General features: G+C 35.9%; 5 protein-coding genes and 4 long non-coding RNA genes across 12 annotated transcripts; 2 read left to right on the forward strand and 7 right to left on the reverse strand.

The window, feature by feature from the left end:
• Positions 1–2,879: 2,879 nt before the first annotated feature.
• On the reverse strand, positions 2,880–3,516 carry LOC309709048. Its single transcript, XR_014277412.1, has 3 exons — positions 3,428–3,516; positions 3,142–3,314; positions 2,880–2,978 (listed from the first exon to the last, which is right to left on the reverse strand). It is a non-coding gene; the product is annotated as an uncharacterized lncRNA (long non-coding RNA).
• Positions 3,517–3,719: 203 nt separating this feature from the next.
• LOC309707762 lies at positions 3,720–5,373 on the reverse strand. Its single transcript, XR_014277067.1, has 3 exons — positions 4,959–5,373; positions 3,913–4,150; positions 3,720–3,815 (listed from the first exon to the last, which is right to left on the reverse strand). It is a non-coding gene; the product is annotated as an uncharacterized lncRNA (long non-coding RNA).
• Positions 5,374–11,064: 5,691 nt separating this feature from the next.
• Positions 11,065–19,481, reverse strand: LOC309709262 (uncharacterized protein; the record flags this gene model as incomplete). The annotated part of the gene is made up of 6 exons (XM_082537816.1): positions 11,065–11,163; positions 11,327–11,499; positions 11,612–11,700; positions 12,016–12,127; positions 12,225–12,305; positions 19,469–19,481. The coding sequence occupies 6 exons, from the start codon at positions 19,479–19,481 to the stop codon at positions 11,134–11,136; spliced, it is 498 nt and encodes a 165-aa protein (XP_082393942.1). The 3' UTR covers positions 11,065–11,133.
• A 4,929-nt stretch (positions 19,482–24,410) lies between these two features.
• Positions 24,411–41,089, forward strand: LOC309709263 (uncharacterized protein; the record flags this gene model as incomplete). Its single annotated transcript, XM_082537817.1, has 5 exons — positions 24,411–24,862; positions 25,008–25,324; positions 25,533–25,718; positions 32,166–32,236; positions 40,860–41,089. The coding sequence occupies 5 exons, from the start codon at positions 24,411–24,413 to the stop codon at positions 40,914–40,916; spliced, it is 1,083 nt and encodes a 360-aa protein (XP_082393943.1). The 3' UTR covers positions 40,917–41,089.
• On the reverse strand, positions 33,379–33,942 carry LOC309709021. Its single transcript, XR_014277398.1, has 2 exons — positions 33,762–33,942; positions 33,379–33,543 (listed from the first exon to the last, which is right to left on the reverse strand). It is a non-coding gene; the product is annotated as an uncharacterized lncRNA (long non-coding RNA).
• LOC309708656 (serine protease 1-like) lies at positions 38,111–40,264 on the reverse strand (the record flags this gene model as incomplete). Its single annotated transcript, XM_082536888.1, has 6 exons — positions 38,111–38,486; positions 38,563–38,705; positions 39,003–39,064; positions 39,514–39,681; positions 39,776–39,971; positions 40,225–40,264. 6 exons carry the CDS (start codon positions 40,262–40,264, stop codon positions 38,328–38,330), a joined length of 768 nt encoding a protein of 255 aa, XP_082393014.1. The 3' UTR covers positions 38,111–38,327.
• Positions 41,090–44,960: 3,871 nt separating the features above from the next.
• On the forward strand, positions 44,961–48,160 carry LOC309707764. Its single transcript, XR_014277070.1, has 3 exons — positions 44,961–45,097; positions 45,294–45,352; positions 48,078–48,160. It is a non-coding gene; the product is annotated as an uncharacterized lncRNA (long non-coding RNA).
• On the reverse strand, positions 46,990–53,168 carry LOC309707758 (F-BAR and double SH3 domains protein 2-like). 3 transcript variants are annotated; one of them, XR_014277064.1, is made up of 5 exons: positions 53,017–53,168; positions 51,018–51,101; positions 49,344–49,527; positions 49,115–49,259; positions 46,990–47,645 (listed from the first exon to the last, which is right to left on the reverse strand). XR_014277064.1 is itself a non-coding variant. In XM_082535267.1 (4 exons), the coding sequence occupies exons 1-4, from the start codon at positions 53,116–53,118 to the stop codon at positions 49,174–49,176; spliced, it is 456 nt and encodes a 151-aa protein (XP_082391393.1). In that variant the 5' UTR covers positions 53,119–53,168; the 3' UTR covers positions 48,340–49,173. The 3 variants fall into 3 exon arrangements, 2 of the variants coding, with proteins under 2 accessions (XP_082391393.1, XP_082391394.1); XM_082535267.1 differs by lacking the exon at positions 46,990–47,645 and having other exon boundaries at positions 48,340–49,259; XM_082535268.1 differs by lacking the exons at positions 46,990–47,645; positions 53,017–53,168 and adding an exon at positions 52,631–52,718 and having other exon boundaries at positions 48,340–49,259.
• An 11,564-nt stretch (positions 53,169–64,732) lies between these two features.
• On the reverse strand, positions 64,733–72,970 carry LOC309709418 (uncharacterized protein). Of its 2 annotated transcripts, XR_014277505.1 has the most exons (4): positions 70,096–72,970; positions 66,812–67,558; positions 65,198–66,745; positions 64,733–65,146 (listed from the first exon to the last, which is right to left on the reverse strand). XR_014277505.1 is itself a non-coding variant. In XM_082538036.1 (3 exons), exons 1-3 carry the CDS (start codon positions 71,629–71,631, stop codon positions 66,632–66,634), a joined length of 2,397 nt encoding a protein of 798 aa, XP_082394162.1. In that variant the 5' UTR covers positions 71,632–72,970; the 3' UTR covers positions 64,733–66,631. The 2 variants fall into 2 exon arrangements, 1 of the variants encoding a protein (XP_082394162.1); XM_082538036.1 differs by having other exon boundaries at positions 64,733–66,745.
• Between the last annotated feature and the right edge of the window lie 41,462 nt (positions 72,971–114,432).

Consider the following 114,432-nt stretch of genomic DNA (forward strand, 5'->3'; position numbering starts at 1 on the left):
ATAGTGTCTGTCTCCCGAATCCAAACTGGAAGCTGGTTCCACAGAAGAGGGGCCTGAAAACTTCTTCCATGTACTGACAAAGGGAAAGACCCTACAGTATAAGGAGAAGTTACTTTTTTAATACAGTTTGATCACAGCTGGACTGGCCATCAGGTGTACAGGGTGCACCGAAAAAGTGAACGTGTTGGATTTACTTAATTCAGTACTGTACATTGGTTGCACACAATTTTTTTTGCTTTGGGAGAAACGTAAACAACTGTGTTATATCGACACAACTTATTCATATTCATAAACCTGTGCATTTTGTGTTTATAAAACGTGATTGAAACATGTTTAGATGAAGCAAGTTAAGCTCTTGGAATATTTCAATCATTCACAATTTTGTCATTTTATTCCAACACTATTCAGTAACTTTTACCCAATTCTACTTGGTCACTTAAACACTGCATGTTGTCTTCATATTACATAATATTCAGCAAAGTCTAGATTTTGGTTAACATACAAAATTCAATGGATTTACAGGTTGCAGGAGGGCTGGGGCATAACGCAGAAGTTATAGGGTACACCCTGGTTAGGGTGCCAGTCTATCACATAATAGTGATTTCCGGCTCTTTTTAGAGATTTTCGGTTCGGCTCACTAAAAAGAGCCGGCTCTTTCGGCTCCGAACTGGCTCTTCAGATTGTTTTGTTGCTTTAATTAATTTATTATTAACAATAATATAAAATTATGCACAAAAGGAATTACTAACGTAAAAAAAGTGGTTTTATTTATATATGTTTATATATAAATATATGTGGTGTCACCTAGAGACAAAACACGTACAAACTCCAACACACATTTCTAGCATGAACTGAACTTCCAAAGCAAAGCTACTAGATCACTTAAATTACACAATTGAAAGCATGTGTGTATTGTTTGTGTATTTATACACAGGCACTCATATATATATTCAAATAATTAAAAAAAAAAGTTCATTTACCTGTTATTACCACACACCAAATCCGGTCGTTGGTACTTGCTGGCTTGTGTAGCCACAAGATAACAAAGGCTCAACACTGCGCCTAGCATCCTGGAGCACTTCTGTTGTCTTTTGTACGTGTTTTGAGTTTTTATGTGCTTCTGAGTTTTTACGTGCTTTGGAGTTTGCACGTGTTTTGGAGTTTTTACGTGTTTTGGAGTTTGTACATTCTTCAGAGTTCGTACGTGATTTGAAGTTTGTATGTGCTTTGTCTCTAGGGGCCACCGTAAATATACTTTTATTTATTCACTCCACATAAAATGTAATAAATAAATCATATAATACAAAAATCAAACTATTCACATTTCAACTTTTAACTATTTAAATTTTCAGCTTTTTCCTTTTACAAATTTAAAGTGAAAACAACACAAAACACTGCAAACCACAACACAATTAAATATAAATTATAATATGAAAACAAAAAGAACATGCATATTCTCTGCCATATGTACCTACATGAATAAACTTTTTGAATCCTTTATCATCTGCAACCGAAAATAGTTGTGGATGATTACTATACCTTTCTAATGTGATGTTGTTGTCCCTGGCTCTCTTTCTCTCTCTCTCCCTCTGGCTCTGTTCGTGTGCTACTGAGTGTAACTACCGCCCCTCCCCCCTCTGCCCAGCGTAAAGCACAAGGCTCGCGTGCAGAGTGAAGCGGAAAAAAAGTGCGAGAGAGAGAGAGGGTGAGAGAAGAAAAAAAAATACAACCCACGTGACGGCTCGCGATAAGGAGCCGGCTCGCGATAAGGAGCCGGCTCGCGTCGTTCACGTCAAAGAGTCGGCTCTAAGAGCCATTTCGTTCGCGAACGACCCATCACTACTGTGCAAGCCTTTTACCACAAACTTAGTCACTGCTCGTGACATTCGTCTATCATGGCCTGAAAGGAGACGCGACCGGTAGACTGCAGCAAGAACTGCTACCATCTGAGCCAGCCAGACTCTGTCTGTCTCTCTCATCATGGTCACCTAAATGCACAGTAATGGCAGGTTTTGTAATAAGGCAGATCGCGCTAACATAATATGCAATGTTAGTTGATTATTTACCTGCCGCATTAACGGGAGAGGACGTGCTGGGTTGAGATTCACGAATCCGGAGCGGAATTAAAAACATGACATTCATTTAAGGTCATTGTGTGTTTTGTGAGCAAATGCTTTTGCATATTCGTAGTGTTTCCTCCCTTAAATGAAATATCTACTTTCCCAGATAGCAAGGAAACATTGAAACAATGTTGAGTCAATATCAGGCTGTGTCATTGATTCAACATTGAAGTGTGACGTTGACCTAACGTCACTCTTGCACCCTTTTTTAACGTTGAAACAACGTCAGGTTTTGATGTTGAATCAATGTTGAAACCTGACGTTGATTCAACGTTGTATTTTCTAATACTGTTGACATTGAAACAATGTCAGATTCTGATATTGAAACACTGTTGAGCTATGGTGTTGATTTTCCACCTCTTTCGCATATTTGCTTTTTATTAAAACAACAGTTAAATCATGACTGGAAATCTACCTTTCTTTATAGGTATTTTAACCAATACTAAACTACTGCATGTTTCCATCAATACTTCAACCACCTAAACACATAATTGTACTTATTCCTTAAATTGGACACCCTTTATAAAAAAAACCCAAATGTCTCACAATGTATCATGTCAATACTATTATCCTAAAATAAGAAAGCATTGCATGTGATGTAACAGAGAAAAAAAATAAACAAAAAAAGGTCAATAGGCATGTTTCGTTTGCTAAATACTTTATTAAAAGACAGTTTCCTATTTACGTTTATATGATTCACAGAAGTTTGTAATTTTTTGCATGATGTGCGTCCTGCACCACCCAAACAATCTGGGGCGTATCGGAGCCATTTCTGCACTGCTTGTGCAAAGACTAACTCGGACATTGAGTTTGCCCCTAACTGCTGCGTCAGGCTCCAATCAAGGCAAAGCGTCTCACCTATAGACACATTTTAAGAGATGGAATTAGCGTGTCTCATGTCTTAAATGTGTATGCAAGTGCTTGTGTGTTTAACCAACAGGCCGTTGTTATGTATTTAAATCACATCTGACAGCTACTACACTTTATAGTTACAAAGTGTACATAACCTTTATATACTTACCATTGCCTTATTTGCCTCTTGTGATTGAAGAGCTGGCTCTGCATTGTTTAGCTCCTCAATGTTGTGCAAGGGCAAATCCAGAGGCAGTACCCCAGCATCTACCGATTCATTGCAGCCGGTATTGCGGATGGCTCTGACCTCCTCACAGAGTTCGTTAACAGCTCTCGTCAGGTCTGACAGAAAAAGATACATTTTTTTTAAGTATTTAAGAATACAGACAACTTATCAAAAGTTTCCTTGTGTCACACACAGATATGTACAAAGACACTAGACAGTATTTTATTACCTGGTATTTTCACTCGAGGGGCCCGGGGAAACCATTTCTTTGTGGGCTGCTCATCCTCTGAGTCACTATATGTGTACAGGGGATTTGGTCTAAAGAAAAAAAGTTGAAAACAGTCATAAGTAATTACAAATGTGCTTTTGGAATATTTTTTCCTAAAGTTACAGTTTGATTTATAACAACACACACAGGAAACGGAGATGTGCAAGAAGGTACAGTATACAAGGGATTTTTGAAGTGCACAAGTGTACACGGCTTTGCATTTATAAAAAAGTTTACAAGCTTCCACTTTTATGACTGGTCTGAGTTTCAGCTTCGGACTGAAGGTCAGACATATCACAGTGTTCACTTAGATATTTCTGAAGACTGCGTTCTGCTTCGTGAAATGTGTCTGGAAGTACAAACACAATGTATGGCCAGACATAAATTAGGACACGAAAAACTTGTTATTGTTACATTTATACAACACCAATCCAGATGATACCCACCATGGCTTATTAGAAGTCGGACTGGTGCATAGGTGAGCCATGTTGCACCAGGATGAACTCTCCTCTTTACTGCGTCGTGGATCCTGAATGTGTCTCACGGAGGATATGGAGGCCATGACAATTTCTCCCCATTTATCCATGAACTAGGGACTATTTCTGTACCACCAGTGCTAAACTGCACAATGCACCAGTCTTTCATTTTTATCTTTTTTTAATTTGGAGTCCTTTTTTGCCCTGTCTAGGATAAACAGGAAACAGATAATTACAATATATTTCATAGTCACTACAAAACTTGATCTATTGATTGAACTAAATAATAAATAATAGCTTAAAATGTATATAGGCAACAATTACAAGCAAACCCGTATATGTAAGCATTTAAACACTGAAGATAATAAAATTAACAGTATTTTGTCTAAGTCTGCCATTGTAGGAATTCATGGCACCGAGACAAAAACTTGGCGCACAGTGTGGCGTCAAAATGGGCGCACACCTTTGACGCTGCGTTTTCTCCGTCTTCCTCGTCCACACGTAAATGCTAAACGCAGTTTACGTGTGGACAAAAGGTGCAAACGCAAGTTAGGTGAGCGTGCAGCGTAAAGTTTGAATTGAGTGCGAATCGAAGCGGGTGCTCTCCAATCATTAAAAGTAACAAAGTCATTGAACACCTTTATACAGTTACCTTTACGTTTATCAATCATATATCACAGATTTACAATTTTTTGTAGTACTATGCTAAAAAGCAACTACAGAGCGAAAGTCTGGGTCAAGCGCCGAGGCGACGGCAAGAACAAAGGAACCCTCGAAGCGTTAAAGCTAGCTTTGTAAGGGAATATAACGGAAAAGTATGAAACAAAAATGTTTTCTTTGTTGATAGACTTTGTTTGCAGTGCAATGTTGCCGGATTGTAAGATGAAAGTAGACGCAATTTCGGGCTCCCACATTTTATCTGAAACTTTACATTAACAAGTTTGTTTTGATTTTTTTTTACTGTTATTCAAATGCAACCGTGGAAATAACGAATAGAACAAGTCATTCATTCTTACCTTATACTAATCGTGGTGCAGGCCAGTGCAGTGCATGAACTGATGCCTTCTCCGGTCAATTCCGCTGAGAGTAAATCTAATGTCCCGCTCTACTGTACAAGACAATGGTTACCTGGAGGGATGTACCAATGTGATAGGGGTGCTGCGGAATAGTCCAAGTGGTAGCAGCTTTAATTTCCCGCTCAACCATAAATCGATGGTTTTTCAACGTGATTGTTGTCACCTTGTCAACTATAAATAGATCAACAATCAACGATGACAGAACAACAGTGAATCAATGTTATTTCAATGTCAGTGTCAGGTTTCATCAGTATTTCAATGTTGTTTCAACATTGGTTTTGTGTTGACATTTCAATCCTGACGATTCTGATGGTTCAGATGGAAAATCAACATCTGTTCAATGTCTCCTTGCTATCTGGGTTGCAAGTATTGCAAGTTGCCCTGTTGTCATCCGTTCTCGTAAAGTATAATCAAACTTTTGAGCATTTGAGCCACCATGTTTCCTGTCAGGTAAGCGACGCTCCGCAACGTGGTGACGTCATTCGGGGCGACTGGAATCGATAAGGGAATCGTTTGCAAAAATGGCACACAATTCCAAGGAATTGAAACAGTGGGAACCAGTTCTCAACAAGAACCGGGTTTCGATACCCATCCCTACCTACCTCAAAGCACACTGTGCGCTGTTGATCTTACGTGCTGCACAATAATGTTTAATATTTAGTATTTACTGTTATATTCCCATAGATCAGACCTTCCCAAAGTGTGGGGCCCACCCCCTAGGGGGTGCGCAGAGCCATGGTGGGGGGGGGGAAACAATGCTTGGACACTGCTAGCAGGGGCACCTACAGAAACGCAAAGCAGGAGATGAAGCATAGCTGAATATGTTTCCAAACCAACTTCATTCTAAGCCAGAAACTAGAGAATATGGTGAAGCATATCTTCCCTTTGGCTTCACCTGCACAAGTGCCAAGGTAGGTCTCCTCAGCAGAATTGCTTTTTCCCTTCGTCGGGAGCAGCGCTGGGGTGTTTAAATCACGGACAAACAGTATCCCATATTCGTGATTTTTAGTTCACAAACACTTGTTGTAATGACTAACTATTCCTGACATTTTGGAGATATACATACTATACTATACTTTATACAGTAAAGTTACAGTTGGATACAAATAATATCAGGCTGATCCTGCCACGATTTGTTCCCCCAATTCAAATCACGGACAAACAGTATCCCACAGTTGTTTATGTTTTTAAACCTATTTTGCACAGAGAGGCATTTTTTGAAAAATGTATTGATAACAATGTTGAATATTATTACAGAGGAAAAAAAACAACTACACGTAAATTAATCACATCGTGACGCCTCTGCCTTTGTAAATGGAGGGACAGTAACTGCGTGTAAAACCTGCATAGTCAGATTAACAGTATTTCGTCTCTATCTACCATTCTGCAATTCATCTCATGTAAACAACGTGGCGCACAGCGTGACGTGAAAAAAGGCACATACCTTTGATGTTGCGTGACGAACTCTGTATTCCTCGTCCACACGTAAACGCAAAAAAAGAAGTTTTAAAAGAATCTCAGTTTTGGTGATTCGAAACGCCGTTTACATGTGGACGAAACGGCTGCGTTTTCAAAAATACCCATGTAGGTGCATAAATTAGTTGGTAGTTTATTTTCTTACTACCTGTAATTTATTGCTGATTACTTGTATTTGCTTAATTGTTTACTAAATGTTTGAGGTGTGAAATAAACCGCAATGGGGCAAAATATGGGTGTGTGTGGTTGGAGGATGTGTTAGTGCGTGTGCGTGCACGCGGGGGAGCGTGAACATTTTTCTTGTAATACAAAAGGGGGCCCAGCAAAAAAAGTTTGGGAACCACTGCCATTTTTCTTTCTCAACAGGTGATCCATGTGATTGATATATGTATTTTTTTTTGTCTGCTTATTTTGTTGGTTTTTGTTTTTTGCCCTTTATCACCATTCTTCTTCCCCGCTATTTTTCTTTCCCTCTTTCTTTCTCCCCTTTCTTTTCCCCAGTAAAGTCTGTCCCGTATTTAGCAAGTGAAAATAAAATAAACAATAAAAGGTGAATCAAATAGACCATTACGGCAAGGCTGGGATGGTCCATTTGGTAAAGTAAATCCGTTGGGCAGCTTTCTTCACCTTCAGACAATAACTCTGATGGCAAAAGAGCCAAACGGGACAGGCAATATGATATATTTAACTGAGAATTTTTTATTGTAACAAACAACGATTTATACAGGAAAATAATAACTATTAACAAGGTTGCTCAAACTTTTGCATCCCACTCTAATCCCAACAACAGTGTCCTGAAGGGGGTTTATACTGTAAGGTAGGGCTGCCACGACTTGTCGACTAGTCACGATTACGTCAACTATCAAATCAAATGGTAAATGGTCTGTATTTGTATAGCGCTTTACTAGTCCCTAAGGACCCCAAAGCGCTTTACACATCCAGTCATCCACACATTCACACACTGGGGATGGCAAGCTACATTGTAGCCACAGCCACCCTGGGGCGCACTGACAGAGGCGAGGCTGCCGGACACTGGCGCCACCGGGCCCTCTGACCACCACCAGTAGGCAATGGGTGAAGTGTCTCGCCTAAGGACACAACGGCCGAGACTGTCCAAGCCGGGGCTCGAACCAGCAACCTTCCGATTACAAGGCAAACTCCCAACTCTTGAGCCACGAAATCAAATCCTTCAAAGGCTGCATTTGTAGGCCGATTGCGGTACAGCGACTCGACGAAGGCTGTCCAAATTCAAAGACTCCTCCAAATGCGGCCGACAAACGTGTCCTTCATTTCCAGATTTGAAGGATGGGTCGGGTGTATCCTTCGCTGCCCAACCTATCCCAGGATTCATAGTGTGGCCCAGCCAATTCCAGTTTCCAACAATGGCAGCAGCTTCTTAGTTTTAATATTACCTTTATTACTCCTTCTGAAGCTCAATAAGGATAAAACTAAAATCCTCCTTATTGGCACCAAATCCAACCTTTTGAAGGCAAACCACTTCTGACTCACCATCGATAACTCCACAGTTTTCCCTTCTCCTCAGGTTAAGAGCCTTGGTGTCATCCTAGACTGTTCACTTTCCTATAAATCTCACATCAATAATCTCACCTGTTCTGCCTATTTCCATCTACGCAACATTAACAGATTTCGTCCTTCTCTTGTCACCCAGTCTACATCCATTCTTGCCCAGTCTTGTTACTTCCCGCATTGACTACTGCAACTCTCTCTTGCATGGTCTCCCCCAAAAATCCCTCCATAAGATTCAACTGGTTCAGAACTCTGCTGCTCGCATTATCACCAGAACTCCCTCCTACCAGCACATCACTTCAGTTCTTCAGGAACTTCACTGACTCCCAGTGAAATTCTGGATATTCCACAAGCTTCTTCTGCTCACCTTCAAGGCCATTCATAACCTCGCACCTCCTTACCTTTCTGACCTGTTACGCACTACCTTTTCTGTCCGCGCACTTCGATCTTCTTCTTCTATCCAGCTTTCTGTGCCTTCCTTCCGCCTCACCACGATGGGAAGCAGAGCTATTAGCTGTTCTGCTCCCAGGCTGTGGAACTCTATACCCCCAGGTATAAGAAAGATCTGTTCTCTCACCCAGTTTAAATCTCAATGAGCCTAATCAGGGCCACCTGATCCAGCCATAAATGTATGCTTTATCAAAAATGAAAATTTTAAGCCCAATATTTTTTTTTCTTTTTCTTTTTAAAGAGAGAGTGTTTGTTTTCCGAATCCAAACTGGCAGCTTTTTCCACAGAAGAGGGACCTGACAGCTGAAGGCTCTACCTCCCATTCTCCCCAACTTTAAGGCAATGAATAGTTAATCTAAACAATAAATAAATAAATCCTGAAGTGAGTGTCCTGTAAAGTTTTTGAATAATTTTAAGTGAACTTTTAAATGTTTTGTGCACTTTGATAACAAAATTTAAGAGATACCACTTTGTGCTTTTGTTTGATTATATATCGTCTTTATTTTCTCATCCTAGATAATCTGTTTATATTATTTGTAGAATTTGTAAATGAGCAGCCAAAATGGTTTTCACATAAGCAGCAAAACTGTTTCTCCCCACAACATGCCTTCATAGGTATATCTAAGCCATATGCTTACCATGTAGAGACCTGCTAATGGTTAAGCTTACCTTGTAATTTCTCAAATGTATGTTTTTTTGATATGTCCCTTCAGATTTTCCACAACATGACTGTAAGGACGAGGATGGGCTCACAAATCAGCAGGTCTGTAACCAGGAGAAGAATTCCAGTCTACACCAGGAGGATCCTTCACAGATTAAAGAGGAAGAGGAGGAATTCCGTACCACTGAAGTGGAAAAAACGGTTGTTCTAAAGCAGGAGACTGAAACTTTTCCTGCTCGTGAAGAAAGTGACCACAGTGAACCAGAACCAAGCAATGACCAGCTCCATTCTCACAACTCTCCTGACACAGATCAGGACGAAAGAAAGGATGATAATTCACACAGTATAAACTCAGCGCAAATCGTATCAGGCCTGAGTGTTCAAAATTCCGAGACAGCACATTTATGTAGCACCTGTGGGAAAAGATTTTACAGGTCAGAAACACTGAGTCGACATATGCAAATTCACACACGTGACAAGCCACGTTCTTGCAGAACCTTTCGCAAAAGATTTTTTTGGAAGTCAAAGTTGACTAGACACATGCGAATTCACACAGGTGAGAAACCACATTGTTGTGGCACCTGTGGGAAAAGATTTACTCAGAGGGGTCAGTTAAACAGACACATTCGAATTCACACAGGTGAGAAGCCACATTGTTGTGGCACCTGTGGGAAAAGATTTACTCAGAGGAATCAGTTGAAGATACACATGCAAATTCACACAGGTGATAAGCCACATTGTTGTGGCACCTGTGGGAAAAGATTTACTCAGAGGGGTCAGTTAAAGGCATAAAAATATCTGTAGTATTAATTGCTTCTTACTATAAGGTTGGCATAACAGTCATTATTCCTGACCCTATGGGCTGACCTTGTGCCCCCCCCCAAAAAAAAGAACAATGAAAAGGTAATTGAAAGAAAGTCCAGAAAGTTATGCAAGACAAATGTTGAATATCATAGAGGAATGCAAAGTTGTGCAAATTGATAGACTGGTCAAAGTGGCACATTAATAAACACATTTAATAGATAAATGTTTTTAAGCACGTAAAAACTTAGAAGCATATAAAAACTCAAAACACGTACAAAAGACAACAGAAGTGCTCCAGGATGCTGGGCGCAGTGTTGAGCTTTTGTTATCTTGTGGCTACACAAGCCTGCAAGTACCAACGACCGGATTTGATGTGTGGTAGTAACAGGTAAATGAACTTTTTTTTAAATTTTTAAACATGCTTTCAATTGTGTAATTTAAGTGATCTAGTAGCTTTGCTTTGGAAGTTCCCCAGATAGCAAGGAAACATTGAAACAATGTTGAGTCAATATCAGGCTGTGTCATTGAATCAACGTTGAAGTGTGACGTTGACCTAACGTCACTCTTGCACCCTTTTTTAACGTTGAAACAACGTCAGGTTTTGATGTTGAATCAATGTTGAAACCTGACATTGATTCAACGTTATATTTTCTAATACTGCTGACATTGAAACAATGTCAGATTCTGATATTGAAACACTGTTGAGCTATGGTGTTGATTTTCCACCTCTTTCGCATATTTGCTTTTTATTAAAACAACAGTTAAATCATGACTGGAAATCTACCTTTCTTTATAGGTATTTTAACCAATACTAAACTACTGCATGTTTCCATCAATACTTCAACCACCTAAACACATAATTGTACTTATTCCTTAAATTGGACACCCTTTATAAAAAAAACCCCAAATGTCTCACAATGTATCATGTCAATATTAATATCCTAAAATAAGAAAGCATTGCATGTGATGTAAGAGAGAAAAAAAATAAACAAAAAAAGGTCAATAGGCATGTTTCGTTTGCTAAATACTTTATTAAAAGACAGTTTCCTATTTACGTTTATATGATTCACAGAAGTTTGTAATTTTTTGCATGATGTGCGTCCTGCACCACCCAAACAATCTGGGGCGTATCGGAGCCATTTCTGCACTGCTTGTGCAAAGACAAACTCGGACATAGAGTTGCCCCTAACTGCTGCGTCAGGCTCCAATCAAGGCAAAGCGTCTCACCTATAGACACATTTTAAGAGATGGAATTAGCGTGTCTCATGTCTTAAATGTGTATGCAAGTGCTTGTGTGTTTAACCAACAGGCCGTTGTTATGTATTTAAATCACATCTGACAGCTATTACACTTTATAGTTACAAAGTGTACATAACCTTTATATACTTACCATTGCCTTATTTGCCTCTTGTGATTGAAGAGCTGGCTCTGCATTGTTTAGCTCCTCAATGTTGTGCAAGGGCAAATCCAGAGGCAGTACCCCAGCATCTACCGATTCATTGCAGCCGGTATTGCGGATGGCTCTGACCTCCTCACAGAGTTCGTTAACAGCTCTCGTCAGGTCTGACAGAAAAAGATAATTTTTTTTAAGTATTTAAGAATACAGACAACTTATCAAAAGTTTCCTTGTGTCACACACAGATATGTACAAAGACACTAGACAGTATTTTATTACCTGGTATTTTCACTCGAGGGGCCTGGGGAAACCATTTCTTTGTGGGCTGCTCATCCTCTGAGTCACTATATGTGTACAGGGGATTTGGTCTAAAGAAAAAAAGTTGAAAACGGTCATAAGTAATTACAAATGTGCTTTTGGAATATTTTTTCCTAAAGTTACAGTTTGATTTATAACAACACACACAGGAAACGGAGATGTGCAAGAAGGTACAGTATACAAGGAATTTTTGAAGTGCACAAGTGTACACGGCTTTGCATTTATAAAAAGTTTACAAGCTTCCACTTTTTGGACTATATTATGTGGTGATATAGCAGTATGCAAGCACCACAGATATGTATAAAAGACAAGATCATAAATTCTTAGCAATCAAAGATATGTTTGTGAAATAAAAAAAGTTTTACTTGTGCTTTCTTTTATGACTGGTCTGAGTTTCAGCTTCGGACTGAAGGTCAGACATATCACAGTGTTCACTTAGATATTTCTGAAGACTGCGTTCTGCTTCGTGAAATGTGTCTGGAAGTACAAACACAATGTATGGCCAGACATAAATTAGGACACGAAAAACTTGTTATTGTTACATTTATACAACACCAATCCAGATGATACCCACCATGGCTTATTAGAAGTCGGACTGGTGCATAGGTGAGCCGGTTCGGAGCCGAAAGAGCCGGCTTTTTAGTGAGCCGGCTCACTAAAAAGAGCCGGAAATCCCATCACTAGTTCACACCGCTGTCGGCCACTGTCTTTTTCTTTTCTTTTTTCACTTAAATGACCTCTGACAAGAAAGCCTAATTTCTGCTGTTCAACACTGAAGAAATTTAAACTTTTTAAAATTATTCAAAATTGCAGAATATTGTAGAATATTTTTAAGGTTATCTGCTATAAAAAGCCAGACCAGGAAAATCTCCTTCATGTTTTTCTGTGTTTTATTCTCAGTTACTTTGATGTTCACAATTCTGATGAAGTCTCACATGTATCAGTACTGATAAAGTATCAGAATTATAATATTTCTGACTGTCTGAGGCTAAATTGAATCGAATCAGGACTTTGAGAAACCGGAATCAAATGGATTATTGAAATCACTGATGATACGCAGCCCTAGTGAGCAGCCTAGGCCCAACAGAGTGGATGTAGCTGTGGGTAATAAGAAAAGATGAAAAGAACTATTGATAACTTTTGTGTTAAGTTAAGGCCTGATTCGTCTGAAATTCATAGCCAGTGCTCTGACACGGTGCCATCAATCTTTGAATGCTGAAAAAGCACAATGTATCCAGAAAACACATTGTATGCTGCAATAAATGCACTGCCCAAGCGTCCCCTCTCCCCACTGCCTTTCAGCAGCATGCAACAGCAAACAGGTTGTCAGGCCAAGATGATGATTAAGTTTAACATCTTCTACAATATTGACAAAGCAATTTAAGCACAAGTTTGTTAGTTAATAATTTAGAAATGAATATTGTCTGTATGGACTACCCCCCCCCCCCCCCCAAAAGAAAGTGCACATGTAAAACTGCGGTGTTAAACGATGCGGTTGAAAAATTTGAGTGCGCCTAACTTTTGTGCCGGTACGCCGTACCAGTGCGCCCATGTCAAAAAGTTAGTCTAGAGCCCTGCTTTAAGCTGGGCAGAGGGGGGAGGGGCGGTAGTTACACTCAGTAGTAGGGCTGGGTATCGTCACTGATTTCTAGAATCGATTCAATTCCGATTCACAAGGTCCCGAATCGATTCGATCCACGATTCGATTTAATTCGATTCGATTCGATTCAATTTAAATCTGGGAAATTTTGACAGTCAGAAATATAATTCAGATCAGTACATTTACATATTTTTGTATCTATAAAAAGGAAGCTGACACTCGCAAGACTTTATCCAAGCTGTGAGCATCACAGCAGATGCCTTTGTGTCAAAGTAGCTGAAGATAAAACACAGAAAAACATGTAGGTGATTTTCCTGGCCTGGGATTTTATAAAAAATATTCTGCAGTACATCAAAAACGAAAGAAAACCATTAATTAATCAACATTACCTCTGACGTTACAGCGGTTTTATTAGACACACGGCTAAGCATTTTGCATTTTGAATAATTTTAAAAAGTTTAAATTTGTTCAGTATTGAACAGCAGAAATGAGGTTTTCTTTTCGGAAGAATGTAAAAGGGAAAAAAACAGCGGCCGACAGCGCTGTAAGCAACAGTAGACTTGTGCGTAACAAGCAAGCGAATAATGAAGAAAGCGAAACTGTTCGAGAGGAGGGGGGGGGGGGGGGAGAGAGAGAGAGCTGCGCATCGCAATGGAAGCAAAACAGTAAAAGAGTGAATTCATGACGATGTTTATGTGAAGCGTTTGGATCTTCTTTTGCTGCTGGTTCGGTCAATATTGTTTGGAGAGACATCAAACTAACAGCCTTAGAATCAGCGCATAAAGGGCGTGAACACAAAGCGCGGACCCGGATCAGCGAGCTGTCGGCTTTCACTTTCAGCCCCGACTGTGAGAAAGGCGACATCTAACTGATTCTGATCCGCGGGTCACGCCCTGTGTTTAAGTCTATGTGAAGAATCCCTGTACCTGCTCTCATTTACTGTTTGGTGGTTCTTGAAATTTTGTGAGATGTCACCAGAGATTCTGGCATTTCGGACAAAATAAATTTATATTAAAAAATCGATTCAGGATTTTAATGAATCGATTTTACGTTATCCAAGCCAGAATCGATTTTAATCGATGAATCGATTATAAAAACCCACCCCTACTCAGTAGCACACGAACAGAGCCAGAGGGAGAGACAGAGCCAGGGACAACAACATCACATTAGAAAGGTATAGTAATCATCCACAACTATTTTCAGTTGCAGATGATAAAGGATTCGGAAAGTTTATTCATGCAGGTCCATATGACAGAGAATGTGCATCTTCTTTTTGTTTTCATATTATAATTTATATTTAATTGTGTTGTGGCTTGCAGTGTTTTGTGTTGTTTCACTTTAAATTTGTAAAAGGAAAAAGCTGAAAATTTAAATAGTTAAAAGTTGAAATGTGAATAGTTGGTTTTTGTATTATATGATTTATTTATTACATTTTATGTGGAGTGAATAAATAAAAGTATATTTACGGTGGCCCCTATAGACAAAGCACATACAAACTCCAAAACACGTACAAACTCCAAATCACGTACAAACTCCAAAACATGCAAAAACTCCAAAACACGTAAAAACACGTACAAACTCCAAAACATGTAAAAACTCCAAAACACGTAAAAACACGTACAAACTCCAAATCACGTACAAACTCCAAAGCATGTAAAAACTAAAAAACACGTAAAAACTCCAAAACACGTAAAAACACGTACAAACTCCGAAGCACATAAAAACTCAAAACACGTACAAAACACAACAGAAGTGCTCCAGGATGCTAGGGCGCAGTGTTGAACTTTTGTTACCTAGTGGCTACACAAGCCAGCAAGTACCAACGACCGGATTTGGTGTGTGGTAGTAACAGGTAAATGAACTTTTTTTAAAAAAATTATTTGACTATGAATGCTTGTGTATAAATACACAAACAATACACATATGGTTTCATGCTTTCAGTTGTGTAATTTAAGTGATCTAGGTAGCTCTGTTTTGGAAGTTCAGTTCATGCTAGAAATGTGTTTGGAGTTTGTACGTGTTTTGTCTCTGGGGGCCACCGCATATATTTATATATAAACATATAAAAATAAAACCACTTTTTTTTTTTACATTAGTAATTCCTTTTGTGCATAATTTTATATTGTTGTTAATAATAAATTAATTAAAGCAACAAAACAACCTGAAGAGCCTTTTTGGAGCCGAAAGAGCCGGCTCTTTTTAGTGAGCCGAACCGAAAGAGCCGGTTCTCTAAAAAGAGCCGGAAATCCCATCACTGTCAGCTACACAAGCTTTAGTGGAGAGTCTACAGCTAGTGTGTGAGCATTAAACACACACCACATACTCTCCCTGCCTCTCTGTAGAGTCACGTTTACAAAGACACAGGGACAGATCATAGATTTCACAGACAGTGGGGGAAAAGAAGATTTTTCCTTTAACAGTTAATGTTGCTGTGTCTCTGAGATGCTGACAGTGGTGGAATAAATCTGTACATTTACTTCACTCCTGCATTTAACTAAGGACAGGTTTCTAGAATTTAACATATCAGGATGTAAATCATATAATCTAGTCCTTGTCAGGCTTTAAAATGAGGTAAATACCAATGATGTATTACACAAATTACATGATGCACAGATTGCTGAGTGTTTTCAGCCTGGCTTCACAAATGATGAAATCCCTGTGTTATTAGCTGAATCACATGGTGTTACTATCAGCAAACATACTTTAATTTTTTGGGATCCGTTTTTGAGTGCGCGGTCCTGCGTAATATGCTTCCGGGTAACAAGAAAGCGACCGCATTCACGTATATTTTTGATTGGCAGAGCTAACTCGAAATTTCGAGTTATGGATACTAGCTTTTTTTTTTTTTTTTTTAGTGGCGGAAACGGGCTTCCATACATTTCTCACCTTTTAAATTGAGATGTTTTTTTCTAGGAGACATTTGAGAAGGACTTGACAGGTATAAAACAACTGGGAGAAGTTAAGAATATTGTTGAAATAAAGAAAATGTGGATATTCGGGCCCTGAACCAGGTGTAGGACTGGACTCTCACACACATCACATCACCACACGCACTCTGGTTTTTCTTCATGCACACTTCCTATAATTTATAATCTCTTTCTGCTATTTGCACATTTTTACTGTAAATTTCTAAGTAAAATCTGTAAATTTTGTAATAACCTGTAAATTGTAAATACTGTAAAACCACTGTCATTTAATGGTCGGGCATTGCATTGCACAGCTACAAGCATTTCACCTCATGTCATACAGTGTATGGTTGTGTGTGTGACAAATAAAATTTGAATATGATAACAATAGAGCTATTTTTCTGAAATCATAAAAGGTAGTAAAAGTCAGCAAAACAGCAATTGTTGAAGCTGCTTCCTGTTTGAGGGAACTGCCCATTCAACCACTTTGAGTGTTCTCTTAAATGACCTTTTTCAACAATAAAGCCCAGGAATGACACTGAATCAACATGAAATTCACATTTCTCACCTTTTAAATTGAGATGTTTTTTTCTAGGAGACATTTGAGAAGGACTTGACAGGTATAAAACAACTGGGAGAAGTTAAGAATATTGTTGAAATAAAGAAAATGTGGATGATGAAGTCACAAAGGATGTCATTGACTAGGGCCTGAAAGACTCCTGGTGTGTTTGCTGAAAATGCTATTTTCAAATAACCGAAACGACCCATTTGGGTTTAAAAATTATACTGATTACTGGAAGGTGAAGGAGGACCAGTAAGCGAGTCAATGGAGCAGTCATAAGGACGATGAGGTGTGAGATAAAGAGCTAAACCTCCTCTCACTTTGGTTAAGGGTAAACAGCCTATTGCCCGCAGCATCAGCTAAATCCTTTGTCATAAACACTTTGCAATGAAATTTGGGTTTGGTTTCAGCATGGCTTCGGCCCATCTCAGAGCTCACCCTCGCAGCAGGATAACCATGAAAGCAAATTTTGCACAGTCTGAAGAATAAGTTCTACTTTGTTGATGAAACACTAGGAAACACTGTTTGAGGAACCCTCTGTTCTTTTCTAACTCGCTGGTGAAAACTTCAGGTGGCCTTTCCAGAGGTACAAGCTCTCTGAGCTGTGCTGCTGACCATGTCCATCGTTTTATGACCACAGTATACTCATAACGGATGTCAATCCAGCAGATTATCTTTGGCATGTGGTGGATCAGAAGATTTGCAACATGGATGCACAGCCGACAAACCTGAAGCAACTGTGTGATGCTATCATATCAATATGAAACTAAATCTGTGAGGAATGTTTCCAGGTCTTTGTTGAATCTGTGCCACAAAGAATTAAGGCAGTTCTGAAGGTGAAAGAAGGTCCAAAACAGTACTGGCAGGTGTAACTAATGAAGTGGACAGTGACTGTATTTAGTGTCTAGATGTTTTTTTCAGTATTTTATTCACTTAATAGCAGGACAGAATACCACATGACTGTGGCCTTGTGTTATACCCTCTCTGCTGCAGTGATGCTGCAGACAAACACAAACATCGTGATTAGACATTCAAGAAGAGCCTCTTAAAGATGAAGGTCTGTGTCTCTTGACCTAAACACATAATCCAGTTAAATCTGATTTATGTTCATTAATGCCCCTCACACTGTAACTTAAAGTAATAAATCGGTCACTGATTAATTACAGAAGTACGTCTGTGAGCATAAAGATGTAAGCCTTGGACCATCAGGATAAAATGTGGTTGGGAAACTTAACAAGCTTTGATAAAACTTCATCAGTAGCTCAAGGAAGACCTCAAAACCTTCGATCACCACGGGTGGTTAGCAGACTGTGGTTGTACCATGCAGCCTAACAACATGCAGTAAATTGCAGGTTAAAGCAGTCTGCTTACACATTGTTAAACGAGGGAAGGGAACTAATGTGGCTGTCACATTACCCTTTTGTCCCATTTCATCCCAGGACTTGATTCAATTGCTGCTCACTTTCTACAGTACTTAAAACTGATCAGTAGGACCTGAAACTGCAAACATTCAAACATTCAGGCCAACAATCAGTTGGTGAACATATTAATCTACTACAATTAGCAAAAATGAATAAATAAACAGAAGAAAGTTAGAGTGATATCAGAGTCATGCAAGTTTTTGACCAGCAGGTTAAACTCATGCAAATTAGCTTCATCCAGGCTCATGAAAACACTGTCCTGCTTATAAACAGCAGATCATTTGTGTCAGTGTCAGGATGGTTTATATTTGAGCTTTTAGTTCACACAGAACAATTTTTATTAATTGTTTTTAGCGATTACGAAAGTCTGTGAATCCCCAAATTGTTCAGTTGTTCTCTTTGCTCCCCATGAGGTCACTTTCACCATGTGACAAAAACAACACCCCACTCTACACACTCGGGCCACCAGCAACTTTCTAAATCCTCAATAAAAAGCTGACAGGTTGCAATGATGTTCCAAAGAACCTATTAAGAAAACAACTAAATACACAGAAAATGTTATGAAAATTGGTTTATTTTATATCTCATAGTTTTAAATGATGCAATAAAAATATGTATAAAACATCACAAACTGTAATATTTTACAAATGCTTACGTCCTGCTGATGCAATGGAGACATCTTCCAGTGACAGTCTTCATCAGTGTGAGTGTGAGGAGGATCCTAAACCCACCAACACAGAAGTGCATGTTCACAACTCCCTCTGTGCAGGCGGGGTGGTGCTGTGGCCAGTCAGGTATGAAGTTCTGAGAGTGGATCTTTGGTCCTCTGTGCAGCTCTGTCCACTCTCAGCTTCCCTGCAAAGTAATAACACAAGAAAGACGTCATTTTAACACAAAACAGCATTTTCATTGTTGGTAGCTGCAGTATGTTGTTAAAAAGCAATTTTAAACCCAACGTATACACATGAAAAATATAAATAAAGCTAAACCTACAGTGCTGCTGACATAGGATGATGATTTATACCAACTATTGGAAGAATTTTGTCTTCAATACAGTTTGTTGTCAATGTGAGGTGATAACTTACATAGTTGGAACACAGCACCACTCTCCCGTTTTTCACTTGGTCATCCATCCTTCTCATCGGGTTGGTCGGGGTAAGGCTGTCTTCTGGGTGGGGTGTTTGCTCCATCTTGGACATTGAGTGTCTGAAGTGTTGAATTCTTAGCCACAGGCTATACCTTATGTAAAAACAAGAGACTACAGTCAGTTCACTGCATCATTTTTAAACCTTTTCTACTTATTTGTGTTGAGATTAAGTACAGACTTACCTTTGTCCTGCATGGTGAATTAGGGCTTGGGAAAAACATATATTATTCAAGAAAAAAACAATACATTTCACATGTGCAAGTCAGATGTTCTTATATCTGTAAAAACACAAAGGCAAAGTTTAAAAACACATTCTAACATAAACTAATCAGAGTCACTGTCATCAAGGGAAAGGTTAAAAAGCCTCTCCCAGAAACATCTGACTCCAAAACTACCTGAGGATGTTGAAGGGGCATCAAACTGGTCACTCACCTTGCACCTCTTTGCACTTACCTCTTCGGTGCAGATGTCTTCTCTGCTTCTCTTTTCTGAGGAAGGAGCAGCAGAGAGATCAGCTGAGGAAGAAGCAGCAGAGGGAACAGTTGAGGGAGGAGCAGCTGAGGAAGAAGCAGCAGAGAGAGCAGCTGAGGAAGAAGCAGCAGAGGGAGTAGCTGAGGAAGGAGCAGCAGAGGGAGTAGCTGAGGAAGGAGCAGCAGAGGGAGTAGCTGAGGAAGGAGCAGCAGAGGGAGCAGAAGAGGAAGGAGCAGCAGAGGGAGCAGAAGAGGAAGGAGCAGCAGAGGGAGCAGCAGAGGAAGAAGCAGAGGGAGCAGCAGAGGGAGCAGCTGGGGGAGGAGCAGCTGGCGGATCACCAACTGGGGCAACAACTCGAGGGAAGAGTGGGGCATTGGCCTGGCCGAAAGGCGGCATGGCGATGGGGGCAGCACCTGGAGCAATAGGACGTTGCCAATCGTGCCAAAACGGCTCTGGAGGGTGCTCCCGGATGAGAGGGGAATCATCTCTCTCATCCATGGTGTCATACCCAGAGTCATCGCTAAGCCAATCCCCCCACTCTTCTGAGTCGGTTCAGTCAGATGAACTGTCAGTCTGTTCACTCACCTCTTCATCATCTACAGGTAAGTAGGGGCGGTACTCACCATACTCACCTTGCTGTTCACCGTCATCAGCATCTGGTGCTTCATGAGAAGAGGGTGAGGGTGAGAGAGGGATAAAATACCTACCATACTCACCTTGCTGTTCACCGTCATCTGCATCTGATGCTTCATGAGAAGAAGGTGAGGGTGAGAGAGGGATAAAATACTCACCATACTCACCTTCGCTGATACGCTGGGTATCAGTGTCCTGAGCTTCTGCAGGGCGTTCAACCACATAGTCAAGACGCCCTGTGAGGAAACAATTTTTAAAATAACATTAGGAATGTAATATATATATACACACACATATATATACATATATATATATATATATATATATATATATATATACACACATATATATATACACATACATATATATATATATATATATATATATATACACACACACATATATATATATATATATATACACACATATATATATATACACATACATATATATATATATATACACACATATATATATACACACATAGATATATATATATATATATATACACACATATATATATACACACATAGATATATATACACATACATATATATATATATATACACACATATATATATATATATATATATATATATATATACACACATATATATACACATACATATATATATATATATATATACACACACATATATATATATACACATACATATATATATATATATATATATATATATATATATATTTTTTTTTTTTTTTTTTTAAATAAAAGCACAACCTCCTTGGCAAGAGTAAGAATTGCACACACAAAGCTCTGCAGGTATGTCTGAAAATGATGGTCAAGTCAAAAACAAACAAACAAACAAACAAACAAACAAACAAACAGAAACTCTTAACTCAGAATCCACATATTTAGAAATGTGCCGTGAGGACAGATACATCTAATCTGTGGTAAACATGCTATCCCTGTGTAAATATCCCTGTGTATAATATCTCTCTCTGCTATCTAATAAGGTTAAAAGCATTACCGTAACAGAAGATAGGTCTTAATGCCATTATTACTACTGTTTTCATATTCTTTTGATATTATTTTATTTGTATTTTTTTATCTTTGTGTTTTGCAGCAGAGAAAAAATATAGTTTATGTCAATAAAGCCTTTGATCCGGAGAAGAAAAGGATGTCAGGAGGGGACCTGGATCTGTGTGTTTACGCCTGCGTGTTCTGACCCCGCCATGACATCTTGAAGATGCCGTTACCACAGAAACTGATTTTTGGGCATTTTACAAATTTTAGTCCATTAAGCTATTTTTAACCATTTCATTTTAAAGAAAAGTGTCAAATTTGAAGCCTTCAAATCAAAGAAACACCTTTTTTTCATATTCATACACCAGTCGTTAATAATTTCTACACCTCTCCCGGAAAATTTTAAACATACAAACAATTTACGGGAAACAATCTTGAATACACATATTTGATCACGTTAAAACTTGATATTCACACTGGAACTTGTTAAATTATTACAGTAATTTACATTTAAAGAAATTTTCAAACGTACCTGCAGCGAAGTCCAGGTGACAGTCGGGGAGTCCGGGTCCACGGCGAGCCATCTTCAAACTTGAAAAACAAAAACAAGTACAAACGATGAAGTACTTGTTCTGCTCTCAAGTTATATCCGCTTTTAGTGAAATAGTTTGCAAAACTTAGCTTTCCACAGGCTGAGGTTGGAGCAGGTCGAAACAAGTCCACGAGCAAGTGTAAACAGACGTTTGGAACCTTGTTCAGCATTTATATACCCTCGGCGGCCATGGTTACGGTTGTCAACGTGTACACGTGCACGTGATAGAACTATCCGGTTGTTCAGTCTGACCTCACTAGCCGTGTCTGGGTCTAAACTCCGCTGCAGGTCCATATATCAAACGATCACTATGGCATTACTGAGAGTTGAAAAACTGTCTAAAGTCTTTCATCTTTAATAAAATGATCAGCGTTCTGCTCTACCAGGTGTAACAATTGAGTTTAACATCCAGGCATCCATGAAAACGGAATTTATGACATTTAACAGAGTTAGAAGTTAGCAGGGCGTTAGCTCGCTAGCTTCTATCTAAATACAATATAGCATGTCCTGACTGCAGGGTTTTGGAAACAAATTCAAACGTACAGCTCTGCTATCACTTCCAGCATAAATGAAGACAGAAAACTAAACAGCAGTGACGTTTGTAGGGTTACTGAAGTTTGGCTAGCTGGTATATAATGATGTGCTACGTGACCGCTAGCGACACAGCTATGTTAGCATAATATAAACAAGCTAACTTTTTTCCACTCCATAAACGTTAATGTGAGTGTTCTCAGTGATCAGGAACAAATGTAATCGCATGGCAGGATGCTGAGATAATCCATCCACAATACGAGGTTAGTCATTCATATACTGCTGCATGGGCTGGGCTGTAGTTACATACTAAGGTTTTAAAAACTGAGCTTAAATAAATGATTAGCGGTAATAAAAGCCGAGGGAGGTCAACAGTGATCACTGACTGTTTTAGGAGCTTTTTGAGATCAAATAGAAGAAAATACATAGCATTAAACATGTTAACAACACAAAAGCCATATTAAACGCAGACTACTTTAGACCCGGAAGTAGGATTCGTGCGTCACCACTGAACAGCTAAATTCGTAGGAATGTTTTAGCTTATTATTTGGATAACCACCGTCATTACAATAAATTAAATTTGTAGTCATTTAAAACACACAGGCCTACAATCAGCTGGCCTATATAAAAAATAAAAACAAAACTTGAACACAGTGCTGAGCTGCATCTCAAATTAATCTTCCAGCTCTCAGCTGACATGTACCAGAGCCCGATTGATGGATCAGTTGATCAGGATCATTGGCCTGATATAGGTCTATCATAGTGACGTGGCTCTTAATCAGTAGGGTTATATGTTTCCCGATATGATATATTTTTCAAAGAACATAATGTGGATTGTTTTTATTTGTTAGCTGTATGGGCAGCATTTTTGTGTATGTGATCCCTTTTCTTAAATTACATTTGCTATATACACATATTTTGCTCTCTTAGTATTTTTAGAACCTGACTAATACTGAAAACTTTAGGGTGATACTGATAAAAAGGAGTTAAAAATTTAGATACTGATACATTGGTCGATACTCTTTTTACAGATAGTATACAGATTACAGAACTTAGAATGTATACAGAAATTCATGTTTTTTGCAATGATCGTTCAAAATTGGTTTACATTTGTAAATAAATACAGCAATATATCTGCAAGATTTGACCAAATTCACCACTCTTTTATACTATGCTAAACAATCAAAGATTAGCTCATGTCTAGTTGAATGATGTTTTAAAAATGTGTTTTCCTGTAGTGTTAATCACAGTGATGTTATGAAGTAATGTATGAACCTGACGTATGATAATATTTATCTCTACAGAGGAAACATCCATCGAAGATTGAGCAGTACAATATCACTGTGGCATCAACATCTCGTCAGCGAAAGACCACAGCCACACCAAACAAGCTCTCAGCAAATACACAAGCCAAGTTACCAGACCTGATGTTGAGAGCTGCAAACAAACATGTTCCACAAGCAACTGTTGACATGCTTGTCATCAATTTCATATGTGAGGGTCTACAGCCATTTGCAGTGCTAGAACAGCCATCTTTCAAAGAATTGGTTACCACATTACAACCTCAAGCCAAAGTCATCTCCAGACCCACTGTCCGTGCCAGAATCTGTGAAGCTGCTGATCACATGAAGATGACTTTGGTTGCAGCATTGGATAAAGTCAAATTGGTTGCTACCACTACTGATTGTTGGTCAGCTCATCAGAAAAGTTACCTTGGAGTCACATGCCATTGGAGGAAGAGTCCCTGGAAAGAAGATCTGCAGCACCAGCATGCAAAAGATTGAGAGGGTCTCACACATTTGACATGCTTGCTGGTGCGCTTGATGATATCCATTGCCAATACAAGATTAGAGGCAAAGTTGTAAGAACCACAACTGATAGTGGATCCAACTTTGTCAAGGTCTTCCACATGTTTGGGGCACAAAATGATGCAGATGAAGATGAAGATGAAGCAGACCCAGAAACTATTGACCTGACTGACCATATTGACTACCATGAGGCAAGTGCAATTCTTGATGAAGACTCTGGTTTGGAGTATCAACTCCCGCCTCATCAGCGATGTGCATGTCACCTGCTAAACCTTGTGGCAACATCTGATGCTGCCCTAGCAGAGAGCATGAATGAAACCTACAAGAGGCTCTCCCGTGCAAGCTTTGCAAAATGCCAGGCCATTTGGAACAAAACTGGCCGGTCTCATTTGGCTAATGAAGTGGTAGAGGACAAGTGTGAACTACAGATCATTTGTCCCAATGCAACACAATGGAATTCAACCTACCTTGCCATTGAAAGGATAATACGCATCATTGATGAGAAGGGGGAAAATGCCATCAGGAGCATTTGTGAGGAGTTCAAGGTGAAAATGTGAGTAAAATTGGACACCTACCAATATGGTTGCAAATTTTGTGAATTTTCCTTAATGGATGGTTAAAAACGTGAGCAGACTCTTAATATTAAATCAGAAGATCCCTATTATAGTCATGGTGGGTTTTGTTGTTGTGTCTTACAGGTTGAGTCCTGCAGAAGTTGCATTCCTTAGGGAGTACTGTACCACCATGAAGCCACTGGTGAAAGCTTCAAACATTCTTCAGTCTGAGTCCACTTCCTTTATGGGATGGCTCCTGCCAGTAATCCAACAACTACTGTCCAAACTTAGCAGGCTGGAGACATCAAGCAAGACATGCGTGCCACTCATCAGAGCCCTGCAAAATGGCCTTCAAAAGCATTTTGGAGCGATGATGGAGGATCCAGAGTTGGCTGCAGCTGCAGTCCTCTTACCCAAGTTCAAGACTTCCTGGACTGACAGAGCAGATGTAACAGAGGCTGGTAAGGATTCATGTGATCCCATTTTTGTGTATTTTTACATTTGAACACATGCTTAAGTGAGTATTTCACCTAATACATTGTAAGTTATTGATGGTCTGTCCTGAATACTAAACAATCCTTTTTGAGAATTTGCCGTTTTTAAATTTGTGTTCAGGAATAATCACTGAAATTTAAATAACAAAATTGTGTTATCTACTTGCAATTACAGCCTTGACATACATCAAACAACATCTTGAAACGACAGAGCATGAGAGTGAGGATCAGCAAAGAGAGTCATCTGATGAAGATGAATTCTTCTCCAGACCAATCTCCAGAAGGCTGCAAAGTGCAGTTGAGCTTGATGGTTACCTTGCTTGTGCCACAGACACCATGGAGCTGCTGCACTCCTTCTCAGGTATCAAAAACCTCTCTCTTAAACTGAACACAGCTCTGCCTGCTTCTCTCTTGTTTGTTTATCACACATTTCGAGCCAGAAAGAGGAAAACAGCGGTGGTCGCTCTAAACAACAGCAGCAGGTTAAAGCTTGATCAGCTGCTGTTAGAATTTATTTAATATTGCTTTCTAGTATCAGCTGATGTTGGCTGGAGCCACAGCTGTAACAGCTGCTGGTCATGATATCGGTTTGGATATGTGGTGAGAGGGAAACGTGAAGATGAAACCAGCAGATGTCCTTACTGAATCATCAGAGCTGAACAGGTGATGGAGAAACAGGTTTACCTTTTAGGTGACATGGATGAGTTGAAGGGAAGTTATGAACTGTTTCTAAGAGACAAATAACATCAGGATCTTTTTCTACTGACAGCTGGTAACTGTGCAGGGACGGGTCTAGCAAAGTTTTGCAAGGGGACAGGTAACCATATACATGCACTGTTTATAAGATTGGGGAAACCTGCAGTCAGCTGAGACTGAAGAAGTCAATTGGATGAGTGACGAAACGTTTTTCCCACAAAACGTAAAGTCCAGATGAACAGAATCAACTTTTGGAGATACTATATAGCTCATGCTAATATCACATCTTCACATTTTTCTTTTTAGAGGTAACAATAACTTTGCATTCTCGCTACTCACCATGCTCTAAAACAGGTATATGTTAGCAATGACAACATTTAGCAAATGTTTTTAAAATTCTAGCCGTGCTAATTAGCCTTAGGATTGGTTGAGGTCTGTGAAAGCCTTTGGAACAAAATCAGTCTTGTAAAGCTCACTATTTTCCAGCTGAGCCTATAGCACATTTGTTAAAGTCAGTCCGGATTGTACAGCTTCTAATCAGAAACAATTAAAGTTTGTTTCTTTTTTTTCTGCTCATCAATCTTTTTCTGTAACCAGGATACCTGGAAAGTCTTAAATAACTCATGTTAAAATGTTGCAGTGCTGTAGAGTGGGGTCATGTTAACAATCCATTCAAACTTGTGGTCTTCAAGGTCAACTTTATGATTTATTGGTTGAAAATTGACAAAAGGCTTTAGAACTTAGAAACTATCATTCCTACAACTGTGCTGTGTATATGTCACAACATATAGCAGGAACCTATAAAGGTAACTGACCTTTGACCTCTCCTTCAAGAAGGTACATGTAATGTCCACAGTGATTAGACATACTTAATAAAACAGTGTGGGGCACAGAGTATTGTTGTGCATCAGTGTGGAACATGTCAGTAACACTGAGGGTTACACACACTTTGCCAGGTACACCTGTTCACCTGCTCGTTAAACACAAATGTCTAGTGAACCAATCAGACGTCAGCAAATTAAAGTATTTAAGCATACAGACATGTTCATGATGACCTGCTGAAGGTCAAAGCAAGTATCAGAATGGGGGAAAGAGATTGCGTGGTTGTTGGTGCCAGATGGGCTGGTCTGAGTATTTCAGAAACTGCTCATCCAATGAGCTCACAAAATTACCTCTACAGTTTACAGACTGTAGTGGCAATCCAACCAGCAAAAGGCCACCTGAGGGAATTTGAGGTATTTCCAACTCATCCTGGTGATGAGGTCAAACACAACCAGTACTTTTAACATTTTATCAATTATTTACCAATTTAAAAAACAACTTGTGGTAACTTATTTTTTAATTTTGCTGCAGACAAGTTGAATGAATGCTTACTGGATCTAGAACACCATTTAGATCATAACAGCTCCTGATCAGGATGAATTTCATTTTCAAATCAAATTTCATGTCGCAGTTTCACAATTTTGTAACATATTATTTCAAAGCTTGCTTATGGGCTTGTTTTGGAGCAGACCAACAGTCAGGCTCGTCTTCACCCTTACTGTCAGACTCTGAATTGATGGTTCTGCTATATCTCACCTGGCTGAGTGGGGACACATGTACTAAAGGTTAGAGTTCCCACTGCAGGAGCTTGGGTTTGAGTCTGCCCTCGACCGTTTCCTGTGTTCCATACCGCCTCACTCTCTCCCCACCTTCCTGCCTCATGTTCTGAAATCTCTTCCTCTCCATCATCTTTGAGTTTCTTTGAGTGGAGCTTCTTTTGCAGCTGTGACAAAATATAGAACGGTTTCTGCAACCAGGGGAGTAAAATGTGCTGCAGTGTGAGGGCGCACAGGTGTAGGTGTGGAATTTTACATATAAATATTATAGTTTACTTCATGCACAAGAAATGTAAACATTTAATCTAACCCACTTTTCATCAACTACATAACCTTTATTGGAGAGTACATTCATAAATGGTGTGTATCACACACAAAAACACACATCCACTAAACTCTCTCGTTTTATATCTCTCCCTCTCTCTGGTGAATGATGGAAGTTTGGTGGACTGTGTGGTTTGTCTGGCTGAAAGTTGTGTTTTTTTTATGTGTGGCGTGTTGTGAGGCTGATGATGAGTTAGTGTAATTGTGTATGGTGTTGTTAGTGTAGTTTATGTGGCGTTAGTGGTTTTTCCTGGATGCAGAGCAGGTCAGTATGCCGTGGACTTTTACACCACCATGTTAGGGATGGAGTAAAGTAACAAAGCTTGCGTGGAGAAGCTGCTGCAGGGGCTTCCTCAGCTGAGCTCTGAGGACAGAGCTGTCCTGGATGCTAACTTTTCTTTGGAGGAGATTAGTGCTGCTGCTGGTCAGCTGGCTCCTGCACAGGGTGGGCTGCCTGCAGACTTCTGTAAAAGACTGTTACTGGCATCGAGTCATCGTGTGGGGCTCTCTCTTCTCCCTAAAAAACAGAGATTTGTCTCTGCTTAGAACTGGAGACGTGGCTCTGTTATGCACAGATTACTAACTTCCTTCAAAGGTACTGGCCACCAGGCCGAAACACTTTGTGAAATGAATCACTCACAGAGATCAGTCGTACTGTGTACCACACAGCTCTAATGTGAACAAGAGTTTTCTCATGAGAGACTTGGTAGTTATTTGTAAATTGTACAGTTTGATGTTGGAATAATTTCTTTAGATTAAGAGAAAGTGTTTGATAGGACTGACAATCTTTTTTGTTTTTCCATTATGAGAAGTTTTGCTTTTTGGAGGTGGATTTTTGTCACTTTTGGGGCTGTTGTATCAGGCGGCTTTCTGTTTTGTAAAAGTGGATGATGGGCTGAGCTGCCCAGTGTAAGTTTGGAGAGGATCTAACTGGAATGTCCTGTTTCTGGAATATATATTGATATTGGTATATTTGTTAGAAATGTAATCTTTGTTGAATGTTTTAAGAGATAAATAAGCAAAGTTATCTGGATTTATGTTGCCAGGTTTATGTCGGAGGCCTCTGCTGGTGTTGTCATTGTTTTTCTGTTTTCATTACAGATCAGAGTGATGTGGACTTTCTCAAAAGATGTTTAGATTTGTATGAGAACCTTCAGCAAAGGTGAGCTGGTGAAAAAATATGGTGTAACAGGTTTGTTGGTGGTCATATAGAGACTTTTTTTTTTTTTTAGGAAAAGAAGAGTCTCGGAGGTTGCCATGGAGACGGTCTGTGTCAGACTGTCTAAACCAAAAATGGATGCTGTACATACACTGATAAATGTCATTTCTGGAGTGGCCAGATTGAAATCCAGAGAAAACTATGCTAGAGGTGAAAGGTCAAACGTTGGTCATCATGTTGAGATTTTTTTAATACCACAGACTGACAAAGAAAAGTGAAATTTGTGAATTTTAAAGGTGCAAGATGTGCTGTGTTCAGTCGCAGGGCCTTGCCTTTTATTTCATTTGTCTTTGGTTTTTATTTGTGCTCTTGTAATTATTTTGTGATAAAACTTTTTCTATTTTGAGATCAAGATTCAAGTGGAAATCTTTGTGTGTCTGTCTCTCTCCCTTGGTTTCTGTAGAGGTACAGTGTGGGGGCGCCTGGATAAATGTTAAACAGAAGCTAGATGTAGTGTTCCTCCACTGTCCATTAAGGATATGAGGAAAAGAAATGGTCAAGAACAAAGTGTATGGTGTATTTATAAAAGAAAATGGCTTTTAAATTGTATACCAAAACCACCACCAGAAAGTCAACTACAACTTGTTACATAATCATCATGACTGTTGTATCAGTTTAACAGTTTATGGGTTGACTTCTTTCAGTTCATTCACTGTTTACATCATGAAGGAAAAAGAAGGCAACAGGCTGAGAAATGAAGCTGTTGTGTGTCTTTGTGGCCACACGGGGGCAGTGCTGCATAAATAGTAGAATCTCTTCCTGGACACTTTTTCTAGACCTCTTTTTAAATGACTAATAAAGACAACAACAAAATGAATTACATCAGGATCTGATATGGTTTTGTTTTTTTGTTGAGCTTTATATATTTCAGAATGCCTAGAGTTTGTTTGTTTCCCATGTTTTGTGATACAGAACATCTCCTCTCAGACGGCTGTTGTCTCATAATGGGTCATTACCTGGTCTGATGGGGTGTTTGTTCCATTTATAAATCAAGCGATTGATTTGTAAAATGAGAGATGGCCTCTGACCTGCTGACTGGTGTCTGATCTTCTCTGCTCCCCTCAAATTTGACAACTACTCAGCTAATGTGATGGTGGACAGGAAGTCACTAAACCTGGGACTCTGGAAACACATTTCTAGGGATAGAAAAGTTAATGTAGATCGTTTCAGGAGATAAATACGAAATAATCGATTTGGTGATTATACTAATATAGTAAGAAAATAATGCATGAAAAAAAGATTTTTTATCTATACACTTAAGCAACGACCAGAGTCTTAGAATTGCGCTTTCACCAGGTTTTACTTGACTGAACAACAGAACTTCTCTGTCTCCTTTATAAGGGGTCACATCCTGAGTTACACAATGAGTCTTTCAAATGTGTGCGATAACCCACTGCATGTGTAGTCGTGCTGAGACCGCGTGGTCTTACTTTTATTACCCCTTGATTCAGCTGTGACCTGCTTATCAAGTCTTTTTACAAGTACATCATAATTATCTGCTCTGTGCAGACATAAGTTGAGCAATGGTTTAACAAACTTTCCCATCAAAAACATGAAGGTTTAGCTTTAAGCTTATTTGTCCAAACAACAAAGGATAAACTGCCAGCACCTGGACTGAAACAGAACATAGTAGTGTTGGATGTAAGTAAAGGAAATACAAGTATAACTGTGACTATGGAACAAATCTCCTTCAATGTTAAACCTTAATGTTAACCTGATTGTGTTTATTAGAAAAATCATCCATTACAGTGTCTGTGATTGCTTCACATAGTTAACTCTGGTTGTCTGTGGGTTTGTGTCAAACTTGGAGTGAACAAAAGCATAAAAACTGTGGAAGATGCAGACTGTGAAAGTCTAGTTTATTTCATGAATACAATTATTTTTTACAGTCGCTAGAACAAAGTAGCGTACATTCATGATAAAGTAAATACCACAACACAACATGGACAGTAAGAAGTAAACTGAATTGTCTTAGAACTTATTATATTCTTTAAGCTTAAAAGCAACACCCAGGATTAGACTGTTTGTGTTTTAAGCCTTTTATTCAAAGCTAGTATGTGTCTGCCAGCAGCATTATTGAAGTGACACTTTAACGACACTTTACCTGCTGATGCTTCACATCACAATCTTTATGACGAAAAAGCTCAGATGTCTGTGCTGTCACTTGTTATGAAAATGGACAGAACCTGGGCTCAGGCTTCCTCTTCTTCTTTCCTTCCTCTTTAATAATAACCATAGATCAGTAAAACAGCCATATTTTTAAACAAATGATTGTGATGAAGAGAATTTTTTTCCAGTGTGCATGAACTCAAAATCTTTTAAGTTTAAATCTTTTTTGTTTACCAACAACTGGGCAAATCCAAACTTGATGTACCAGGTCAACTCAGCTCCTGTCTTGACCTCCCCTCTGCCGAGCGTACACACACACACACACACACACACACACACACACACACACACACACACACACACACACACAACATAAAGCAACATTAAATAACGGATCTTTCATCTGAAATAATTACAGTTTGTATAAATTTACACTGAAGACCAAAATACACACACATACATAAAACCCATAAATCACTAAAATCTATTAAAACACATGGAAAATTACCTCATTTGTTGTGCTATTCAAAGATGTGTATGTGTGTGTATTCAGGCCAAGTCATAAAGAAAACAATAGAGGTCAATATACTTTATGTTCTACAGTCGCTGCAGATTAATGAAATATAGTGGAAACCTGAAGATCCTAGGTATAGTAGTTTGTGGGAAATAAATACAGTGACGTGACCATTTAGCTCTTGTGGCATGAAACTGCTTAGTGCATTATTATTTGCATTTCTACAATATGATATTTGTTTAATAATTGATTAATTTAGTGCATAAAATAGTTGATAAATAAAATGTCAAATATCTAATCTAAGGGAGTGTCTTTGACACATGCTGACTGCATTCTTCTTATAACCAGAACAGGAAGTGAGATCAGAGGAGAACAAGAGTGAGCAGTTTGGTGAAAGGAACAGGAAGGATGAAGAAGAGGTGAATATCCACACAGTTTAAAAGGAGACATCATGGCACAATAAGAGCACAAGCTCTAAGATGAAGACTGGTAATGATTAAAAACTGCACTAAATAGTATCATTCTGTGACTTCACACTTTAGGTAGTGCATAACATTTACCACTTTATATTAATTTTACTATATGTTTAAATAAATAAAAACAAATAACTTTAAAAGGTGCTGGTATTGAGTGAAAACTCAAAAGACTTCAGGGCTGGGGAGAAAAAGGGAGAAAGATGGAGGAACTCAGCACATATAAGAAACAGGTAAGAGTGGACATGAAGTCAAAGTCAGGAACATGTCCGATAATAAAGACCTTCCACCTGGCTACATATATGTCACTTCTGCTTTGCCCACATTCATCTATGGTGATCGCTCATAACTAAGCAGGGTGCTATGCTCTTATCAAACGATGCTCTTAAAATAATTATTACAAGAATATATTTTTCGTTATTGTTTTAGTTAAATATAAAATGTTTGTGTGTGATTGTCAGTACAAAGAGGAAGCGCGGACAGAGAGACTGGAACTAACAGAGATCAGGTGGATTTTTCACAAAATCTACATGCATTAAATGGATGCGTTGTGTGCTTTTCAGTAGCACTCTGCTATTAATGTGAATAATAGCATTTAGCAGCATTCACATCACTGTAAACTTGAACAGGATGAATGCTACTATACTGATGTGACAGACTACAAATCTGTTCTCCACTCTCTGAATTGGTGTACACGAGTCTCTGTGCTGAGTCTGCTCAACAAAGTGTTTGGGTTTGCATGAATTCAAAAGCTGTCATTTAAAACCAGCTCTATTACCAGTTTGCTTCTTGTGCAGGTGGAGTCGCAGGGGGATTTTGAACTGTCTGTATTGTATAATGGTACTTTAAATACTTGATGATTTGGTGGACTGGCCTCTATGTGGTTAAGAGACTGAAACAATGCCGTGCAGGTTTCTCCTCTGATCTGCTTTTTCTTAAACTGTTTTTTTTTTTTTTTTTTTTTTGCCTGTCCCATTTGGTTCTTTAGCCATCAGAATTGTTGTCTGAAGACCAACAAGGATACCCAATGGATTTACTTTGCCAAATGGATCTTCGTGGCATTGCCGTATTGGTCCATTTGGTCGATCTTTGTTTTTATTATTTATTATATTTTATTTTCAGATGTTACAGACGGGACAGACATGAGTGAGGGATAGGAAAGGGAGAAAGAAAGAGGAAGGAAAGGAAAAACAGAAGGGGAGAGGGACAGTGAGAAAGGGGGGGAGAAAAAAAATAAAAATCTCCTGGATCACCTGTTGAGAGAAGAATAGAAAACAAGCAAAAAAAACAAAAAAAAAAACAAAGCAACATACTAAACACAACACCATCGCATTAATCTAGCTAAGTGTAAACAGCAGTAAATACTAAATATTCAATGTTGTTGTGCAGCACGCAGGACAGATGTGCTTCGAAGTAGCAGCCAAGAAAGGTGTAATTTAAGTCTACGAGCAGTGAACACCCGTGTGCACACCTGTGTGGATCAGCGCGCTTGTATTCCAAAGGTTTCTCCATGTAACGATCTGCTAGGGAGTGTGGGGGGGCCACAGCCCCGTCCTCCAGGGTATGAAGCAGGTATGGAGGAGATCAAAACTCCAGACATCCAGAGGCCCCCAGAACACAAGAGACCATGGAAGACCAAAAGAGGGGCAGCCGCGCCACTGTTCCAGAAAGAGCTGAGGAGAGTCCCAGATGAGGGTTCACTCAGCAGCCGCAGAGCAGAAGCCAGGGGGAGTTGCAGTGACGCGCCCATGAGCTCCGCCGGCCGCCAGCTGTGCCTGAGTGACCGAGCCCCAGGCCGAGAGGCCGGGGGCACCCCACCTCCGAAGGGGCCCGAGCGAGCCCCAGGCTCCAGGCCCCGATAAGCGGCCGCCAAGGAGTGAGCCGGTGTGTACCTGGACGCCCACCCCCAGACACAAAGAACCACCAACGCACTGACACCTGAGGGAGTCTGCCACTGGCAGGGGAAGTGGTGGTGGGTGGAGATAGGCCTCCAAACCTTGGAGGGCCTGAGGTGTCCCCAGAGAGGTGGTGTCTGATACCCAACCTGACATATAGACACAGACATACAGGCACACACAGACACAAACATCCATTCCCACCCTCATGCTCTCATATGCACTTACTCCACACTCAACCAACGTGGAGACAGACATAAAGAGACGCTGTACACACGATCACACTCCCCAAGCGTACTCTATGAACCGGGTCTAGGTACCCTTGCCCCTGGAGGGGGGAACTGCACCCAGACCCAGGTGGTGTTACCCTTTTCCCTGCGGTGGGGAGAGGCAGACCACCCCGACTCCGTAGCAGCAGGGAGGCCCCACACTCCAGACCGCAGTCGGACGGCCAACTCCTCCTAGCCCTCCCGCTCCAGCAGGCCGCAGAGAATGGGGGTGGGAGAAGACTCCAAACCTCCCTCCACCCGCTCATTGTAGTGTTGATGCATGTGTGTTCTAAGGTGCATTTAAAACCCAGGAGGGCATGGAGCTACCTGCCAAGGAGCAGCAGGTAAGCGCATGGTCCCTCCTGCTAGCCCTCAATGTCTACGTGTATTTAACCTTGAGAGGTGGGCAATGACGCCAGGGGTGAGGTGTACACCCTGATGGTAATTTGGACTCCGTGATTGTGCCCACCCCCAAGATCCTATATGTATGTGTAATGAGAGTGTGAATAATGTGAATGTCTAAGTTGTGGGATAAAATTGAGGCAGAGGCAGCCAGAAGGGGACGGGGGGGGGGGGGGGGGTAGCCTCCTCTGCACCCTGGTGACATACCCCTACTCCAAGGCCCTGCATGTGTGGGTGGTTGTGGTGGAGCGGGAAGAGGGAGGCAGCTGGAGACGGGGAGGGAAGGAAGGGAGGGGCAGGTAACCCCTCCCTGGGGCCAGCTCCCCCGCTGACCCCAGTAGGCACTCCCACACTCCGCGACCCGCCAGGGAAAGGGGGCCCAGGCCCATCCAGACCGGGGCCCAGTGCAGCAGCGCCTCCCGGCCCCACAGAGCCCGGGACAGTCCACCCAACCCCACCACAGAGAAAACTGCACCCACCCCACCATCCACTCATCTTCCAGACTACATAAGACAGTAAACGCCCAGGCTGAGATCTTCCTCCACCTCTCCTGTATCTCCCCCTCCTGCAGAGAGAGTTCCTGAAGAGAGGAAAGCTCCTGCAAGATGTGACCATCTCCCCCACCAGTTGAAGAGCCCCCCAGGTGGCTAGACGCACCGGCGGCACCCTGCTCCAGGGCTGGGCCCCCATGCACCCACCCGCCCACAACCCCGGCAACACACCAACCAGGACCCAAGCCCCCGAGGCCCGGCCCGGGCCCCAGCCCAGAGACAGAGCGCCCCCAAAACCTCACGCCCATCCCGGACCCACCCAGGGCCAGCCAGGCTACCAGGTCAGTAACCCACGTCCATCAGCACAGACCCTCCCCTAGCCCCGCTGCACGCAGCCGCGAGGAAACAGTCACCTGAGAGCCAACAGAGCCCCCAACCGGACATGACCGCTACCCCGGGTTGAGCCCCCCAAGGAAGATGCCTCCGGGGAACCCCCCGACGCCCTAAGCCTGTCCCTACCCCCACACCAATCACAACAGTGAAGGCGGGACCAAACTATGACCCCCCACCCCCACTAGGTGATGGAGCTGATCAAAGGAGCCCAGAGCAATTGATCTGATGTGGTGGCAGAGGCTGTGTCAAGACTAATGTAATCTAATAGATAATTTCTATATTGGTTAGAATTAAGATTATTTTTATTTTTCCAGTTCATGAGGACTGTTTTCTTGGCTATGCATAGGGCAGTGAAGATCATATGGGCTATATTCTTTTCTGAAGTGACATTATCTAAGCTGCCCAGTAGACACACTAAGGGGGAAGTTGGAATGTTACATTTCAGACACTTTGATAAGTCTTCACATATCTCGCGCCAAAACTTTTGCACTGGTGGACAGAACCAAAGAGCGTGGATGTAATTGTCTGGTGTATTGCCTTGACAGTGTGAGCAGTTGTTGGAAGATGTAAAGCCCATCTTGAACATCCGATGACCTGTATAGTGCACTCTATGAAGTATTTTGTATTGTATTAATTGCAGACTGGGATTTTTAATTAATTTAAAGGTTTTTAAGCAAATCTGAGACCAGAAGTTTTGGTCTAGGTTGACTGATAAATCTGCTTCCCACTTTGCAATAGGAAGGGATATTGATTCATCTAATTTAGAAAGTGTTCTGTATATTTTAGATAATAATTTGGGGGATTTAAGAGTAAGAAAATGTGCCGCACTTAGTGGTGTTTGTAATTCAACTTGACTGAGGTTAAATTTTTTTTTACTATGGATTTAATTTGTTGATATTCTAAAAATCTTGTCTTGTTGATCCCATATTGTGCAACTAGTCTGTCAAATGGAATAAATTCTGTTCCCTCTAATATATGTTCTAAGTATTTAATTCCTTTACAACTCCATTCTGGGAAATTAATCATATTATTGTTTTGTAATATGTCAGGGTTATTCCAGATAGGTGTACGTTTGCATGGGATTAATGAAGACTCCGTTATTTTTAGAAACTCCCACCATGCTGTCAGAGAAAAGCTGATGTTGATACTTTTAAAGCATTCATGTCTTTTGATGTTTGAGCTGATAAATGGTAGGTCTGAGATCTCTAGATCCTTGCATAGTGCCTGTTCAACATCTAGCCAGGGCTCAACTAAGAAGGTATGTTTTAACCATTCTGAGATGAACTGAAGCCTGTTGGCTAAGAAGTATTGGTGAAAATTAGGCAGATCTAATCCTCCTCTATCCTTGGTTCTTTGAAGCGTTTTTAAGCTAATACGCGGGGGTTTATCTTTCCAAAGGAATTTGGAAATATATGAATCCAGAGATCTGAACCAATCTTGTGATGGTTTGTTAGGGATCATCAAAAATAAGTAATTTATTTTTGGCAAGATCATCATTTTTATAGTGGCGACCCTTCCCATGAGTGATATGGGTAAAGATTTCCATCTAGTCAGATCGCCTTCTACTTTCTTTAGAAGTGGGATGTGGTTTAATTTAGTTAAGTCTGAAATCTTAGGAGAGACATTAATACCTAAATATTTAATATTTCCGGATTGCAGTGGGGCAGAGGAAGAATTATGGAAGGAGCAGTTAATGGGGAGAACTGTAGATTTTGGCCAGTTAATTGAATAATCTGAAACTCTTGAAAACCAGTTTATTAAAGTAATTACCTCAGAGAGGTTGGTTTGTGTGTTTTGCAGAAAAACTTAAACTGTTTTTGAAATTTACTGGTCAACATGACTGTGCCATTGCATCAGGTTTTAAACTAAAGTGACCACCGTAAAGCTGATGTATTATATTAAAATCTGTTATTCTTAGACACTGCTGTAGGTCATCCAAAAATTACATTTCTTTTGAAGGCAACACTAAAAGCATGACATTAAGACTGAGCTGAGCCCTCCTAAAGGTTTGATGCTGGAGTCGCCCCTGATTGAGTGCTTCTCACACATTTATGATTTTGAACAATTTACAGAAAATAATATCAACAGTAAGTACTTTTAAAGATTAAACATATAATAATAGTTGCTAAATTCATGCAAGTCAAATAACTGATTGATCAACTACAGAAACAAAATTGTACTTCATGTGTTTCATGAGCACAAATCTTCATCTGTAAAATAACAACTAAAGATGTCAGATATTTGTAGTGAAGTTAAATGTACCAATTTCCACTTAGAAGCAGCGGAGAAGAAGCCACAAATGTGATGGAAAGACCAAATAAAATAAAATAAAGTACAAATTCCTTACATTTGTACTTTACTGTAGTACTTGTACTTAATATCATCTGGCAAAAAGGACCCAACAACCTTCATGCAAACTTCACAGTTTCTGAACAACTGAATGATCTACTTGACGCCTGAAACTACATTGAAAACACACATGACATATTTATATTTTAACAATCGAAAGTTCACATGTAGAAACAATTCACACCGAAGCAGTTTCTTGCAGAGCGGACTGTTTATTTTGAATGTTATTTTAATTTTATTATTTTCCATTACTCCGTGTAATGACTTGATTTATCCAACCAATGTAAGAGCAGACCTTCAGAGAAATAGTTGGTCCGGTACAGGCAGGTTCACAACCACCAACATGCACACCATGAATCTTGTTGTTTTTGGCCATCACTCCACCACCAGAATCACCCTGAGAGAGAAAACATAAATATTTTGTACCAAAACATCTATGATACAGATAAAATGTTGGCAGCATGGTAACTCACCTTACATATGTCCACTCGAGGTTCTTTGTAACACATCGTGTTTCCATTTGGCCATAAGAATGCTGAATTACATGGATGGAGGTTAAGCTCACACTCAACAACATGCATCTTTGCACACTGGAGATGAGGCGGTTCATCAGGGACTAGAGAAAAAAGGAAAATAACAAAAGCTACTGCATGTTTCATGCAAGGAAATCAGATATTGAAAGAAACATGCTTTGCCTCATTTCTGGAACAAAATGTGTTCTTTAAAAGAAGCTGAGCAGCATTTAAAAAGGAGGGAAATTGACAGTATATCCACAAAAAAATGAAATAAATACTTTATGTCATCACAGTTTTCAAATAAAATGAAAAAGTAACTATAACAGGCACACAAGACAAAATCAAAGTATAATATAAACTAAAAAATTGTGAAACAATCAAAACAATACTGGTCTTACGTTTGTTGTAGTTTACATCAACCGTATAGCCACCATGGCCTGCAATCTGAATGACATCCATCCTACAAATTAAAAAATAAATAAAATTCCATCTCCATGTCTGCAGGCTGAGTATTTCCAGTTCACTCTAAGTCAGCTAATCTTTTCAGATTCAAACATTTTATTAAAACATTACATTTCCTTCCATTTCCTCATGCTCGTGTTTTATTGTCAGTTATTATAGATCATGGATGTAGCTCCTAAGCAGGTACCTAAAATCAAAACCAGAACCCTCTGCTCAATATTCAAGTCTCAGTTACATTATTGTTAATAAAGAAGCTCTGCAGTCACTAATGGGGGTTTGTAACTTCAAAAGCATGATGTCATTTTGTTCATAGACTACAGATGTTGCTACATTTTTTTGCTCTTCCTGGAAGTTTAAAAAACCAACCAACTAAACAAGAAAAATACATATTATGTCAACATATTCCAGAATTCAAACTTTACACTTAAAAGGTTACTCAAAACTCACTTTTTGCGACATTTAGGGAAGACAACAGGCTTAATCTTATTCTCTGGTGGGTCGATTTTCAGAAGCATGATGTCATGTTTTCCTGTTTGGTCCTCAAAGATTTTGTGATCAATAATTGTCACCATTCTTCCTGGACCTGGATGAATTCCTACATATGCAGACATAGTCCTAAACAATGGAAATGGTAAAAGAACAAAATACCAGTAATGATTTTTGTCTCTGGACTGGTTTTTTTAAAATATGTGAAACAGTCATTTCTCACCATCCAGGTTGATCTTTCCAGCAGTGAGCTGCAGTTAGAACCCACTGGCTGTGGATCAGAGAGCCGCCACATAGATGATGGTAATGTGTTCCATGGGTCAGAGTTATGTGCACGTGATACAGACGATCATTTTTCTCACAGCTATGGTCGTGAAAGATTCTCTTGTGCAAATCCACCTCTGTGCACACCGTGAAACCTGAGAGAAGAGTAATATACTTACAGATGGTTGGCTTACCACCTGAACAACATATTGTGCAGCAACTATACTCGCAGTCCCAATTGTTCTGTTTCACAAACTCTTTGCCTTTTTCAGTGATATAGATGCAAAGCTCAGTGACAATTATTTATTTGCTTCAGTAGCTCATTAGGGTCTGTCTCAAACTTTTTATAAAAGCAGTATAAAAAAAGCATGAAACATCAGTTGTTCAGTTAATGTGATATTGGCTCACTTGATATAACAATTTCTTTTCTTTTATTTGTCTTGTACATATCGTTATTGCACTTCCATAAGTGACAACATTGAACACCGATGTTTGACAGAAACGAATCCACAATGTCTCATTCACTCAGTACAAAACCTTGAGGCTGTTTTCCTGCCTTAGTGAACAAAGATATGAAATGCTATTTGATTATGAGTAAGCTCAAAATGAAGTTCATTGTTCTGTGACATACAGCTGTCTTACAGCCTTAAAACTTTTTGTGTGGGCCTCTTTCAGTGGTCACTTATTGCACTCTTAGTTGTTAATACTCAATATTCAGTTTTTCCCCATGCAGGTTAATCAGTCATGTTTGCATGGTTGTAAAATAAACATATTCATTGTTAATTATTGATAATCAATAAGTACATAACCTAAGAAGTTGTTTCACATCCTCCTGAATCATATCTTGATATTGTTACCTTTTTAATAATAGCACAACTTTAATCAATTGAATTTTTTCACCTCAGGTGTCTATTTCCAAATCCACTCTAAGCTTCTTCAGAGCAGTTGGTGTGTGTGTGTCCAGGTGGCAAAGACCTTAAGGTCAGATTTGTGATATTTGGCTGTATAAATTAAAATATGCATACTATGTGATGTGATTGCAGAGAGATTCAGATGGTGCAAGAGGAGATTTAATGGTTCATTACCTGGACACAATTTAAACTACCATTTATCACAACTACCACCACCATCACCCAGGACCTGAAGTGGGAGCCCACCATCACCTCCGTCATTAAGAAAGCCCAGCAGAGGATGTACTTCCTGAGGCAGCTGAAGAAATTCAACCTGCCAACACGGACGATGACGCAATTCTACACTGCAATCATCGAGTCCATCCTCACCTCCTCCATCACTGTGTGGTACGCTGGAGCCACTATCAGGGACAAACAGAGACTGCAGCGTGTTGTGCGCTCTGCTGAGAAGGTGATTGGCTGCAGACTCCCATCTCTGCAGGACCTGTACACCTCCAGGACACTGGGGCGTGCAGCTCGGATCTCAGCTGACCCTTCTCACCCTGGACACAGTCTGTTTGACCTGCTCCCCTCAGGCAGGAGGCTCCGGTCCATTCGCACCAAAACCTCTCGCCATAAGAACAGTTTCTTCCCCTCTGCTGTCGGACACATGAACAATAACCGTATGACTGTTCCCACCACTAACACATGACCCTACGCTGTGTCACTGCATCATTCCATGTTTGGCACTGATCACCACCTGCACTCATGTATATATCATGTATATATCTATCTACTTAGCACTTTTAATTCTTACTCTTATTTTTATTTTCATGTCTATTTAAACGTAATTTATAACAGTATGTTTGCACTGAAGCACCGCAGCAATTTCCTAATGTTGTAAACCTGCTCAACATTTGGCAATAAAACCCTTTCTGATTTCTGATTTCTGAACTAGCTTGTAGCAGTATTTCTCTCTTTCTCTTTCTTTCCCACACATGCATGAGCGTGCAGTGGCGTGTGAGCACCTACAGAGTTAGTTTTTCGAATATATTTCAAATATGGACCCAAATGCAGAACTCAGGAGACAAAGGATGAACTCAAAGATCAGCTTCAATGCAGTAGCAAAAAATACAAAAACACAGTGGCAGGGCAGCAGCAGGGAAACTGGATACTAGCAAAACCAGGGAAACACTGAGGAAGGAAACAATACAGAGAGGGAGGACACAGCAACCAATTAAGACAAACTGAGGGAGCTCAGGACAAACAGGAGACACCTGGGAGGGCAGCTGAACCTAAATAAGAAAACGAGACAAGCGACGTAAAACAAAATAAAAACCACAAGAGACAACAGACTAACACAATAAGTAACTTGGTGTGCAAGAACAGAAACACAGACGTGACACAGAACGCAGGACAATGGAGGAAAATAAACTCACTGAACTATTTTTACAAATTACAAAAGGAGATAGTCTGAGAAATAAGCTCGAGGCTACAAAATTCAAAGTAACCAGAACAAACTAAGCATAAAGATGAAAGGTGAAAATTTAAATCACAAATAAACTAAGAAACAAATTGAAACTATTTAATAATAACAGCAGTATCTTGGGCTACGTCCACACGTACCCGGGTACTTTTGAAAACGCAGATTTTTCTATGCGTTCGCACCTTTCGTCCACACGTAAACGGCGTTTTCGGTCACTGAAAACGGAGATTTTTAAAAACTCCAGCCAGGGTGGATATTTTTGAAAACTCAGTTTTTGCGTTTACGTGTGGACGAGAAAAACGGAGAAAACGCAGCGTCAAAGGTGTGCGCATTTTTTGACGTCACACTGTGCGCCAGGTTATTGTTTCGGTGAAATGAATTTCTACAATGGCGGACTTACACAAAATACCATTACTGTTCATTTTACTCTCTGCAGTGTTTAAATGCTTACACAGCTACTGTCCCTCCACACATAGGACTCAGTTCTGCTTCTATGCGCCATCTTTGTTTACTCTTTCCCACCCAGGCTGACTTCTGATTGGCCAACATTTCTACATGGATAGGAATATAGCGCCATCTGCTGCTTTGGCATGTTCCTAGCAGCGTTTTCCTTCGTCTTTGGCTTTTACGTGTGGACGGGATTTTTAAAAAAACCGAAAACGGAAAATCTCCGTTTTCAAAAACACCCGTGTACGTGTGGACGTAGCCTTGTTTTGTGTTTCTGGCTTCTAGGGATTCTAGAAATGGAAAAATGTACTTGATGGAAGGGAAGAGCAGTCATGCTGTCAAAATGTAAAGTAAAACATGAGTTGAATCTATTAATTTACACACTCTTCTTATTTGCCTTTCCATCATACTGTGTCATAATGTGCTATTTCTTCTCTGCTGTGCTGAATTTCACAATAGAAGACGACCATTTGGCAGCCACTGTGCAGAGCTGTGGCCCAACTCCAAATGTGACCAGAGCTCTTATCCATCCATTTAGTGGGTTTATCAGCAGTGATCAGTCCCATAGATATGGGCTAGTCGGGCTTTCTACACCTGCTAGTCAGTTCAGAAGGTTGTTATCATCCATTCAGATGGAGGATCACTAACAGGAGGATGGGAAGACTCCAGAATCCATTCTCACTGATCTCCGGTGGATACGGCAGTGTTTACAAGTGAGATGATTTAAATGGACAGCATTTATAGAGTGACTATAAAAAGTCAGCGAGTCTGTGTCTGTGCTGAACCATTTAGAATCAGGTTTTGAGTCAGGCTGCATTGAGTGTGGGACTTAAAAGCATTAGGCTTGAAGATGGTATGAAAATCTCTACTTACCTTCTACGCTATATTTTTGTTACTGATTTATTAATACATTTTACATTGTTTCTTTTGTTTATCAGTAGAGAGAACACAGATTTCAGAGGCGCAAAGAGAAGCACTGTTGCTTCATACTTAATACTTTAAAGCTGCATTAGGGGAAGACAAGAAGCAGAAGTACTTCCAGGCACAGCCACAGTGAGGGAGCAGACACCTTACACTGAGTTCGGTGCTGGACCAAGGCCAGGAAGATCGTGAAGGACCTCAGCCATCCCAACAACAGACTGTTCTCTCTGTTGAGGTCAGGAAAGCGATTCCGCTCCCTGAAGACCAACACAGAGAGACTGAGGAGGAGCTTCTTCCCGCAGGCGATACGGTCTCTCAATCACACCACCACACAGTACTGACCCACACATACAGTTCTTACACACACACTGGACTTTCTGGACTTTGGTTTTGCACAACACTGGTCACTATATTCTTCATTTCCGGTTAATACTTGTACAGCTGCTGTTATTGTGTATATATTTATTTATATTTAGATTTCTTCATACATTCTTATATAGTTCTATATTGTGTATTTTGTTGTACAGTTATTTTATTTTCAACTTTAATTTATATATTTATCTTTATCTTATTCTTCCCAGTTAAATTTACCCTTCATTCTAATTTGTGTTGTACAGTTATTTCATTTTTAACCTTAATTTATATTCTATTCCTTCCTAGTTAAATTTACCCTTTTTAATTTTTCATATTTATTTCCTATCTTATTCATAGCCTTTTCCTTTTTTTGTTTTCTTTAGGTCACGAGCAGTTGTCCAAGCATTTCACTACATATCGTACTGTGTATGACTGTGTACGTGACAAATAAAATTTGAATTTGTATTTGTATTTTGAATTTGTATTTGTATTTGAATTTGAGTTCAGAGAAGTCAGAATTTCAAGAAGCGTCTGAAACAGCTCAGGTTTGGAAAGAAGCCTTTTATGTTGGGTGTTATAAAAAATATACACATATTTATAATAACAACTATAATATTATTATAAATAGTAGTTATTCTCTTATTATTATAAATAAATATCAAACATTTCAGTTGATTTTCTATCACATATATTGTGTTAGCCCTGTGATAAACTGGCAGCCTGTCCTGCTTTTGCCCTGTGGCAGCTTCAACCTCCCACTGTCACGATCCTGGGTCTTTTGACCCAGCGTTTTAAGTTTTAGTTTATTTTTGATGTTTATGGTTTATTTTTAAGTTCATCAGGTTATCTAAGCTCATTTGTTTATTTAGATTCCTCTTGTGTCTTCTACCCCTGTGTTTTAGTCTCCCTTTGCCCTCTTATGTTATCAAGTTTATATTGTCTTGTCTGCGTCTCATGTTTCCTGTTTTATTTTGAAGGTCTGTGTCCTATTTCAGTGTTGTCAGCTTTGCTTCCTTTGTCTCCTTATGTCAGAGTAGTGTCAGCTGTTTCCCCATGTGTTTCCACTTCCCCCTAATCACCCTTGTGTGTATTTATTCTGTGTGTTTCTGTTCATTCTTTGTCAGGTTGTCTGTTGTTCCATGTCTCCAGGAGTGTCCATGTTTATGTTTTTGCAACGTTCAAGGTTTTGTTCTTTGCATTTAGTTTTCCCAGTTTACTTCTAGTTAGGTTCTTTCTTGTGTGCATCTGCCTTTTGTTTTTGTACTCGTTTATCAGCCACATTAAACGGCTCGCTTTTAACCTGACCGTGTTTTACCCAGCAGACATTTATTTCAGTGACTCTTTTGAATTTAACGGACTTTGGATTATTTCCTGTGCAGGAGGAGGAGAAGGAGGCTATTCGGGCTCAGATGACCCGGATAGCCACGGCTAACCCAAGGTTTCTGGATTTTCTTGCCTGATGATTTAAAGAACTTTGTTACTGCCTCAACCTCAGTAGTAATATAACTAGTTTAGGAGCATTTCACTTTTCTTTTGTGCTCTGAAAGACACAGAGGCTAATAGTTTTTAAAACAGAGTACCACAAACAACATGTATCCCTTTAGAAATAAACTTTTCTTGTGATACTTCTAAAAACCACATTCTTAACTAGCCACAATAGCACTGTATCGACCCCCCAATGTTCCTTTAATACACAGGTGTCAAACTCTGGCCCGCAGCCTAATTACATTTGGCCCGCGAAGCCATACCAAATTACTATTAGAGCTGGCCTACTGGTATTATACAGCTAATATATATATTGTTTAGTATTAAGCTTTGCTTGTTCCATATTCAGGTTTCCAGCAAAACTTATTTGAGTCCATAAGAAAATATTCATTCTTATATCTGGAGGAAGATTTTTTTTTTCAATAAATATTAATGTTAGCCCACGACTTTGTTCCAGTTTTGAATTTTGGCCCACTGTGTATTTGAGTTTGACACCCCTGCTTTAATACAACCTATAATTGTCTAGTAGCCACACAAACGCACTGCAACAGTAAGACTTGATGATTAGACAGAGGGGGTTACAGGTAGGGCCCCAACAGTCAGCAAAACAAGTCATAAAACAATAAAAGCTGCATACTTATCAAGAGCATCCCAGCACACACATCCCAACTGTAGTTCCATAGTTTCCACCTTTTTTCTTTACAAACTGCTCTTTTCGTCTCTCCATGTCAGAGGTCAACTGAAACCAAGTCCACCTATATAAAAACACCCCATCAGACACACAGTATTTTCCTCAGCACTTCACAACTTTCGCAAGGTATATCGTTTTAACTTTTTTTTTCGGACCCCGGACACAGCGCTGTGAGGTAGTTTGCACACAATTTGGCCATGTAGAAAGCATCGTTTGTTTGGAACGCGTCATCACTGTTCATAAGAGTTTAATTTAATCAAACCTCATTTCAGGATCTACGTGGCTCCTCATCACTCGCCGATTCATCATTTTATTTAAATATCTGAATTTTCAGAATGGTGATCCAAGCGGGACACAGAGGCTGCTAGTTTTAATGCACCAGAATGCCGCAAATATAAATAAAAGTCTGACTATCCCGAGAGCCTAGCCGCAGCGACACCTTTCTTTCAAATGGATGCCTGCAGGTGCGTTGGAGCCGACTTTGCTACCCGCACAGAGCGTTTCTGACAGTCGGGCGCTGCTTATGCAATAAAGAAAAACAACAATACAGCATGTTTCTCTGCTCCAAGACATCCGCGGTCCTTTCACACGGTAAGCATGTCTGTTATACCCAGCGCATAAATGTCTGTATGTCAGCGCTGATTAAACCCTGTTTAAAAAAAAAGAAAGAAAAAAAGAAATGTTTACGTGGAGGCTGTTGGCTCATTGGTGTCAGATGAACTTTTTTTCAATCACTGCACTGAGGGCATTAAAATAAATACAGTAACCATCAAAATAAGTTTTGTTGATAAAATACATTTCTTGAAACCGTCCATTGTTTTGTCCGAACTCTAAACACTGAATCCAATTTTCAAACTAAAAGCAGTGCTTTCAAAATTTACACTAAAGCAAAAAACCTACAAGAACAAAAAATAAACAAAATAAAATTATAGTACATAGCGACATATGTGTTTTATTTCTCATAACACATCATTTCCATCTTGTCTTCAGTCCTGCATTTTTATACTTCTAAGACCAAAATGAAAACTAAACTCTTCATATTCACAAACACTATTTGTTTCAGGATTTCATCATGATTCATTTTCCATATGAGGCAGTGCTTTCAAATTACTTTTGAAGTAGTACAGAGAAATTACTCTTCTCCTCTTCTTTTAAATTGCATCAATATTTTCCAACTGAGCAGTAAAAGGACACGGAAGTCAAACATGAAGCATCAACGTGATGTTTAGATGTCGATTAATATTACAATAAGAGACTAAAGTAACTCGCTTTGAACACTTCAGTTTTCTCTCTTGATGCTGCTGTTTGTTTCCTCCTCCACTTGTATTTTTCTGCACTTCAGTGAATGTGCATAGCGCCCTCTGTTGTATGTTTGGGAGAACTGCACTGCACTGTCATCAAATGAAACTGTGCAGAGGTGGAAAATGAGCAAAGGAAGCACATCAACTGAAGAAGCTTCTTGGATCAGAAGTTAAACATCATCCAGAACCTTAAAGAAGTAAAGTCGCTTTCTTTCCAGGCTCCTTAGACAACCATGACCTGGATGACTGAGAACCTACAAACACACATGAGCAGCAGTTTATTTAATGTGGACCTGAGCAGTGCCCAAAACAACAACCAAACAATTTTTATTGAACCCCACTTCAGCCAATCAGCAGTCTTTATCTGTTTCAGCATCAAACACAAACCACACCTTGAAGAGAGGTGACAAATCCACAAACACCTTCAAATGTAAACACACATCACACATGATGAACATGGATCCTAACATAGTTGATACTTTTTTTTTGTAAAGCCTGATACTAAATGTGTGCAGGCCACCTGAACTGCTTCGTCTCGAGTGCCGCCCACTGGGTTGGTCACTAGAACTGTGTGTTGCCATCACTGGAGCCGTGGTTGGTCTTTTAGATTATTTAGACTGGGACTGTTTTTTGTTGATTGGGCGGCATGGTGTCCTGACGGCTGCCTCTGTTGTTTTTTTTCCCAGGAGGAGGAGAGTGGAGCACAGGTGGACAGCAGCCACGGAGCAGAGAGCACGGAGTTTTGGGTGAAGACATGACACAGGAGTCGAGGGAGCTCAAGGGATTATTGTGTTGTCTTATTTACTCCACTGTAAATAAAGAGCACTCTCCATCGCACGAGTCCTGCTTTTGGGTCCTCCTTCCCCACTTCACAAAGACTGAAACTAATTATACAGGTAATAATAAAGGAACCAAAAGTTCACATCTATAGCTTTAAATTTGGACAAATCTGTCAACACAACCATCAATAATAGAATAAAATACAAACAAACACTGAAACTAATGAAAAATTACACATGATATATGAACTGTGGAAACTAACTGAACAATAAAACTCAGAATAAACAAATTCAAACATTATATGAAAGGTATAAACTGATTTGCATCTTATTGATTTGCAGGCTCACTTTGCTCCAGGACTTGACGACTGGCCCAACCCGTACAGTCTTTGTCTCTTAATACTGAATGTTGAAAACTGATACTCATGGACACCTTATTTCAGCCTCTTTACTTTGCATAAGAGACCCAAAGCTTTACATCAACATGATGTTGTCTAGTGGACCAGCACGTCCATTACATGTTTTGCCGTTATTGCTGTTTGTTACGAGTTCAAATATTGAGGGTGAGCACAAAACAATAATGGTCCAGAAGAGCTTCGGTCAAACAATGATTTTAATGAACACGCGCGTGGGGAGATGAACACTGCCCACAGACAGCATCGATCTCCGCCCAATGATACACAAGCAGTTGTTTTATACCATCAGGGTTTACTTTTATGACGCCCCCTCATGCGTCAAGCAGATACAACACAGGCATAAGTTTCAAAACCACAAATGTTCTGTTGACGACTTTGGACACATTTAAAAGGACATCTTCTCCGTCTGGAGGCCAGGTGCTTCCTATTAATCTTCTAACTCTCGCTTATCTCCTGGAACAAACTGTCCCTTAGGCAGACACAATTTTGCAGTCACAAGCTTTTGCAAACTATTATTTGAACTCTTACACCAACAACGCCGTTAAACTCGCCCTCCCAGAAGCCATCGTCCTCGTGGGTCTCTCTGCTCAGGATGGGGATGATGGCGCCTTCTGGGAACGACAGCTCATCTTCCGTTTGTCCGCGTAGTCGTACAAAGCCTTTGCGAATGAAACTGCAACACAGACAGTGGCAACGAGGGTATTAAACAAAGCAGGAAATCAAAACTCCGATATTATCTGGTGGAGGCGGATCTCACCACTGGAGTCTCCGTTGACGGAGCCGGTTGGGAGTTCGGTTTCAGGTTCGGTGGAGTTGCTGGAGGACTGGGATCGGGCGTCCAGCGCGGCCAGCGACTGCAGCATGCTCAGCAGGCTGTTGGAGGAGGGCAGCTGCAGGTATTTCTCCGGGACGTAGCCCACCTGTCCGCTACGGTTTCTGGCCTGGAAACACAGACAATGCACACAGACGATGACAACAGCCAAAAATGTTTCAACAGGAAAACTCCTAATGAGAAAAAATAAAATCAGATGTAAAGAGTAGGGCTGTAATAATATCACTGCATCGTCGCCAGAATTTAATAACAGCCACAAAGAGAATAATAGGAGAGCTTTTGTTCTCTCTTCCTGAATTAACGAGAAATCTAAAATCCTAAACAAGCCTCTGCTGAATTCATGAAGCTTGATTTCATGAACACCGGTGGCCTCCCCTTCCGCTGCTTACTTATTTTCATTCAGATTGAAAACACTCAGAGGTATTGGGATCTCTGTTGGGGCATGCTGTGGGGAATCACAGCACTAAAACAGATCTATATAAATGATATTGCTCACATTTTTATGTATGATTATATTCATTAAAATAAATACCCCATTAAAACACTATATCTGTATATGAAAAGATAATCACCTAAGTAAATATACATAAAATATTGGCTCAACACGTGGAACATTTGCACAATGGCTCACAGGAAAGCCAGACTTACACAATAAACAAAAGTAAAACAGCAACAATGCACAATGTTCCTTCAGGGAAATGATCTGAAAACAACCACACACAAAGTACACAATGACTACACACCAGCAGCTCTGCAGAGGCGTTTATAAAAGAATGACTTCACACAATGATGGGAGCATCCACAGCTGACATTTCTACATTTAAGTAGACACCACTGACCACCCGAAAAATGTCCTCAAAGACTTCTCAAATTTTCTCCCAAAGGTCCAGGAGCAACTTTGTAACAGTCTGTGACAAACAAAGTGAAAATGACAACTAAGTAGCTGGGAGATCATCAAATTAACATTTTATATCCATGACCAGGTCACTCCGCAGATCTCAAACTGATCAAGAGTCCACGAACCGCTGTTAAAAAGCAGAAGCTGACAAACTGTGATCAAACCGGAGCGCTGCTGAGGCAGGATTGGATCACCATCAATCAGGATTTGGTCCAGATTTTCAGTAGCTGCACTTAAGGTATGAATTTAAAAACTGCCTCATTCATGAATTATTGCATTCACAAACTTGGGTGCCATGCCCGCCCACCTGCCTGCCCGGCTGCGTGACGAGAATCTCCCATCAGCCCTTTACGGCTGCAGGGCCAAAAAAGAAGCAGAGAACTGTGTATTTGTACATTTTTTGATTTGTCTGTATGTTCAGCAGAGCTTCTACCACCCAGGCCAACCTGACCTGCCTCAATGCACCGCACGCATTTTAGTTGAATTATTCTAATTCCTGAAGCCACATCAGTTCAACTGATCCCAGAGAAACACTAAAACGTCCAGTAGATAGTCTGTACCGGTGCGGGGTCTTATAAAAACTGAAACTAAATGTTTGTCAAACAGTCTAAGAGCCAGAGAGTGAACTAATACACAAAACAACCAACCCTCAAACATGAGAGTGCATCTGCTACATAACTGTGTTTGTGTTATTTTTGTACCTTGACCCAGTCCTCCATGTCGCCATCATCGATGACCTCCAAGATTTCCTGCTCCTCGATGGTCAGCTCGTCTGGCTGAGAAGCCTGCAGACAGACAAACACGTTCATTCAAATTAAAGCTGCGATGTAACAGTTTAACCATCTTCATTTCACCCGTGATGTATATTTTTCAAATACCGCCACACTGGTGAACGGACAAAAATGCTCACTGTGGCTTCAATAACATCAGCCAGAACACTGAAGAAAACACTGAGACCATGCCTGCATTTATACCACACTTTACTCAGGACTCAGGTAATATAAAACAACTAATACTCCAAAGCAGCACAAAACTCAGACTTAAACTAGAATTTCTGTACAAATTCAAAGAGCAGGTGTTTTAAACCTGGACACAGAATCATTAGTGCCACAAAGTTTGGGAAAGTAAATCTAAATGGGGGTTAAACACGACTGGAACTGATTAAAAACAGCCAAAACAAAAAGTGGCTTCACTTCAAAGTCAGAATTATAACTGGTATCCCAGTATTCGCTGCCTGTCTGTTGTCAGACGCATTTGTGTGACCATAAATACCACTTAAGTGGGAAAAGGAACTTCTGGTCATCTCTGCTTGGACTGCTGACTCAAGTGTCAAAAAATGATTTGATAGAGGAACTTGTATTGGAAAAAAGAGGAGCAGGGTATTGATCCCTGTTGATTTACCCGTCAGTCTACAGTCATAACTTTACCTATGACTAAAATCTGACACAAATGAGCATCTTCTGAAGGATGTCACCAGTCCTTCACCTGGTGACATGTTAAAGATCCACGTCCAATCCAAATATTTAATTAAAAGTGGAGGTTGTGCATTTATTTAGGAAGATAAACAGTCTGATAAAGTCGGAACAAACACGAGCTGGAAATAGTCCCACGGTGAGGAAATGAGACGACACATCTGTAAATAAAAACTAAAAATGGGAAATAATCTAAGTTCCTGTGCAGGGAAAGGAGTACAGTACAAAGTTCACTGTTCTGCCTTCAGGCTCATAGTTCAGACTAACAAAGATAAAGACCAATCACGCAGGACTTATTATGTTTCCTGCTTTGACTTCTTACCCAGACTGTTCCATAATGTGTGTGCAGCACTTTTGTGATTAAAATCTATTTAAATTAGTTGTTTATTTCAGTGCAGACAGATTATTGACACTCAAACAATGGAGCTACTTTGTCTGTTACTTACAATTTTTTAGAAAATTAGAACATTTTTTCCTGCTTGTGTATCAATTTAGAGGAAAGGTCATCACCCAGCTTCTCAAGCTTCATACTCCAGTGATCATGAATGTCTAAAAAAAAAAAAAATCTTTTCTGCATCTGGTATTGTTGAGATGTTTAACTCTGGACCAAAAAGGTGGATCTGCTCTGCCTAAAGCCGCTTTGAGCATCAAGGTCCTGAGCCGAGTCCAGTCCGGGCTTTTGTGGCCACGGCCAGCTCAGCTTTCAGGATGCCCGTGAGCTGCTTGTTCCACTCGTCTGATTTTGTATTGATTGTTGTCTAAACAAATTAATCTGTCATCTGTTGAGCTTTGTTCCACTTCTCAACAATCTCCTCTGATCTGTGTTCATTACAGCATTTTACCTGTGGTTTCCAACCTGTGCAGTTCAAACCTGAAGGATCCACATTTCACTTCACTTTTCTGTAGAAATTGATTTTCCGGTAAACTGATTAACACCTCCTGCCAACTAAATTAGTCAAACACGAACCTTATTTTATGCTACAAAATTTGTATTAAAAGCAACCCAAACACTTTGAGATTTGGATTTTAATAGTTTCAAAAATTATTCTTCAAGTTTTACTTGAACATTTTAGAGAAATCATGTTAAGTTCTAAATTTTTAAGGTTGGGGATTTCATTCCATGCATAATAAATACGAGTTTATTTTCCCCAATAATCACTAAAAGCAATCGCATGTGATATTTTATGCATTTAATAATGAATAAAAAGAGAAAAACATCAGTATTTACCGTACTGCTTGCTGGAACGCCATGTTCTTCTGCACAAACAGCTGCTGGTGAAACTCCTGCAGAACCTGCATGCGTTTCAAGGGAACAGACAAAAATATACATATATACTTATTTAAGGTTTATCACAAGCTTACAAATCAGCCCATGTCTAAACCTGCATAATTAACACTTAGTAAAGCCTTTAGGGTTCAGGCTTGCTCCCTATTTAGTTTTAATTTCTTGCCCACATTTATTTCTATTTAAAATTAACTTTGAAAAAAAAAAAAGACCTCCAGCTGAATGAATTGTGGCCAGTGATCCGTGTAGCTTTGGGCCACATTTATAATTTTTTATTTTCCATTACTCTGTCAGTTTATTTCTGTTGTATTAAGTTATGTGATTTGCTTATAAAATGAACCCAAATCAGCTTTTTATTATTTTAAACAAGTCAAATAAAAGAAAACGCCAATAACAATTAAGAGAATGACCATAAAGCCGTTTCTGGTTACTATCAGCTGATCTGAATGCTGATGACCACTCTGGTGTTTGTGGTCACAGCCTGACATTAAAAACGTATCACAGGCTCGAGTTCACCGCCTGCCTATTTTCACACAGACTATTTTTAACTCTCCAGCTGCTGAAAGCTTAAAGAGACAGTTAACAAATTACATAACATATCACTGTAAGTAACACAGGTGAAGGTACAAACAGTTTTAATTCTAATTTCAGGTTTTTTCTAAAGCCAGCTAAAGCAGCCGGGGACTGGACCACAACCTGGACCACAAAGCTCTCTGCCCACCCGAGGGAGGACGAAGTACCTGTGTGGATATTTTAAGCTGAACTCATGGGGCACAGCTATTAGCTGTTCTGGAAAACAAAGAAACCTCCCCAGTACTGGTCCCAGGCTAGTAACTTTGGTCTTTTGAATTGTACTTAAGTTTGGCCCCTCATCAAGAACCAGTTGCCTTGGGGAGACCATACCAGGGGACAGCATAGCTTCTCCTCCTCAACTGCGATCATTCACAGAAAGGAAAGGAGCCAGTGTAGGTGGTTTGACTGGCATCTGAAATAGGAGGCCTCCAGAATGTCTCCTAGACGAGCTGGTAAGGGCAGACCAAACACACACTGGACACATTATGTATCTCGGCCGGTTCGCCGTGGTATCCCAGTATTCGCTGCCTGTCTGTTGTCAGACGCATTTGTGTGACCATAAATACCACTTAAGTGGGAAAAGGAACTTCTGGACATCTCTGCTTGGACTGCTGACTCAAGTGTCAAAAAATGATTTGATAGAGGAACTTGTATTGGAAAAAAGAGGAGCAGGGTATTGATCCCTGTTGATTTACCCGTCAGTCTACAGTCATACCTTTACCTATGACTAAAATCTGACACAAATGAGCATCTTCTGAAGGATGTCTGACCTCTGCCTTAGAAACACGATGAAGAGCTGAGTTATTTGGAAAGCTACTCGTTTACACCGAAAGGCACCAGAGTGGCGGCTCACTGTTCTCCAGGAAGAGCAGAAGTAGGTGGCTGGGGAGGGGGACGTCTGGGCATCATGACCGGACTCAGATAAGCAGCAGAAAATAGATGGAAGGAAGTCAGGTTTAGTAATATCAGTTTTATATTCTTTAATCTTGTACACCGTATAAATGCCTAACATTTTAATCAGGCTTCCTGTAGAAACAAGATGCTGCTGCGTCTCTGCTCACATGGAGAGGCAGAGGTTGAGGTTGTGTGTGAGAAATATATTACTATGAATTACAAGGCTAACAATTACACCAAACTGCCAGGCTTGACACCATCTGAAAAGTAAAATGAGCATAAAATGAGCAGCTTACCCAACCCAAGTTAAATAGTATCCCACAAGTAGCTCATTTTACTTTTGCTCCCCCAACTTATTTAATCAACCAGCCACAGTGTGGAGCTGACATTCCAATCAAGCTTAATCAAACAATTAAGCTCTCTCTTTCATAGATATAAATAACTGCTGCTAGCTATGACGTTTAAGGAGTGAATAGTGAACTTCTTTTAATGGTGTGTTTAATTAATTTTATTTAATAACTTGTGACCTTTGAGTCCCTTCCTTGCAAGAATTATGGCCAATGACGGAAATGTATGTATTACATTTAAGATTGGAAAACAATGTCAATGCCACAAACGTGAGTTGTCATATACATCTGTGAGTTAATCTGCACAACCGTGTGCACATGTGCTCTGTGCATGTACACACACAAAGAATTGACCTTCGTTCCTTAAATTTGTAGCATTGCCTCTGTGCTGACTGATGGTGCTCAGTGGCTTTTGCTTCTTGCTTTTAAATCAGATGTCACTCTCAACATAAACACAAGCTACAGCAGCCAAGCAGTCTTAGCTGAGGAAACAAAGATACATTTCCTCATTTAATGTAAAATATTGTGGTGATGTTATGTTATATTAGGCAGGCAGCTGCCCAAATAACACTGTGACAATCAAAAGTATATCTATTTTGAACGCCTCAGCTGGAAAAATTCAAAATGGTTTGTAAAGTTGGCCACAGGTCTGTATGTAAATGGGAGTTAAAACATTGCTTCATATTTGGATATGTATGATGTTAGTGTTTCTAAAATACTAAAAAATGTGTTTATTAACAAAGTAAACTAAAAATAGACATTATTAAATTTTATACTTTTAACTACTGAATTGAACATAATATGAGATAATGTGTTTCCACTGTGGGAATGATGGATCCAATGACAAATAACTTTCAGATTAGTAAAGCTATATTTTTAATCTTTCTAGTTTTCCATTTCTATTTAGATGATTTATATTTATATTTAAAAGGAACAGGATCATAACAAAATAACACCACTGCAAGTGTAACAAAAATATGTTGAAATCAAATGGTATGTTATTTGAAATCAATATGAAACAATGACACATGCATTTTATCCAATTTTTTTTATTTATTTAATTTTTCCAAATTGTCCAAATTAGTCTGTGATTTGCCTTATTGTCCAACAAATCATATTTATATACAAATATATGTGACTCTCAAATATGATTTAAATGGATCATTCCTCACTTGATGACGAATTATCCATTTAAATATTTGCAGAGTCCTAAACTTGATGCCAGTGAACTTATCAGCGGTTGGTTTTAAGAAAAAAAGCCCAAAAAATCCCCTATGAGCAAGCACTTGGCGACGGTGGGGAGGAAAAACTCCCTTTTAACGGGGAGAAACCTCCGACAGAACCAGGCTCAGGAAGGGGTGGCCATCTGTCGCTGCCGAGTGGGCTTAAAATGTTCACTGTCCATCCTCCTTCTGACAGGAACTTCCTACAGACCAGGTATGAAGGATGCCTGAGTGGACATACAAAACTCACAAGTTCCTGGCTCTCACGGCTCCTATGCAGAGGGTTAGTCGAAGAAGGAGGGGCATCGCGAGGGGCGTCGGGGGACGGGGGACTGTGCCTCACTGCCCTCCCCTTCTCCAAGAAACCCGTCTTCAACCGAGTCGAGAGAGCCGGGAACTTGTGAGGTGTGCATGTCCTGGTGAGCCTCCACCGTTTTATGGGTGGGTGCAGCCTGGACTGTACAGAGACAGACCAGACCAGCTGCACCACACAGACACTTCAAACCTCATCTGTGGACAAAAAACAGACAGGCGCACACACACGCGCGCGCGCACACACACACGCACGCGCGCACACACACATCTTACTATTAAAAAAATAAATAAAGTTAGGTAGTTCCTAACAATTAGCAATACAAGACATAAATACACACATAAACATTATAAGACATAAAAACAAGTCAAAGATATTTGCGACAAACAGACCTCAGTGCAAGAAAGTTACTTACCAGCAATACAAGACATAAATACACATTTAACAGCAATGCAAGACATACATACACACATAAACATTACAAGACATAAAAACAAGTTAAAGATATTTGCAATAAACAGACCTCAGTGCAAAAAAGTTAATTACCAGTAATACAAGACATAAATACACACATAAACATTATAAGACATAAAAACAAGTTAAAGATATTTGCAATAAACAGACCTCAGTGCAAGAAAGTTACTTACCAGCAATACAAGACATAAATACACATTTAACAGCAATACAAGACATAAATACACATTTAACAGCAATGCAAGACATAAATACACATTTAACAGCAATGCAAGACATAAAAACAAGTCAAAGATATTTGCAATAAACAGACCTCAGTGCAAGAAAGTTACTTACCAGCAATACAAGACATAAATACACATTTAACAGCAATACAAGACATAAATACACATTTAACAGCAATGCAAGACATAAATACACATTTAACAGCAATACAAGACAAAAATACACATTCAACAGCAATGCAAGACATAAATACACATTTAACAGCAATGCAAGACATAAATACACACATAAACATTACAAGACATAAAAACAAGTCAAAGATATTTGCAATAAACAGACCTCAGTGCAAAAAAGTTAATTACCAGTAATACAAGACATAAATACACACATAAACATTATAAGACATAAAAACAAGTCAAAGATATTTGTGACAAACAGACCTCAGTGCAAGAAAGTTACTTACCAGCAATACAAGACATAAATACAAATTTAACCGCAATACAAGACATAAATACACATTTAACAGCAATACAAGACATAAATACACACATAAACATTATAAGACATAAAAACAAGTCAAAGATATTTGCAATAAACAGACCTCAGTGCAAGAAAGTTACTTACCAGCAATACAAGACATAAATACACACATAAACATTACAAGACATAAAAACAAGTCAAAGATATTTGTGACAAACAGACCTCAGTGCAAAAAAGTTAATTACCAGTAATACAAGACATAAATACACATTTAACAGCAATGCAAGACATAAATACACACATAAACATTATAAGACACAAAAACAAGTCAAAGATATTTGCAATAAACAGACCTCAGTGCAAAAAAGTTAATTACCAGCAATACAAGACATAAATACACACATAAACATTACAAGACATAAAAACAAGTCAAAGATATTTGTGACAAACAGACCTCAGTGCAAGAAAGTTACTTACCAGCAATACAAGACATAAATACAAATTTAACCGCAATACAAGACATAAATACACATTTAACAGCAATACAAGACATAAATACACACATAAACATTACAAGACATAAAAACAGGTCAACGATATTTGCAATAAACAGACCTCAGTGCAAAAAGTTACTTACCAGCAATACAAGACATAAATACACATTTAACAGCAATACAAGACATGAATACACACATAAACATTATAAGACATAAAAACAAGTCAAAGATATTTGCGACAAACAGACCTCAGTGCAAGAAAGTTACTTACCAGCAATACAAGACATAAATACACATTTAACAGCAATGCAAGACATAAAAACACACATAAACATTACAAGACATAAAAACAAGTCAAAGATATTTACAATAAACAGACCTCAGTGCAAAAAAGTTAATTACCAGTAATACAAGACATAAATACACACATATAAGACATAAAAACAAGTCAAAGATATTTGCAATAAACAGACCTCAGTGCAAAAAAGTTAATTACCAGTAATACAAGACATAAATACACACATAAACATTACAAGACATAAAAACAAGTCAAAGATATTTGCAATAAACAGACCTCAGTGCAAAAAAGTTAATTACCAGTAATACAAGACATAAATACACATTTAACCGCAATACAAGACATAAATACACATTTAACAGCAATACAAGACATAAATACACACATAAACATTACAAGACATAAAAACAGGTCAACGATATTTGCAATAAACAGACCTCAGTGCAAGAAAGTTACTTACCAGCAATACAAGACATAAATACACATTTAACAGCAATACAAGACATAAATACACACATAAACATTATAAGACATAAAAACAGGTCAAAGATATTTGCAATAAACAGACCTCAGTGCAAAAAAGTTAATTACCAGCAATACAAGACATAAATACACACATAAACATTATAAGACATAAAAACAAGTCAAAGATATTTGCGACAAACAGACCTCAGTGCAAGAAAGTTACTTACCAGCAATACAAGACATAAATACACACATAAACATTACAAGACATAAAAACAAGTCAAAGATATTTGCAATAAACAGACCTCAGTGCAAAAAAGTTAATTACCAGTAATACAAGACATAAATACACACATAAACATTATAAGACATAAAAACAAGTCAAAGATATTTGTGACAAACAGACCTCAGTGCAAGAAAGTTACTTACCAGCAATACAAGACATAAATACAAATTTAACCGCAATACAAGACATAAATACACATTTAACAGCAATACAAGACATAAATACACACATAAACATTATAAGACATAAAAACAAGTCAAAGATATTTGCAATAAACAGACCTCAGTGCAAGAAAGTTATTTACCAGCAATACAAGACATAAATACACATTTAACAGCAATACAAGACATAAATACACACATAAACATTACAAGACATAAAAACAAGTCAAAGATATTTGCAATAAACAGACCTCAGTGCAAAAAAGTTAATTACCAGTAATACAAGACATAAATACACACATAAACATTACAAGACATAAAAACAAGTCAAAGATATTTGCAATAAACAGACCTCAGTGCAAAAAAGTTAATTACCAGTAATACAAGACATAAATACAAATTTAACCGCAATACAAGACATAAATACACATTTAACAGCAATACAAGACATAAATACACACATAAACATTATAAGACATAAAAACAAGTCAAAGATATTTGCAATAAACAGACCTCAGTGCAAGAAAGTTACTTACCAGCAATACAAGACATAAATACACACATAAACATTACAAGACATAAAAACAAGTCAAAGATATTTGTGACAAACAGACCTCAGTGCAAAAAAGTTAATTACCAGTAATACAAGACATAAATACACATTTAACAGCAATGCAAGACATAAATACACACATAAACATTATAAGACACAAAAACAAGTCAAAGATATTTGCAATAAACAGACCTCAGTGCAAAAAAGTTAATTACCAGCAATACAAGACATAAATACACACATAAACATTACAAGACATAAAAACAAGTCAAAGATATTTGTGACAAACAGACCTCAGTGCAAGAAAGTTACTTACCAGCAATACAAGACATAAATACAAATTTAACCGCAATACAAGACATAAATACACATTTAACAGCAATACAAGACATAAATACACACATAAACATTACAAGACATAAAAACAGGTCAACGATATTTGCAATAAACAGACCTCAGTGCAAGAAAGTTACTTACCAGCAATACAAGACATAAATACACATTTAACAGCAATACAAGACATAAATACACACATAAACATTATCAGACATAAAAACGAATCAAAGATATTTGCGACAAACAGACCTCAGTGCAAAAAGTTACTTACCAGCAATACAAGACATAAATACACATTTAACAGCAATACAAGACATGAATACACACATAAACATTATAAGACATAAAAACAAGTCAAAGATATTTGCGACAAACAGACCTCAGTGCAAGAAAGTTACTTACCAGCAATACAAGACATAAATACACATTTAACAGCAATGCAAGACATAAAAACACACATAAACATTACAAGACATAAAAACAAGTCAAAGATATTTACAATAAACAGACCTCAGTGCAAAAAAGTTAATTACCAGTAATACAAGACATAAATACACACATATAAGACATAAAAACAAGTCAAAGATATTTGCAATAAACAGACCTCAGTGCAAAAAAGTTAATTACCAGTAATACAAGACATAAATACACACATAAACATTACAAGACATAAAAACAAGTCAAAGATATTTGCAATAAACAGACCTCAGTGCAAAAAAGTTAATTACCAGTAATACAAGACATAAATACACATTTAACCGCAATACAAGACATAAATACACATTTAACAGCAATACAAGACATAAATACACACATAAACATTATAAGACATAAAAACAGGTCAAAGATATTTGCAATAAACAGACCTCAGTGCAAAAAAGTTAATTACCAGCAATACAAGACATAAATACACACATAAACATTATAAGACATAAAAACAAGTCAAAGATATTTGCGACAAACAGACCTCAGTGCAAGAAAGTTACTTACCAGCAATACAAGACATAAATACACACATAAACATTACAAGACATAAAAACAAGTCAAAGATATTTGCAATAAACAGACCTCAGTGCAAAAAAGTTAATTACCAGTAATACAAGACATAAATACACACATATAAGACATAAAAACAGGTCAAAGATATTTGCAATAAACAGACCTCAGTGCAAGAAAGTTACTTACCAGCAATACAAGACATAAATACACATTTAACAGCAATACAAGACAAAAATACACATTCAACAGCAATGCAAGACATAAATACACATTTAACAGCAATGCAAGACATAAATACACACATAAACATTACAAGACATAAAAACAAGTCAAAGATATTTGCAATAAACAGACCTCAGTGCAAAAAAGTTAATTACCAGTAATACAAGACATAAATACACACATAAACATTATAAGACATAAAAACAAGTCAAAGATATTTGTGACAAACAGACCTCAGTGCAAGAAAGTTACTTACCAGCAATACAAGACATAAATACAAATTTAACCGCAATACAAGACATAAATACACATTTAACAGCAATACAAGACATAAATACACACATAAACATTATAAGACATAAAAACAAGTCAAAGATATTTGCAATAAACAGACCTCAGTGCAAGAAAGTTATTTACCAGCAATACAAGACATAAATACACATTTAACAGCAATACAAGACATAAATACACACATAAACATTATAAGACATAAAAACAGGTCAAAGATATTTGCAATAAACAGACCTCAGTGCAAGAAAGTTACTTACCAGCAATACAAGACATAAATACACATTTAACAGCAATACAAGACATAAATACACACATAAACATTACAAGACATAAAAACAAGTCAAAGATATTTGTGACAAACAGACCTCAGTGCAAAAAAGTTAATTACCAGTAATACAAGACATAAATACACATTTAACAGCAATGCAAGACATAAATACACACATAAACATTATAAGACACAAAAACAAGTCAAAGATATTTGCAATAAACAGACCTCAGTGCAAAAAAGTTAATTACCAGCAATACAAGACATAAATACACACATAAACATTACAAGACATAAAAACAAGTCAAAGATATTTGTGACAAACAGACCTCAGTGCAAGAAAGTTACTTACCAGCAATACAAGACATAAATACAAATTTAACCGCAATACAAGACATAAATACACATTTAACAGCAATACAAGACATAAATACACACATAAACATTACAAGACATAAAAACAGGTCAACGATATTTGCAATAAACAGACCTCAGTGCAAGAAAGTTACTTACCAGCAATACAAGACATAAATACACATTTAACAGCAATACAAGACATAAATACACACATAAACATTATCAGACATAAAAACGAATCAAAGATATTTGCGACAAACAGACCTCAGTGCAAAAAGTTACTTACCAGCAATACAAGACATAAATACACATTTAACAGCAATACAAGACATGAATACACACATAAACATTATAAGACATAAAAACAAGTCAAAGATATTTGCGACAAACAGACCTCAGTGCAAGAAAGTTACTTACCAGCAATACAAGACATAAATACACATTTAACAGCAATGCAAGACATAAAAACACACATAAACATTACAAGACATAAAAACAAGTCAAAGATATTTACAATAAACAGACCTCAGTGCAAAAAAGTTAATTACCAGTAATACAAGACATAAATACACACATATAAGACATAAAAACAAGTCAAAGATATTTGCAATAAACAGACCTCAGTGCAAAAAAGTTAATTACCAGTAATACAAGACATAAATACACACATAAACATTACAAGACATAAAAACAAGTCAAAGATATTTGCAATAAACAGACCTCAGTGCAAAAAAGTTAATTACCAGTAATACAAGACATAAATACACATTTAACCGCAATACAAGACATAAATACACATTTAACAGCAATACAAGACATAAATACACACATAAACATTACAAGACATAAAAACAGGTCAACGATATTTGCAATAAACAGACCTCAGTGCAAGAAAGTTACTTACCAGCAATACAAGACATAAATACACATTTAACAGCAATACAAGACATAAATACACACATAAACATTATAAGACATAAAAACAGGTCAAAGATATTTGCAATAAATAGACCTCAGTGCAAAAAAGTTAATTACCAGCAATACAAGACATAAATACACACATAAACATTATAAGACATAAAAACAAGTCAAAGATATTTGCGACAAACAGACCTCAGTGCAAGAAAGTTACTTACCAGCAATACAAGACATAAATACACACATAAACATTACAAGACATAAAAACAAGTCAAAGATATTTGCAATAAACAGACCTCAGTGCAAAAAAGTTAATTACCAGTAATACAAGACATAAATACACACATAAACATTATAAGACATAAAAACAAGTCAAAGATATTTGTGACAAACAGACCTCAGTGCAAGAAAGTTACTTACCAGCAATACAAGACATAAATACAAATTTAACCGCAATACAAGACATAAATACACATTTAACAGCAATACAAGACATAAATACACACATAAACATTATAAGACATAAAAACAAGTCAAAGATATTTGCAATAAACAGACCTCAGTGCAAGAAAGTTATTTACCAGCAATACAAGACATAAATACACATTTAACAGCAATACAAGACATAAATACACACATAAACATTATAAGACATAAAAACAGGTCAAAGATATTTGCAATAAACAGACCTCAGTGCAAGAAAGTTACTTACCAGCAATACAAGACATAAATACACACATAAACATTACAAGACATAAAAACAAGTCAAAGATATTTGTGACAAACAGACCTCAGTGCAAAAAAGTTAATTACCAGTAATACAAGACATAAATACACATTTAACAGCAATACAAGACATAAATACACACATAAACATTACAAGACATAAAAACAAGTCAAAGATATTTGCAATAAACAGACCTCAGTGCAAGAAAGTTATTTACCAGCAATACAAGACATAAATACACATTTAACAGCAATACAAGACATAAATACACACATAAACATTATAAGACATAAAAACAGGTCAAAGATATTTGCAATAAACAGACCTCAGTGCAAGAAAGTTACTTACCAGCAATACAAGACATAAATACACACATAAACATTACAAGACATAAAAACAAGTCAAAGATATTTGTGACAAACAGACCTCAGTGCAAAAAAGTTAATTACCAGTAATACAAGACATAAATACACATTTAACAGCAATGCAAGACATAAATACACACATAAACATTATAAGACACAAAAACAAGTCAAAGATATTTGCAATAAACAGACCTCAGTGCAAAAAAGTTAATTACCAGCAATACAAGACATAAATACACACATAAACATTACAAGACATAAAAACAAGTCAAAGATATTTGTGACAAACAGACCTCAGTGCAAGAAAGTTACTTACCAGTGTTAAGATTCAATATTGAGGAAGGGTACAAGAGGTGATCGAAGAATAACCACACCGATCCGGCCGGGTGAAGTCAAACGAAGATTTTAATGAATACACGCGTGGGAAGACAACTCTGTACGCAGACAGGAAGTAGTCTTCGACTTAATCAAAGCATGAACAGATATTTTATAGCATCAGGGTTTGTTTACTGACGCCCCTTCATGCGTCACAGATACATTTTATACATAGATCAGATCAACATCATCATGACTTTTCACCTAGAAAATCATCTTCTATTTTCATGGCTAGCCCTTCCTGTCTACCTTTCAGTTCTTGTCTTGTTCCTCTTTCTTGCCGAGACACCAAGAAACGGTTCCTCTTTTACCAAGACAATTTTGCAGTTACAGCCAAACATAACTAACCTCTCCTCTAAATAAATCTAATTTAAAGTGTGTGTGTGTGTGTGTGTGTGTGTTGACCTCACATGCTCTTTGTGTCACCTCTTCACCTACTGTCTGTGTCTCGTCCTCAAATGCTCTTTCTCAATTCACCTGTTGCACTTCTGACCTTTTACCAGACCAGAAGCTCACTGAGACTATGTGTATGTCTTCTACTAAATAAATGTTTTAATCAAGAACCTCTACTAAAACCTTAATATAAAATGATCTGATATATAAGTGTTTTGTAAGCATGTATTGCAATTCCTTCTATGGCTCCAAGTCACTTGCACAATAGATTGTCCGAACATCGCGCCGAACAAAGCTTCCGACCCCCAATTAATTGACCGAGCTCCAACTCTTTAATAAGCACAGATATGCATTGTGTATAAAATAGTCATAGCTGCTTAAGGCCTTCTTAAAGCTATCTGTTACATTGTTAAAGCCTCGTCTTAGCCTGCGGCTCAAAATAACTTCCTGCTTTCACTTCTGCATACAACTTCCTGTCAGCCTGCAACTCAGTCTTTCTGAAAGAGACACTGTTTAAACCTTGGAATGCAATATCCATGCTGCAGATTATATTATTAATGCAATGACAATTATTTAACAATAGCAGTAAAATAATTTCCCTCCTCGACACTCCCTCTTTTGACCTCTGGAACACCAGAGGTCACAATACATTGTGTCCTCACGCAGACCCTTCTCTGGTGGTCTCGAACCTCGAGATCTCCAGGATCCTCGCCCCTCCTGTGGTCGCCGAGATCGATCTTCTGCAAAGGAAACAAAACACCTTTTCTTGCATCTCCCTAACTTATCCTATCTGGGACTCTTTAATCAAAAGCTTGATCCTAATTATCTTCTTAACTTATTGACTTGTATTTATGTATACTCTTCAACGTTACTCATCACTTTAAAATTCTTTAAGCGCTGGTTTCACGTCCAGTTGCTCGCTCTACTTTCCCTTATCTGATCATCAACATCCTGTGCACAAGTTGTCGCTGCTGCAAGTTAATCTACTCCAAAAGAAAACAACCACTTTAATCAATTAAGTTTAAGCATATAAGCAATTACTCCTGTATACATTTCATCATAGCTAAATGCTGCCTTGAAACAACTCCTATGTGTTAACACTAACTTCATTTTAAAACCTCACATTTCCTATGTTATCACCTGTTTTGGTATAACCTTTTTATTTCATTTTGCTCCCTTAATGTAACAATACCTTCTAATTCTAATGTATCAGACTTAACCAAAATATATGCTTTCCTTCCTCTTTGGTCCTTCTTTAAGTTCAGTTAAAAGCTAAATGAATTTAGGGCCTTTTGCCTGGAATCAATACTGTCATGTGTGTTTCTTAACTCTGTGTCTGTAAGCGTGTGCAATCCTTCATGAACTCATATTATCCTCACAGTAGATTGGCTAATCATAGCGCTAGCCAAAGGCTCGTGACCCTCCAGAGACAAATTTGAGCCACAACTCCTTTAAAAGCACAAAATGCAATATGTATAAAATAGTTATAACTGCACCTGAAATACAAAGTTAACATCATCATAAACATCTTATGGTCATCAAAGCAATGGGCAGGGCTGCGACCCAATTTAGCCCTGTCTGCGCACAAATTTTAGCCAACTTGTTTTTCAAATTTAGGTTCATCCTCTCTACCTTTCCTTGAGATTGAGGATGAAAGACCGTCCCGAACTTATGTTGCACTCCCAACATCCTCTCTACCTCTTGCAAATCTTTATTCTTGAAGTGAGTACCATTGTCTGATCTAATTCTCTTGGGAAACCCATGCCTTGGAATGTAATGATTGATTAAGCACTTAATCACACTTTTCGCATCTTCACATTTGGTCGCCCATGCTTCGGGCCATCCAGTCAGAACATCCACACACACCAACAAATACCTCACCCCACCTGGGCCTGTATCAATCATGTCGGTATAATCAATCACGACCTCTTCTCCTGGCCTTTCTGGCATGAGAAACTTACCAGCTTCAGGTTTTACTGCTGGCTTTGGGTTGTGTGCCCCACAAATTAGGCACGTTCTGGCCTTTTCCAGTATCATCCTTCTCAAATCAGGATGCCACCATCGGCACAAATTTCTCTCCATCTGTTTCACTCCCACGTGACCAAGCCCGTGAGCCTCATTCACCTTTTGTTCCGCCATTTTGGCCGTTAAAGCGGGACGCCCATCTGGCCCCCTCCACAAACCGCCATCTTGCCAGGCTCCTTTGTTTTCCCACACCCCCTTTTCCTCTGGGGATGTCTCCTCCTGAGCCTGTCTAACTTCTTCCATGCTGTTAGTGCTAACCTCCTCTTCTGGGGTTACCTGCACCAGTTGTCTCTGTCCTTTGTAGCCCGCTGCTTCCTTTGCGGCTTCGTCAGCTTTCTGATTTCCTCTTGCCACCATACTGTCTGCTTGTGAGTGGCCTTTGCATTTTATAATACTTACCTCGTCTGGGTCCTCCAGGGCCTTTTCCAGTTCCTCCATTTCCTTTTTGTGACAGATGGGTGCATTAGTGGCCGTCCTGAACCCGGCTCTCTTCCACTGAGCCAGTTCCACATGAGCTGCTCCAAACGCATATGCTGAGTCAGTGTAGATGTTCACTCTCATGTTTTTAGCCAACCTCAGGGCTCAAGTTAGGGCTATCACTTCAGCTCTCTGGGCCGACTGTTGTCCCTCAATTTTTCCTGCTTCTTTCACCTGAAACTCAGTTCCTACTCTACAGACTACTGCATAGCCCGCTTTCAATCCTTCTTCATCTCTGTGGCAGCATCCATCTGTGAACCAATCCTCAGCTCCAAGTATGGGCTCTGCCTTTAGGTCTTCCCTGATTTTTCCTTCAACTTGGGCTTTCTTAATACAGTCATGTGGTTCTCCTGACCCCATTAGGTCTGCCATATTTATTCCTTCATGTGTGAATATCAAATTTGGCGCCTCTAAAATTTTGCTGAACCTTTGTTGCGTCAGTGGAGTCATTGTGAATGCCTGTGAGTTCACATAGGCCACTACACTGTGTGTAGTAAGCACTTTCAGTGGGTGTTCCCTCACTATATGTGCTGTTTTCTGAATTATCTTTGCTACTCCTGCTGCGTGTTGTGTGCATGTGGGATGCCTTACTTCTGTTGAATTTAATCTTATGCTAACATACATAAGTACATCCCTACCTCCCCCTTTTTTCTGAAACAACACACCATTCACAACTCCCTTTGTTTCTGAAACATCAAGATAAAATGCCTCATCATAGTTAGGTGTGGCCAGATCTGTGGCTCTTGACAAATCCTGTTTTAGTGAAATGAACGCTGTCTCTGTGTCCGGCGTCCAAGGCAATTCAGCCTTCAGATTTCGAACACCAACTTTCTTGATCAGGTCCCTTAAAGGGGCCGTTTTACCCACATAGTTCGGAATGAACTGCCTGCTGTAACCTGTCAAGCCAAGAAAGGAAAGCAACTCCTTCACAGTTCTTGGTTTTGGATGTGTCAGAATTTGGTCTCTGTGTGTGTTCATTAACCCCACTGATCTGTGTGCGATCACCCGGCCCAGGAATGTTACCTCTGGCCGGACCAACTGCAGTTTTTCTTTGCTCACTTTGAAGCCACACTCCGCCAATCTGTTCAACACCACGAGCAATGCTACCGTACAGGCCGCTGCTGACGGGGCTGCAATAAGAAGATCATCAACATACTCTATTAATGTACAGCCCCCTGGCAGTTGACATGGGGACAATGCCTCTTTCAACACCTGATTAAAAATTCCTGGTGAGAGTGCAAAGCCTTGTGGTAGGCGTGTGTACCTAAATTTGCGGCCTCTGTATGTGAATGAGAAAATGTCTCTGAGTGACTCGTGCAGTGGGAGACAAAAGAATGCATTCGCTAGGTCAATACATGTGAAATGGTATGTCAGACTTCAGCTGGAACAGGACAGGCGAACAGTTAGCTAGACCTACATCTGTGGGCCCTGCGGACCACAAAGTACCAGGCAATTTTGAGAGCTCAGCTACTGCATCAGGATGATCCATTCTTTCCCTGCCATGTATTCTGGAGATTTCTTTATGTTCTAAGATCACTGCATCGTTGGACAAACAAGTTATGCGATATATTTTACATTTTGGTGCATACCAGACATTTGGAATTTGGGTGCTTTGCCAGCATGCGTTGTCCAGCGCCCGCTTGACCATTGGTCCCAGATCTCTTGGCCCATGACCCTCGTGGACCGCCAATGTAATGTGAGGGGTTGAATCCTCTCCCACATTGTACCAAGGCAGTTGTTCCTCAGTAAATTTCACAGCCGCGGCCACACCTTCTGGTCCAACATAAATGTTATGTGTTTGCACATTCCACGTCTGTCCCTCAAGATCAGACTGGAACTGTTCCCGATAGATATCGTTATCTTCCCTATCATAAAAGAGTGTAACGTGGAAAGGATCTCGCGGGGGGAATAGACGGCCAGGCTCATTATCCAGGGTTTCCACAGCTGATAATGTCTCAGAATGCCTTCTTCCACTAGCCTCCCCCAGTAGATTTCGGCAGTGGGTTGTTCAGAGTTCTGGACTAGATATTGAGTCTTTGAAGGTGATCCCAGTTTCACAAGCAGGTCCCTGCCCATGAGATTTTCCAGGCACCTGTGAGGACACCACATATTGGTGCTTCAAAGTCTGTTTTCCCAGCTGTGTCAATGCTGGATCTGTCAATGGCAGTGTCATTGGAATCCCGGAAAAGCCTACCACATTAACTGTGTGACAGGAGAGTGTTGCACTGTCTGGTGTGTCTTTCAATGTTGAGTATGTTGCTCCAGTATCCACCAGGAAGGGCAATTCAGTGCCTTCCACGGTCATTGACAGCATGGGTTCTGCCGCCCCCCACGCTGTTCAGTTTCTCCGGGCTCCGTCAGTATTGCTCCCCCTCCCAGCCCCAGTCGGCTACTGGGTACTGGGGGGCTGGTGCTGCATTCGGGTTTGGAGCTTGATGTGCTCCCCTGTAAGCAACTCTTTGTCTTGGGCCTCCTCGTGCCTGGGGTTGATAGCCTCGCCTCTGATAATTTCGCTGCGATTCAGGGCATTCTCGGGACCAGTGTCCTTCTGCTCCACAGCTGTAACAGCCAGTCCAAGACACACTGCCAGGATTCCCCGGATTCCGAGCCCTTTGTCCTCCCCTCACGGATCCACCACGCCCTCTCTGCGGTCCACCGGTCCCCCAATTCCCTACGGGTTGACGCTGCCTTGGTGCATTGGCGGGCCAACGGTCATCAGGGTAGAGACCCGGATCCTGATCTGGCCAGTCAGGCACAGGATCGGGCTGAGGCCTTGCCACCATTATAGTCTTATTTAGTTCTTTCAGTTCTTTTTTCTTCGCATTATATTTTTCGCGAGCCTCACCCAGCTGCAGCCTAAGCAGCTGCGCCTGTACTTCATCTAACTCTTTCTTTTGTTTGTTCGTCAAATCCTGTTCCTGCCGAAGTCTGTGGGTCACATGTCTCTCCCACTGCACCGAGTCTGCAACGGCAAAATCTGGGTTCTTTTCCAAGTCAACTGCAACCTGGTTGGGCAGCCCTGCCAGCACTGCCGAACGAAACCACGCTCTACTTTCACCCTCCTTCCCCGGATGTATTCCTGTTCCTAACAACCATTGTTCCTTTGCTTTAGCTAAACACTCTCTGGGTGTGTTTTTGGGATCCCAAATAATTTTTGGAATGGCTCCAGAGTTAGGAGTTGGGTCCTTCTCCCGAACTGCATCTGCTAAGTCACTCTGCACCTCATGATATTTCAGGTCATTTGCATATCTGGTTGTTTGAGCTATCTGCTCTACATCTGCTAACCCACCACCCAGCATACAACGTCCGGCCAAAGCGCGAAAGTCGCCCAGCGCTAATTCTTCTCCTTCCCAATGTTCTCCCTTGGTTATTGGTGGAAGTTGTTTAACCAATGCTTCCAAATCTCTCACCTTATAGGCGCGATAAACTGGTTCGTTCTTTGGACCTGCTATTAGAGGCAGACTTAAACCAGGGTCAGGAGCTCCTTGTTCAAAACTCACTTTTCTACTCTTCCTCGACTTTCCTTTTCCCTTTGAGCTCCTAAATATGGGCTGTCTCTGTGCTTGGTCTCTCTTCACACTTCTTTTCCTCAAAATTAGGCTTGTACTTGGTTGGGGCTCAGGTCCTCCATCTTCGTCGTCCTCCTCGTCCTCTTCTTCTGATGACGTCGCACGGTCTTCATTCTCCTCTTCTGGCCCTCCCTGCATTACTCTCTGCTTTATAACCTCCAATGCCGTTAATGCCTCTATGGACGCACGTAGGGCCTCATGCATTTGTCCATACACTTCTCCTTCAGTTTTTAACACCAAGCTCAGAGGTATTTTATCACCCAGCCCTTTCTGTTGGGATGTAATAAGTTTACTTACCTCAACCTCCATCGCTTGGCACTCTTTCTCTGCTGCTTTTAATGCTCCAGGTGAAGCCAAACGAATAGCTTTCTTAAGCTGTTCAAGCTGATCCTTCAGAGGTTTGCATCCCCTTTTCCCACTAGGTGTCGCACCCGAGCTGTCAGCCATTCTCTGAAACACAGACTTACCTCTTCCAATGGCGTTTGTCGACTCTACCTTCTTGGTCTAGGTCACCCAGACACGCTTAACTTTCGGTTTCAGTCTTCGTCTCGCTGTTCTCGCAACCACTGGCTCCTCTTCCCCTGCTCGGTGATACACAAAGTTTAACCCAGCACTTTAGACGCTGTCCTCGCGTTCTCAAGCGTTGACACTCAATCAAAATTATTCGCCCTCAAAGTGTTAATATATGACACCAGCAACCCTTATGCGCAACGCGCTCACCTCCGTATACTTACCTCTCCAATAGTTCCTCGGATTAGTGTTTTTTCATTTATTTTAAACCCATTAACGGCGCTGCGCGTCCCTTATATACTTTACAGCAACACACCCTCAAGCATCCCGTACTAATAAATCTAAAACCAAGAAATCACCTTTATGACATTATGTCAAAGCTTTCTCCATGTTGCACAGCCTGCCACAGGTTTAACAAAAAATCGCTGCCCGAGAAGGCTCCCACATATCAAGGTGGTCGTTTTCACAAACTTCCAGCAGACCCTCAAATAAACAAAAACAACGACCCAGGCAGGCTTCCAGTTCAGCCTCCTCAATTTCTATGCACACCGAAAACTCATGGGGAGATTCTTCTGTCTCCCCGTGTCCTACACAATTCACCTCCAAATGATCCCCTACAATTGAAATTTCAGTGTGGAATGACGCAGAGATTAACATTTCCTTATTTATTCACTATATGTAACCTGAATTTTCTCTCTCTTATCAAATAACAAAGGTTATCTTTACAATTTGTTATTGAACTACTAATTAAGTTGCTTTTTATGGTGTCAGTGATAAACTGCCCCTAAAAAGTCCACTTTATTGCGTGCTCATTGAGTTACTCCTATCAAAGCTATTTAACAAGTTCAATTTACACATACTCATTAATTTGTCACGCTTATTAGTGGCTCATGGTTGCTTAAAGCCTATGTCTGACTTGACCACAGAGTTAGAGCATCATTCAATCCTCTCAGGATGACCACTCCACTTACTCTGCATCCAGTCAGCTCATGAATTAACAACCCTTGCAGACTGTAACCCTTTTATTTTTTGTTTATGCCTTCAAATCCACCTTAAATCTTCTTTACCTAAACGTTGGTTTTAAACACAAACAATTCTTATATTCTATTTTGAAACGCTGTCACCATTCATATATTTACAATGTTATTATTTACTAAGCCAGCATTTTAATTGCAGACATTTATCCACATTTGCAAACAATAGTTATAGAGCTGAATGACACACAAAACCGAAAGCATAGTCCTCTCATGCGCTCTGCATCAGCTGCCTCATTTGCATGCACACACACTCTTCACCTAAGAATAGCAGCAGGCAGTCAGTGCATTGCTGACTCGACCCACAGAGATCTTTTTTATTACAGAGACGTCTTATATTTACAACTGCACAGATTTTAAACCTTTTAACACCTATCGAATTTCGACAAATTTAACATAACCGTTTTTTGCGATCAATTAACCAGTATCAAGACTTTAACTGTTTCTGGCCTCATTTCTAAAATCCCTAACTCAATTTAAAAGCGTCAACCAACCCAAACTTTTTGAAGTTTTAGGTTAAAGTTACACGCCCGAAGTCCACTTCTGCTGGCCAAAAAAGCGCAGATACCGTTTCAAACGGTAAGGAGACTCTAACTCCTAGCTTAATTCCGGGATGCCCTGTACCCCACAGCTAAACCACACTGAACTAACCCTCTTCGCCGAGAGGTCAATGTCGCGCGTCCACGACAAGGAGGGAGCGTAACCTCCGGGCTCTGCGCTTCCTAGCAGACTCGAACTGCCGTTCTAGAATAATTTATAATACTTTGAAACAACAATCAACACCCGAAACAAGTGTATAACTGAAGCAGGTGCAACCTAGTGGTCAAATGGAGACTCCAACTCACAAAATGACCGCTCAGGTCCACTCTTATGACCAAATTTGGACTCTAACCAACACAATAACCAATTCCCTACCAAACTACTTGAGACTCTAACTCAATTTCTTTGGGACTTCAACCCAGTATTTAAACTTTTCTTATCAGACTCTTAACTACTTTCATTTCTTCTTAGCAGAACTCTAACTGCTTCAACTCATGAGATTTTCATCAAAATCAAAACAGACATGCACCAGTAACTTCAGTGAGTAGACTTAAATTTTATCATGTCCAATTTGGCACACTTTGGAAATAATTCAACAGGTAGTGCCTTACCTTTTGGATAAGCCGGCTTATGCCCACTCACTTAGACCACTGGAATTCATGTCTGCCCGTCAGACCACCCAAGACCCCGGATTTCTCCGTCCAAACCTCCAACTCTCCCTCCTCAATAACCGGACGAAGCCCCCAAATGTTAAGATTCAATATTGAGGAAGGGTACAAGAGGTGATCGAAGAATAACCACACCGATCCGGCCGGGTGAAGTCAAACGAAGATTTTAATGAATACACGCGTGGGAAGACAACTCTGTACGCAGACAGGAAGTAGTCTTCGACTTAATCAAAGCATGAACAGATATTTTATAGCATCAGGGTTTGTTTACTGACGCCCCTTCATGCGTCACAGATACATTTTATACATAGATCAGATCAACATCATCATGACTTTTCACCTAGAAAATCATCTTCTATTTTCATGGCTAGCCCTTCCTGTCTACCTTTCAGTTCTTGTCTTGTTCCTCTTTCTTGCCGAGACACCAAGAAACGGTTCCTCTTTTACCAAGACAATTTTGCAGTTACAGCCAAACATAACTAACCTCTCCTCTAAATAAATCTAATTTAAAGTGTGTGTGTGTGTGTGTGTGTTGACCTCACATGCTCTTTGTGTCACCTCTTCACCTACTGTCTGTGTCTCGTCCTCAAATGCTCTTTCTCAATTCACCTGTTGCACTTCTGACCTTTTACCAGACCAGAAGCTCACTGAGACTATGTGTATGTCTTCTACTAAATAAATGTTTTAATCAAGAACCTCTACTAAAACCTTAATATAAAATGATCTGATATATAAGTGTTTTGTAAGCATGTATTGCAATTCCTTCTATGGCTCCAAGTCACTTGCACAATAGATTGTCCGAACATCGCGCCGAACAAAGCTTCCGACCCCCAATTAATTGACCGAGCTCCAACTCTTTAATAAGCACAGATATGCATTGTGTATAAAATAGTCATAGCTGCTTAAGGCCTTCTTAAAGCTATCTGTTACATTGTTAAAGCCTCGTCTTAGCCTGCGGCTCAAAATAACTTCCTGCTTTCACTTCTGCATACAACTTCCTGTCAGCCTGCAACTCAGTCTTTCTGAAAGAGACACTGTTTAAACCTTGGAATGCAATATCCATGCTGCAGATTATATTATTAATGCAATGACAATTATTTAACAATAGCAGTAAAATAATTTCCCTCCTCGACACCAGCAATACAAGACATAAATACAAATTTAACCGCAATACAAGACATAAATACACATTTAACAGCAATACAAGACATAAATACACACATAAACATTACAAGACATAAAAACAGGTCAACGATATTTGCAATAAACAGACCTCAGTGCAAGAAAGTTACTTACCAGCAATACAAGACATAAATACACATTTAACAGCAATACAAGACATAAATACACACATAAACATTATCAGACATAAAAACGAATCAAAGATATTTGCGACAAACAGACCTCAGTGCAAAAAGTTACTTACCAGCAATACAAGACATAAATACACATTTAACAGCAATACAAGACATGAATACACACATAAACATTATAAGACATAAAAACAAGTCAAAGATATTTGCGACAAACAGACCTCAGTGCAAGAAAGTTACTTACCAGCAATACAAGACATAAATACACATTTAACAGCAATGCAAGACATAAAAACACACATAAACATTACAAGACATAAAAACAAGTCAAAGATATTTACAATAAACAGACCTCAGTGCAAAAAAGTTAATTACCAGTAATACAAGACATAAATACACACATAAACATTACAAGACATAAAAACAAGTCAAAGATATTTGCAATAAACAGACCTCAGTGCAAAAAAGTTAATTACCAGTAATACAAGACATAAATACACATTTAACCGCAATACAAGACATAAATACACATTTAACAGCAATACAAGACATAAATACACACATAAACATTACAAGACATAAAAACAGGTCAACGATATTTGCAATAAACAGACCTCAGTGCAAGAAAGTTACTTACCAGCAATACAAGACATAAATACACATTTAACAGCAATACAAGACATAAATACACACATAAACATTATAAGACATAAAAACAGGTCAAAGATATTTGCAATAAACAGACCTCAGTGCAAAAAAGTTAATTACCAGCAATACAAGACATAAATACACACATAAACATTATAAGACATAAAAACAAGTCAAAGATATTTGCGACAAACAGACCTCAGTGCAAGAAAGTTACTTACCAGCAATACAAGACATAAATACACACATAAACATTACAAGACATAAAAACAAGTCAAAGATATTTGCAATAAACAGACCTCAGTGCAAAAAAGTTAATTACCAGTAATACAAGACATAAATACACACATATAAGACATAAAAACAAGTCAAAGATATTTGCAATAAACAGACCTCAGTGCAAAAAAGTTAATTACCAGTAATACAAGACATAAATACACATTTAACCGCAATACAAGACATAAATACACATTTAACAGCAATACAAGACATAAATACACACATATAAGACATAAAAACAGGTCAAAGATATTTGCAATAAACAGACCTCAGTGCAAGAAAGTTACTTACCAGCAATACAAGACATAAATACACATTTAACAGCAATACAAGACATAAATACACACATAAACATTACAAGACATAAAAACAAGTCAAAGATATTTGCGACAAACAGACCTCAGTGCAAGAAAGTTACTTACCAGCAATACAACACATAAATACACATTTAACAGTAATACAAGACATAAATACACACATAAACATTACAAGACATAAAAACAAGTCAAAGATATTTGCAATAAACAGACCTCAGTGCAAAAAAGTTAATTACCAGTAATACAAGACATAATTACACACATAAACATTACAAGACATAAAAACAAGTCAAAGATATTTGTGACAAACAGACCTCAGTGCAAGAAAGTTACTTACCAGCAATACAAGACATAAATACAAATTTAACCGCAATACAAGACATAAATACACATTTAACAGCAATACAAGACATAAATACACACATAAACATTATAAGACATAAAAACAAGTCAAAGATATTTGCAATAAACAGACCTCAGTGCAAGAAAGTTATTTACCAGCAATACAAGACATAAATACACATTTAACAGCAATACAAGACATAAATACACACATAAACATTATAAGACATAAAAACAGGTCAAAGATATTTGCAATAAACAGACCTCAGTGCAAGAAAGTTACTTACCAGCAATACAAGACATAAATACACACATAAACATTACAAGACATAAAAACAAGTCAAAGATATTTGTGACAAACAGACCTCAGTGCAAAAAAGTTAATTACCAGTAATACAAGACATAAATACACATTTAACAGCAATGCAAGACATAAATACACACATAAACATTATAAGACACAAAAACAAGTCAAAGATATTTGCAATAAACAGACCTCAGTGCAAAAAAGTTAATTACCAGCAATACAAGACATAAATACACACATAAACATTACAAGACATAAAAACAAGTCAAAGATATTTGTGACAAACAGACCTCAGTGCAAGAAAGTTACTTACCAGCAATACAAGACATAAATACAAATTTAACCGCAATACAAGACATAAATACACATTTAACAGCAATACAAGACATAAATACACACATAAACATTACAAGACATAAAAACAGGTCAACGATATTTGCAATAAACAGACCTCAGTGCAAGAAAGTTACTTACCAGCAATACAAGACATAAATACACATTTAACAGCAATACAAGACATAAATACACACATAAACATTATCAGACATAAAAACGAATCAAAGATATTTGCGACAAACAGACCTCAGTGCAAAAAGTTACTTACCAGCAATACAAGACATAAATACACATTTAACAGCAATACAAGACATAAATACACACATAAACATTATAAGGCATAAAAACAAGTCAAAGATATTTGCGACAAACAGACCTCAGTGCAAGAAAGTTACTTACCAGCAATACAAGACATAAATACACATTTAACAGCAATGCAAGACATAAAAACACACATAAACATTACAAGACATAAAAACAAGTCAAAGATATTTACAATAAACAGACCTCAGTGCAAAAAAGTTAATTACCAGTAATACAAGACATAAATACACACATATAAGACATAAAAACAAGTCAAAGATATTTGCAATAAACAGACCTCAGTGCAAAAAAGTTAATTACCAGTAATACAAGACATAAATACACACATAAACATTACAAGACATAAAAACAAGTCAAAGATATTTGCAATAAACAGACCTCAGTGCAAAAAAGTTAATTACCAGTAATACAAGACATAAATACACATTTAACCGCAATACAAGACATAAATACACATTTAACAGCAATACAAGACATAAATACACACATAAACATTACAAGACATAAAAACAGGTCAACGATATTTGCAATAAACAGACCTCAGTGCAAGAAAGTTACTTACCAGCAATACAAGACATAAATACACATTTAACAGCAATACAAGACATAAATACACACATAAACATTACAAGACATAAAAACAGATCAAAGATATTTGCAATAAACAGACCTCAGTGCAAAAAAGTTAATTACCAGCAATACAAGACATAAATACACACATAAACATTATAAGACATAAAAACAAGTCAAAGATATTTGCGACAAACAGACCTCAGTGCAAGAAAGTTACTTACCAGCAATACAAGACATAAATACACACATAAACATTACAAGACATAAAAACAAGTCAAAGATATTTGCAATAAACAGACCTCAGTGCAAAAAAGTTAATTACCAGTAATACAAGACATAAATACACACATATAAGACATAAAAACAAGTCAAAGATATTTGCAATAAACAGACCTCAGTGCAAAAAAGTTAATTACCAGTAATACAAGACATAAATACACATTTAACCGCAATACAAGACATAAATACACATTTAACAGCAATACAAGACATAAATACACACATATAAGACATAAAAACAGGTCAAAGATATTTGCAATAAACAGACCTCAGTGCAAGAAAGTTAATTACCATTAATACAAGACATAAATACACACATAAACATTACAAGACATAAAAACAAGTCAAAGATATTTGCGACAAACAGACCTCAGTGCAAGAAAGTTACTTACCAGCAATACAACACATAAATACACATTTAACAGTAATACAAGACATAAATACACACATAAACATTACAAGACATAAAAACAAGTCAAAGATATTTGCAATAAACAGACCTCAGTGCAAAAAAGTTAATTACCAGTAATACAAGACATAAATACACACATAAACATTACAAGACATAAAAACAAGTCAAAAATATTTGTGACAAACAGACCTCAGTGGAAGAAAGTTACTTACCAGCAATACAAGACATAAATACAAATTTAACCGCAATACAAGACATAAATACACATTTAACAGCAATACAAGACATAAATACACACATAAACATTACAAGACATAAAAACAAGTCAAAGATATTTGCAATAAACAGACCTCAGTGCAAAAAAGTTAATTACCAGCAATACAAGACATAAATACACACATAAACATTATAAGGCATAAAAACAGGTCAAAGATATTTGCAATAAACAGACCTCAGTGCAAAAAAGTTAATTACCAGCAATACAAGACATAAATACACACATAAACATTATAAGGCATAAAAACAGGTCAAAGATATTTGCAATAAACAGACCTCAGTGCAAAAAAGTTAATTACCAGCAATACAAGACATAAATACACATTTAACAGCAATGCAAGACATAAAAACACACATAAACATTATAAGGCATAAAAACAAGTCAAAGATATTTGCAACAAACAGACCTCAGTGCAAAAAAGTTAATTACCAGCAATACAAGACATAAATACAGACATAAACATTACAAGACATAAAAACAAGTCAAAGATATTTGCAATAAACAGACCTCAGTGCAAAAAAGTTAATTACCAGTAATACAAGACATAAATACACATTTAACAGCAATGCAAGACATAAATACACACATAAACATTATAAGACACAAAAACAAGTCAAAGATATTTGCAATAAACAGACCTCAGTGCAAAAAAGTTAATTACCAGCAATACAAGACATAAATACACACATAAACATTACAAGACATAAAAACAAGTCAAAGATATTTGTGACAAACAGACCTCAGTGCAAGAAAGTTACTTACCAGCAATACAAGACATAAATACAAATTTAACCGCAATACAAGACATAAATACACATTTAACAGCAATACAAGACATAAATACACACATAAACATTACAAGACATAAAAACAGGTCAACGATATTTGCAATAAACAGACCTCAGTGCAAGAAAGTTACTTACCAGCAATACAAGACATAAATACACATTTAACAGCAATACAAGACATAAATACACACATAAACATTATCAGACATAAAAACGAATCAAAGATATTTGCGACAAACAGACCTCAGTGCAAAAAGTTACTTACCAGCAATACAAGACATAAATACACATTTAACAGCAATACAAGACATAAATACACACATAAACATTATAAGGCATAAAAACAAGTCAAAGATATTTGCGACAAACAGACCTCAGTGCAAGAAAGTTACTTACCAGCAATACAAGACATAAATACACATTTAACAGCAATGCAAGACATAAAAACACACATAAACATTACAAGACATAAAAACAAGTCAAAGATATTTACAATAAACAGACCTCAGTGCAAAAAAGTTAATTACCAGTAATACAAGACATAAATACACACATATAAGACATAAAAACAAGTCAAAGATATTTGCAATAAACAGACCTCAGTGCAAAAAAGTTAATTACCAGTAATACAAGACATAAATACACACATAAACATTACAAGACATAAAAACAAGTCAAAGATATTTGCAATAAACAGACCTCAGTGCAAAAAAGTTAATTACCAGTAATACAAGACATAAATACACATTTAACCGCAATACAAGACATAAATACACATTTAACAGCAATACAAGACATAAATACACACATAAACATTACAAGACATAAAAACAGGTCAACGATATTTGCAATAAACAGACCTCAGTGCAAGAAAGTTACTTACCAGCAATACAAGACATAAATACACATTTAACAGCAATACAAGACATAAATACACACATAAACATTATAAGACATAAAAACAAGTCAAAGATATTTGCGACAAACAGACCTCAGTGCAAGAAAGTTACTTACCAGCAATACAAGACATAAATACACACATAAACATTACAAGACATAAAAACAAGTCAAAGATATTTGCAATAAACAGACCTCAGTGCAAAAAAGTTAATTACCAGTAATACAAGACATAAATACACACATATAAGACATAAAAACAAGTCAAAGATATTTGCAATAAACAGACCTCAGTGCAAAAAAGTTAATTACCAGTAATACAAGACATAAATACACATTTAACCGCAATACAAGACATAAATACACATTTAACAGCAATACAAGACATAAATACACACATATAAGACATAAAAACAGGTCAAAGATATTTGCAATAAACAGACCTCAGTGCAAGAAAGTTAATTACCATTAATACAAGACATAAATACACACATAAACATTACAAGACATAAAAACAAGTCAAAGATATTTGCGACAAACAGACCTCAGTGCAAGAAAGTTACTTACCAGCAATACAACACATAAATACACATTTAACAGTAATACAAGACATAAATACACACATAAACATTACAAGACATAAAAACAAGTCAAAGATATTTGCAATAAACAGACCTCAGTGCAAAAAAGTTAATTACCAGTAATACAAGACATAAATACACACATAAACATTACAAGACATAAAAACAAGTCAAAAATATTTGTGACAAACAGACCTCAGTGGAAGAAAGTTACTTACCAGCAATACAAGACATAAATACAAATTTAACCGCAATACAAGACATAAATACACATTTAACAGCAATACAAGACATAAATACACACATAAACATTACAAGACATAAAAACAAGTCAAAGATATTTGCAATAAACAGACCTCAGTGCAAAAAAGTTAATTACCAGCAATACAAGACATAAATACACACATAAACATTATAAGGCATAAAAACAGGTCAAAGATATTTGCAATAAACAGACCTCAGTGCAAAAAAGTTAATTACCAGCAATACAAGACATAAATACACACATAAACATTATAAGGCATAAAAACAGGTCAAAGATATTTGCAATAAACAGACCTCAGTGCAAAAAAGTTAATTACCAGCAATACAAGACATAAATACACATTTAACAGCAATGCAAGACATAAAAACACACATAAACATTATAAGGCATAAAAACAAGTCAAAGATATTTGCAACAAACAGACCTCAGTGCAAAAAAGTTAATTACCAGCAATACAAGACATAAATACAGACATAAACATTACAAGACATAAAAACAAGTCAAAGATATTTGCAATAAACAGACCTCAGTGCAAAAAAGTTAATTACCAGTAATACAAGACATAAATACACACATAAACATTACAAGACATAAAAACAAGTCAAAGATATTTGCAATAAACAGACCTCAGTGCAAAAAAGTTAATTACCAGTAATACAAGACATAAATACACACATAAACATTATAAGGCATAAAAACAAGTCAAAGATATTTGCAACAAACAGACCTCAGTGCAAAAAAGTTAATTACCAGCAATACAAGACATAAATACAGACATAAACATTACAAGACATAAAAACAAGTCAAAGATATTTGCAATAAACAGACCTCAGTGCAAAAAAGTTAATTACCAGCAATACAAGACATAAATACAGACATAAACATTACAAGACATAAAAACAAGTCAAAGATATTTGCAATAAACAGACCTCAGTGCAAAAAAGTTAATTACCAGTAATACAAGACATAAATACACACATAAACATTACAAGACATAAAAACAAGTCAAAGATATTTGCAACAAACAGACCTCAGTGGAAGAAAGTTACTTACCAGCAATACAAGACATAAATACAAATTTAACCGCAATACAAGACAAAAATACACATTTAACAGCAATACAAGACATGAATACACACATAAACATTATAAGACATAAAAACAAGTCAAAGATATTTGCAACAAACAGACCTCAGTGCAAGAAAGTTACTTACCAGCAATACAAGACATAAATACACATTTAACAGCAATGCAAGACATAAAAACAAGTCAAAGATATTTGCAATAAACAGACCTCAGTGCAAAAAAGTTAATTACCAGTAATACAAGACATAAATACACATTTAACCGCAATACAAGACATAAATACACATTTAACAGCAATACAAGACATAAATACACACATATAAGACATAAAAACAGGTCAAAGATATTTGCAATAAACAGACCTCAGTGCAAAAAAGTTAATTACCAGTAATACAAGACATAAATACAAATTTAACCGCAATACAAGACATAAATACACATTTAACAGCAATACAAGACATAAATACACACATATAAGACATAAAAACAGGTCAAAGATATTTGCAATAAACAGACCTCAGTGCAAAAAAGTTAATTACCAGTAATACAAGACATAAATACAAATTTAACAGCAATGCAAGACATAAATACACATTTAACAGCAATGCAAGACATAAATACACACATAAACATTACAAGACATAAAAACAAGTCAAAGATATTTGCAATAAACAGACCTCAGTGCAAAAAAGTTAATTACCAGTAATACAAGACATAAATACACACATAAACATTACAAGACATAAAAACAGGTCAAAGATATTTGCAACAAACAGACCTCAGTGCAAGAAAGTTACTTACCAGCAATACAAGACATAAATACACACATAAACATTACAAGACATAAAAACAGGTCAAAGATATTTGCAATAAACAGACCTCAGTGCAAAAAGGTTAATTACCAGCAATACAAGACATAAATACACACATACACATTACAAGACATAAAAACAAGTCAAAGATATTTGCAATAAACAGACCTCAGTGCAAGAAAGTTACTTACCAGCAATGCAAGGCATAAATACACACATAAACATTATAAGACATAAAAACAAGTCAAAGACATTTGCGACAAACAGACCTCAGTGCAAGAAAGTTACTTACCAGCAATACAAGACATAAATACACACATAAACATTATAAGACATAAAAACAGGTCAAAGATATTTGCAATAAACAGACCTCAGTGCAAAAAGTTACTTACCAGCAATACAAGACATAAATACACACATAAACATTATAAGACATAAAAACAAGTCAAAGATATTTGCGACAAACAGACCTCAGTGCAAAAAGTTACTTACCAGCAATACAAGACATAAATACACACATAAACATTATAAGACATAAAAACAAGTCAAAGATATTTGCAATAAACAGACCTCAGTGCAAAAAGTTACTTACCAGCAATACAAGACATAAATACACACATAAACATTATAAGACATAAAAACAAGTCAAAGATATTTGCAATAAACAGACCTCAGAGCAAAAAAGTTAATTACCAGTAATACAAGACATAAATACACACATAAACATTATAAGACATAAAAACAGGTCAAAGATATTTGCAATAAACAGACCTCAGTGCGAAAAAGTTAATTACCATTAATACAAGACATAAATACAGACATAAACATTACAAGACATAAAAACAAGTCAAAGATATTTGCGACAAACAGACCTCAGTGCAAGAAAGTTACTTACCAGCAATGCAAGACATAAATACACATTTAACAGCAATACAAGACATAAATACACACATAAACATTATAAGACATAAAAACAAGTCAAAGATATTTGCAACAAACAGACCTCAGTGCAAGAAAGTTACTTACCAGCAATACAAGACATAAATACACACATAAACATTATAAGACATAAAAACAAGTCAAAGATATTTGCGACAAACAGACCTCAGTGCAAGAAAGTTACTTACCAGCAATACAAGACATAAATACACATTTAACAGCAATACAAGACATAAATACACATTTAACAGCAATGCAAGACATAAATACACACATAAACATTATAAGACACAAAAACAAGTCAAAGACATTTGCAACAAACAGACCTCAGTGCAAGAAAGTTACTTACCAGCAATACAAGACATAAATACACATTTAACAGCAATACAAGACAAAAATACACATTCAACAGCAATACAAGACATAAATACACATTTAACAGCAATGCAAGACATAAATACACACATAAACATTATAAGACACAAAAACAAGTCAAAGATATTTGCAACAAACAGACCTCAGTGCAAGAAACTTACTTACCAGCAATACAAGACATAAATACACATTTAACAGCAATACAAGACATAAATACACATTTAACAGCAATACAAGACATAAATACACACATAAACATTACAAGACATAAAAACAAGTCAAAGATATTTGCGACAAACAGACCTCAGTGCAAGAAAGTTACTTACCAGCAATACAAGACATAAGTACACATTTAACAGCAATACAAGACAAAAATACACATTTAACAGCAATACAAGACATAAATACACATTTAACAGCAATACAAGACATAAATACACATTTAACAGCAATACAAGACAAAAATACACATTTAACAGCAATACAAGACATGAATACACATTTAACAGCAATACAAGAATAAAAATACACATTTAACAGCAATACAAGACATAAATACACATTTAACAGCAATACAAGACAAAAATACACATTTAACAGCAATACAAGACATGAATACACACATAAACATTATAAGACATAAAAACAAGTCAAAGATATTTGCAATAAACAGACCTCAGTGCAAGAAAGTTACTTACCAGCAATACAAGACATAAATACACACATAAACATTATAAGGCATAAAAACAAGTCAAAGATATTTGCAATAAACAGACCTCAGTGCAAGAAAGTTACTTACCAGCAATACAAGACAAAAATACACACATAAACATTATAAGGCATAAAAACAAGTCAAAGATATTTGCAATAAACAGACCTCAGTGCAAAAAAGTTAATTACCAGTAATAGAAGACATAAATACACACATAAACATTATAAGGCATAAAAACAAGTCAAAGATATTTGCAATAATATCACATAAATTATCAATAAACAGACCTCAGTGCAAGAAAGTTACTTACCAGCAATACAAGACATAAAAACAAGTCAAAGATATTTGCAATAATATCACATAAATTATCAATAAACAGACCTCAGTGCAAGAAAGTTACTTACCAGCAATACAAGACATAAATACACATTTAACAGCAATGCAAGACATAAATACACACATAAACCTTATAAGACATTAAAACAGGTCAAAGATATTTGCAATAAACAGACCTCAGTGCAAGAAAGTTACTTACCAGCAATACAAGACATAAATACACATTTAACAGCAATACAAGACAAAAATACACATTTAACAGCAATACAAGACATAAATACACATTTAACAGCAATACAAGACATAAATACACATTTAACAGCAATACAAGACAAAAATACACATTTAACAGCAATACAAGACATAAATACACATTTAACAGCAATACAAGACATGAATACACATTTAACAGCAATACAAGACATGAATACACATTTAACAGCAATACAAGACATAAATACACATTTAACAGCAATACAAGACATGAATACACATTTAACAGCAATACAAGAATAAAAATACACATTTAACAGCAATACAAGACATAAATACACATTTAACAGCAATACAAGACAAAAATACACATTTAACAGCAATACAAGACATGAATACACACATAAACATTATAAGACATAAAAACAAGTCAAAGATATTTGCAATAAACAGACCTCAGTGCAAGAAAGTTACTTACCAGCAATACAAGACAAAAATACACACATAAACATTATAAGGCATAAAAACAAGTCAAAGATATTTGCAATAAACAGACCTCAGTGCAAGAAAGTTACTTACCAGCAATACAAGACATAAATACACATTTAACAGCAATGCAAGACATAAATACACACATAAACATTATAAGACATAAAAACAAGTCAAAGATATTTGCAACAAACAGACCTCAGTGCAAGAAAGTTACTTACCAGCAATACAAGACATAAATACACATTTAACAGCAATGCAAGACATAAATACACATATAAACATTACAAGACATAAAAACAAGTCAAAGATATTTGCAATAAACAGACCTCAGTGCAAAAAAGTTAATTACCAGTAATACAAGACATAAATACACATTTAACAGCAATACAAGACAAAAATACACATTTAACAGCAATACAAGACATAAATACACATTTAACAGCAATACAAGACATAAATACACATTTAACAGCAATACAAGACATAAATACACATTTAACAGCAATACAAGACATAAATACACATTTAACAGCAATACAAGACATAAATACACATTTAACAGCAATACAAGACATGAATACACATTTAACAGCAATACAAGAATAAAAATACACATTTAACAGCAATACAAGACATAAATACACATTTAACAGCAATACAAGACAAAAATACACATTTAACAGCAATACAAGACATGAATACACACATAAACATTATAAGACATAAAAACAAGTCAAAGATATTTGCAATAAACAGACCTCAGTGCAAAAAAGTTAATTACCAGTAATACAAGACATAAATACACATTTAACAGCAATACAAGACAAAAATACACATTTAACAGCAATACAAGACAAAAATACACATTTAACAGCAATACAAGACATGAATACACACATAAACATTATAAGACATAAAAACAAGTCAAAGATATTTGCGACAAACAGACCTCAGTGCAAGAAAGTTACTTACCAGCAATACAAGACAAAAATACACATTTAACAGCAATACAAGACATAAATACACACATAAACATTACAAGACATAAAAACAAGTCAAAGATATTTGCGACAAACAGACCTCAGTGCAAGAAAGTTACTTACCAGCAATACAAGACATAAATACACACATAAACATTATAAGACATAAAAACAAGTCAAAGATATTTGCAACAAACAGACCTCAGTGCAAGAAAGTTACTTACCAGCAATACAAGGCATAAATACACACATAAACATTACAAGACATAAAAACAAGTCAAAGATATTTGCAATAAACAGACCTCAGTGCAAAAAAGTTAATTACCAGTAATACAAGACATAAATACACATTTAACAGCAATGCAAGACATAAATACACACATAAACATTATAAGACACAAAAACAAGTCAAAGATATTTGCAATAAACAGACCTCAGTTCAAGAAAGTTACTTACCAGCAATACAAGACATAAATACACACATAAACATTATAAGACATAAAAACAAGTCAAAGATATTTGCAATAAACAGACCTCAGTGCAAGAAAGTTACTTACCAGCAATACAAGACATAAATACACACATAAACATTATAAGACATAAAAACAAGTCAAAGATATTTGCAATAAACAGACCTCAGTGCAAAAAAGTTAATTACCAGTAATAGAAGACATAAATACACACATAAACATTATAAGGCATAAAAACAAGTCAAAGATATTTGCAATAAACAGACCTCAGTGCAAGAAAGTTACTTACCAGCAATACAAGACAAAAATACACATTTAACAGCAATACAAGACATAAATACACACATAAACATTACAAGACATAAAAACAAGTCAAAGATATTTGCGACAAACAGACCTCAGTGCAAGAAAGTTACTTACCAGCAATACAAGACATAAATACACACATAAACATTATAAGACATAAAAACAAGTCAAAGATATTTGCAATAAACAGACCTCAGTGCAAAAAAGTTAATTACCAGTAATACAAGACATAAATACACATTTAACAGCAATGCAAGACATAAATACACACATAAACATTATAAGACACAAAAACAAGTCAAAGATATTTGCAATAAACAGACCTCAGTGCAAAAAAGTTAATTACCAGTAATACAAGACATAAATACACATTTAACAGCAATGCAAGACATAAATACACACATAAACATTATAAGACACAAAAACAAGTCAAAGATATTTGCAATAAACAGACCTCAGTTCAAGAAAGTTACTTACCAGCAATACAAGACATAAATACACACATAAACATTATAAGACACAAAAACAAGTCAAAGATATTTGCAATAAACAGACCTCAGTTCAAGAAAGTTACTTACCAGCAATACAAGACATAAATACAAATTTAACCGCAATACAAGACATAAATACACATTTAACAGCAATGCAAGACATAAATACACATTTAACAGCAATGCAACACATAAATACACATTCAACAGCAATGCAAGACATAAATACACATTTAACAGCAATACAAGACATAAATACACACATAAACATTATAAGACACAAAAACAAGTCAAAGATATTTGTGACAAACAGACCTCAGTGCAAGAAAGTTACTTACCAGCAATACAAGACATAAATACACATTTAACAGCAATACAAGACATAAATACACATTTAACAGCAATACAAGACATAAATACACATTCAACAGCAATGCAAGACATAAATACACATTTAACAGCAATACAAGACATAAATACACACATAAACATTATAAGACATAAAAACAAGTCAAAGATATTTGCAATAAACAGACCTCAGTGCAAGAAAGTTATTTACCAGCAATACAAGACATAAATACACATTTAACAGCAATACAAGACATAAATACACATTTAACAGCAATACAAGACATAAATACACATTCAACAGCAATGCAAGACATAAATACACATTTAACAGCAATACAAGACATAAATACACACATAAACATTACAAGACATAAAAACAAGTCAAAGATATTTGTGACAAACAGACCTCAGTGCAAGAAAGTTACTTACCAGCAATACAAGACATAAATACACATTTAACCGCAATACAAGACATAAATACACACATAAACATTACAAGACATAAAAACAAGTCAAAGATATTTGCAATAAACAGACCTCAGTGCAAAAAAGTTAATTACCAGTAATACAAGACATAAATACACATTTAACAGCAATACAAGACATAAATACACATTCAACAGCAATGCAAGACATAAATACACATTTAACAGCAATACAAGACATAAATACACATTCAACAGCAATGCAAGACATAAATACACATTTAACAGCAATACAAGACATAAATACACATTTAACAGCAATACAAGACATAAATACACATTTAACAGCAATACAAGACATAAATACACATTCAACAGCAATGCAAGACATAAATACACATTTAACAGCAATACAAGACATAAATACACACATAAACATTATAAGGCATAAAAACAAGTCAAAGATATTTGCGACAAACAGACCTCAGTGCAAGAAAGTTACTTACCAGCAATACAAGACATAAATACACATTTAACAGCAATGCAAGGCATAAATACACACATAAACATTATAAGGCATAAAAACAAGTCAAAGATATTTGCAATAAACAGACCTCAGTGCAAGAAAGTTACTTACCAGCAATACAAGACATAAATACACACATAAACATTATAAGGCATAAAAACAAGTCAAAGATATTTGCAATAAACAGACCTCAGTGCAAGAAAGTTACTTACCAGCAATACAAGACATAAATACACACATAAACATTATAAGGCATAAAAACAAGTCAAAGATATTTGCAATAAACAGACCTCAGTGCAAAAAAGTTAATTACCAGTAATACAAGACAAAAATACACATTTAACAGCAATACAAGACATGAATACACACATAAACATTACAAGACATAAAAACAAGTCAAAAATATTTGTGACAAACAGACCTCAGTGCAAGAAAGTTACTTACCAGCAATACAAGACAAAAATACACATTTAACAGCAATACAAGACATAAATACACACATAAACATTACAAGACATAAAAACAAGTCAAAGATATTTGCAATAAACAGACCTCAGTGCAAGAAAGTTAATTACCAGTAATACAAGACATAAATACACATTTAACAGCAATGCAAGACATAAATACACATTTAACAGCAATGCAAGACATAAATACACACATAAACATTATAAGACATAAAAACAAGTCAAAGATATTTGTGACAAACAGACCTCAGTGCAAGAAAGTTAATTACCAGTAATGCAAGACATAAATACACACATAAACATTACAAGACATAAAAACAAGTCAAAAATATTTGTGACAAACAGACCTCAGTGCAAAAAGTTACTTACCAGCAATACAAGACATAAATACACACATAAACATTATAAGACATAAAAACAAGTCAAAGATATTTGCAATAAACAGACCTCAGTGCAAAAAAGTTAATTACCAGTAATACAAGACATAAATACACATTTAACAGCAATACAAGACATAAATACACATTTAACAGCAATACAAGACATAAATACACACATAAACATTATAAGACATAAAAACAAGTCAAAGATATTTGCAATAAACAGACCTCAGTGCAAAAAGTTACTTACCAGCAATACAATACATAAATACACACATAAACATTATAAGACATAAAAACAAGTCAAAGATATTTGCAATAAACAGACCTCAGTGCAAAAAAGTTAATTACCAGTAATACAAGACATAAATACACATTTAACAGCAATACAAGACATAAATACACATTTAACAGCAATACAAGACATAAATACACACATAAACATTATAAGACATAAAAACAAGTCAAAGATATTTGCAACAAACAGACCTCAGTGCAAGAAAGTTACTTACCAGCAATACAAGACATAAATACACACATAAACATTATAAGGCATAAAAACAAGTCAAAGATATTTGCAATAAACAGACCTCAGTGCAAAAAAGTTAATTACCAGTAATACAAGACATAAATACACATTTAACAGCAATACAAGACAAAAATACACATTTAACAGCAATACAAGACATGAATACACACATAAACATTACAAGACATAAAAACAAGTCAAAAATATTTGTGACAAACAGACCTCAGTGCAAGAAAGTTACTTACCAGCAATACAAGACAAAAATACACATTTAACAGCAATACAAGACATAAATACACACATAAACATTACAAGACATAAAAACAAGTCAAAGATATTTGCAATAAACAGACCTCAGTGCAAAAAAGTTAATTACCAGCAATACAAGACAAAAATACACATTTAACAGCAATACAAGACATAAATACACACATAAACATTACAAGACATAAAAACAAGTCAAAGATATTTGCAATAAACAGACCTCAGTGCGAAAAAGTTAATTACCAGTAATACAAGACATAAATACAAATTTAACAGCAATGCAAGACATAAATACACATTTAACAGCAATACAAGACAAAAATACACATTTAACAGCAATACAAGACATGAATACACACATAAACATTACAAGACATAAAAACAAGTCAAAGATATTTGCAATAAACAGACCTCAGTGCGAAAAAGTTAATTACCAGTAATACAAGACATAAATACAAATTTAACAGCAATGCAAGACATAAATACACATTTAACAGCAATACAAGACAAAAATACACACATAAACATTACAAGACATAAAAACAAGTCAAAAATATTTGTGACAAACAGACCTCAGTGCAAGAAAGTTACTTACCAGCAATACAAGACAAAAATACACATTTAACAGCAATACAAGACATAAATACACACATAAACATTACAAGACATAAAAACAAGTCAAAGATATTTGCAATAAACAGACCTCAGTGCAAAAAAGTTAATTACCATTAATACAAGACATAAATACACACATAAACATTACAAGACATAAAAACAAGTCAAAGATATTTGCAATAAACAGACCTCAGTGCGAAAAAGTTAATTACCATTAATACAAGACATAAATACACACATAAACATTACAAGACATAAAAACAAGTCAAAGATATTTGCAATAAACAGACCTCAGTGCGAAAAAGTTAATTACCATTAATACAAGACATAAATACACACATAAACATTACAAGACATAAAAACAAGTCAAAGATATTTGCGACAAACAGACCTCAGTGCAAGAAAGTTACTTACCAGCAATACAAGACATAAATACACATTTAACAGCAATACAAGACAAAAATACACATTTAACAGCAATGCAAGACATAAATACACATTTAACAGCAATGCAAGACATAAATACACACATAAACATTACAAGACATAAAAACAAGTCAAAAATATTTGCAACAAACAGACCTCAGTGCAAGAAAGTTACTTACCAGCAATACAAGACATAAATACAAATTTAACAGCAATACAAGACGAAAATACACATTTAACAGCAATGCAAGACATAAATACACATTTAACAGCAATGCAAGACATAAATACACACATAAACATTATAAAACACAAAAACAAGTCAAAGATATTTGCAACAAACAGACCTCAGTGCAAGAAAGTTACTTACCAGCAATACAAGACATAAATACACATTTAACAGCAATGCAAGACATAAATACACACATAAACATTACAAGACATAAAAACAAGTCAAAGATATTTGCAATAAACAGACCTCAGTGCAAAAAAGTTAATTACCAGTAATACAAGACATAAATACACATTTAACAGCAATGCAAGACATAAATACACATTTAACAGCAATACAAGACAAAAATACACACATAAACATTATAAGACATAAAAACAAGTCAAAGATATTTGTGACAAACAGACCTCAGTGCAAGAAAGTTAATTACCAGTAATACAAGACATAAATACACATTTAACAGCAATGCAAGACATAAATACACATTTAACAGCAATGCAAGACATAAATACACACATAAACATTATAAGACATAAAAACAAGTCAAAGATATTTGTGACAAACAGACCTCAGTGCAAAAAGTTACTTACCAGCAATACAAGACATAAATACACACATAAACATTATAAGACATAAATACACACATAAACATTATAAGACATAAAAACAAGTCAAAGATATTTGCAATAAACAGACCTCAGTGCAAGAAAGTTACTTACCAGCAATACAAGACATAAATACACACATAAACATTACAAGACATAAAAACAAGTCAAAAATATTTGTGACAAACAGACCTCAGTGCAAAAAGTTACTTACCAGCAATACAAGACATAAATACACACATAAACATTATAAGACATAAATACACACATAAACATTATAAGACATAAAAACAAGTCAAAGATATTTGCAATAAACAGACCTCAGTGCAAGAAAGTTACTTACCAGCAATACAAGACATAAATACACACATAAACATTATAAGACATAAAAACAAGTCAAAGATATTTGCAATAAACAGACCTCAGTGCAAAAAAGTTAATTACCAGTAATACAAGACATAAATACACACATAAACATTATAAGACATAAAAACAAGTCAAAGATATTTGCGACAAACAGACCTCAGTGCAAAAAAGTTACTTACCAGTAATACAAGACATAAATACACATTTAACAGCAATACAAGACATAAATACACACATAAACATTATAAGACATAAAAACAAGTCAAAGATATTTGCAATAAACAGACCTCAGTGCAAAAAAGTTAATTACCAGCAATACAAGACAAAAATACACATTTAACAGCAATACAAGACATAAATACACATTTAACAGCAATACAAGACATAAATACACACATAAACATTATAAGACATAAAAACAAGTCAAAGATATTTGCGACAAACAGACCTCAGTGCAAGAAAGTTACTTACCAGCAATACAAGACATAAATACACACATAAACATTATAAGGCATAAAAACAAGTCAAAGATATTTGCAATAAACAGACCTCAGTGCAAAAAAGTTAATTACCAGTAATACAAGACATAAATACACATTTAACAGCAATACAAGACAAAAATACACATTTAACAGCAATACAAGACATGAATACACACATAAACATTACAAGACATAAAAACAAATCAAAAATATTTGTGACAAACAGACCTCAGTGCAAGAAAGTTACTTACCAGCAATACAAGACAAAAATACACATTTAACAGCAATACAAGACATAAATACACATTTAACAGCAATGCAAGACATAAATACACACATAAACATTACAAGACATAAAAACAAGTCAAAGATATTTGCAATAAACAGACCTCAGTGCGAAAAAGTTAATTACCATTAATACAAGACATAAATACACACATAAACATTACAAGACATAAAAACAAGTCAAAGATATTTGCAATAAACAGACCTCAGTGCAAAAAAGTTAATTACCAGTAATACAAGACATAAATACACACATAAACATTACAAGACATAAAAACAAGTCAAAGATATTTGCGACAAACAGACCTCAGTGCAAGAAAGTTACTTACCAGCAATACAAGACATAAATACACATTTAACAGCAATACAAGACAAAAATACACATTTAACAGCAATACAAGACATAAATACACACATAAACATTACAAGACATAAAAACAAGTCAAAAATATTTGCAACAAACAGACCTCAGTGCAAGAAAGTTACTTACCAGCAATACAAGACATAAATACAAATTTAACAGCAATACAAGACATAAATACACATTTAACAGCAATACAAGACATAAATACACATTTAACAGCAATACAAGACATAAATACACATTTAACAGCAATGCAAGACATAAATACACACATAAACATTATAAGACACAAAAACAAGTCAAAGATATTTGCAATAAACAGACCTCAGTGCAAAAAAGTTAATTACCAGTAATACAAGACATAAATACACACATAAACATTACAAGACATAAAAACAAGTCAAAAATATTTGTGACAAACAGACCTCAGTGCAAGAAAGTTACTTACCAGCAATACAAGACATAAATACAAATTTAACAGCAATACAAGACATAAATACACACATAAACATTATAAGACATAAAAACAAGTCAAAGATATTTGCAACAAACAGACCTCAGTGCAAGAAAGTTACTTACCAGCAATACAAGGCATAAATACACACATAAACATTACAAGACATAAAAACAAGTCAAAGATATTTGCAATAAACAGACCTCAGTGCAAAAAAGTTAATTACCAGTAATACAAGACATAAATACACATTTAACAGCAATGCAAGACATAAATACACACATAAACATTATAAGACACAAAAACAAGTCAAAGATATTTGCAATAAACAGACCTCAGTGCAAGGAAGTTACTTACCAGCAATACAAGACATAAATACACACATAAACATTATAAGACATAAATACAAATTTAACCGCAATACAAGACATAAATACACATTTAACAGCAATGCAAGACATAAATACACATTCAACAGCAATGCAAGACATAAATACACATTTAACAGCAATACAAGACATAAATACACACATAAACATTATAAGACACAAAAACAAGTCAAAGATATTTGTGACAAACAGACCTCAGTGCAAGAAAGTTACTTACCAGCAATACAAGACATAAATACACATTTAACAGCAATACAAGACATAAATACACATTCAACAGCAATGCAAGACATAAATACACATTTAACAGCAATACAAGACATAAATACACACATAAACATTATAAGACATAAAAACAAGTCAAAGATATTTGCAATAAACAGACCTCAGTGCAAGAAAGTTATTTACCAGCAATACAAGACATAAATACACATTTAACAGCAATACAAGACATAAATACACATTTAACAGCAATACAAGACATAAATACACATTCAACAGCAATGCAAGACATAAATACACATTTAACAGCAATACAAGACATAAATACACACATAAACATTACAAGACATAAAAACAAGTCAAAGATATTTGTGACAAACAGACCTCAGTGCAAGAAAGTTACTTACCAGCAATACAAGACATAAATACACATTTAACCGCAATACAAGACATAAATACACACATAAACATTACAAGACATAAAAACAAGTCAAAGATATTTGCAATAAACAGACCTCAGTGCAAAAAAGTTAATTACCAGTAATACAAGACATAAATACACATTTAACAGCAATACAAGACATAAATACACATTCAACAGCAATGCAAGACATAAATACACATTTAACAGCAATACAAGACATAAATACACATTCAACAGCAATGCAAGACATAAATACACATTTAACAGCAATACAAGACATAAATACACATTTAACAGCAATACAAGACATAAATACACATTTAACAGCAATACAAGACATAAATACACATTCAACAGCAATGCAAGACATAAATACACATTTAACAGCAATACAAGACATAAATACACACATACACATTACAAGACATAAAAATAAGTCAAAGATATTTGCGACAAACAGACCTCAGTGCAAGAAAGTTACTTACCAGCAATACAAGACATAAATACACATTTAACAGCAATGCAAGGCATAAATACACACATAAACATTATAAGGCATAAAAACAAGTCAAAGATATTTGCAATAAACAGACCTCAGTGCAAAAAAGTTAATTACCAGTAATACAAGACATAAATACACATTTAACAGCAATACAAGACAAAAATACACATTTAACAGCAATACAAGACATGAATACACACATAAACATTACAAGACATAAAAACAAGTCAAAGATATTTGTGACAAACAGACCTCAGTGCAAGAAAGTTAATTACCAGTAATGCAAGACAAAAATACACATTTAACAGCAATACAAGACATGAATACACACATAAACATTACAAGACATAAAAACAAGTCAAAAATATTTGTGACAAACAGACCTCAGTGCAAGAAAGTTACTTACCAGCAATACAAGACAAAAATACACATTTAACAGCAATACAAGACATGAATACACACATAAACATTACAAGACATAAAAACAAGTCAAAGATATTTGTGACAAACAGACCTCAGTGCAAGAAAGTTAATTACCAGTAATGCAAGACATAAATACACACATAAACATTACAAGACATAAAAACAAGTCAAAAATATTTGTGACAAACAGACCTCAGTGCAAAAAGTTACTTACCAGCAATACAAGACATAAATACACACATAAACATTATAAGACATAAAAACAAGTCAAAGATATTTGCAATAAACAGACCTCAGTGCAAAAAAGTTAATTACCAGTAATACAAGACATAAATACACATTTAACAGCAATACAAGACATAAATACACATTTAACAGCAATACAAGACATAAATACACACATAAACATTATAAGACATAAAAACAAGTCAAAGATATTTGCAATAAACAGACCTCAGTGCAAAAAGTTACTTACCAGCAATACAATACATAAATACACACATAAACATTATAAGACATAAAAACAAGTCAAAGATATTTGCAATAAACAGACCTCAGTGCAAAAAAGTTAATTACCAGTAATACAAGACATAAATACACATTTAACAGCAATACAAGACATAAATACACATTTAACAGCAATACAAGACATAAATACACACATAAACATTATAAGACATAAAAACAAGTCAAAGATATTTGCAACAAACAGACCTCAGTGCAAGAAAGTTACTTACCAGCAATACAAGACATAAATACACACATAAACATTATAAGGCATAAAAACAAGTCAAAGATATTTGCAATAAACAGACCTCAGTGCAAAAAAGTTAATTACCAGTAATACAAGACATAAATACACATTTAACAGCAATACAAGACAAAAATACACATTTAACAGCAATACAAGACATGAATACACACATAAACATTACAAGACATAAAAACAAGTCAAAAATATTTGTGACAAACAGACCTCAGTGCAAGAAAGTTACTTACCAGCAATACAAGACAAAAATACACATTTAACAGCAATACAAGACATAAATACACACATAAACATTACAAGACATAAAAACAAGTCAAAGATATTTGCAATAAACAGACCTCAGTGCGAAAAAGTTAATTACCAGTAATACAAGACATAAATACAAATTTAACAGCAATGCAAGACATAAATACACATTTAACAGCAATGCAAGACATAAATACACACATAAACATTACAAGACATAAAAACAAGTCAAAGATATTTGCAATAAACAGACCTCAGTGCGAAAAAGTTAATTACCATTAATACAAGACATAAATACACACATAAACATTACAAGACATAAAAACAAGTCAAAGATATTTGCAATAAACAGACCTCAGTGCAAAAAAGTTAATTACCAGTAATACAAGACATAAATACACACATAAACATTACAAGACATAAAAACAAGTCAAAGATATTTGCGACAAACAGACCTCAGTGCAAGAAAGTTACTTACCAGCAATACAAGACATAAATACACATTTAACAGCAATACAAGACAAAAATACACATTTAACAGCAATACAAGACATAAATACACACATAAACATTACAAGACATAAAAACAAGTCAAAAATATTTGCAACAAACAGACCTCAGTGCAAGAAAGTTACTTACCAGCAATACAAGACATAAATACAAATTTAACAGCAATACAAGACGAAAATACACATTTAACAGCAATGCAAGACATAAATACACATTTAACAGCAATGCAAGACATAAATACACACATAAACATTATAAGACACAAAAACAAGTCAAAGATATTTGCAACAAACAGACCTCAGTGCAAGAAAGTTACTTACCAGCAATACAAGACATAAATACACATTTAACAGCAATGCAAGACATAAATACACACATAAACATTACAAGACATAAAAACAAGTCAAAGATATTTGCAATAAACAGACCTCAGTGCAAAAAAGTTAATTACCAGTAATACAAGACATAAATACACATTTAACAGCAATGCAAGACATAAATACACATTTAACAGCAATACAAGACAAAAATACACACATAAACATTATAAGACATAAAAACAAGTCAAAGATATTTGTGACAAACAGACCTCAGTGCAAGAAAGTTAATTACCAGTAATACAAGACATAAATACACATTTAACAGCAATGCAAGACATAAATACACATTTAACAGCAATGCAAGACATAAATACACACATAAACATTATAAGACATAAAAACAAGTCAAAGATATTTGTGACAAACAGACCTCAGTGCAAGAAAGTTAATTACCAGTAATACAAGACATAAATACACACATAAACATTACAAGACATAAAAACAAGTCAAAAATATTTGTGACAAACAGACCTCAGTGCAAAAAGTTACTTACCAGCAATACAAGACATAAATACACACATAAACATTATAAGACATAAATACACACATAAACATTATAAGACATAAAAACAAGTCAAAGATATTTGCAATAAACAGACCTCAGTGCAAGAAAGTTACTTACCAGCAATACAAGACATAAATACACACATAAACATTATAAGACATAAAAACAAGTCAAAGATATTTGCAATAAACAGACCTCAGTGCAAAAAAGTTAATTACCAGTAATACAAGACATAAATACACACATAAACATTATAAGACATAAAAACAAGTCAAAGATATTTGCAATAAACAGACCTCAGTGCAAGAAAGTTACTTACCAGCAATACAAGACATAAATACACATTTAACAGCAATACAAGACAAAAATACACATTTAACAGCAATACAAGACATAAATACACACATAAACATTACAAGACATAAAAACAAGTCAAAAATATTTGCAACAAACAGACCTCAGTGCAAGAAAGTTACTTACCAGCAATACAAGACATAAATACAAATTTAACAGCAATACAAGACATAAATACACATTTAACAGCAATACAAGACATAAATACACATTTAACAGCAATACAAGACATAAATACACATTTAACAGCAATGCAAGACATAAATACACACATAAACATTATAAGACACAAAAACAAGTCAAAGATATTTGCAATAAACAGACCTCAGTGCAAAAAAGTTAATTACCAGTAATACAAGACATAAATACACACATAAACATTACAAGACATAAAAACAAGTCAAAAATATTTGTGACAAACAGACCTCAGTGCAAGAAAGTTACTTACCAGCAATACAAGACATAAATACAAATTTAACAGCAATACAAGACATAAATACACACATAAACATTATAAGACATAAAAACAAGTCAAAGATATTTGCAACAAACAGACCTCAGTGCAAGAAAGTTACTTACCAGCAATACAAGGCATAAATACACACATAAACATTACAAGACATAAAAACAAGTCAAAGATATTTGCAATAAACAGACCTCAGTGCAAAAAAGTTAATTACCAGTAATACAAGACATAAATACACATTTAACAGCAATACAAGACATAAATACACATTTAACAGCAATACAAGACATAAATACACACATAAACATTATAAGACACAAAAACAAGTCAAAGATATTTGCAATAAACAGACCTCAGTTCAAGAAAGTTACTTACCAGCAATACAAGACATAAATACACACATAAACATTATAAGACATAAATACAAATTTAACCGCAATACAAGACATAAATACACATTTAACAGCAATGCAAGACATAAATACACATTTAACAGCAATGCAACACATAAATACACATTCAACAGCAATGCAAGACATAAATACACATTTAACAGCAATACAAGACATAAATACACACATAAACATTATAAGACACAAAAACAAGTCAAAGATATTTGTGACAAACAGACCTCAGTGCAAGAAAGTTACTTACCAGCAATACAAGACATAAATACACATTTAACAGCAATACAAGACATAAATACACATTTAACAGCAATACAAGACATAAATACACATTCAACAGCAATGCAAGACATAAATACACATTTAACAGCAATACAAGACATAAATACACACATAAACATTACAAGACATAAAAACAAGTCAAAGATATTTGTGACAAACAGACCTCAGTGCAAGAAAGTTACTTACCAGCAATACAAGACATAAATACACATTTAACCGCAATACAAGACATAAATACACACATAAACATTACAAGACATAAAAACAAGTCAAAGATATTTGCAATAAACAGACCTCAGTGCAAAAAAGTTAATTACCAGTAATACAAGACATAAATACACATTTAACAGCAATACAAGACATAAATACACATTCAACAGCAATGCAAGACATAAATACACATTTAACAGCAATACAAGACATAAATACACATTCAACAGCAATGCAAGACATAAATACACATTTAACAGCAATACAAGACATAAATACACATTTAACAGCAATACAAGACATAAATACACATTCAACAGCAATGCAAGACATAAATACACATTTAACAGCAATACAAGACATAAATACACACATACACATTACAAGACATAAAAATAAGTCAAAGATATTTGTGACAAACAGACCTCAGTGCAAGAAAGTTACTTACCAGCAATACAAGACATAAATACACATTTAACAGCAATGCAAGGCATAAATACACACATAAACATTATAAGGCATAAAAACAAGTCAAAGATATTTGCAATAAACAGACCTCAGTGCAAAAAAGTTAATTACCAGTAATACAAGACATAAATACACATTTAACAGCAATACAAGACAAAAATACACATTTAACAGCAATACAAGACATGAATACACACATAAACATTACAAGACATAAAAACAAGTCAAAGATATTTGTGACAAACAGACCTCAGTGCAAGAAAGTTAATTACCAGTAATGCAAGACAAAAATACACATTTAACAGCAATACAAGACATGAATACACACATAAACATTACAAGACATAAAAACAAGTCAAAAATATTTGTGACAAACAGACCTCAGTGCAAGAAAGTTACTTACCAGCAATACAAGACAAAAATACACATTTAACAGCAATACAAGACATGAATACACACATAAACATTACAAGACATAAAAACAAGTCAAAGATATTTGTGACAAACAGACCTCAGTGCAAGAAAGTTAATTACCAGCAATACAAGACATAAATACACACATAAACATTATAAGGCATAAAAACAAGTCAAAGATATTTGCAATAAACAGACCTCAGTGCAAAAAAGTTAATTACCAGCAATACAAGACAAAAATACACATTTAACAGCAATACAAGACATAAATACACATTTAACAGCAATACAAGACATAAATACACACATAAACATTATAAGACATAAAAACAAGTCAAAGATATTTGTGACAAACAGACCTCAGTGCAAGAAAGTTAATTACCAGCAATACAAGACATAAATACACACATAAACATTATAAGGCATAAAAACAAGTCAAAGATATTTGCAATAAACAGACCTCAGTGCAAAAAAGTTAATTACCAGCAATACAAGACAAAAATACACATTTAACAGCAATACAAGACATAAATACACATTTAACAGCAATACAAGACATAAATACACACATAAACATTATAAGACATAAAAACAAGTCAAAGATATTTGCGACAAACAGACCTCAGTGCAAGAAAGTTACTTACCAGCAATACAAGACATAAATACACACATAAACATTATAAGGCATAAAAACAAGTCAAAGATATTTGCAATAAACAGACCTCAGTGCAAAAAAGTTAATTACCAGTAATACAAGACATAAATACACATTTAACAGCAATACAAGACAAAAATACACATTTAACAGCAATACAAGACATGAATACACACATAAACATTACAAGACATAAAAACAAATCAAAAATATTTGTGACAAACAGACCTCAGTGCAAGAAAGTTACTTACCAGCAATACAAGACAAAAATACACATTTAACAGCAATACAAGACATAAATACACATTTAACAGCAATGCAAGACATAAATACACACATAAACATTACAAGACATAAAAACAAGTCAAAGATATTTGCAATAAACAGACCTCAGTGCGAAAAAGTTAATTACCATTAATACAAGACATAAATACACACATAAACATTACAAGACATAAAAACAAGTCAAAGATATTTGCAATAAACAGACCTCAGTGCAAAAAAGTTAATTACCAGTAATACAAGACATAAATACACACATAAACATTACAAGACATAAAAACAAGTCAAAAATATTTGCAACAAACAGACCTCAGTGCAAGAAAGTTACTTACCAGCAATACAAGACATAAATACAAATTTAACAGCAATACAAGACATAAATACACATTTAACAGCAATACAAGACATAAATACACATTTAACAGCAATACAAGACATAAATACACATTTAACAGCAATGCAAGACATAAATACACACATAAACATTATAAGACACAAAAACAAGTCAAAGATATTTGCAATAAACAGACCTCAGTGCAAAAAAGTTAATTACCAGTAATACAAGACATAAATACACACATAAACATTACAAGACATAAAAACAAGTCAAAAATATTTGTGACAAACAGACCTCAGTGCAAGAAAGTTACTTACCAGCAATACAAGACATAAATACAAATTTAACAGCAATACAAGACATAAATACACATTTACCAGCAATACAAGACATAAATACACACATAAACATTACAAGACATAAAAACAAATCAAAGATATTTGCGACAAACAGACCTCAGTGCAAGAAAGTTACTTACCAACAATACAAGACATAAATACACATTTAACAGCAATACAAGACAAAAATACACATTCAACAGCAATGCAAGACATAAATACACATTTAACAGCAATGCAAGACATAAATACACATTTACCAGCAATACAAGACATAAATACACACATAAACATTATAAGACACAAAAACAAGTCAAAGATATTTGCAACAAACAAACCTCAGTGCAAGAAAGTTACTTACCAGCAATACAAGACATAAATACACACATAAACATTATAAGACACAAAAACAAGTCAAAGATATTTGCAACAAACAAACCTCAGTGCAAGGAAGTTGCTTACCAGCAATACAAGACATAAATACACATTTAACAGCAATGCAAGACATAAATACACACATAAACATTACAAGACATAAAAACAAGTCAAAGATATTTGCAACAAACAGACCTCAGTGCAAGGAAGTTGCTTACCAGCAATACAAGACAAAAATACACATTTAACAGCAATACAAGACATAAATACACACATAAACATTATAAGACATAAAAACAAGTCAAAGATATTTGCGACAAACAGACCTCAGTGCAAGAAAGTTACTTACCAGCAATACAAGACATAAATACACACATAAACATTACAAGACATAAAAACAAGTCAAAGATATTTGCAATAAACAGACCTCAGTGCAAAAAAGTTAATTACCAGTAATACAAGACATAAATACACACATAAACATTACAAGACATAAAAACAAGTCAAAGATATTTGCAATAAACAGACCTCAGTGCAAAAAAGTTAATTACCAGTAATACAAGACATAAATACACATTTAACAGCAATACAAGACATAAATACACATTTAACAGCAATGCAAGACATAAATACACACATAAACATTACAAGACATAAAAACAAGTCAAAGATATTTGCAATAAACAGACCTCAGTGCAAAAAAGTTAATTACCAGTAATACAAGACATAAATACACACATAAACATTACAAGACATAAAAACAAGTCAAAGATATTTGCAATAAACAGACCTCAGTGCAAAAAAGTTAATTACCAGTAATACAAGACATACATACACATTTAACAGCAATACAAGACATAAATACACATTTAACAGCAATACAAGACATAAATACACACATAAACATTATCAGACATAAAAACAAGTCAAAGATATTTGCAATAAACAGACCTCAGTGCAAGAAAGTTAATTACCAGCAATACAAGACATAAATACACACATAAACATTATAAGACATAAAAACAGGTCAAAGATATTTGCAATAAACAGACCTCAGTGCAAAAAAGTTAATTACCAGTAATACAAGACATAAATACACATTTAACAGCAATGCAAGACATAAATACACATTTAACAGCAATACAAGACAAAAATACACATTCAACAGCAATGCAAGACATAAATACACACATAAACATTATAAGACATAAAAACAAGTCAAAGATATTTGTGACAAACAGACCTCAGTGCAAGAAAGTTAATTACCAGTAATACAAGACATAAATACACACATAAACATTACAAGACATAAAAACAAGTCAAAAATATTTGTGACAAACAGACCTCAGTGCAAGAAAGTTACTTACCAGCAATACAAGACATAAATACAAATTTAACCGCAATACAAGACATAAATACACATTTAACAGCAATACAAGACATAAATACACACATAAACATTACAAGACATAAAAACAAGTCAAAGATATTTGCAATAAACAGACCTCAGTGCAAAAAAGTTAATTACCAGCAATACAAGACATAAATACACACGTAAACATTATAAGACATAAAAACAGGTCAAAGATATTTGCAATAAACAGGCCTCGGTGTAAGAAAGTTGCTTACCAGCAATTGAAGACATACATACATTATAAGACATAAAAATAAGTCAAAGATATTTGCAATAAACAGACCTCAGTGCAAGAAAGTTATTTACCAGCAATACAAGACAAAAATACACATTTAACAGCAATACAAGACATACATACACATTTAACAGCAATGCAAGACATAAATACACACATAAACATTATAAGACACAAAAACAAGTCAAAGATATTTGCAATAAACAGACCTCAGTGCAAGAAAGTTATTTACCAGCAATACAAGACAAAAATACACATTTAACAGCAATACAAGACATACATACACATTTAACAGCAATGCAAGACATAAATACACATTTAACAGCAATGCAAGACATAAATACACACATAAACATTATAAGACACAAAAACAAGTCAAAGATATTTGCAACAAACAGACCTCAGTGCAAAAAAGTTAATTACCAGTAATACAAGACATAAATACACACATAAACATTACAAGACATAAAAACAAGTCAAAAATATTTGTGACAAACAGACCTCAGTGCAAGAAAGTTACTTACCAGCAATACAAGACATAAATACAAATTTAACAGCAATACAAGACATAAATACACATTTAACAGCAATACAAGACATAAATACACACATAAACATTATAAGACACAAAAACAAGTCAAAGATATTTGCAACAAACAGACCTCAGTGCAATAAAGTTACTTACCAGCAATACAAGACATAAATACATTATAAGACACAAAAACAAGTCAAAGATATTTGCAACAAACAGACCTCAGTGCAAAAAAGTTAATTACCAGCAATAGAAGACATAAATACACATTTAACAGCAATGCAAGACATAAATACACACATAAACATTACAAGACATAAAAACAAGTCAAAGATATTTGCAATAAACAGACCTCAGTGCAAAAAAGTTAATTACCAGTAATACAAGACATAAATACACATTTAACAGCAATGCAAGACATAAATACACACATAAACATTACAAGACATAAAAACAAGTCAAAGATATTTGCAATAAACAGACCTCAGTGCAAAAAAGTTAATTACCAGTAATACAAGACATAAATACACATTTAACAGCAATACAAGACAAAAATACACATTCAACAGCAATGCAAGACATAAATACACACATAAACATTATAAGACATAAAAACAGGTCAAAGACATTTGCAATAAACAGACCTCAGTGCAAAAAAGTTAATTACCAGTAATACAAGACATAAATACACATTTAACAGCAATGCAAGACATAAATACACACATAAACATTACAAGACATAAAAACAAGTCAAAGATATTTGCAACAAACAGACCTCAGTGCAAGGAAGTTGCTTACCAGCAATACAAGACATAAATACACATTTAACAGCAATGCAAGACATAAATACACACATAAACATTATACGACATAAAAACAGGTCAAAGACATTTGCAATAAACAGACCTTAGTGCAAAAAAGTTAATTACCAGTAATACAAGACATAAATACACATTTAACAGCAATGCAAGACATAAATACACACATAAACATTACAAGACATAAAAACAAGTCAAAGATATTTGCAACAAACAGACCTCAGTGCAAGGAAGTTGCTTACCAGCAATACAAGACATAAATACACATTTAACAGCAATGCAAGACATAAATACACACATAAACATTACAAGACATAAAAACAAGTCAAAGATATTTGCAATAATATCACATAAATTATCAATAAACAGACCTCAGTGCAAGAAAGTTACTTACCAGCAATACAAGACATAAATACACACATAAACATTATAAGACATAAAAACAAGTCAAAGATATTTGCAATAAACAGACCTCAGTGCAAGAAAGTTACTTACCAGCAATACAAGACAAAAATACACATTTAACAGCAATACAAGACATAAATACACATTTAACAGCAATGCAAGACATAAATACACATTTAACAGCAATGCAAGACATAAATACACACATAAACATTATAAGACACAAAAACAAGTCAAAGATATTTGCAACAAACAGACCTCAGTGCAAGAAAGTTACTTACCAGCAATACAAGACATAAATACATTATAAGACACAAAAACAAGTCAAAGATATTTGCAACAAACAGACCTCAGTGCAAAAAAGTTAATTACCAGTAATACAAGACATAAATACACACATAAACATTATAAGACATAAAAACAAGTCAAAGATATTTGCAATAAACAGACCTCAGTGCAAGAAAGTTACTTACCAGCAATACAAGACAAAAATACACATTTAACAGCAATACAAGACATAAATACACATTTAACAGCAATGCAAGACATAAATACACATTTAACAGCAATGCAAGACATAAATACACACATAAACATTATAAGACACAAAAACAAGTCAAAGATATTTGCAACAAACAGACCTCAGTGCAAGAAAGTTACTTACCAGCAATACAAGACATAAATACATTATAAGACACAAAAACAAGTCAAAGATATTTGCAACAAACAGACCTCAGTGCAAAAAAGTTACTTACCAGCAATACAAGACATAAATACAAATTTAACAGCAATACAAGACATAAATACACATTTAACAGCAATACAAGACATAAATACACACATAAACATTATAAGACACAAAAACAAGTCAAAGATATTTGCAACAAACAAACCTCAGTGCAAGAAAGTTACTTACCAGCAATACAAGACATAAATACAAATTTAACAGCAATACAAGACATAAATACACATTTAACAGCAATACAAGACATAAATACACACATAAACATTATAAGACACAAAAACAAGTCAAAGATATTTGCAACAAACAAACCTCAGTGCAAGAAAGTTACTTACCAGCAATACAAGACATAAATACACACATAAACATTACAAGACATAAAAACAAATCAAAGATATTTGCAATAAACAGACCTCAGTGCAAAAAAGTTAATTACCAGTAATACAAGACATAAATACACACATAAACATTACAAGACATAAAAACAAGTCAAAAATATTTGTGACAAACAGACCTCAGTGCAAGAAAGTTACTTACCAGCAATACAAGACATAAATACACATTTAACAGCAATACAAGACATAAATACACACATAAACATTACAAGACATAAAAACAAATCAAAGATATTTGCAATAAACAGACCTCAGTGCAAAAAAGTTAATTACCAGTAATACAAGACATAAATACACACATAAACATTACAAGACATAAAAACAAGTCAAAGATATTTGCAATAAACAGACCTCAGTGCAAAAAAGTTAATTACCAGTAATACAAGACATAAATACACATTTAACAGCAATGCAAGACATAAATACACACATAAACATTACAAGACATAAAAACAAGTCAAAGATATTTGCAACAAACAGACCTCAGTGCAAGGAAGTTGCTTACCAGCAATACAAGACATAAATACACATTTAACAGCAATGCAAGACATAAATACACACATAAACATTACAAGACATAAAAACAAGTCAAAGATATTTGCAACAAACAGACCTCAGTGCAAGGAAGTTGCTTACCAGCAATACAAGACATAAATACACATTTAACAGCAATGCAAGACATAAATACACACATAAACATTACAAGACATAAAAACAAGTCAAAGATATTTGCAATAATATCACATAAATTATCAATAAACAGACCTCAGTGCAAGAAAGTTACTTACCAGCAATACAAGACATAAATACACACATAAACATTATAAGACATAAAAACAAGTCAAAGATATTTGCAATAAACAGACCTCAGTGCAAGAAAGTTAATTACCAGTAATACAAGACATAAATACACATTTAACAGCAATGCAAGACATAAATACACATTTAACAGCAATGCAAGACATAAATACACACATAAACATTATAAGACACAAAAACAAGTCAAAGATATTTGCAACAAACAGACCTCAGTGCAAAAAAGTTAATTACCAGTAATACAAGACAAAAATACACATTTAACAGCAATACAAGACATAAATACACATTTAACATTAATACAAGACATAAATACACATTTAACAGCAATACAAGACAAAAATACACATTCAACAGCAATACAAGACATAAATACACATTTAACAGCAATGCAAGACATAAATACACATTTAACAGCAATGCAAGACATAAATACACACATAAACATTACAAGACATAAAAACAAGTCAAAGATATTTGCAATAAACAGACCTCAGTGCAAAAAAGTTAATTACCAGTAATACAAGACATAAATACACATTTAACAGCAATACAAGACAAAAATACACATTCAACAGCAATACAAGACATAAATACACATTTAACAGCAATGCAAGACATAAATACACACATAAACATTACAAGACATAAAAACAAGTCAAAGATATTTGCAATAAACAGACCTCAGTGCAAAAAAGTTAATTACCAGTAATACAAGACATAAATACACATTTAACAGCAATACAAGACATAAATACACACATAAACATTATAAGACATAAAAACAAGTCAAAGATATTTGCAACAAACAGACCTCAGTGCAAGGAAGTTGCTTACCAGCAATACAAGACATAAATACACACATAAACATTACAAGACATAAAAACAAGTCAAAGATATTTGCAATAAACAGACCTCAGTGCAAAAAAGTTAATTACCAGTAATACAAGACATAAATACACACATAAACATTACAAGACATAAAAACAAGTCAAAGATATTTGCAATAAACAGACCTCAGTGCAAAAAAGTTAATTACCAGCAATACAAGACAAAAATACACATTTAACAGCAATACAAGACATAAATACACACATAAACATTACAAGACATAAAAACAAGTCAAAGATATTTGCAACAAACAGACCTCAGTGCAAGAAAGTTACTTACCAGTAATACAAGACATAAATACACATTTAACAGCAATACAAGACAAAAATACACATTCAACAGCAATGCAAGACATAAATACACACATAAACATTACAAGACATAAAAACAAGTCAAAGATATTTGCAATAAACAGACCTCAGTGCAAAAAAGTTAATTACCAGTAATACAAGACATAAATACACACATAAACATTATAAGACATAAAAACAAGTCAAAGATATTTGTGACAAACAGACCTCAGTGCAAGAAAGTTACTTACCAGCAATACAAGACATAAATACAAATTTAACCGCAATACAAGACATAAATACACATTTAACAGCAATACAAGACATAAATACACATTTAACAGCAATACAAGACATAAATACACACATAAACATTATAAGACACAAAAACAAGTCAAAGATATTTGCAACAAACAGACCTCAGTGCAAAAAAGTTAATTACCAGCAATACAAGACATAAATACACACATAAACCTTATAAGACATAAAAACAGGTCAAAGATATTTGCAATAAACAGACCTCAGTGCAAAAAGGTTAATTACCAGCAATACAAGACATAAATACACACATAAACCTTATAAGACATAAAAACAGGTCAAAGATATTTGCAATAAACAGACCTCAGTGCAAGAAAGTTACTTACCAGCAATACAAGACATAAATACACATTTAACAGCAATACAAGACATAAATACACACATAAACATTACAAGACATAAAAACAAGTCAAAGATATTTGCAACAAACAGACCTCAGTGCAAGAAAGTTACTTACCAGTAATACAAGACAAAAATACACATTCAACAGCAATGCAAGACATAAATACACATTTAACAGCAATGCAAGACATAAATACACACATAAACATTACAAGACATAAAAACAAGTCAAAGATATTTGCAATAAACAGACCTCAGTGCAAAAAAGTTAATTACCAGTAATACAAGACATAAATACAAATTTAACCGCAATACAAGACATAAATACACATTTAACAGCAATACAAGACATAAATACACACATAAACATTATAAGACACAAAAACAAGTCAAAGATATTTGCAACAAACAGACCTCAGTGCAAAAAAGTTAATTACCAGCAATACAAGACATAAATACACACATAAACCTTATAAGACATAAAAACAGGTCAAAGATATTTGCAATAAACAGACCTCAGTGCAAAAAGGTTAATTACCAGCAATACAAGACATAAATACACACATAAACATTACAAGACATAAAAACAAGTCAAAGATATTTGCAACAAACAGACCTCAGTGCAAGAAAGTTACTTACCAGCAATACAAGACAAAAATACACATTTAACAGCAATACAAGACAAAAATACACAGTTAACAGCAATACAAGACATAAATACATTATAAGACATAAAAATAAGTCAAAAATATTTGCAATAAACAGACCTCAGTGCAAGAAAGTTACTTACCAGCAATACAAGACAAAAATACACATTTAACAGCAATACAAGACAAAAATACACATTTAACAGCAATACAAGACATAAATACACACATAAACATTATAAGGCATAAAAACAAGTCAAAGATATTTGCAATAAACAGACCTCAGTGCAAGAAAGTTACTTACCAGCAATACAAGACATAAATACACACATAAACATTATAAGACATAAAAACAAGTCAAAGATATTTGCAACAAACAGACCTCAGTGCAAAAAAGTTAATTACCAGTAATACAAGACATAAATACACATTTAACAGCAATACAAGACATAAATACACACATAAACATTACAAGACATAAAAACAAGTCAAAGATATTTGCAACAAGCAGACCTCAGTGCAAGAAAGTTACTTACCAGCAATTGAAGACATAAATACACACATAAACATTACAAGACATAAAAACAAGTCAAAGATATTTGCGACAAACAGACCTCAGTGCAAGAAAGTTACTTACCAGCAATACAAGACATAAATACACATTTAACCGCAATACAAGACATAAATACACATTTAACAGCAATACAAGACATAAATACACACATAAACATTATAAGACATAAAAACAAGTCAAAGATATTTGCAATAAACAGACCTCAGTGCAAGAAAGTTACTTACCAGCAATACAAGACATACATACACACATAAACATTATAAGACATAAAAACAAGTCAAAGATATTTGCAATAAACAGACCTCAGTGCAAGAAAGTTACTTACCAGCAATACAAGACATAAATACACACATAAACATTATAAGACATAAAAACAAGTCAAAGATATTTGCAATAAACAGACCTCAGTGCAAGAAAGTTATTTACCAGCAATTGAAGACAAAAATACACATTTAACAGCAATACAAGACATAAATACATTATAAGACATAAAAATAAGTCAAAGATATTTGCAACAAACAGACCTCAGTGCAAGAAAGTTACTTACCAGCAATACAAGACATAAATACACATTTAACAGCAATGCAAGACATAAATACACACATAAACATTATAAGACATAAAAACAGGTCAAAGATATTTGCAATAAACAGACCTCAGTGCAAGAAAGTTATTTACCAGCAATTGAAGACAAAAATACACATTTAACAGCAATACAAGACATAAATACACACATAAACATTATAAGACATAAAAACAAGTCAAAGATATTTGCAACAAACAGACCTCAGTGCAAAAAAGTTAATTACCAGTAATACAAGACATAAATACACACATAAACATTATAAGACATAAAAACAAGTCAAAGATATTTGCAACAAACAGACCTCAGTGCAAGAAAGTTACTTACCAGCAATACAAGACAAAAATACACATTTAACAGCAATACAAGACAAAAATACACACATAAACATTATAAGACATAAAAATAAGTCAAAGATATTTGCAACAAACAGACCTCAGTGCAAGAAAGTTACTTACCAGCAATACAAGACAAAAATACACATTTAACAGCAATACAAGACAAAAATACACAGTTAACAGCAATACAAGACATAAATACACACATAAACATTATAAGGCATAAAAACAAGTCAAAGATATTTGCAATAAACAGACCTCAGTGCAAGAAAGTTAC

Source organism: Aulonocara stuartgranti, assembly GCF_965226115.1.
Source record: "Aulonocara stuartgranti genome assembly, chromosome: 6".
In the NCBI taxonomy this organism is placed as follows: Eukaryota; Metazoa; Chordata; class Actinopteri; order Cichliformes; family Cichlidae; genus Aulonocara; species Aulonocara stuartgranti.

Excerpts from the sequence above, each read along its gene's own strand:
- LOC309709418 (XM_082538036.1), bottom strand. The coding sequence starts at position 71,631 with ATGGCTGACAGCTCGGGTGCGACACCTAGTGGGAAAAGGGGATGCAAA. Across the intron at positions 67,559-70,095 it reads GGCGAGGCTATCAACCCCAG|GCCCTGGAGGACCCAGACGA; the intron begins GCACGAGGAGGC and ends GAACTGGAAAAG. Across the intron at positions 66,746-66,811 it reads AGAATAAAGATTTGCAAGAG|GTAGAGAGGATGAACCTAAA; the intron begins GTAGAGAGGATG and ends TCTCAAGGAAAG.
- LOC309707758 (XM_082535267.1), bottom strand. The coding sequence starts at position 53,118 with ATGTATATTTTTGTCTGTTCCCTTGAAACGCATGCAGGTTCTGCAGGA. Across the intron at positions 51,102-53,016 it reads GCGTTCCAGCAAGCAGTACG|GCTTCTCAGCCAGACGAGCT; the intron begins GTAAATACTGAT and ends GTCTGTCTGCAG. Across the intron at positions 49,528-51,017 it reads ACATGGAGGACTGGGTCAAG|GCCAGAAACCGTAGCGGACA; the intron begins GTACAAAAATAA and ends CTGTGTTTCCAG.